Genomic DNA, 144179 nt, shown 5'->3' with positions numbered 1-144179 from the left:
TGCCTTTATCCAAAGCGCTGTATAATTGATGGTTCTCATTCATCCATTCACACACACACACACACACCAACAGCAATTGGCTACCATGCAAGGCACCAGCCAGCTCATCAGAAGCAACTGGGCGTTAGGTGTCTTGCTCAGGGACACTTCGACACACCCAGGGGATCAACCAGCAACCCCCCGACTGCCAGACGACTGCTCTTACCTCCTGAGCCAATGTCGCCCCCAATCTTATCCAAAAAGGACCGGTGTGAGCGTGAGTTCTTGTTTTTCCCCAGCACTACGATACCCCGATTCTGATGGGCTAAAACAAAAACCTGAACCCACCTTGGCCCTTTACAGATAAGATTACACACCCCTGTGCTATTGTAATGCAGATATGACTGCAGTGGAGCTGGTTAGGGTTACGGCTAAGAGCTAAAGCATTATGATTTCCCATTCTATCAGAACAGAGACGACTGCATTCTGTTGATTTAAACAGTAACATGGTGGTTGAATGTGACACTTGCCAGTTGTCTTTAGGCAACAATAAAACAAATGTACATCAATTAGCTATGATTGACAGACCGTGTCCCCACTTTCCACACATTGTGGGTTGTTACCATAGCTACCTCCATGATAGACGCTCGCGCTGTGAGTTTTCACAAGCTAGCTAACTTACTATTTCAACTATGATCGATAGCTAAGGTAAGGATGCTGGCTTATCCAATAATAATTTTTGCTTGCTAGCTAGCCAAGTTAAGATAAAAACACCCATACATTTAAGTTAACCAAATTATTTAGCTTGCTCACGTCCTCATGTGATGCACTGCAAGGAAAACATTCTCAACCGGTTGAAAACAGGACAATACATTTAAAACGCTTACCTATCCAAAACTAAAGAACGGATATATTTAATACTTTCATGATCGTGTTTCTTCGATGCCCTCTTGAGCAAATTGCATATAAAAAGCAAGAAAGCGAGACCAACCACCAGGCGTTTTTTATTGTTAATAATGAAACTAGAGATTCAGTAATCAGTGGCCTATCGATGGCAACCTGCAACCGATGTGGCGCGTCTGTGAGGTTCCCCATTGTAGCTATTTTTAGCATAAAACAAATCATATATAATCTGACATGACGCGCAGGTTTCAGCCCGTATCTCTGCTTGCCTGAGGGACATCCAGAGCTGGATGGACAACCACCATCTAAAGCTCAACCCAGGTAAAACTGAAATGATATTCATCCCTGCTAATACTTCTCCCCATCTGGATCTCTCCATTTCTCTCGGGGATACCACACTCACGCCGTCACCCAGTGCAAGGAACCTCGGCGTGGTGATGGACAGCAGACTGTCCCTTTCCGAGAACATTGCGGCGGTGACCCGGTCTTGCAGGTTCTTCCTACACAACTGTAACCAGGTGGCATTTCGGAATATTAAGATCCAGTACAATGGGTATTAAAAGGTGAATAAGTTGATTTAATATAAAAGGCCTACATTGTCATGTTGTTGCTGTGTTGATTTCATGTAATGTCAAGTGCACAGCGACGAGGTTCAGTTAACTGTTTACCCAGAAGGAGGCGATAGTCACTGTACCTGTTCTAGAGTGTATACTTACTCGTGTGATTTATTAGTTTACCGTGCTCATGGGAAATCTGTCTTTTTCGTTTGATATCTTCATGTGAGAAGTAAGCAGAAGGGTGCATGGTTTGAATAATTATCTGGTAATAAGATTTCCACACATGATATTCCTTTATTGTCAAATTACTTGTAATGTACTAGTTAAAAACATGAGTTGATCACTGTATCGTAGATCGACGAAATTAAGATGTTTGAAGATTGATGTTCGGTCATCGTCCACGTTTACTTGGCGGTTAGCCTGAGATTGTTTTGGATGTGAGTTAATGAACTGAAAGGGGGTTCTTATACTTTTTATGCGGTGGTCGTTACCGTGATATTGATATGTATTATTTTGTTTGGTATTGGTTTTAGGCAAGCCCACTGCCGTATTGTATGGATATAAAACGCTTTTAGCAAACAAGCTACAATACGTCTTCATACTGCTAGCCCTCATTGGCAGTCAAATGTAACGATGGGAAAATAAAGACAAAGAACCCCGATACGTTTTGTGTCCTGTGTGGTGGTAGTGATTCCCTCAGGTTACACAACATACGGAGAATCCGCCCCTTTCTCGCCCCCTACTCGACCCAGCTCCTGGTCCAAGCGATGGTTCTGTCCCGCCTGGACTACTGCAATTCCCTCTTGGCTGGCCTCCCAGTGTCCGCCATCAGACCCCTCCAACTCATCCAGAATGCAGCAGCTCGTCTGGTCTTCAACCTTCCCAAATACTCACACGTCACCCCCCTGCTTACTTCCCTCCACTGGCTGCCTGTCATGGCTCGCATCAAATTCAAAACATTGGTGCTAGCCTTCCAAGCAGTTAAAGGGTCTTCCCCAGCTTATCTGCAAAAAATCATCAGACCCGACACCCCTGCCAGACCTCTTCGTTCAGCCTCCACAGGCCGCTTGGCACCTCCCCCTCTCAGAACCTCCACCTCACGCTCACGACTACTGTCTGTTCTGGCTCCACGGTGGTGGAACGAACTCCCCGTTGAGGTCAGAACTATAGAATCTCTCCCCACCTTCAAGCGCAAGCTGAAGACGCACCTCTTCAAGCAGCACCTCTCCCCATCCCTCCCTACCTCCCTGTGAACCTTAATTGTTGTCTCTGTGACTTGCTTTGTGTATCGGTATTTTTAGTTGGCTAGGTAAGCAGTGTTTGGATAGTTAACTTTGGTGACTTTTTCTCTGTTTGTTTTTTGTTTGTTCAAAAAAAAAAAAAAAAAAAAAATCCCCTTGTCCTTATCTTTGTTGTACAGGTAGCAGTTGAAATTGTACTTACCTCTAGGGTCTTTCAGCGAACTTATCCCTGGTTATGGGTATGCACTTTGTTGTACCTCGCTCTGGATAAGAGCGTCTGCCAAATGCCAATAATGTAATGTAATGTAATGCAAACGTACAAAAACGAAAAACAGGGTTTTCCAATGGCAGTGCAGATCACAACGCTGCAACTTATTTTGTGGCGTTTTTATAGCTTTTTCTGTTTTTGTTCTTTGTCGTTGTAGTACTATGATTCTTTTACTACTGATTTCAATGGGAGCAGCTGAAATGTGCCGCAGAAAGGGGGCGTGGCATTCCTAGGACGCTTCAGTGACGCATAACCGCTCTGAACTACGAGACGACACGCAAGTTCGACGTGCCATTTTTCAGAGATGTTGTCTCTGTTCTGTATGTCACCGCATATTGGAATCGGTTTGTAAATTCCATGTATTGGAAGAAAGTCTGGATGCTTCCCCATAAATACCTCATTGTGGATAAGGTTAAGGAGGTGTCCTTCAAAATGATTCATGAATACTATCCGGCCATAAATACTACCCTGCCATATGCAAAACAATTAAAAGAGACATCAACACAAACTGCTCTTTTTGTGATGAATATCCAGAAACAGTTTTATGCCTATTTTGGCATTGTTCTCAAACCAAGAAATTGTGGCAAGACCTTTGCAGATTTTTCATTGATAATATCTTTAAATAATTTAATTTATTTTGGGAAAAATAAATTTGATATTGTTGCTGGCAAAATCTTTCATTCATAAATGTAAATTTAGTAAAAAAAAACCTTACTTTGTTGTTTTCATGAAAGATGTTGAACAATATGTGAAACTACTTTCTAATTCAACAAACAAAAAGGCTATCAAAGCACTTAATGTTATTTCTTATATTTTTCGAGTGTGATATACCCCTGGCTCTTTTGTTTTTGTTCTGTTTGTACACTATTCCCTGTATACTGAATTCTTACTGTATTCCTTTGTTAATTAATAAAATAAATATATATACTCTATGGTGCTGATTACGGTGGCAGTGATGATGAAGATGTTAAACCTGTCCATTACAAAGATGATGGTGGAAGACAAGATGGTTTGATTATCTCAGAAACTTCTGCTGAACGATTTTCACACACACTTGTCTAGAGAATTCGCAAAGAATGGTGCAAAAACCAATTAGCAGCATTTCTGTGGGCATAAATGCCTTCTTAATGAGAGGTGAGCGGAGAAGGGCCAGACTGGTCAAAGCTGACAGGAAGGTGACAGTAATGCAAATAACCACACATTAAAACAGTGGTTTGCAGAAGAGCATCTCTGAACACACAACGCGTCTAAGCTCTAAGTGGATAGGCGACAGGAGCAGAAGACTCCAGTCTAAAAGATGAGTCTAATGTATACCTAATTAAGTGCTCACACTCAGTGAGCACTTCATAAGGTTTTTATTAGACTTTTCTTTGGACTTCTACTGCTGTAGCCTATCCTATGATTTGTTGTGTGTTCAGTGATGCTCTTCTGCATACCACTGTTGTAATGTGTGGGTTTTTAAAGAACATTGGTAAGAGCTGAATAACACTGAGTCCTACCTGAGCAGATCACTCCAGCATCCTCTGATTGATTACAGGAATGTTTGCCCCATCCTGGTGACTCACACTGCTTCAGTGAGGATTCTGATCCACTGCAGTCCACATAAGCCATCCATATTCTCCCAGATCCTGGTCCAAAGTGAGCCTCTCCTAGTGCATCTACAGCATCTCCACAGCCCAGCTGTCTGCACACCACCCCAGCATCCCTCATGTCCCAGCGACGACCACACACTGTCCCCCACTCTCCCCGATGGTAAACCTCCACTCTCCCAGCACAGGGGCTGCTACCATTCACCAGCCTTATACTGTCTGAGAGAGAGAGAGAGAGAGAGAGAGAGAGAAAGAGTTTTGGCAAAACATCACAATATGGCGGGTCCTATTCTCTTAAACAGTCCATTAATATGTTTTTGAAAACATCTGAAGAGCAAAATAAAGAACATAACTGAATCATATTTTACCTGCAACACCTAGTTTGATAAGTAAGTCGGAGATGAGCCAATCACATTTACAAAATAAGAGCAACATAAAAAGAAAGAACATAAACATGAGTCTGTTGCAGCTGTGCAAACTCTGGTTAGTTCAGTGAATGGCACAATGCACACATCAGTTTATAACACAACATAAAAAAATGAAATACTATGTTTTAGACACAGGTAATATGAGTTTGTTTTTTTAAATTTACATATCCTCACGTAAATCCAAAGTGCCGTTTGGTATAAGACTATTGTAAGAGCGGAGTCCTACCTGAGCAGATCACTCCAGCATCCTCTCCATGATTACAGTGATGTTTACCCCATCCTCGTGACTCACACTGCTTCAGTGAGGATTCTGATCCACTGCAGTCCACATAAGCCATCCATATTCTCCCAGACCCTGATCCAAAGTGACCAGCTCTTAGTGCATCTACAGCATCTCCACAGCCCAGCTGTCTGCACACCACCCCAGCATCCCTCATGTCCCAGCGACGACCACACACTGTCCCCCACTCTCCCCGATGGTAAACCTCCACTCTCCCAGCACAGGGGCTGCTACCATTCACCAGCCTCACATCCTCCCTGCCTGAGAGAGAGAGAGAGAGAGAGAGAGAGAGGGAGGGAGGGAGGGAGAGAGAGAGGGAGAGAGAGAGGGAGGGAGAGAGGGAGAGGGAGAGAGGGAGAGGGAGAGAGAGAGGGAGAGAGAGAGAGTTTTGGCAAAACATCACAATATGGCGGGTCCTATTCCTCTTAAACAGTCCATTAAAATATGTTTTTGAAAACATCTGAAGAGCAAAATAAACGAAATACACGTGCTGATTCATATTTTATCTGCAACACCTAGTTTGAAAGTTTGATCCTAGTTTTGTGAGCCATGCGAGCAGTGCTGGACTCAGTTGATTTGCATGGGCAGATCACGATATGTAAATACAGAACCGCCAAACGTACACAGCACTCACCAGACTGCGAACTTCACGCACCGCAAGCCTCTCCATAGAAAATGAATGGAATGTGTAGTGTGCCGGATTTGGTGTGTGAGCACACTGGAACGTTCCTGTCATGTCTGTAATGTTTGTAATGTTTGTAATGTTTGTCAGCTTTGAGCAGTCTGGCCCTTCTCCTCTGACCTCTCTCATTAACAAGACATTTCTTCCCACTGAACTTCTGCTCACTGGATGATTTCTGTTTTTCGCACCATTCTCTGCAAACTATAGAGACTGTTGTGCGTGAAAATCCCAGGAGATCAGCAGAAACTCAAACCACCCTGTCTGGCACCAACTTCAACCAGTCACTTAGATCACATTTCTTCCCCATTCTGACATTTGGTCTGAAAAACAGCTGAACCTCTTCACCGTGTCTACATGTTTTTATGCATTGCTGCCACATTATTGGCTGATTTAATATTTGCATTAACAAGCTGGTGTACAGGTCTACCCAATAAAGTGGTCGCCCCGGGGCGGCCTGTAGCATAGTGGTTAAGGTAAATGACTGGGACAAACCACAAAGGTGGTTCTAATCCCGGTGTAGCCACAATAAGATCCGCCCTTGAGCAAGGCCCTTAACCCTGCATTGCTCCAGGGGAGGATTGTCTCCTGCTTAGTCTAATCAACTGTACGTCGCTCTGGATACGAACGTCTGCCAAATGGCAATAATGTAATGTAATGTAATGAATAGAGGAATACTAATAGGGTTAAAAATTAGTGGCCCCTATGCGGAGATTCTAGATCAGCCAATAAATAAACCATGATACAAAGGCAGTAGTACCACTCTGCCTTCCTCTCTTCACTGGTCCGGGCTGAACGAGAATCTCCACAATAGGGCCAATAGATTCACCTTCGTTTATCTGACTCCATTTTAGAATAATAATTTAGATTAGTTATCCACATTAGGTAGATTTCTTATTGATAATTTTGACTTGATCGCTATAGGAATCCTGTACTGAGATTTACTCTCCGAACAGTCCTCTGCTGGTACCGCCGCATGTCACATCGCGCGTTATGTGCACGTCTCACAAACTGACTAGCTATCTGTAGTCATTACAGAGGTCGCAGGAATAGCTACTCTTGGGTATATCTGTTTACAGCCTAGGGACCCAAGCAGACCAACCTAGCTACGGCTGTGCTCGACATGAATGAACTACCACGCGGAGGCGAGGGATTTACCAACATAGGCCTACGGGTGCTATACGCCGTGATACATTAAGCGTAAATATTCATCCTCCCTAGACCAGTTCGAGGGGGTAAACCAAGCATTCCCTGTATAACTTTGAGTGTCAGTAAGCGAAACCACACAGATCAAGTTTTAACAATTTATTTTACCTGGCAGATTACATACGTAATTACACACTAGTTCCAAATCAAAAAAGCATTACAATGGAACCCAAATTACGGAGTCTTAAAAGTCATACCTGGTAATAAAAGCTACATACGGGAGTCTGCCTACAGACACCCTGTACATAGAAATTACGTGCACGGTGTGCACGGGAGAGACTGATTGCATCCTCCCAGAATGCTTAGTTTACTGTGCTTAAATCCAAAATCTGGCCTTTGATGTTAACCCTAAAAATGGGTCACCCATCTGTAATTTGGAGCCACGCCTCCCCAGGAAACGCAGGGGGGTTGAGGCACATGGCTTTCACTGGGGCAGAGCTCCACACAGTTTTTCCCTGGTTCCTGGTTGGTTATGATGTCCAGGGTTTGCTGTTGCAGAAATGAAACCATTGCACCAGTCGCACTGAAACAATCAGAATAATACCAAACATGAATATTATCGAAACTGACTTTGTCATGAAACATCCAGTGCTGTACACATCATTTAGTGACTGAGTAAAGAGGGAGAGAGCAATGAAGGGGGGTTCAGGAGAAGGTCAGGGCCTAACAGGCCATGCCCTCTGAAACCTTCCCGTGCCGTAAAGGATGTTGCCCCGTCGTAACGAGTTTTACGGCTGGAGGCCTGAGTCTTCCCCCACAGGCTCCTGCCCGTATGGGTGCGGAGATAGTAGTGGGGGTTAATGGTGCATGCTCCTGGGTTAAATTACTTCACAGCCACATATTCCACAGTACCAGAGGAAGCCAGCAAGTTGACCAGTGCCCTGAGTGATAATGCCAGATGTTAATAATTTCCGCCTTACAAGACTTATTGGTCTTCTGCTGCTGTAGCCTATCCACTTCAAGGATTGACACGTTGTGTGTTCAGAGATACTCTTCTGCATACCACTGCCGTAATGTGTGGTTGTTTGCGTTTCTGTCGACTTCCTGTCAGCTTCGACCGGTCTGGCCCTTCTCCTTTGAACTCTCTTTTGAACAAGGTGTTTCTGTCCACAGAACCGCTGCTCCCTGGATGTTTTTTGTTTATCGCACCATTCTCCACAAACTCTAGAGCCTGTTGTGCATGAAAACCCCAGGAGATCAGCAGATACTCAAACCACCCTGTCTGGCACCAACATCAAACAATCACTTAGATCACATTTCTTCCCCATTCTGACATTTGGTCTGAAAAACAGCTGAACCTCTTCACCATGTCTAGATGCTTTTATGCATTTAGATGCTGCCACATTATTGGCTGATTCAATATTTGCATTAACAAGCTGGTGTACAGGTCTACCCAATAGAGTGGTCACGAGTATATAAGTTTGACTTTCCCAGATATAAGAACAGTTCCACCCTGAATAGAAGAAATGAGGATGTTGAGATGGTTCGAGGTACATATCAGGGAGATCATACAAACTCCACACTTGATTAAACTCACACACACTGGCGTGTAACATTTCACAGTATAATGAATAAAGACCTTGTTAAATATAAACTCATATGGCCTATTAAGGGACTATATTCACCCAGCATCACAGAAACTCTCACAGTGCACAGAAGACTCTTACCAGAACACACCAGGCCCACATCGTTTCCATGGGAGCAGGGTTGATTCTGTGAGGGTGCAGTGGGGCAGAAGTTAATCTGAGATTCGTTGCCTCTGCACTGAATCTCCTCTGCCCACACCTGGCCCTCGCCCTGGCCGAATGCAGCTGCCCCGCGCAGCTCTTTAGGAGCCCGACAGCCCAGCTCCCTGCACACAACCTCTGCGTCCTGCTGGTCAAAGTCAGCATCACACACCGTGCCCCAGGAGCTCCCATGATGCACCTCTACTCTCCCAGAGCACAGGTCAGTCCCGCCCACCAGCCTGACCTCTGCAGTTGAACAGAGAATAAAGAGAGAATCATCAGCAATGACCAGCACCTTATTCCAGAGACAACATTCAGCACAGCTGTCTGAACACAGGACTGCACAGCTATTATACATGGAGTGTGAGATGAGCCAATCACACATCTACTGCAGTCGGAGATGAGCCAATCACCTGTAAACCTCTTTAGGAGATGAGCCAATCACATTTACAAAATAAGAGCAACATAAAAAGAAGGAACATAAACATGAGTCTGTTGCAGCTGTGCAAACTCTGGTTAGTTCAGTGAATGGTACAATGCACACATCAGTTTATGACACAACATAAAAAAATGAAATACTATGTTTTAGACACATGTAATATGAGTTTGTTTTTTTAAATTTACATATCCTCATTTAAATCCAAAGTGCCATTTGGTATAAGACTATTGTAAGAGCTGAGTCCTACCTGAGCAGATCACTCCAGCATCCTCTCCATGATTACAGTGATGTTTACCCCATCCTCGTGACTCACACTGCTTCAGTGAGGATTCTGATCCACTGCAGGACACATAAGCCATCCATATTCTCCCAGACCCTGGTCCAAAGTGAGCGTCTCCTAGTGCATCTACAGCATCTCCACAGCCCAGCTGCCTGCACACCACCACAGCATCCTTCAGGTCCCAGCCATCATCACACACTGTCCCCCACTCTCCCCGATGGTAAACCTCCACTCTCCCAGCACAGGGGCTGCTACCATTCACCAGCCTTATACTTTCTGAGAGAGAGAGAGAGAGAGAGAGAGAGAGAGAGGGAGAGAGAGAGAGAGAGAGAGAAAGGGAGAGAGAGAGAGAGAGAGAGAGGGAGAGGGAAGGGGGGGGTGATGTACTCAAATTAACTTCATGAATGAAATACAGAATTATTATAACTCACAAAGGGTTTCCTCCCTGTCCCAATTACTTGATTTAAAATAAAAGGTGCTTTCACCTAGGTGTTTGCTAGATTGTAGAATGCTTTTTAACTGCAGCCAAAAGTGCTAAAAGAAGTGAAGAAAATGCATTGATTTTATCCAGTATACAGTACATGAGCATCTTCTTCAGGAACATGGTTCTTTTGTGCAAACACTGTTGATAGATCTTTAAAATTGCTTAACCTGGTGTAGCGTGGGTTTATACCCCCAAGTTGTCAAGATACCCACACACCAAATCCTGCGACCGCACATGGTGACGCATTGTTCCCCCAAGTTGTCCGTATCATGGGCGGTACTGTAGGTGGGTTCTGTCTGATTGATCGCTCCATGGGATCAATACGAGGAGGGACGTAATCTACTGCAGAACACTGTCAGCACCTGATTGGACAGCACTGTGTTTGTTTGTTTTAGCAAAACATCACAATATGGCGGGTCCTATTCCTCTTAAACAGTCCATTAATGTTTTTGAAAACATCTGAAGAGCAAAATAAACAAAATACACTTGCTGATTCATATTTTACCTGCAACACCTAGTTTGAAAGTTTGATCCTAGTTTTGTGAGCCATGCGAGCAGTGCTGGACTCAGTTGATTTGCATGGGCAGATCACGATATGTAAATACAGAACCGCCAAACGTACACGGCACTCACTGGACTGCGAACTTCACGCACCGCAAGCCTCTCCATAGAAAATGAATGGAATGCATTGCATGCCCGATTTTTTCTGTGAGCACACTGTGATTTTCTCTACTTCCGGTTAATCCGATGGTCCGCCAACAACACAAAGTTTGGAAAAATCCAAAGAACACGTCATCCGTCGGCCAGCATAAATATTGGCCACAAGGGGGCGCAGGAGCGTAACTGTCCAATAACCATTCTCCATTGGAATGAATGACTTCTGGTGTCAAGCCGATGATACGCTGAGTTGTGAACACAGCGTAAACACCTTCACTGTGGATTCAAAGGGTAAGACCCCAGCAGTGTCTGCAGGAACACAGAGTGCACCCGAGTCTCTATCTCCCTGGCTTTGTACACTGTACACCAGTGACATGAGCTCTGTCTGTCACATGACAGATGAATGGGAAATGGTCTGCATTTGTATCACGCATTCATCCAAACGCTGTACAGTTCATGCTTCTCATTCACACACTCACACTCACACACCAACAGCGATTGGCTGCCATGCAAGGCACCAACCAGCTTTTCAAGAGCAAATGGGGGTGTCTTGCTCAGTCTTGAGACTTCGACAAACCCAGAGCGGGGATTGATACGGCAACACTCCGACTGCCTGACAACTGCTCATCCCTCCTGAGCCAATGTCACCCCACTTGTGCAACAGAGGTATTTATTAGACTTATTTTTTAGACTGTAAAACCCCACGCTAACCCAACGACGGAATTTAGCGAGGGCTGAAGGTATCAGCGTGCTCGTCCTTCTGGTGTTGCTGAAAGAATACTAATAGGGTTAAAAATTAGTGGCCCTTATGCAGAGATTCTAGATCAGCCAATAAATAAACCACGATACAAAGGCAGTAGTACCACTCTGCCTTCCTCTCTTCACTGGTCCGGGCTGAACGAGAATCTCCACAATAGGGCCAATAGATTCACCTTTGTTTATCTGACTCCATTTTAGAATAATAATTTAGATTAGTTATCCACATTAGGTAGATTTCTTATTGATAATTTTGACTTGATCGCTATAGGAATCCTGTACTGAGATTTACTCTCCGAACAGTCCTCTGCTGGTACCGCCGCATGTCACATCGCGCGTTATGTGCACGTCTCACAAACTGACTCGCTACTGTAGTCATTACAGAGGTCGCGGGAATAGCTACTCTTGGGTATATCTGTTTACAGCCTAGGGACCCAAGCAGACCAACCTAGCTACGGCTGTGCTCGACATGAATGAACTACCACGCGGAGGTGAGGGATTTACCAACATAGGCCTACGGGTGCTATACGCCGTGATACATTAAGCGTAAATATTCATCCTCCCTAGACCAGTTCGAGGGGGTAAACCAAGCATTCCCTGTATAACTTTGAGTGTCAGTAAGCGAAACCACACAGATCAAGTTTTAACAATTTATTTTACCTGGCAGATTACATACGTAATTATACACTAGTTCCAAATCAAAAAAGCATTACAATGGAAACCAAATTACGGAGTCTTAAAAGTCATACCTGGTAATAAAAGCTACATACGAGAGTCTGGCTACAGACACCCTGTACATAGAAATTACGTGCACGGTGTGCACGGGAGAGACTGATTGCATCCTCCCAGAATGCTTAGTTTACTGTCCTTAAATCCAAAATCTGGCCTTTGATGTTAACCCTAAAAATGGGTCACCCATCTGTAATTTGGAGCCACGCCTCCCCAGGAAATGCAGGGGGGTTGAGGCACATGGCTTTCACTGGGGCAGAGCTCCACACAGTTTTTCCCTGGTTCCTGGTTGGTTATGATGTCCAGGGTTTGCTGTTGCAGAAATGAAACCATTGCAACAGTCGCACTGAAACAATCAGAATAATACCAAACATGAATATTATCGAAACTGACTTTGTCATGAAACATCCAGTGCTGTACACATCATATAGTGACTGAGTAAAGCGGGAGAGAGCAATGAAGGGGGGTTCAGGAGAAGGTCAGGGCCTAACAGGCCGTGCCCTCTGAAACCTTCCCGTGCCGTAAAGGATGTTGCCCCGTCGTAACGAGTTTTACGGCTGGAGGCCTGAGTCTTCCCCCACAGGCTCCTGCCCGTATGGGTGCGGAGATAGTGGGGGTTAATGGTGCATGCTCCTGGGTTAAATTACTTCACAGCCACATATTCCACAGTACCAGAGGAAGCCAGCAAGTTGACCAGTGCCCTGAGTGATAATGCCAGATGTTAATAATTTCCGCCTTACAAGACTTATTGGTCTTCTGCTGCTATAGCCTATCCACTTCAAGGATTGACACGTTGTGTGTTCAGAGATACTCTTCTGCATACCACTGCCGTAATGTGTGGTTGTTTGCGTTTCTGTCGACTTCCTGTCAGCTTCGACCGGTCTGGCCCTTCTCCTTTGAACTCTCTTTTGAACAAGGTGTTTCTGTCCGCAGAACCGCTGCTACCTGGATGTTTTTTGTTTATCGCACCATTCCCCACAAACTCTAGAGACTGTTGTGCATGAAAACCCCAGGAGATCAGCAGATACTCAAACCACCCTGTCTGGCACCAACATCAAACAATCACTTAGATCACATTTCTTCCCCATTCTGACATTTGGTCTGAAAAACAGCTGAACCTCTTCACCATGTCTACATGCTTTTATGCATTTAGATGCTGCCACATTATTGGCTGATTCAATATTTGCATTAACAAGCTGGTGTACTGGTCTACCCAATGAAGTGGTCACCAGTGTATAAGTTTGACTTTCCCAGATATAAGAACAGTTCCACCCTGAATAGAAGAAATGAGGATGTTGAGATGGTTCGAGGTACATATCAGGGAGATCATACAAACTCCACACTTGATTAAACTCACACATTTCACAGTATAATGAATAAAGACCTTGTTAAATATAAACTCATATGGCCTATTAAGGGGCTATATTCACCCAGCATCACAGAAACTCTCACAGTGCACAGAAGACTCTTACCAGAACACACCAGGCCCACATCGTTTCCATGGGAGCAGGGTTGATTCTGTGAGGGTGCAGTGGGGCAGAAGTTAATCTGAGATTCGTTGCCTCTACACTGAATCTCGTCTGCCCACACCTGGCCCTCGCCCTGGCCGAATGCAGCTGCCCCGCGCAGCTCTTTAGGAGCCCCACAGCCCAGCTCCCTGCACACAACCTCTGCGTCCCGCTGGTCAAAGTCAGCATCACACACCGTGCCCCAGGAGCTCCCATGATGCACCTCTACTCTCCCAGAGCACAGGTCAGTCCCACCCACCAGCCTGACCTCTGCAGTTGAACAGAGAATAAAGAGAGAATCATTAGCAATGGCTGGCACCTTATTCCAGAGACAACATTCAGCACAGCTGTCTGAACACAGGACTGCACAGCTATTATACATGGAGTACAGCAGTGTGAGATGAGCCAATCACACGTCTACTGCACTCTGAGGTGAGACAATTACATGTAAACCTCTTTAGGAGATGAGCCAATCACATTTACAAAATAAGAGCAACATAAAAAGAAAGAACATAAACATGAGTCTGTTGCAGCTGTGCAAACTCTGGTTAGTTCAGTGAATGGCACAATGCACACATCAGTTTATAACACAACATAAAAAAATGAAATACTATGTTTTAGACACATGTAATATGAGTTTGTTTTTTAAAATGTACATATCCTCACGTAAATCCAAAGTGCCATTTGGTATAAGACTATTGTAAGAGCTGAGTCCTACCTGAGCAGATCACTTCAGCATCCTCTCCATGATTACAGCGATGTTTACCCCATCCTAGTGACCCACACTGCTTCAGTGAGGGTTCTGATCCACTGCAGGACACATAAGCCATCCATATTCTCCCAGACCCTGGTCCAAAGTGAGCCTCTCCTAGTGCATCTGCAGCATCTCCACAGCCCAGCTGTCTGCACACCACTCCAGCATCCTTCAGGTCCCAGCCATCATCACACACTGTCCCCCACTCTCCCCGATGGTAAACCTCCACTCTCCCAGCACAGGGGCTGCTACCATTCACCAGCCTCACATCCTCCCTGCCTGAGAGAGAGAGAGAGAGAGAGAGAGAGAGAGAGAGAGAGAGAAATACTCAAATTAACTTGACGAATGAACAGATTTAAGACAACTCATGAAAGGATTCCTCTGACTTAAAATAAAAGGTATTTTCTGCTATGCCTGCAAAGGCTTCAAGATTGCAGAATGCCTTTAATTCCATGTGGCTTCAAAGGATGACCCCAGCAGTGTCTGCAGGAACACAGGGACACCACTAGGGTGCGCTCTATCTGCCTTGCTTTGTGCACTGGACACCAGTGATATGAGCTCTGCCAGTGAAGCCTGTCACATGACTGATTAAGCAGATGACACTCCTGTGACAGCACTCATCTCTCAGGGAGAAGAAGCCCCTACAGACTGCAGGGACACACGTTGGCCACAAGGGGGAGAAAAACCTTTTTACTTTGTCAGACACAAAAACTGTTTCACTGCCCTGATAATTGGAAGGAGAATGCTGAGAGGGTATTAAAAAGCACGTGCAGATATCAGAAGTTCCATGCCATTACAAAAAAGGACATTGTCAAAATGTAATCAGGATCAAAAAAATAAGAGTTGTAAAACTTAATTTTACTTATTTAGACTGGGATGATGTGCATTCTTATTGGAGTTTGGAAATAGCAGTTTTCACATTCTGTTGTAAAACGGCAGTTTTGCAGATACGTTGGGTCTCCTGGGATGATATTTTCCCTCTCCAGAGAATTGCTGCACTTCCTTCCCTGATCTTTGCACCTGTGTTTACACTTTAATTCCCTCTGGATAAAAGTGTAAATCTGGTAAATGGTAGACACCTTAATGACATGTAACAGGGTAAAGACTGGAAAAGTGAAAATAATTTCCACAGAAGAGGCATCTTCTGCACTCAGCCGTGATCCCCTGCAGATGGGGAAGGATGGTTCCTCTAAAGAAGTGTCGAAGTGAATCTTGGTTAAAGAGTAATATCCCAACACATATGATTGCTGTACCTGGTTACGTTTGTTTTTGAAAAGACAGATTGGGGGGGGGGGGGGGGGTGAGCAAACAAGACTTACTAAAGTCAGTAAAACCCTTATTGATTTGATTTTCACGAATAGAACTGAGTGAGTGACAAAGACGTACAATTTAATTACAGGTCTGTCCGACCATAACATGATTTTAATCGTTAGAAAATTATCCAGAGTTCACAGGCATCCCGAAGAATAAAATAACAATTCGAAAATGAATTACAGAATATTAATTGGGATAACATTAAACAAATTCAAGATTTAAATACCTGTTTTAAGTACTACAATGACGAAAACACTTTATAGATGTGATTCAGAAATACACTCATTGAAGCACCCACAGCGTAGTAGGGCTTTACTGTGGCAGAATAAGGATATTCGCCACCTGATGAAAAAACATGTTACTTCATGCAGTTGATCACAGAATCAGAGGGGAAAAGCTTGGCACTTTGGAAGCACTTAAATATTTTAGCCAATTGAGTGCCTAACCCACAAAAATCAACAGTGGAATTGATTATAGAAATTAGTTAGTAATGAAAGTATTGAAATTGCAAACAAATTTAATAAATTTTTTACTCAATCAGCTGAGGAAATGGCAGCAAGTTTCCAACCAGTACAGGTAAAAGATACACTGAGAGACCAATCAACGTCCTTTTATATTAAAGAAGTCGATCAAAGTGAGACTGGTAAGGTTATCACGCAGTGAAGGCAATCTAAGGCCAAGGATAATTTTGTTATTTTGTTTATTTTTTAAAAACACAGTTCTCTTCTCTTAACGCCAGTAACACATGTGGTCAATTTATCAATCAGAACTAATGAGTTTCCTCAGCACTGGAAATCGGTAATTATCACCCCAATTCCAAGTCTGGAGCACTTGACCAGGTCTCTAACTATAGACCAATTTCAATTTTATCTGCACTCTCAAAGGTTCTTGAAAAAACAGTTGCTGAACAACTACTCACCTTCTGCACCCCAAACAATTTGAATTCAGACCAAGGTACTCAACAGAGTTAGCAAACTGTTACCTCACTGAAACTATGAAACAGTCATTAGATGAAGGCAGTGTAGTGGGAGCAGTATTTTTGGACTGTGAACCATGAAATTCTTTCGAATAAACTGCAACGATTCAATTTTTCAAACGATGCAATAACCTGCTTTAGATCTTATCTTGAATGCAGAGAGCAATGTGTTCGAATAAATTCTACCCAGTCATCTGCCCAAACTTGCTGAATGGGAATTCCATAAGGTTCAATTTTAGGCCCTTTACTTTTTAGTTTATATGTAAATGACTTACCTGACAGCTGTAAAAGAGTTAGATGCCAAATCTATGCGGACGACACAATTATATATGTGCAAGCAAAAAAACCCTCATATGGCAGCAGAGATGCTCACAAAATAAATGTCTGGTGTGTCACAGTGGCTCTGAAATAATCATCTGACTCTGAACTGTAATAAGACGGTCTCAATGTGCTTTTTAATTTAAAAAAAATTGAAATGAGCAAGAGATAGATGAGGTACATGAAATTACATTTTTAGGTGTTAATTTAGACTCAAACCTTAAGTTTGATAAACATGTAAAGAGGTTGTGCAAAACTGTCAAAACAAATTTAAATTGCTTCCGCTTAATTAGACATTACATACCTATTAAGGCAGCACAGCAGTTTATGCATGCCATTATATTTTCTCATTTATCATACTGTATAACCGTTTGGGGCCAGGCCAACCAAACAACAACTACACCCATCAGGTCGTTATATAAACAGGCACCATTGCCTAATTTTACTGAAACATTACATGCTAAGTTTTGACAGTTTTGTAAACGTACCATTTATTAAACTTATTTTTAAGTGTGAACAACCTTGCCCCAGAAATAAAACAAACAAAACAGTGGAATCAGAGGTGCAACAACTGGAAATCACAGAGCAGCAAAACGCAGAACAACATTTGGTCAGTCTTCTTTCTCAGTAAGAAGTATACAACTGTGGAACACATTACCATCTGAAATTAAAACATTGAAAGAGCTCAAGATTTTTAAACACACATGCTGAAACTGAAGCAAGTCTGTGAACACTGATTTTATGTATTATTAACATTTTGATTTTTGTCTTTGCCCTTATTTTAGTGTTTGTCTTTATTTTAGTCTTTTATCTGTACCACTTTTTAATATTTAGGTACTATTTGAAGTTCACTGCTTCTGTATTTCCTGTTTTAACTTTAAAAAATTTGGCCCGGGACAGGGGTTGCAAATTAGTCATGGCTAGAAACCTGTATGCATGGCATCTTGAAATGTTTCTGTATTTGTCCTGTAGGTATTCATGTTTATTCTTGTTAATTATTCATAGCTCATCGGCTAGTGTTTTCCATTACAGTTCTCATTTGTCCTCCCCTGTTATGTCTGCGTCTGAATGTTCACCAGCCGAGTCACTCCCCTGTCTGCGTGTCCCACTATTCGGGTTTACGGTATTTTCCGGTTTTCAAGAAATTCCTTCTCAACTCGCGATTCTTACTTCCGGCTTTTTCTTGGTCGTTAAATGTTGTAAAGCACGATTCTTACTAACTACTACTAATCTAGGTTTTGTACAGAACTAATCCGATTGATACACTTACTGTCTGTCTAACTAACTAACTAACTAACTAACTAACAATCACTTTTATTGGGTAGTTTAGAAATATTACATTACATTACATTATTGGCATTTGGCAGACGCTCTTATCCAGAGCGACGTACAGCAAAGTGCATCCCCATAACCAGGGATAAGTGCGCTGAAAGACCCTAGAGGGAAGTACAATTTCAATTGCTACCCATACAACAAAGATAAGGACCAGTGCCTATATTTATTTATTTATTATTTTTAAATCAACAAATAAACAAACAACAAAGCAAAAGTGACCAAACTTAACTATCCACATCAGTGGAGGCTGGTGACTTCCAGAATTGAGGAGGCCATTTTTTTCCGCTTGCTCACTTCACTCGCGATGGAATGTTCCCTGTTCTCTTATCTGTCTTTGTGCTGGCCAAAGGCATACTATTTGGAGTGTAAGCTACAGTCAGAAAGTTCTGGCTGATGAAATTCATTGTGCAGAGCTTAGCCTTGTGCCTTCCTGAAGAAATGACATTGCTGTAAGTCTATGAGCCTGCCTGATAATTAAGCTGAGAAATGACATTTGGATGTAATATAAATGCCAAGTGAACATGTGTAAAAGGCAGGAATTTTAATTATGTAGTTAAAAACAATTTTGTTTAGCTTACATTTTTCATTCTTCTACAGCTTCAACATGTAATCACCAATTTAATCAAGTTTAGCATATAAAAAAGATAAGATAACACTTTCTTTATCATATGTAGTTTTATTCAATATATTTAATATAAAATATGTAAAAATATGGTTCCAGTTGGCTTTATCTAACGTTAACGTTATCCACTAGAGGGCAGCACTCTATTCGTATTTAGAGTGAATTTCCTCACAGAGCAACAATTCGGTAATTTGATATGGAAGATTATTAAATTGACTTGTAATAAAACGAAATGGACTACATTAAAAAAAAAACTGTTCAATAAATCCCAAATGGTGTCTAACATGACCTATTGAATGTCATTCTCACTCCCTAGTATCTGGAATCTGCATATCTCCAGCCCAAGATCTCAAATTGCGCTAGAATCTCGCCGACTTCCGAGGTAGTTTTAAGCAAAAGTGTTTGAGCTATAAACTCCAGGGATGATAGCCAGGGGTGTTCTCTAAATTTCCTGAAAAGCACAAGTTGATAGGACACTCGTAGCCACTATGGCGAGTGTTTGTTTGACTGAAGTGACTAGCGAATTCTCAAAATGGCTTCTGTGTTGAATAGGAAAGGAAAGGATAGTTGATTCCAAATGAACCAGTAGCATGTGATTGGACGAACAAAATGTCAATCTTTCAGCCCTGGACACAATGCATGGTGAGGCCAGGCCTCCGTTGCCCACCCATTTTCAGTGATCTGGCCAATCACATATTGGCATGAAAAAAAATGCATTACATTGACTTCTATGAGAATCTCATTTCCTAGGGGAGGCCTGGCCTCCCTTAATACAAACTGATAGGGAAATCTGGCCTGTTGCTTTACAATTGCAATATTGGGTTTTAGCCATGGGAAAATTTAGATTTATGAACAAAACTAAAATAATATGAATATAAAAAATAAAAAATATGTTTTTTGTTAAAATAAATAAATAAAATAAATATATTTATTGTTTTTTTTAAATCTCTCTCTTCTCTCAAATTATTGGGGAGGCCAGGCCTCCTCCACCTCTATGGAGGAGCCTCCACTGATCCACATACTGCTTACCTAGCCAACTAAAAATATCAAAACACAAAGTAAATCACAAAGACAACAATTAAGGTTCACAGGGAGGTAGGGAGGGATTGGAAGAGGTGCGTCTTCAGTTTGCGCTTGAAGGTGGGGAGAGGTTCTACAGTTCTGACCTGAACGGGGAGTTCATTCCACCACCGTGGAGCCAGAACAGACAGTAGTCGTGAGCGTGAGGTGGAGGTTCGGAGAGGGGGAGACTAACTCACTAACGCAATCTCTTAGTATTTCTGCACTGTTCTGTAACTCCGCCTCCCTATGCTATCCCTGATTACTTGTTTAGTTTCAGCGAAGTGTTTGCACCTGTCTCTAACTATCACTACGTCTTCAAGCTATGCAAATGTCTACTCCCTAACCTGGAGCTGTATGTTTTACCTGTTGGTTATGTGCATCCAGTCTGCATTTTCGTCTCCCTCCCGTTATTATGTTATTACCCTATTATGTTTCCCCACCTGTTGTCTATTTGTTTAGCCCACCTTTTCCCCAGCCCCGCCTAGATTGTCACCTTCCTTCATGTATTTAAACCTCAGTCTCTGTATTGTTCCTTGTCAGAACGTTGATCAGTCTTAGTGCGGAAAACTTCGTAAGCCTAATTCTTGATAGGCACCCCTTTGCCTTTTGATTTCCGAGCCTGCCTTGCCCTTTTGTTTCGTTTGCCTTTCTGCTTTTCTGGTTTTTTGACATTCTGCTTTGTTTTCGGACTTCGATTTTGGCCTTCGCCCTTCTATACTTTAGCCTTTTGATTTTCCGGATTTTTGACCCCCCCCCACCAGTTCTCGACTATTCTTTTGCCTTTCGTTTTTGTCATTGTATTGGATCTCCTGGCTACGACTTCGTACAAATAAACAACAATTTTGGATTATCCTGTGGTCTGCGTTTGGGTTCTCAGAGCCGAACATAACACATCTACTTAGCATTTTTTATATATAAAGCAAAAAGGGTTTTTAATGTTTCACATTTGTGATGGTTTTGTTTTCAGTCAAATGTTGTTTTCACCATGAGGAAACAGTTCATATCTGTAGTTGCGCTTCATGAAATGCCTGCCCGTTAATCACTATTTATCAGTATATCTTTTTTCACTTGTTAAATTTCCAGATTAATTTTTTTAATTTTAGTTGACAACATGCTTTAAAAAAAACCATGCCACATATTCAAACCAATGTGAGCTTTAAGTAATATTTCATATATTATTATTATATATTTGTATAAGAAGAGGTTGAGGATATTAACTTTTCAGAGTCTGTTATTTTAAAAGATCTTCATAAGAAGTCTGACTCTGGATCAATGTTGCTTTAGCCCTGCTTAGAAAGTTAAGGTTTCCACAGGCGTTACCACTAGTACTTGTTAGTGTTTGTATACTTTTTTTTTTGTCATTTTTTTTAATATATATTTTTTAAAATAATTTATTAAAGTGCTCTCATGAGGAACTCAAATGCACTGCTGTGAAGAGAGTATGTCAAATAAATACAGAAACATTTTCTAAATAATGTCCCTCCAGTAATCTGTGGTGTTTAGAGGCTGCCTGTAACCCTGCTCTTACTGGAGAGCCCTTTGACCAGCAGACCCTCTGAACCCTTGGCCCTGGCCCCCAATCTCTGACCCTGACTGGGTGTGGAGAAGCAGGAGAGGAGGATGAAGCTGGTACTCACTGGTTGTGGAGAGCAGGAGGAGGGAGGAGAAAGAGAGGAACAGCAGACATCTCTCCATCTTCAGCGCAGACAAACGCACCCTTCCACAGAGCAGAGTGGATTCTCACACCTCTGAGCTCTAAAATAAACTGAGCCCTCCCCTAAAGGAAGCTTGCTGTGGTCCCTCATTTCCCTTTTTTGCTCTTATTTAGGGACCCTAGATTTTTTTTCTTTCACAATCATGTCAAGTTCTTAATTGTTTGGGTCAAGTATTTGAAAGCAAACACGTCAAGGTTAACTTGCATGCTGCTTATAGTGGAAATTGTTTGATTGCTTTCATGCAAGAGGGGCAGAGTAGTGCTGTTCAACCACAGGTAAATCATACTGGTAGATGGACAGGAAACTACTAACAGATATTGGTAGGAAACTCCACGTTCCCGATTATTGTTTCAACCTCCTTGAGACCTGACATGGTTTTGTCCTCAGAAAGGGATCAGATAGTTTACTTCATTGGGTTACCAGTGCCATGAGAGGATGCTTTTGACATAGCATTAGAGAGGAAGAAGTCAAAATGTCGTACAATGCAGTAAATGGTGTATCTTCGTGCAGATCTGATTTTTATTTGATGTGAAACTAGAAGATCAGAGCTACACAATTAGGTATCACTTTGGTCAATCCATTTAGGAGATATAGCTTCTTAAAGTATGTGTGTGTCTAACAGAAGTGGTTTTGTGAAATGAAATGTGTTTTTTGAGCTTAGAGTTTATCACATAGAAGTGACCTAGTTGTAACGCATGTGTCATTTGGTGTTGCAGTGAAAATGTCTTAAATACAATTTATGTAGCCAACAGAGGTTTTACATTATGTGGGGCGGCTTGCAGCATTGTGGTTAAGGTAAATGACTGCGACACGCAAGGTCGGTGGTTCTAATCCTGGTGTAGCCACAATAAGATAATAAGCCCTTGAGCAAGGCCCTTAACCCTGCATTGCTGCAGGGGAGGATTGTCTCCTGCTTAGTCTAATCAACTGTACGTCACCTGCTTACTTCCCTCCACTGGCTGCCTGTCATGGCTCACATCAAATTCAAAACATTGGTGCTAGCCTTCCAAGCAGTCAAGGGGTCAGCTTGAACCGCGATGGATGGATGGATGGATAGAGGAGTTAACATAATAAACCTTCTAACGTTACCAATTTATGAAATTGAAATTCGGTTCAGTTCATCAGCCGTCACAAACTGAACGGCTTGACGAAAGTAAAAGCAAAGGCGATCCACGTTGTGAAGCCACTTTGCTTTTTAGGCTATAGGCGAACAGGAGAAACCACTGAATCCACTGTTTGTCTCCGTCAGATTTGGCGTTGAACAACGTAAAGTTATTGCATCCATATCGAATGCATTTCCGTTAATTTAACAAACCCATGTGTCATTTGGTGTTGCAGTGAAAATGTCTTAAATACAATTCAGGTAGGTAATATGTTTTAGATTATGTAATGTGAAGTGTGCATATTATTTAGGCTACTTCAGAAACTGTAAAAAAGAGTTAATTTGATTCATCATTGACTATGAATGGGAAAACATGTTCTAAATTTTATAGGTGCTTAATTATTAATTATTTTACCAATATGGTATTTTATTATTAAGACCTGAGTGATTCAATTTGTGTCCTAAACTAATATGAAGAATATGAAAGATGAAATCTCATCTTGGAATGGCATTTGCTTTTGTAGAGGGGGATCAGTCAGCCTCCACACCAGTGCCAGTAAATGGTAAATGGTTGGCATTTATAAAGCGCCTTTATCCAAAGCGCTGTACAATTGATGCTTCTCATCCACCCATTCATACACACACTCACACACCAATGGCGATTGGCTGCCATGCAAGGCGCCGACCAGCTCGTCGGGAGCATTTGGGGGGTTAGGTGTCTTGCTCAGGGACACTTCGACACAGCCCGGGCGGGGGATCGAACCAGCAACCCTCCGACTGCCAGATGACTGCTCTTACTGCCTGAGCCATGTCGCCCCCATGCCAGTCAGGCCCCAGTCAGCCCACAGACAGGCCCACAGATAGCACCAACGCCAGCCTCACAGACAGGCCCACAGAGAGCCAACGCCAGCCTCACAGACAGGCCCACAGAGACCCAATGCCAGCCTCACAGAGAGCCCCAATGCCAGCCTCACAGACAGGCCCACAGAGACCCAACGCCAGACTCACAGACAGGCCCACAGATAGCACCAACGCCAGCCTCACAGACAGGCCCACAGAGACCCAATGCCAGCCTCTCAGACAGGCCCACAGATAGCACCAATGCCAGCCTCACAGACAGCCTCACAGAGAGCCTCCATGCAGTGCAGAGATAGAGGAGGAAGAAGCCCAAGCCCTATTAAGCAAATCAGTTCAAATTGACACAACATCAGTTCCCAGTCTCTGAGAGGAGCTTTGTAGAGCATTGGTGTCTTGACAGGGACTGGGAAGAGTCCAAGGGCGTAGGTTTGATTTTCACATTGGTAGGGACACAAATGGGAGAGATTCGGAGGGGATGTAACCCCCACTGGAAGTTGAGGCATTTTGCATAGACTTCTGACCACCATTTCATGTCATCTAGAGCTTTCATTCATGAAAGCAGCACATTAATGAATCCTTTACTGAAATCTGCCAGCTGAATGGGACTTTGAAGAGCACATTTTTGTTTTAAGGCAGGTACTGTTGCCTATTCAAACCAATGATCTGTAAACATGTATTTACATTGAAAATAATAATAATAAGATTGTTATTATTGTAAGACTAATAAGATATTGAAGATTGGTGGGATTAACTATTGTCACAAGTACAAAATCCAACAACACGTTCTTATTAAAAATACAGTGGTGTGATGTGCCAGTTTATCCTCCTTTGCTTGTGGCTGGTGTCTGCACACACACCTTTGTCAGTCTCTCTCAAAGATGCTCCAGATAAAACAATTTGCTACTCATCAATATACAAATAATAACAGTTTAATTCAACAAACATAGGCTTACTGTTACCCATACCATTAAGCCAGCTCCCACAATATTTAATACTCAGAAACCATTTCAAAAAATGCAAACCGGGTAAACACTGATAGAACTTAATGTGTTAATTAGATAGCTAATATGTGAAATAGCCCACAGAAAATGCAACTCACCGCTGATTATGATTAGGTGACTACGTTACATCGGGTTCACAGAGAAAATGACAAGCTGTCAGTGCAGAGAGTGGCAGTAGGCTCTTCACTCTCTCCCAAGAGAGCGCATAAATGAACATTGCATTGATATATGAAGCTAGTGCGTGTGACAATGCAGTTGGCAGCGGATAATATTATTAGTCTTCTGATTTCATAATTACAGATACCATTGAATATATCTTTTTAAAGATATTATGATGTTTTATAGAGTAGCCGGCCAGCTGCATGTGAGCACTCTGCTCTTTGCCCATATATGGGTATGTATTTGCAAACATAGAAATGGCCCGTGCTTATGACAGAGTAAAACCTTAATACGGCCCTGGGCATATCTACAGTGATAATATACCTCCAGCCACCGCCCTCCCCCCAGTCCTGTGCAGTTCAAGATCAGTGCTTTCCACACTGTGGTATGGAGCTTCTTCCATATGTCTGACACCAAACAATATGTTCAGAAAAACAAGTGCAGAAGTCTCTAGTTTTTCAATAGCAGTATATACTGGATACAACTCGTTTGCAAGTTTTTCTGCAGGTCACTGTGAGCACTATTGGTTTCTGCCCTGTTGGTGGGGAGGAAATGTTTTTTTTTCAGTAGACAGGAAGTATGTTGGTGGTCTTCAGCACACGCACAGTGTGGCCAGTTTTTTGAAAATGACAGTTTTGTTTCAAATCCAATGTGCTGGAGTGCAGAAAGCGAAACAATGTATAAGCCCATATAGTACATACTGCAGGGGATGTATCTGCTGCTGCACTTTTATCCAGAATGACATACAGCTGGCTATCTATCAATCAATCACAGTTTACAAACTGTATGCTATGTATCGACAGTCTGTGGGCAAGCTATGCAGAGTAATACCCAAAGAGGACATATTCCACATGTTGGAAATAAATCAGGCAAGTGCAAAATAAGTATATTGCTACTGTTATTCCTACTATTTTGACATCTATCATTGGCCAACACTGCCTAAAGAAGTGAAGATTATATGCTATACAGGATGGAACCTAAAGGATGACCCCAGCAGTGTCTGCAGGAACACAGGGACACCACCAGGGTGCGCTCTATCTGCCTTGCTTTGTGCACTGGACACCAGTGATATGATCTCTGCCAGTGAGGCCTGTCACATGACTGATTAAACAGATGACACTCCTGTGACAGCGCTCATCTCTCAGGGAGAAGAAGCCCCTACAGACTGCAGGGACACATGTTGGCCACAAGGGGGAGAAAAACCTTTTACTTTGTCAGACACAAAAACTGTTTCACAGCCCTGATAATTGGAAGGAGAATGCTGATATGGTGTTAAAAAGCCTGAGAGTTGCACTTGCAGATATCAGAAGTTCCGTACCGTCACAAAAAAGGACAAAGTCAAAATGTAATTACCAACATCTACTTTGTACAGAAAATAAGTAAAAGTGGACTGGGGTTATGTGCATTTTTATTGCAGTTTGGTAAAAAACTGTTTCAACATTCTGTTGCATTTCCTGGCTAAATTGTCACTCAAACAGGAAATTTAGACCCCTGTGGTTTGTAAAACGCCATTTTTGCAGATACGTTGGCTCTCTCGGGATGATACTTTCCCTACAGAGAATTACTGCACTTCCTTCCCTGATCTTTGCACCTGTGTTTATACTTTAATTCCCTCTGGATGAAAGTATCTGGTAAATGGAAGACACCCTAATGACATGCAACAGGGTAAAGACTGGAAAAGTGAAAATGATTTCCACAGAAGAGGCAGATAAATTGTCACTGTGAACCTATCTTTTTAGAAGAGGCATCTTCTGCACTCAGCCGTGGTCCCCTGCAGATGGGGAAGGATGGTTCCAACAACTCAGTTATAAGTGGTAAAGTAGGACACTTATCTGGAACACCTTTGCATCAACTATTTAATGACATTGTGTTCATCCCTGGGAGTATGTGCTCTGGTTTTTAATGTTTCACATTTGTGATGGTTTTGTTTTCAGTGAAGAGAGTCTGCCACATTTTCAGTGAATCAAATACAGAAACATTTTCTAAATAATTTTACATAAGGCTATCGCTAGGTGGTGAAGCCTTGGTAGACGTGTTGAAGGCGGGGGAAATGGGCAGACGTAAAGACCTGTGTGACCTGAAGGGCCAAATGGTTATTGCCGGACGACTGGGTCAGAGCAACTCCGAAACGCTCCCGGTCAGCAGTGGTGAGCACCTACCTACAGTGGTCCAAGGAGGGACAATCCATGAACCGTCTACAGGCAACAAAGGCCATACCATCTGGTCCAAACTGACACAAGGGCTACTGTGGCACAAGTCACAGACTATTTTAATGATGGCTACGTGATGAATGTGTCACAACACACCATGTTACATATGTCAGTCAGAGTGCCCATTCTGACCTCTGTCTACTGTCGAAAGCGGAATGGTTTAAGGAACATGACAAAGAGTTCAATGTGTTGCCCTGGCCTCCAAATCTCCCAGATCTCAATCCGATGGAGCATCTGTGGGATGTGCTGGATTAACAAATCCAATCCATGGAGGCCCCACCGCGCAACTTTCAAAAATCTTTTGCCAAATATTATCATCAACATCCCATATTTTTAGACATTTGGATTCCACATATTGAAGAATTATACAGATTTTGAGAGAGAATTATACAGATTTTTGTCTTCAGCAATACCAGCATATTAATGGCTATGCATTAATATGATATTTCAAGTGAGGCTTAAAAGACTTATTTTACTTATGTTATTATGTTATTATTCATTTGCTTGGAAAAATTATTGCAGGGATGGGTATAGAACATTGTTTTTTTATTTTTTTTAGAATAAAAAAGAGTAACAGAGCTACATTACACTTTAAAAACAATGTAACACAGAGTTTAACATCTATCCAATTTAATACATACAGACACATGGTGACATACATATTCAATTTCAGTCAATTTATGTCAATTTACTGCATCAAACATAAAGTTCAGTGACCTAACCTAGAACAAACATACAGCAATCAAAGCAAACTGACTACACGAAGATCACAAGTGCAGCCCAGATGAATCAGAAACTCTGCTTATATTGTACAGATGCTGCACTCTAAAGACACAACATCTTCCTGTTCCCATTCCCTAAAATGCCCCCATGACTGCACCCCCAATTTCCCCTCCTGCAAGCTGAGAAACATCACAATGATGAAAAAAGAGTCCTGAGCTCTCAGACTTCATTCTCATTTCACATAAGTACACGGACCCAGCCTCTGTGTGTTTTATATGGCAATTTCCACATTCCCTCCAGTGTAGCGGACAGCTGGTTCATTAGACGGCCCTGTACATCAACAAACACGTACAGACACAACAGATGAGAGAGAACTGTGAGTGAGCAGAGCTGCAGCCTGAGCCCTGAAACACACATCATGTTTTAGAGAGTAAGTGTGCATCCCAGTGAAAGCACATCACCTGGTCTCCTGTACCATTTCACACACAGTACAATGGTGGCCAGCAGGAGAGGAGCAGCACCCAGACCACACATCACTCTGCCTGTGGAGACACAGAGATGAGGGATGCATACTGCTATACATTGCTCCTGTGCTGAACGTCACTCTGAACATAAGCATCTGCTACAGTAAGTGTACTGTAATGCATCTGCTACAGTAAGTGTACTGTAATGCATCTGCTACAGTAAGTGTATGCAGTGTACTGTAATGCATCTGCTACAGTAAGTGTATGCAGCATAATGTAATACAGTGTACAGTGGATGCCATTTTGGCTCTACATCCAGAGTGGCCTTAGGCAGTGCTGTGGGAAGCAGACAGACTGGGTCACTGTTCCGTCTTCACACCAGTGTATATTTATGACTGTGGAGAAAACAAATCACCCTCACAGAGGGACAGAGGCAGATGGAATTATTTTATGAATACTATTTTGAAAAGATATTCAATAATGAACACTGGAAAAGTTTGTTGGCAGTTATTGAACAAACAGGATACCAGAATTACCAGAAATTATGTGATTTTTCAGTTATACCCACTGCATTATGGGACCTTGCAAGTTTTACACACAGAGGCATATCAGCCCCCACCTGTTACCTGTATGTGGACAGGGTGACTGTACTCTGTGTAACAGCACTCACCTGTTACCTGTATGTGGACAGGGTGACTGTACTCTGTGTACCAGCACTCACCTGTTACCTGTATGTGGACAGGATGACTGTGCTCTGTGTAACAGCACTCACCTGTTACCTGTATGTGGACAGGGTGACTGTACTCTGTGTACCAGACTGGGTTGCTCCTCCCTGCTCTGCAGCTGTACTCCCCGGTGTGTGCAAGAGCTGCAGCACTGAGGGTGTACGAGCCTTCAGCTGTACTGGCAATGAGGGCAGTGCCACTTGATCCATCTCCTTTGTACCAGTAATATTCCCAGCCAGCAGAGGGCACTGTGACCTCACAAGAGAGACTGACAGCTTGTCCTCTATATATCCGCCCATGTGGAGAGACCGTCAAGACAGCCTGGGGTGTCTCTGTAAGACAGAGAACAGACTGAGCTTCTCCCTCATAATAATGTTCTCATCAAACATACAGTGCAAACGGGCTTTAACCTGGTATTCAGCTGAGCGCATTTCACTCATCCATGTACTGGGAAACCATGTGACCGCCTCAGAGTAGGTGTGGGCGGGGTCAACGCTCTAACTGCTAGATCAGGGGTGTCTAATCAAATGGCAAATGGTCTGCATTTATATCGCGCCTTTATCCAAAACACTGTATAATTGATGGTTCTCATTCATCCATTCACACACACACATACACACCAACAGCAAATGGCTACCGTGCAAGGCACCAGCCAGCTCATCAGAAGCATCTGGGGGTTAGGTGTCTTGCTCAGGGACACTTCGACACACCCAGGGGATCAACCAGCAACCCCCCGACTGGCAGACGACTGCTCTCACCTCCTGAGCCAATGTCGCCCCCAATCTTATCCAAAAAGGACCGGTGTGAGCGTGAGTTCTTGTTTTTCCCCAGCACTACGATACCCCAATTCTGACGGGCTAAAACAAAAACCTGAACCCACCTTGGCCCTTTACAGATAAGATTAGACACCCCTGTGCTATGGTAATGCAGATATGACTGCAGTGGAGCTGGTTAGGGTTACGGCTAAGAGCTAAAGCATTATGATTTCCCATTCTATCAGAACAGAGAGGACTGCATTCTGTTGATTTAAACAGTAACATGGTGGTTGAATGTGACACTTGCCAGTTGTCTTTAGGCAACAATAAAACAAATGTACATCAATTAGCTATGATTGATAGACCGTGTCCCCACTTTCCACACATTGTGGTTTGTTACCATAGCTACCTCCATGATAGACGCTCGCGCTGTGAGTTTTCACAAGCTAGCTAACTTACTATTTCAACTATGATTGATAGCTAAGGTAAGGATGCTGGCTTATCCAATAATCATTTTTGCTTGCTAGCTAGCCAAGTTAAGATAAAAACACCCATACATTTAAGTTAACGTCCTCATGAAACCAAATTATTTAGCTTGCTCACGTCCTCATGTGATGCACTGCAAGGAGAACATTCTCAACCGGTTGAAAACAGGACAATACATTTAAAACGCTTACCTATCCAAAACTAAAGAACGGATATATTTAATACTTTCATGATCGTGTTTCTTCGATGCCCTCTTGTGCAAATTGCATATAAAAAGCAAGAAAGCGAGACCAACCACCATGCGTTTTTTATTGTTAATAATGAAACTCGAGATTCAGTAATCAGTGGCCTATCGATGGCAACCTGCAACCGATGTGGCGCGTCTGTGAGGCTCCCCATTGTAGCTATTTTTAGCATAAAACAAATCATATATAATCTGACGTGGCAAACGTACAAAAAGGAAAAACAGGGGTTTCCAATGGCAGTGCAGATCACAACGCTGCAACTTATTTTGTGGCGTTTTTATAGCTTTTTCTGTTTTTGCTCTTTGTCGTTGTAGTACTATGACTCTTTTACTACTGATTTCAATGGGAGCAGCTGAAATGTGCTGCAGAAAGGGGGCATGGCATTCCTAGGACGCTTCAGTGACGCATAACCGCTCTGATCTACGAGACGACACGTGAGTTCGACGTGCCATTTTTCAGAGATGTTGTCTCTGTTCTGTATGTCACCGCATATTGGAATCGGTTTGTAAATTCCATGTATTGGAAGAAAGTCTGGATGCTTCCCCATAAATACCTCATTGTGGATAAGGTTAAGGAGGTGTCCTTCAAAATGATTCATAAATACTATCCGGCCATAAATACTACCCTGCCATATGCAAAACAATTAAAAGAGACATAAACACAAACTGCTCTTTTTGTGATGAATATCCAGAAACAGTTTTATGCCTATTTTGACATTGTTCTCACACCAAGAAATTGTGGCAAGACCTTTGCAGATTTGTCATTGATAATATCTTTAAATAATTTAATTTATTTTGGGAAAAATAAATTTGATATTGATGCTGGCAAAATGTTTCATTCATCAATGTAAATTTAGTAATAAAAAACCTTACTTTGTTGTTCTCATGAAAGATGTCGAACAATATGTGTAACTACTTTCTAATTCAACAAAGAAAAAGGCTATCAAAGCACTTAATGTTATATCTTATATTTTTCGAGTGTGATATACCCCTGGCTCTTTTGTTTTTGTTCTGTTTGTACACTATTCCCTGTATACTGAATTCTTACGGTATTCCTTTGTTAATTAATAAAATAAATATATATACTCTATGGTGCTGATCACGGTGGCAGTGATGATGAAGATGTTAAACCTGTCCATTACAAAGACGATGGTGGAAGACAGGGTGGTTTGATTATCTCAGAAACACAAAATGATTTTCCTACACACTTGTCTCGAGCATTCGCAAAGAATGGTGCAAAAACCAAAAAGAAGTCCAATTAGCAGCATTTCTGTGGGCATAAATGCCTTTTTAATGAGAGAGGTCAGAGGAGAAGGGCCAGACTGGTCAAAGCTGACAGGAAGGTGACAGTAACGCAAATAACCACACATTACAACAGTGGTTTGCAGAAGAGCATCTCTGAACACACAACGCGTCTAAGCTCTAAGTGGATAGGCGACAGGAGCAGAAGACTCCAGTCTAAAAGATGAGTCTAATGTATACCTAATAAAGTGCTCACACTCAGTGAGCACTTCATAAGGTTTTTATTAGACTTTTCTTTGGACTTCTACTGCTGTAGCCTATCCTATGATTTGTTGTGTGTTCAGTGAAGCTCTTCTGCATACCACTGTTGTAATGTGTGGGTTTTTAAAGAACATTGGTAAGAGCTGAATAACACTGAGTCCTACCTGAGCAGATCACTCCAGCATCCTCTCCATGATTACAGCGATGTTTACCCCATCCTAGTGACCCACACTGCTTCAGTGAGGATTCTGATCCACTGCAGTACACATAAGCCATCCATATTCTCTCAGACCCTGGTCCAAAGTGAGCCTCTCCTAGTGCATCTACAGCATCTCCACAGCCCAGCTGTCTGCACACCACCCCAGCATCCCTCATGTCCCAGTCATCACCACACACTGACCCCCACTCTCCCCGATGGTAAACCTCCACTCTCCCAGCACAGAGGCTGCTACCATTCACCAGCCTCACATCCTCCCTGCCTGAGAGAGAGAGAGAGAGAGGGAGAGAGAGAGAGAAGGAGGGAGAGAGAGAGAGAGAGAGAGAAGGAGGGAGAGAGAGAGGAGGGAGAGAGTTTTGGCAAAATGGAACAATATGGCAGGTCCTATTCCTCTTAAACAGTCCATTAAAATATGTTTTTGAAAACATCTGAAGAGCAAAATAAACAACATAGACATGCTGATTCATATTTTACCTGCAACATCTAGTTTGAAAGTTTGATCCTAGTTTTGTGAGCCATGCGAGCAGTGCTGGACTCAGTTGATTTGCATGGGCAGATCACGATATGTAAATACAGAACCGCCAAACGTACACGGCACTCACTGGACTGCAAACTTCACGCACCGCAAGCCTCTCCATAGGAAATTAATGGAATGCATTGCATGCCCGATTTTCTCTGTGAGCACACTGTGATTTTCTTTACTTCCGGTTAATCTGATGGTCCGCCAACAACACAAAGTTTGGAAAAATCCAAAGAACACGTCATCCGTTGGCCAGCATAAATATTGGCCACAAGGGGGCGCAGGAGCGTAACTGTCCAATAACCATTCTCCATTGGAATGAATGACTTCTGGTGTCAAGCCGATGATGCGCTGAGTTTTGAACACAGCGTAAACGCCTTCACTGTGGATTCAAAGGGTAAGACCCCAGCAGTGTCTGCAGGATCACAGAGTGCACCCGAGTCTCTATCTCCCTGGCTTTGTACACTGTACACCAGTGACATGAGCTCTGTCTGTCACATGACAGATGAATGGGAAATGGTCTGCATTTGTATCACGCATTCATCCAAACGCTGTACAGTTCATGCTTCTCATTCACACACTCACACTCACACACCAACACCGATTGGCTGCCATGCAAGGCACCAACCAGCTTTTCAAGAGCAAATGGGGGTGTCTTGCTCAGTCTTAAGACTTCGACACACCCAGAGTGGGGATTGATACAGCAACACTCCGACTGCCTGACAACTGCTCATACCTCCTGAGCCAATGTCACCCCACTTGTGCAACAGAGGTATTTATTAGACTTATTTTTTAGACTTATTGGTCTTCTGCTACTGTAGCCTATCCACTTAGTGGTTTGACACGTTGTATGTTCAGAGATGCTCTTCTCTACTGCTGTAATGTGTAGTAGTTTGCATTACTGTCAACTTCCTGTCAGCTTTGACCAGTCTGGCCCTTCTCCTCTGACCTCTCTCATTAACAAGGTGTTTCTGCCCGCAGAACTGCTGCTCACTAGATGTTTTTAGTTTTTCGCACCATTCTCCACAAACTGTAGAGACTGTTGTGCATGAAAACCCCAGGAGATCAGCAGATACTCAAACCACCCTGTCTGGCACCAACATCAACCAGTCACTTAGATCACATTTCTTCCCCATTCTGACATTTGGTCTGAAAAACAACTGAACCTCTCGACCATGTCTGCATTCTTTTAGGCATTTAGGTGCTGCCACATTATTGGCTGATTCAATATTTCCATTAACAAGCTGGTGTACAGGTCTACCTAATATAGTGGTCACTGAGTATATAAGTTTGCCTTTCCAGATGTAAGAACAGTTCTGCCCTGAATAGAGGAAATTAGGATGTTGAGATGGTTCTAAGTACATATCTGGGAGATCATCCAAACTCCACACTTGATTAAACTCACACACACTGACGTGTAACATTTCACAGTATAATGAATAAAGACCTTGTTAAATATGAACTCATATGGCCTATTAAGGAGCTATATTCACCCAGCATCACAGAAACTCTCACAGTGCACAGAAGACTCTTACCAGAACACACCAGGCCCACATCGTTTCCATGGGAGCAGGGTTGATTCTGTGAGGGTGCAGTGGGGCAGAAGTTAATCTGAGATTCGTTGCCTCTGCACTGAATCTCCTCTGCCCACACCTGGCCCTCGCCCTGGCCGAATGCAGCTGCCCCGCGCAGCTCTTTAGGAGCCCCACAGTCCAACTCCCTGCACACAACCTCTGCGTCCTGCTGGTCAAAGTCAGCATCACACACCGTGCCCCAGGAGCTCCCATGATGCACCTCTACTCTCCCAGAGCACAGGTCAGTCCCGCCCACCAGCCTGACCTCTGCAGTTGAACAGAGAATGAAGAGAGAATCATTAGCAATGGCCAGCACCTTATTCCAGAGACAACATTTAGCACAGCTGTCTGAACACAGGACTGCACAGTTATTATACATAGGGTGTGAGATGAGCCAATCACACATCTACTGCAGTCTGAGGTGAGACAATTTCCTGTAAACCTCTTTAGGAGATGAGCCAATCACATTTACAAAATAAGAGCAACATAAAAAGACAGAACATAAACATGAGTCTGTTGCAACTGTGCAAACTCTGGTTAGTTCAGTGAATGGCACAATGCACACATCAGTTTATAACACAACATAAAAAAATGAAATACTATGTTTTAGACACATGTAATATAAGTTTGCTTTTAAAAATGTACATATCCTCATTTAAATCCAAAGTGCCGTTTGGTATAAGACTATTGTAAGAGCTGAGTCCTACCTGAGCAGATCACTCCAGCATCCTCTCCAGGATCACAGTAATGTTTACCCCATCCGAGTGACTCACACTGCTTCAGTGAGGATTCTGATCCACTGCAGGACACAGCACCCAGCCATATTCTCCCAGACCCTGGTCCAAAGTGAGCCTCTCCTAGTGCATCTACAGCATCTCCACAGCCCAGCTGTCTGCACACCACCCCAGCATCCCTCATGTCCCAGCCACGGCCACACACTGTCCCCCACTCTCCCCGATGGTAAACCTCCACTCTCCCAGCACAGGGGCTGCTACCATTCACCAGCCTCACATCCTCCCTGCCTGAGAGAGAGAGAGAGAGAGAGAGAGAGAGAGAGAGAGAGATAGAGATACTCAAATTGAAATAATAGCACTATATACACTCAGTGAGCACTGTTTTAGGCATTTATTAGACTTATTTGTCTTCTGCTGCTGTAGCCTATCTACTGAGAGGTTTGACACGTTGTGTGTGAAGAGATGCTGTTCTACTGCTGTAATGTGTAGTAGTTTGCGTTACTGTCGACTTCCTGTCAGCTTTGACCAGTCTGGCCTTTCTCCTCTGACCTCTCTCATTAACAAGGTGTTTCTGCCCGCAGAACTGCTGCTCACTAGATGTTTTTAGTTTTTCGCACCATTCTCCACAAACTGTAGAGACTGTTGTGCATGAAAACCCCAGGAGATCAGCAGATACTCAAACCACCCTGTCTGGCACCAACATCAACCAGTCACTTAGATCACATTTCTTCCCCATTCTGACATTTGGTCTGAAAAACAACTGAACCTCTCGACCATGTCTGCATTCTTTTAGGCATTTAGGTGCTGCCACATTATTGGCTGATTCAATATTTCCATTAACAAGCTGGTGTACAGGTCTACCTAATATAGTGGTCACTGAGTATATAAGTTTGCCTTTCCAGATGTAAGAACAGTTCTGCCCTGAATAGAGGAAATAAGGATGTTGAGATGGTTCTAAGTACATATCTGGGAGATCATCCAAACTCCACACTTGATTAAACTCACACACACTGACATGTAACATTTCACAGTATAATGAATAAAGACCTTGTTAAATATAAACTCATATGGCCTATTAAGGGGCTATATTCACCCAGCATCACAGAAACTCTCACAGTGCACAGAAGACTCTTACCAGAACACACCAGGCCCACATCGTTTCCATGGGAGCAGGGTTGATTCTGTGAGGGTGCAGTGGGGCAGAAGTTAATCTGAGATTCGTTGCCTCTGCACTGAATCTCCTCTGCCCACACCTGGCCCTCGCCCTGGCCGAATGCAGCTGCCCCGCGCAGCTCTTTAGGAGCCCCACAGTCCAACTCCCTGCACACAACCTCTGCGTCCTGCTGGTCAAAGTCAGCATCACACACCGTGCCCCAGGAGCTCCCATGATGCACCTCTACTCTCCCAGAGCACAGGTCAGTCCCGCCCACCAGCCTGACCTCTGCAGTTGAACAGAGAATGAAGAGAGAATCATTAGCAATGGCCAGCACCTTATTCCAGAGACAACATTTAGCACAGCTGTCTGAACACAGGACTGCACAGTTATTATACATAGGGTGTGAGATGAGCCAATCACACATCTACTGCAGTCTGAGGTGAGACAATTACCTGTAAACCTCTTTAGGAGATGAGCCAATCACATTTACAAAATAAGAGCAACATAAAAAGACAGAACATAAACATGAGTCTGTTGCAACTGTGCAAACTCTGGTTAGTTCAGTGAATGGCACAATGCACACATCAGTTTATAACACAACATAAAAAAATGAAATACTATGTTTTAGACACATGTAATATAAGTTTGCTTTTAAAAATGTACATATCCTCATTTAAATCCAAAGTGCCGTTTGGTATAAGACTATTGTAAGAGCTGAGTCCTACCTGAGCAGATCACTCCAGCATCCTCTCCAGGATCACAGTAATGTTTACCCCATCCGAGTGACTCACACTGCTTCAGTGAGGATTCTGATCCACTGCAGGACACAGCACCCATCCATATTCTCCCAGACCCTGGTCCATAGTGACCCTCTCCTAGTGCATCTACAGCATCTCCACAGCCCAGCTGTCTGCACACCACCCCAGCATCACTCATGTCCCAGCGATAACCACACACTGTCCCCCACTCTCCCCGATGGTAAACCTCCACTCTCCCAGCACAGGGGCTGCTACCATTCACCAGCCTCACATCCTCCCTGCCTGAGAGAGAGAGAGAGAGAGAGAGAGAGAGAGATACTCAAATTGAAATAATAGCACTATATACACTCAGTGAGCACTGTTTTAGGCATTTATTAGACTTATTGGTCTTCTGCTGCTGTAGCCTATCTACTGAGAGGTTTGACACGTTGTGTGTTAAGAGATGCTGTTCTACTGCTGTAATGTGTAGTAGTTTGCGTTACTGTCGACTTCCTGTCAGCTTTGACCAGTCTGGCCTTTCTCCTCTGACTTCTCTCATTAACAAGGTGTTTCTGCCCGCAGAACTGCTGCTCACTAGATGTTTTTAGTTTTTTGCACCATTCTCCACAAACTCTAGAGACTGTTGTGCATGAAAACCCCAGGAGATCAGCAGATACTCAAACCACCCTGTCTGGCACCAACATCAACTAGTCACTTAGATCACATTTCTTCCCCATTCTGAGATTTGGTCTGAAAAACAACTGAACCTCTCGACCATGTCTGCATTCTTTTAGGCATTTAGGTGCTGCCACATTATTGGCTGATTCAATATTTCCATTAACAAGCTGGTGTACAGGTCTACCTAATATAGTGGTCACTGAGTATATAAGTTTGCCTTTCCAGATGTAAGAACAGTTCTGCCCTGAATAGAGGAAATAAGGATGTTGAGATGGTTCTAAGTACATATCTGGGAGATCATCCAAACTCCACACTTGATTAAACTCACACACACTGACATGTAACATTTCACAGTATAATGAATAAAGACCTTGTTAAATATAAACTCATATGGCCTATTAAGGGGCTATATTCACCCAGCATCACAGAAACTCTCACAGTGCACAGAAGACTCTTACCAGAACACACCAGGCCCACATCGTTTTCATGGGTGCTGGGTTGATTCTGTGAGGGTGCTGTGGGGCAGAAGTTAATCTGAGATTCGTTGCCTGTACACTGAATCTCCTCTGCCCACACCTGGCCCTCACCCTGGCCGAATGCAGCTGCCCCACGCAGCTCTTTAGGAGCCCCACAGCCCAGCTCCCTGCACACAACCTCTGCGTCCTGCTGGTCAAAGTCAGCATCACACACCGTGCCCCAGGAGCTCCCATGATGCACCTCTACTCTCCCAGAGCACAGGTCAGTCCCGCCCACCAGCCTGACCTCTGCAGTTGAACAGAGAATAAAGAGAGAATCATTAGCAATGGCCGGCACCTTATTCCAGAGACAACATTCAGCACAGCTGTCTGAACACAGGACTGCACAGCTATTATACATGGAGTGTGAGATGAGCCAATCACACGTCTACTGCAGTCTGAGGTGAGACAATTACCTGTAAACCTCTTTAGGAGATGAGCCAATCACATTTACAAAATAAGAGCAACATAAAAAGACAGAACATAAACATGAGTCTGTTGCAACTGTGCAAACTCTTGTTAGTTCAGTGAATGGCACAATGCACACATCAGTTTATAACACAACATAAAAAAATGAAATACTATGTTTTAGACACATGTAATATAAGTTTGCTTTTAAAAATGTACATATCCTCATTTAAATCCAAAGTGCCGTTTGGTATAAGACTATTGTAAGAGCTGAGTCCAACCTGAGCAGATCACTCCAGCATCCTCTCCATGATCACAGTGATGTTTACCCCATCCTAGTGACTCACACTGCTTCAGTGAGGATTCTGATCCACTGCAGGACACAGCACCCATCCATATTCTCCCAGACCCTGGTCCATAGTGACCCTCTCCTAGTGCATCTACAGCATCTCCACAGCCCAGCTGTCTGCACACCACCCCAGCATCACTCATGTCCCACCAATCATCACACACTGTCCCCCACTCTCCCCGATGGTAAAACTCCACTCTCCCAGCACAGGGGCTGCTACCATTCACCAGCCTCACATCCTCCCTGCCTGAGAGAGAGAGAGAGAGATAGAGAGAGAGAGAGAGATAGAGATACTCAAATTGAAATAATAGCACTATATACACTCAGTGAGCACTGTTTTAGGCATTTATTAGACTTATTGGTCTTCTGCTGCTGTAGCCTATCTACTGAGAGGTTTGACACGTTGTGTGTTAAGAGATGCTGTTCTACTGCTGTAATGTGTAGTAGTTTGCGTTACTGTCGACTTCCTGTCAGCTTTGACCAGTCTGGCCTTTCTCCTCTGACCTCTCTCATTAACAAGGTGTTTCTGCCCGCAGAACTGCTGCTCACTTGATGTTTTTAGTTTTTCGCACCATTCTCCACAAACTCTAGAGACTGTTGTGCATGAAAACCCCAGGAGATCAGCAGATACTCAAACCACCCTGTCTGGCACCAACATCAACCAGTCACTTAGATCACATTTCTTCCCCATCCTGAGATTTGGTCTGAAAAACAACTGAACCTCTCGACCATGTCTGCATTCTTTTAGGCATTTAGGTGCTGCCACATTATTGGCTGATTCAATATTTCCATTAACAAGCTGGTATACAGGTCTACCTAATATAGTGGTCACTGAGTATATAAGTTTGCCTTTCCAGATGTAAGAACAGTTCTGCCCTGAATAGAGGAAATGAGGATGTTGAGATGGTTCTAAGTACATAACTGGGAGATCTGTCACGTTTCAGGTCTGTCTCGCCATGTTTTATGTTTATTTATGTTGTCTTAGTCACGTAGTGTCTTATCATGTATTATGTTGTCTAGGTTCGTCATGTTGTTTAGTTATGTTTCGTTACGATTATATTCCTGGTTATGTTTAGTGGTTATCGTCTTAGTTTCGCGTTGTGTCATGTTTTGATTTATGTTTACTGTTACGTTAACTGGTCACGGTTTATGCATACACTTTTACATGTTTTTCCGCAAACCTTGCGTTCCGCCTTTTCTCTCTCTCTCCTTCTGTCATTCACTTCCTAATTGTTTCTATTTGTCTATTTACTAAAACTACTAACGCTAGATCAGGATTGGGTAGAGACTAACAAACTAATCATGTGTTCATGTTACCGTACGTTTCTCGTGCATGTCATTTACTAATTTACTAATGCTAGGGCAGGATAGGTTTATTACTAACGATTACTAATCTCCTTGTTAAACTTGTCATCCATCGCACCTGTTTTCCATTTCCTTGCTACGCTCTAACTAATTGTCTACACCTGTCTACACCTGCATTTATAGCCCAGTCGCGCAACTGTTCACTGCGAAATTGTCTGCCTCTGTTTACCACGCAACTCTTGAGCATTATTTACTGTTTGATTACACGTTACGATCCACGCCTGTTTACCGACCATTGTTTATTGATTTCTGTTTTGTGACCATCGTTTGTTTTTTGACTTCGTCCTTGCCTACCGTTTTTGTACTTTTGCTTCGCTGATTGTTTCATGGTTTCGACTCCCGCTTCGTCCTCTGCCTGCCGTCCGTCTGTTCATCTGCCCCGCTGACAGCTCTCCTGCTACCGGACCTCCCTGCACGTCTACCGACTACGAGTTTGCCTCTTCCCTCGGCACCGTGCTTTTTGTTTGTTTACTTTTTGTTTGGCTGGATCTACGTGTATGGACTTTGCTTGTGTTGACTACTCTCCTGGGATTCGTCCCGAATAAATCCCTGAGGGGTCTTTATATTACTATTGTTTCTGAGTCGTGCATTTTGGGTCCAACCCCCACGCACCCATCTCAGAACAATTTCGCCACAATGGACCCTGCTGACTCTACTGCCATGTTCCACGCCCTCCAGGAACAAGGAGCCATCGTCCAGCAGCATTCACAAGGAATCTCCGAGCTTCACCTGGAGATTCGTGAACTGTGTGCGGAGATGAAGAAGCTCGCTGTTGCGGTCCTGCTACAACCACGGGAGGAGCCTACCCACCCACCCACATCCCCAGCGTTCAACCCCATGCAAACCTGGCAATTCCGGGAGCCCCAACAACCCCCCCCGGAGAGGTTCGGTGGAGAACCTGAGAGGTGCAAGGCTTTCCTACTCCAATGTGACTTCGTATTCAGGCAACAGCCCCAGACCTACAACAGCGACGACCGTCGGATAGGCTATGTGATGGGACTGCTGAAGGGGAAGGCATTGGACTGGGCTACTGCAGTGTGGACCGGGGGTTCATCTCCTCCTCGTTACCCGGCCTTCATCGACGAGATTCGGAAGGTTTTCCAACACGCATCCAGCGACCAGGAGCCATCCCAGAGACTGATTGCTCTGCGCCAGGGACGGAAGACCGCGGCAGACCACTCCATCGACTTCCGCACCCTCGCGGCGGCCACTAGTTGGAACGATGCGGCGTTGGCGAATCTCTTCCTGGCCAGCCTGAGTGAGACGCTCCAGGACGAGTTGGCGCGACTGGACCCCATCACCCAGCTCGACCAACTTGTGCGCACCACGATCCGCCTGGACAACCGTGCCAGACTACGCCGGTCAGAGAGACCGATCCTTCCCGGCAACCCGTACCCCAGGCAGGGGCCAAATCCTTGACATGAGGAGCAGCAGTTGGAGGGACCCGAACCCATGGACCTGTCCCGGGCCAGTACCAAGATCTCTACCGAGGAACGAGCACGCCGCAGAACCACCGGCTCGTGCTTCTACTGTGGGAGGCCGGGTCACACCCAGGCTCGGTGCTCCTTCAGGATCAGGCGACCAGTAGAGGTGAGAGCAGTCGACAGGCATGAGGGTTCTGACAGAGACAACCATCGTCCCACGCTCACCACCCTGCTGATTCTTCCCGACGGAACTACCCGGGTGAACGCATTGGTGGATTCTGGAGCGGACGCCAACCTCATCGACGAAGTTCTGGTGTCTGAACTGAACATTCCCACCCTCCCTCTACCCCACCCTGAGAATGCGCGGTCGCTGGATGGAAGGACGTTCTGCCGCATGACGCACATCACTATTCCCGTACAACTGATCATTTCTGGGAACCATCGGGAGATGATCCAGTTCCGCGTCATCCAGTCCCCTAATGACCAACTCATCTTGGGATTACCCTGGCTCCAGAAACACAACCCCACGATCAACTGGAGTTCTAACCAAGTGCAAGCATGGGATCCTAAGTGCCATCTGTCCTGCTTGCGTTCCGCCCCACCACCAGCAGAGGGAGTGCCAGCTCTACCACAGACTCCCAAACCCTCCCTGGAGAGGGTCCCCTCTCCTTACCATGACCTGGGCACAGTGTTCTCCAAGACACAAGCTCAGTCTTTGCCGCCTCATCGGCCCTACGACTGCGCCATCGAGCTCCTTCCCGGTTCGTCACTCCCCTCTAGTCGCCTATACAACGTCTCCAGACCAGAAAGGGAGGCTATGGAGAAATACATCCGTGACTGCCTGGCTAACGGACTAATTCGCCCATCTTCCTCTCCTGTCGGTGCGGGATTCTTCTTCGTTCAGAAGAAAGATGGCTCCCTACGCCCGTGCATCGACTACAGGGAGCTGAACAACATCACGGTGAGGAACAAGTATCCTCTGCCCCTGATGGACTCCGCGTTCCACCCACTTCATGAGGCCACCATCTTCACCAAGTTGGATCTCCGCAACGCTTACCACCTGGTCCGTATCCGTGAGGGTGATGAATGGAAGACCGCCTTCAACACCTCTCTCGGACACTTTGAATACCTGGTCATGCCATTCGGCCTCACCAACGCTCCTGCTGTCTTCCAGGCCCTGGTTAATGACGTTCTTCGGGACTTGTTGGGCCGCCATGTGTTCGTCTACCTGGATGACATCTTAATTTACTCTAATAATGCCAAGGATCATGAGAACCACGTCAGGCAAGTGCTACAGAGACTTCTAGAGAACAGATTGTTCATCAAGGCGGAGAAGTGCGTCTTCCACTCTGACACAGTTGAGTTCCTTGGATTCATCCTTGAGAGGGGACGGATCAGGGCGGATCCCAAGAAGATTCTAGTGGTCACCGACTGGCCCACACCCACCTCACGTAAGCAACTCCAGCGCTTCTTGGGATACGCCAACTTCTACCGAAGGTTCATCCGATCCTATAGCCAAGTGGTCTCCCCTCTAACCAAGCTCACGTCCCCTGCGGTGCCATTCCGGTGGAGCCCCGAAGCTGAGACGGCCTTCACCAAGGTCAAGAGACTGTTCTCTTCCGCTCCCATCCTGGTTCACCCCGACCCCACCCGCCAGTTTGTGGTTGAGACGGATGCTTCCGACTCGGGGGTGGGAGCTGTGCTCTCTCAGGTGGCGGCCGCGGACAACCGACTACACCCCTGCGCTTTCTTCTCCAAGAAGCTGTCCCCGGCGGAGAGGAATTATGATGTCGGAAATCGCGAACTGCTGGCAGTCAAACTGGCGTTGGAGGAGTGGAGACATTGGCTGGAGGGGTCCGATAAGCCGTTCATCGTTTGGACCGACCACAAGAACCTGGCATACCTCCAGACAGCCAAGAGGCTGAACTCCCGACAGGCCAGATGGGCACTGTTCTTCGGGAGGTTCAACTTCTCACTCACCTACCGCCCGGGTTCTAAGAACGTTAAGCCTGATGCCCTTTCTCGCCAATTTAACACCTGTCCTGAGCGTGAGGTTCCTGAGAACATCCTTCCGGCCTCCTGCACCGTGGGGTCCGTCACCTGGAAGATCGAGTCGGTGATCCAGAGGGCTCTACGGGAGGAACCCGATCCCAGGTCCAACCCCGGATTACGCCTATACGTTCCCGCAGCCGCTCGGACACAGGTGCTGCAATGGGCCCATTCATCCCTCCTTTCCTGCCACCCTGGCTTTACCCGCACCTTGGCGGTGCTGAAGAGGAGATTCTGGTGGAGTTCCATGATCCCCGACACCAGACGCTTCATCAAGGCATGTACCACCTGTGCCAGAAGTAAGGCCTCCCACCAAGCCCCGGCTGGTCTACTCCAACCTCTGCCTGTGCCCAGCCGACCCTGGAGCCACATCGGCGTGGACTTCGTTACCGGACTTCCCCCTTCCGAAGGTAACACCACCATCCTCACTGTGGTGGACCGATTCAGTCAGGCGGCCCACTTCATCCCCCTGCCAGGGTTACCCACTGCCCAAGAGACTGCAGAGATACTTATCAAGGAAGTGTTCCGCATCCATGGAATCCCCTCAGCCATTGTATCCGACCGGGGCCCACAATTCATTTCTCAAGTGTGGAAAGCTTTCTGCCTGGCCCTCGGTGCCACAGCCAGCCTCTCATCCGGCTACCACCCTCAATCCAATGGGCAGACCGAGAGGGCCAACCAGGATTTGGGAGCTGCGCTACGTTGTGTCTCTGCCCAGAATCCGGCCTCATGGAGCAAGATGCTCACCTGGGTTGAGTATGCGCACAACACCCTTCCATGCGCCGCCACCGGAAAGTCTCTGTTCTAGATCTCTCTAGGCTACCAACCTCCTTTGTTTCCCGACCAAGAAGCTGAGATCGCTGTTCCCTCCCTCGCCACCCACATGAAACGATGTGCCAAGATTTGGAGGGACGCCAAGGCCGCGCTCTTACGCACGGCAGATCGTAATCGGCGTTTTGCTGATCGCCACCGCACTCCAGCTCCGGCCTACAAACCAGGTGACTCCGTCTGATTGTCCACTAAGGACATTCCCCTCCAAGCCACTTCCCACAAATTGCAACCCCGCTTTATTGGTCCCTTTAAGATCCACAGAATCATCAACCCTTCCTCTGTTAAACTGTCACTCCCTGCTTCCCTTAAGATTCACCCCACATTCCATGTCTCCTGTATTAAGCCTGTATCCTCTCACCCCATATGTCCCCCGGATCCCCCACCACCTCCCCCCCGCATTATTGACAACCACCCTGCTTTTACTGTTAACAAACTCTTGAACATTCGTAAGAGGGGCCGTGGGGTTCAATACTTGGTTGACTGGGAGGGCTATGGCCCTGAGGAGCGTTCCTGGGTCACTCCCAGTCTCATTCTGGACAAATCGCTCATCAGAGACTTCCATCGTGACCACCCTGATAAATTCCAAGGACCGCCAGGAGTCGGTCGTTAAGGGGGGGGTCCTGTCACGTTTCAGGTCTGTCTCGCCAGGTTTTATGTTTATTTATGTTGTCTTAGTCACGTAGTGTCTTATCATGTATTATGTTGTCTAGGTTCGTCATGTTGTTTAGTTATGTTTCGTTACGATTATATTCCTGGTTATGTTTAGTGGTTATCGTCTTAGTTTCGCATGTGTCATGTTTTGATTTATGTTTACTGTTACGTTAACTGGTCACGGTTTATGCATACACTTTTACATGTTTTTCCGCAAACCTTGCGTTCCGCCTTTTCTCTCTCTCTCCTTCTGTCATTCACTTCCTAATTGTTTCTATTTGTCTATTTACTAAAACTACTAACGCTAGATCAGGATTGGGTAGAGACTAACAAACTAATCATGTGTTCATGTTACCTTACGTTTCTCGTGCATGTCATTTACTAATTTACTAATGCTAGGGCAGGATAGGTTTATTACTAATGATTACTAATCTCCTTGTTAAACTTGTCATCCATCGCACCTGTTTTCCATTTCCTTGCTACGCTCTCTACACCTGTCTACACCTGCATTTATAGCCCAGTCGCGCAACTGTTCACTGCGAAATTGTCTGCCTCTGTTTACCACGCAACTCTTGAGCATTATTTACTGTTTGATTACACGTTACGATCCACGCCTGTTTACCGACCATTGTTTATTGATTTCTGTTATGTGACCATCGTTTGTTTTTTGACTTCGTCCTTGCCTACCGTTTTTGTACTTTTGCTTCGCTGATTGTTTCATGGTTTCGACTCCCGCTTCGTCCACGACTACGCCTCTGCCTGCCGTTCGTCTGTTCATCTGCCCCGCTGACAGCTCTCCTGCTACCGGACCTCCCTGCACGTCTACCGACTACGAGTTTGACTCTTCCCTCGGCACCGTGCTTTTTGTTTGTTTACTTTTTGTTTGGCTGGATCTACGTGTATGGACTTTGCTTGTGTTGACTACTCTCCTGGGATTCGTCCCGAATAAAGCCCTGAGGGGTCTTTATATTACTATTGTTTCTGAGTCGTGCATTTTGGGTCCAACCCCCACGCACCCGTCTCAAGATCATCCAAACTCCACACTTGATTAAACTCACACACACTGACGTGTAACATTTCACAATATAATGAATAAAGACCTTGTTAAATATAAACTCATATGGCCTATTAAGGGGCTATATTCACCCAGCATCACAGAAACTCTCACAGTGCACAGAAGACTCTTACCAGAACACACCAGGCCCACATCGTTTCCATGGGAGCAGGGTTGATTCTGTGAGGGTGCTTTGGGGCAGAAGTTAATCTGAGATTCGCTGCCTCTACACTGAATCTCCTCTGCCCACACCTGGCCCTCGCCCTGGCCGAATGCAGCTGCCCCGCGCAGCTCTTTAGGAGCCCCACAGTCCAGCTCCCTGCACACAACCTCTGCGTCCTGCTGGTCAAAGTCAGCATCACACACCATGCCCCAGGAGCTCCCATGATGCACCTCTACTCTCCCAGAGCACAGGTCAGTCCCGCCCACCAGCCTGACCTCTGCAGTTGAACAGAGAATAAAGAGAGAATCATTAGCAATGGCCAGCACCTTATTCCAGAGACAACATTCAGCACAGCTGTCTGAACACAGGACTGCACAGCTATTATACATAGGGTGTGAGATGAGCCAATCACACGTCTACTGCAGTCTGAGGTGAGACAATTACCTGTAAACCTCTTTAGGAGATGAGCCAATCACATTTACAAAATAAGAGCAACATAAAAAGACAGAACATAAACATGAGTCTATTGCAACTGTGCAAACTCTGGTTAGTTCAGTGAATGGCACAATGCACACATCAGTAACACAACATAAAAAAATGAAATACTATGTTTTAGACACATGTAATATAAGTTTGCTTTTAAAAATGTACATATCCTCATTTAAATCCAAAGTGCCGTTTGGAATAAGACTATTGTAAGAGCTGAGTCCAACCTGAGCAGATCACTCCAGCATCCGCTCCATGATTACAGAGATGTTTACCCCATTCTCGTGACCCACACTGCTTCAGTGAGGATTCTGATCCACTGCAGGACACACCATCCATCCATATTCTCCCAGACCCTGGTCCAAAGTGAGCCTCTCCTAGTGCATCTACAGCATCTCCACAGCCCAGCTGTCTGCACACCACCCCAACACCTCTCATGTCCCAGCCACCATCACACACTGTCCCCCACTCTCCCCGATGGTAAACCTCCACTCTCCCAGCACAGGGGCTGCTACCATTCACCAGCCTCACATCCTCCCTGCCTGAGAGAGAGAGAGAGAGGGAGGGAGAGAGAGAGAGAGAGAGAGAGAGAGAGAGAGAAACACTCAAATTAACTTCACGAATGAACAGATGTAAGACAACTCAAGAAAGGTTTCCTTAAACTGAAAGATATTTGCTGCTATGCCTGGAAAGGCTTCAAGATTGCAGAATGCTTTTTACCATTGGCCAACACGGCCTAAAGAAGTGAAGAATATGCATAGATTTTTTATGCTATACAGGATAGAAACATCTTCTTGATACACATGGTCATGTAAAAACACTGATTATAGATCTGTAATACTGTTTAACCCCTTCCCCGGCGGAGACGAGTATATACGTTTTGACCGAATGTGTTCTAAACACTTTTATTTTCAAAATAAAATTTCAACCACAAAAATGGGAAAAAAAATGAAATACAAGTTATTTTTCATAATCAGCATAAAAAATACAATATTAAATAATCAAAAAAAAAATCATCTGAAAATGACAGGTTTTTTCCAAAATAATTGCCGGGGAAGGGGTTAACCTGTTGGACCATATTCCCTGTGGCTTCAAAGGATGACCCCAGCAGTGCCTGCAGGAACACAGGGACACCACTAGGGTGCGCTCTATCTGCCTTGCTTTGTGCACTGGACACCAGTGATATGATACCTGGATATACCTGGATAAAAGTATCTGGAAAATGGAAGACCTCCTAATGACATGTAACAGGGTAAAGACTGGAAAAGTGAAAATGATTTCCAGAGAAGAGGTATCCTCTCCACTCAGCCGTGATCCCCTGCAGATGGGGAAGGATGGTTCATCTAAAGAAGTGTCGAAGTGAATCTTGGTTAAAGAGTAATATCCCAACACATATAATTGATGTATCTGGTTTTGTTTGTTTTTGAAAAGACAGATTGATGGGAGGGGTGGGGGGGGGGGTGGAGTGTTGATCTATATTAGAGATACTTTTAAATCTGTTCAAATGAATCTGGACACACCTTTAGAATGCGTGGCTATTAATGTAGTCTTGTCAACAAAAATGAAATGTAATCTTGTGACACTATGTAATCCTCCCTCACATGGTGTTTCGTTTTACCAGGATTTTGATGAATTCATTAAACAGATAAATTGTCGCTGTGAAACTATCTTTTTCAGAGACTTCAATATAAATTGGTGAACAAAAGCAGTGAGCAAAAACTGAAAACAATGTATTCAAAACATAATTTTCACCAAATAATTAAAGGACCAACAGGACTTACTAAAGTCACTAAAACCCTTATTGATTTGATCTTCACAAATAGAACTGAGCGAGTGACAAAGACGTACAATTTAATTACAGGTCTGTCCGACCATAATATTATTTTAATTGTTTAAAATTATCCAGAGTTCACAGGCATCCCAAAGAATAAAATAACACAATTTGAAAATGAATTACTGAATATTAATTGGGAGAACATTAAACAAATTCAGGATTTAAATACCTGCTGTACTACAATGACGAAAACACTTTATAGATGTGATTCAGAAATACACTCATTGAAGCACCCACAGCGTAGTAGGGCTTTACTGTGGCAGAATAAGGATATTCGCCACCTGATGAAAAAACATGTTACTTCATGCAGTTGATCACAGAATCAGAGGGGAAAAGCTTGGCACTTTGGAAGCACTTGAATATTTTAGCCAACTGAGTGCCTAACCCACAAAAATCAACAGTGGAATTGATTATAGAAATGAGTTAGTAATGATAGTATTGAAATTGCAAACAAATTTAATAAATGTTTTACTCGATAAGCTGAGGACATGGCAGCAAGTTTCCAACCAGTACAGGTAAAAGATACACTGAGAGACAAATCAACATCCTTTTATATTAAAGAAGTAGATCAAAGAAAGCCTGGTAAGGTTATCACGCAGTGAAGGCAATCTAAGGCCAAGGATAATTTTGTTATTTTGTTTACAAAAAAAAACATAGTTCTCTTCTCTTAACGGCAGTAACACATGTGGTCAATTTATCAATCAGAACTAATGAGTTTCCTCAGCATTGGAAATCGGTAACTATCACTCCAATTCCAAGTCTGGAGCACTTGACCAGGTCTGTAACTACAGACCAATTTCAATTTTATCAGCACTCTCAAAGGTTCTTGAAAAAACAGTTGCTAAACAACTTGTTGATTACCTTGAAAGTAATCACTTTCTGCACCCCAAACAATTTGAATTCAGAACAAGGTACTCAACAGAGTTGGCAAACTGTTACGTCACTGAAACTATAAAACAGTCATTAGATGAAGGCAGTGTAGTGGGAGCAGTATTTTTGTACTGTGAACCATGAAATTCTTTCAAATAAACTGCAACGATTTCATTTTTCAAACAATGCAATAACCTGCTTTAGATCTTACCTTGAATACAGAGAGCAATGTGTTAGAATAAATTCTACCCAGTCATCTGTCCAAACATGGCAAATGGGAATTCCATAAGGTTCAATTTTAGGCCCTTTACTTTTTAGTTTATATGTAAATGACTTACCTGACAGCTGTAAAAGAGTTAGATGCCAAATGTATGCGGACGACACAATGATATATGCTCTGAAATAATCATCTGACTTTGAACTGTAATAAGACGGTCTCAATGCGCTTTTTAATAAAAAATACATTTCAATGAAAATTTAAGAATAAAGATTGACGAGCAAGAGATAGATGAGGTACATGAAATGACATTTTTAGGTGTTAATTTAGACTCTCAGCTTAAGTTCGATAAACATGTAAAGAGGTTGTGCAAAACTGTCAAAACAAATTTCAATTGCTTCCGCTTAATTAGACATTACATACCTATTAAGGCAGCACAGCAGTTTATGCATGCCATTATATTTTCTCATTTATCATACTGTATAACCGTTTGGGGCCAGGCCAACCAAACAACAACTACACCCATCAGGTCGTTATATAAACAGGCCTAATGGTGTAATTGCCTTTGCCTAATTTTACAGAAACATACCATGCTTTGACAGTTTTGTAAATGTACCATTTATTAAACTTATTTTTAAGTGTGAACAACCTTGCCCCAGAAATAAAACAAACAAAACAGTGGAATCAGAGGTGCAACAACTGGAAATCACAGAGCAGCAAAACGCAGAACAACATTTGGTCAGTCATCTTTCTCAGTAAGAAGTAACTGCGGAACGCATTACCATCTGAAATTAAAACATTGGAAGAGCTCAAGATTTTTAAACACACATGCTGAAACTGAAGCAAGTCTGTGAACACTGATTTTATGTATTATTAACATTTTGATTTTTGTCTTTGCCCTTATTTTAGTGTTTGTACTTATTTTAGTCTTTTATCTGTAACGCTTTTTAATGTTTAGGTATTATTTTTAGTTCAATGCTTCTTTATTTCCCGTTTTAACTTTAAAAAACCTGGCCCGGGACAGGGGTTGCACATTAGCCATGGCTAGAAACCTGGAGGCATCTACTTTGCATTTTATATATAAAGCAAAAAGGGTTTTTAATGTTTCACATTTGTGATGGTTTTGTTTTCAGTCAAATGTTGTTTTCACCATGAGGAAACAGTTCATATCTGTAGTTGTGCTTCATGAAATGCCTGCCCGTTAAACAATCACTATTTATCAGGATATCTTTTTTAAATTGCTTGTTAAATTTCCATATTTATTTATTAAATTTTATGCTTTTAAACATGCTTTTAAAAAAAAACATGCCACATATTCAACCCAATGTGAGCTTGAAATATAATATTGCATATAATATTATTATTATATATTGGTATAAGAAGAGGTTGAGGATATTAACTGTTCAGAATCTGTTATTTTAAAAGATTTCCATCAGAAGTCTGACTCTGGATCAATGTTGCTTTAGACCTGCTTAGAAAGTTAAGGTTTCCACAGGCATTACCACTAGTAGAGACGGCACGGATGGTGCAGTGGGTAGCACTGCCGCCTCACAGCAAGGAGGTCCTGGGTTCGAATCCCCGTCGGCCAGGGCCTCTCTGTGCGGAGTTTGCATGTTCTCCCCGTGTCTGTGTGGGTTTCCTCTGGGTACTCCGGTTTCCTCCCACAGTCCAAAGACATGCAGGTTAGGCTGATTGGAGAGTCTAAATTGCCCGTAGGTGTGAGTGTGTGAGTGTGTGAGTGTGTGAGTCTCTGAGTGTGTGAGTGAATGGTGTGTGTGCCCTGTGATAGACTGGCGACCTGTCCAGGGTGTATTCCTGCCTTTCGCCCAATGTATGCTGTGATAGGCTCCAGCCCCCCTGCGACCCTGATCAGGATAAGCGGGTTCAGATAATGGATGGATGGATGGATTACCACTAGTACTTAGTAATAGTGTTTGTATACTATATTTATATCTATAATTTTTTCTCTGTCATTTTTTTAAAATATATATTTTTAAAATAATTTATTAAAGTGCTCTCATGAGGAAATGAGCAATGCTGTGAAGAGACTGTGCCAATTTCCTGTGAATCAAATACAGAAACATTTTCTACATAATTCATAATAACATTTGTTTGATGAAAACGCAATGAATCATGCAGAGAAATGTCCCTCCAGTAATCTGTGGTGTTTACAGGCTGCCTGTAACCCTGCTCTTACTGGAGAGCCCTTTGACCAGCAGACCCTCTGACCCCTTGGCCCTGGCCCCCAGTCTCTGACCCTGACTGGGTGTGGAGAAGCAGGGGAGGAGGATGAAGCTGGTACTCACTGGCTGTGGAGAGCAGGAGGAGGGAGGAGAGAGAGAGGAACAGCAGACATGTCTCCATCTTCAGCGCAGACAAACGCACCCTTCCACAGAGCAGAGTGGATGCTCACACCTGCACCTCTGAGCTCTAAGATAAACTGAGCCCTTCCCTGAAAGACATTTGCTGTGGCCTCCCATTTCCTTTTTTTGCTCAAATGTAGGTTGGCGTTTAAGCCCAGCATGAAGTCACGCGATTCTATTTCAAGACCTTGACTGATCTATGGATCATGATTAGTTAATCAGTTGAAGCTTGGCTAAAACAGAAACCTGCACCCACCCCGGACCTTTCTGGATAAGATCGCCTGAAAGTATTTTGAGCATTTCCAAATGAAGTTGACATTTTTATGATTAATAGTTTTTGAGAAGGGGAGCTTTGTTTGACAGCAACCATGGCATTAAGGAGCTAGCTACCTAGCTACTGTTACTTGACACAGGTGCTGAAGCTATCTATCGATATATCTATCTATACAAATTATATACAAGACACGGAGCAAGCTAGCTATCAATTGATCTGGTGAGAAACGATTTAATTTAACGTCAGTGCACTGCCGGACTTGTCAATTGAGCAGGTACAGATACAGACTGGTGCTGGTGTCAAACCAAAGCTCTTGTTCTCAAAAACAACTCATTTTAAAAATGTCAACTTAGTATGACAATGCTCAGAAGACTTTCAGCTTGTCAGAAATATTTTAAAAATATTGGACATTGTTGTCAAAATATATACAGTACTGTGCAAAGGTTTTAGGCATGTGTGAAAAAATGCTTTCAAAAATAGAAATGTTAATAGTTTATTGTTATCAATTAACAAAATGCATAAACAGAAGAGAATGAACAGAAGAAAAATCTAAATCAAATCAATATTTGGTGTGACCACCCTTTGCCTTCAAAACAGCATCACATCTTGGAGAACTAGCCACAGTTCTTCTGTGGATTTAGGCAGCTTCAAATGCTTCTGTCTCTTCATGTAATCCCAGACAGACTCAATTATGCTGAGATCAGGGCTCTGTGGGGGCCATACCATCACTTCCAGGACTCCTTGTTCTTTACACTGAAGATAGTTCATAATGACATCGGCCAACTGTTTGGAGTCATTGTCCTGCTGCAGAATCAATTTGGGGCCAATCAGATGCCTCCCCTGTATTGCATGATGGGTAAGTATCTGCCTGTAATTCGCAGCATTGAGGAGACCATTAATCCTGACCAAATTCCCATCTCCATTTGCAGAAATGCTGCCCCAAACCTGCGAGGAACCTCCACCATGTGTGACCTGGCATAACACCACTCGATTACGCCACCTTGGGAATTATGCCCAAGGAAATAGTTTAAGAATTTAAGAATTAAATTAACAAGCAGAGACATGAGTTCAATATTAAAAACAGAGTTTATTTTTTACAATCCAACAAAACGGTAGAAAACCCACACAAAAACCCACAGGATCGCCAAACTTATAAAATTAGCCGGTAGGTCTTCCCATCGCTACTGGGTGTGGGCACGGGTCGGTGGAGGGTGGAACTGAAAGGTCACTTCACTCGTGAAGTTGCTATCACAACAAATTCTAAGTGACAGCTGTCAGGAAACCGGAAACGTGACCGTGGAGGGGATAAGTTTTGTAAAGGGGATAGAATTTGTTGTGACAGGACCTTCACGAGTTCAGTTCCACTTCTGGTAAGTCCTCTACCCTCCACGGACCCGTACCCTCACGCACCCAGTACCCGCTGATATCCTGAGAAACTGTCTGGTTAAGTTCCAGGTAGGAGTTAAAGCAGCCAGAGCATGGGTTTTTTGTGCTGTGATATCAAAACACCACAGGCCTAAATTTCTGTTAAACACAATTAATCCTGACACTTCCTCTGTGATATGATGATTTTTTAAAATGTCTTTATTTCCAAGATTGATGACATCTGATCTCACATCCCACCTCCTGCACATGGTCCTTCCAGCCTTCCTATGCACACTGTTGTCTTCAGTCAGTTTGAGCCTGTCTCTCTTTCCGTCCTGATAGATACAGTGTCTCATATGAAGCCCACTAGAGCTAGAGGGTGAAGGAGAGAGAGCAAAGGAAGAAAACAATATGGAGCCTTTGAGGGGAGGGTAAAACAAAACAGACAGAGTCACTAAAAATAACAATAAATGAAAAAAGAATAATAATAAAAAGAATAATAAAGTGTGGAAAGAGTGACTTGTGTACACATGGATACGCAGACCAACGGGCAGATAGACAGGAGGATGAACAGACAAACAGACAGGTGGACAAGTGGGTGGTTGTTGATTGGAGCCTTGTATGGAAAAAGGGAGAGAAGAGGAGAAAAAGTAAAAATAATAAAAGTAACGATGGGGAAAAAATAAAATAAAATAAGAAGAACATGATGAATATGAATAACACATTCTTAAATAAAAAAGAAAAAGAAAAAAATATATACAAAACAAATAAAAATAAAATAAAACTAACAAATAACAAAGCAAAACCAAAAAAAGCAACAGTAAAAGGAAAATATGCATGATTACGGATGGGTTGGATTGGGATTTGGCATTGTATGGATAGTGTTTCTAGAGTATGTGAGTATATGTTGGTTAGAGTGGGGTTGGGGGGTTAGTCCACAGGCAAGTTGAATGATTTTATGAAAGAACCCCAAATGTTTGCCACGTGTGAGCTTTGGCGCTGGTGTGAAATTAGTTCCATGGTCCCTTCCTGCTTTAAACATGCAGTGGTTCAGCCTCTGTTAAAAAATCCAAACGAAACCCACTATTCTAAATTCTGCCCCAAAAGTCTTGGAAAAAATAGCGCTTTCACGACTCTTATTATTAACCAAATTACAAAACCAAATTAACATCTTTGAAACGTTTCAGCCTGGCTTCACAGCCCTTCACAGTACTGAACCTGCGCTCCTTAAAGTGTCGCCAGAGAATGCTCTATTTTAGGTTGAACATGATCGGACCGGATTATGCACACAGGTGCCATTCAAGGCCATCCATCCATCCATTATCTTAACCCGCCTATCCTGAACAGGGTCACAGGGGGGCTGGAGCCTATCCCAGCATACATTGGGTGAAAGGCAGGAATACACCCTGGACAGGTCGCCAGTCCATCGCAGGGCAGATACACTATTCACTCACACAAAATGGTTTCCCTCTTATCTAAAGAACAGGACCTTCTCAGTTAACATCAAGTGCTCCTCGTCCTCCTCTGCTCCTATTCCATTTGGAGTCCCCCAGGGTTCAATTTTTGGGCCATTTCTTTTCTGCCTGGAAATGCATCCTCCTCGGCTCTATTGTAGAGAAATGCAATATTCCACTGTTATGCTGACGATATTCAGCTTTACCTCCCTATAAAAGCAAACGACAAGTGCTCGCTTAAGAGCCTGTGTGATTGGCTTGCTGACATCGAAGACTGGATGACTAAATACTTTCTCCAACCAAGAGAAAGTAAGATGGAGGTGATCCGGTTCGGTCCACCTGACACTCTTAGAGGTCTCTCTATTAATCTAGGGCCTCTATTCACTGCACTAAACCCCGTGCCAAAAGCATTTTTGATTCCATCCTCACGATCAACAAACACATTAATTCTGTCATTAAAACCAGCTTTTTTCAACTCCGAGCCAAGCCAAGGCCAAGCCCTTTCTTTGGTTTCACAACTTGGACATAGTTATTCATGCATTATATCATCCCTCCTCCGCCTGCAGCTAGTGCAAAATGCTGCTGCAAGGCTTTTAACAGGTAATGTGAACAATTCTGGCTTCCCTGCACTGGCTCCTGGTTAGATTTAGGATTGATTTTAACATCTTGTTGTTTGTTTCTAAAGCACTCAATGGTTTAGCCTTCTCCCCCCTCCCCCCATATCTCTGATCTCCTTCGCCTATATTCTGTGCCCAGGTCACTGAGGTCTTACACCCAACTGCTCCTCTCTGTTCCTCGGTCTCGACTAAAGCTAAAGGGTGACAGGGCTTTGCTGTGGCCGTACCGAGACTGTGGAACAAACTGCCCCTCTCTATCAGGTCTGCACCATCCATACACACCTTCAAAACCCAGCTCAAATCTATTCACTTCTTCACTTCTTTTCCCTCGCTTTGAATTCCACCAGAACTGTCTTTGTTGTCATTTTTGTTGTATCTTTATGCATTATTATTGCAATACTACGGATTGTAACATTATTTTCCCCATTCTGATGGTTGATGGGAACATTAACTGTATGCATTGCACTGCTGCCACACAACTGGGTGATTTAGATAATCGCATGTGGAAGAACCTATGCACTTGTAAATCGCTTTGGATTAAAAGCGTCTGCTAAATGACAAAAATGTAAATGTAAATATCTTCAATAATAGAGTTTGTTTCTAGCATTGCGGAGTAGCAGAGATGGAACATTATCTTAGATCAGTTTCTATGGAACTGAGAGGCCCACAGATAAAGAGCTCCACTGATATCACCACAGGAAAAAGTCAAAAGATTAAAAAGTTATCTGCGGTGCTGTGCTATGCTGGGCATACATGTTCATTTTGTTATTTTCAGTTTTCACTTGTTTCCTTATTCATTAATTACATTAATGGCATTTTGGCAGACGCTCTTATCCAGAATCATTGTTCACTTTGCACCTTAGTAAGCAGATCAGAGTTTTACAAGATGGTGGTACACTACGTACTGTCAATAACAGATGCTGAATTACCTTGTTGCTTTCTTAAAATGCAGCAAAAATTTGAGCAGAGGAACTGGTCTGTGAGATGTGAGAGAAGATACTAGTCTTCCTGACCAAAAGGGCCTCAGAGAAAAAGAAAACACTACCTGTAGCAGACCATGTTCTTTCTTGGATTATGTTTTTAACAGCCAAAGTTAAACTACAGTGCTGTCAGGGAGTATCTGGACATTGGAAAAAAAATCTGTTCCTTTGTGTCTGGTTGTATTTTCTGGCTAAACGGTCACTCAAAAAGACTCAAGAGACTCTTGTGGTTCGTAACACGCCGGTTTTGCAGATACCATGGCTCTCTCAGGATGATACTTTCCCTCTCTAGAGAATTACTGCACTTCCTTCCCTGATCTTTGCACCTGTGTTTACACTTTAATTCCCTCTGGATGAAAGTATCTGGAAAACGGAAGACACCCTAATGACATGTAGCAGGGTAAAGACTGGAAAAGTGAAAATGATTTCCACAGAAGAGGCATCTTCTGCACTCAGCCGTGATCCCCATCAGAAGTCAAGTCAAGTCAAGTCAACTTTATTTGTTTAGCACATTTACATGCAGCAACAGCTGAAACCAAAGTGCTTTACACATTGAGGAAAATAAAAATAAGGAGCATAAATGCAGATAAAAGTGCAACAGTACCAAATAGAATACAATATAAAACAATATATGATAATAATTAAAAAAGGAGAGAAAATAAAAGGGCTAAAGGCAATTAAAAAGAATAAACAGTAAAACAAAAGAAGCCAGGGACCGAACGAGGACAAAGTAGTAAAGAAGGATGGCTATGTGGGGGGGAAGGCCAGGGAGAACAGGTGGGTTTTCAAAAGGGATTTAAAAACCTCTAGGGTCTGAGCGGCCCGTACGTGGAGGGGGAGGCTATTCCACAACTTGGGCGCAGCAGCCGCGAAAGCTCTGTCTCCCCTAGTTTTCAGCCTAGTTCTGGGCACCACCAACAGTAGCTGGTCTGCTGATCTAAGGGATCTGGAGGGGGTGTGGCGGTGCAGGATCTCGGAGAGATAGAGAGGGGCCGTTCCATGCAGCGCTTTAAAAGTGGTCAAGGCTAATTTAAAATCAATGCGGAAACGCACGGGCAGCCAGTGTAATGCAGACAGAACTGGGCTGATGTGGTCACGTTTCTTTGTCCTCGTAAGGAGGCGCGCAGCTGCATTTTGCACTAGTTGTAAGCGGCGGAGCTGGGACTGGTCGATCCCTGCATAAAGTGCATTACAATAATCAAGGCGGGTGGTGACGAAAGCGTGTATCACCCTCTCCAGGTCTTTCTGGGAGAGGTAGGCTTTAGTCTTGGCCAGGAGTCTGAGGTGATAAAAACTGTTTTTTACGACAGTGCTAACCTGCTTTTCTCATTTAAAAGCACTGTCAAAAATGACTCCAAGGTTTCTGACCGAGGTCGAGAGATTAGAACCCAGGGGGCCAAGAGCATCGACGAGGGGGGCCGGGAGGACACTGTTAAAAACAATAACCTCTGTTTTGTCCTCATTTAGGGTCAGGAAATTATTGGACATCCAGCACTTTATGTCGGCCAGACAGTCTAGTAAGAGCTGTATTGAGGTTTTCCCTTGGAGTTTCTTTAGTGGGAGGTAGACCTGCACATCATCAGCGAAGCAATGAAAAGAGATGTTGTATTTTGCTAGGATCTGACCTAGAGGCAACATGTACAGTAAGAAGAGAGCGGGGCCCAAAATTGATCCTTGGGGCACCCCACAGGTGAGGGGGGCCACAGAGGAGGAGAGGTCATCAATCTCAATGGAGAAAGACCGGCCATTTAGGTATGACCGAAACCAGTCAAGGGCGACACTCCTGATGCCTACATAATGCTCAAGCCGAGCTAGGAGAATCGTGTGGTCTACGGTGTCGAATGCTGCTGTAAGGTCAAGAAGCAGCAAGATAGAGGGGTTGCCTGCATCGGCGGCCAGGATAAGGTCATTGAAGACACGGAGAAGGGCTGTTTCAGTGCTATGTCGTGGTTTAAAGCCAGACTGGAATTTATCATGTAGGTTTTGTTGTTCAAGAAAAGACTGTAGTTGTGAGTGAACTATGCGCTCCAGGACTTTTGAGAGAAATGGTAATTGGGAGATGGGTCTGAAATTTGCAAGGACAGAGGGGTCGAGACTTGGCTTTTTTATTTGGGGCTGGACCACAGCATGCTTGAAGGTAGCTGGGACACAGCCAATGCTGAGACAGGCATTTAGCAGCAATAGTATGACAGGGAGGACAGAGTCAGGGACTTCCTTGAGAAGGCGTGAGGGGAGAGCATCAGAGGGGCAGGTGTAACAGGTGAAGAAATTGCCTGAGTCCGAGGTGGGATTTGAACCCCGGCCTCTCACTTGTCCGAATTATTTGTTGAACGAACGCGTTACCAATCAGCTAAAGACGAACTCGCCTCTAGCCAAGGGCAACAACGTTCTTTTGAATTTGAGGGTTACGTCATCGGGGAGTGTTGTCACGGTAACCTGCTACCAGCCTTCGCTTTCACTGCACGATCCGTGCTTACTAGCGAACTAGCTGAGCTAACCATGTTACACAGGTATTGGGTCGCAGGTGTTTAATGACATCAGAGAGAGAGGAGAGGGAGACCGGCACAAACTGATCAAAGACAGCAGGCAGGGGGTGAGGGGGGAGAGGAGGGGGTGGGGGGGGCGAGAGAGAGGGGGGTCTGAGGGCAGAGACTTTACTAATAAAGAAGTTGAGAAAGCTTTCACATAGGGCAGGTGAAGGCACAACAGAGGGGGTATCACAAGGGTTGATAAGGGAGTTAAGGACTTTAAACAGAACCTGTGGTTTATTGCAATTAATTGTGACTAAGTTGGAGATGTAAGTTGTTTTTGCACTTTTGACAGCTGTTTGGTAGGTGGACAGAGCGTTGCGCAGAATTTGAAGGGAGACGTGCAGCCTATCCTTCCTCCACTTCCTCTCAGCGCGTCTGCATGCGCATCTAAGAGCGCGCGTGGAATCATTTAGCCAGGGTGTCGGGAGGGTTTTCTTGCGTGTAGACTTAAGAGGTGCAATAGTATTTAAAATTTCAGTGCATGACTCATTAAATTTGGAGAGAAAATCGTCTACATTGGTGATACAGTTTGCATCCATCGCACAGATTGGGAAACTGGCAAAAGCATCAGAGAACTGGACAGCAGTGTCGGGGGTAATCACGCGTGACCGTTGCATGGGTACATGAGAGGAAACAGCAGGGCAGGGAGTTGCAGTTGAAAACACAATAGGTGAATGATCAGAAATACCAGCAGCACATATATCAGTTATATTGACGGATAATCCAAAAGATAATACGAGGTCGAGAGTGTGTCCTTTTTCGTGCGTCGGGGCCATAACGGATTGGGTGAAATTGAGTGATTCAATGAGGTTTAGGAAGTCTCGAGACAGTGGGTGTGATTGGCAGCATACGTGGATATTAAAGTCACCGCATATAAGGATATAATCATATCGCACCATTAATCCAGAGAGGAAGTCCATAAAGTCATTTATGAAATCCTTGTTGTATTTGGGCGGGCGGTATATCACGGCGCAGAAGACAACAGACGACAGGTTCAGTTCGAAGGACTGCAGTTCAAAGCTCGCGTAGCTTGGTGTCGGCTGTGACAGGTGACAGTGAAAGGTGGATTTGAAAACCGAGGCTAACCCTCCACCTCTGCCAGAGGAGCGAGGGGAGCTAAAAAAGTTACAGTCGGGAGGAAGAAGTTCGGAGAACGGCAAGAACTCACCCATCTGAAGCCAAGTCTCGGTTATAAACATGAAGTCCAAGCCACGAGAGATGAAGAAGTCGTTCAGAAGAAATGTTTTGTTTGCTAGCGACCTAGCATTTAGCAAGGCTAGGTGGAGGCTGAGCTCTGCGCTAGCCGAGGGCGAAGCACGTCTCAGCGGCCGAAGAAAATCAGGATTCACACCGCCACTGAGTCTGCGAGCCCGTAGTCTACAGTGGTGGCGCAGAGGATCCGGTGAAGGGGCAGTAGTGGGCCGGCCAGGTGATAGCATCGGGCCGGGCGAGGAGGTGGCGACAGGGGGCAGAGGATCCGGTGAAGGGGCAGTAGTGGGCCGGCCAGGTGATAGCATCGGGCCGGGCGAGGAGGTGGCGACAGGTGGCAGAGGATCCGGTGAAGGGGCAGTAGTGGGCCGGCCAGGTGATAGCATCGGGCCGGGCGAGGAGGTGGCGACAGGTGGCAGAGGATCCGGTGAAGGGGCAGTAGTGGGCCGGCCAGGTGATAGCATCGGGCCGGGCGAGGAGGTGGCGACAGGGGGCAGAGGATCCGGTGAAGAGGCAGTAGTGGGCCGGCCAGGTGATAGCATCGGGGCGGGCGAGGAGGTGGCGACAGGGGGCAGAGGATCCGGTGAAGGGGCAGTAGTGGGCCGGCCAGGTGATAGCATCGGGCCGGGCGAGGAGGTGGCGACAGGGGGCAGAGGATCCGGTGAAGGGGCAGTAGTGGGCCGGCCAGGTGATAGCATCGGGCCGGGCGAGGAGGTGGCGACAGGCGGCAGAGGGTCGGGAACAGCGGAGCGAAGCCAGCGGGCTCTGCTGAGTAGTGAGCGTCGGACAGCGGGGAGGTAGCATCCATCATAGAGGAGACAATCGTTGATCACGGACGAGGAAGCCAGCAGGTAAGCCTTTATTTTTACGAGTACTCCGCCTCGCTTTCCCCGTCTTCTGTAGCGTTTTTTGCGCGAAAAGGCACAGGGGGGCGGTAAAGGTGAGCAGGAATGTCCAGTAGAACAGGGGGGAGACTCGTCGGTTGTTCACCCAAACAGTGTGTTGACAGCGTTTCGCCAAACGCCCTTAAGTTTAGAAGAGCTTGGCGATCGTAAACCAAGAGAGTAGAGGTTTCCCGGCAGAAAACACATAAGAACAGAGCAATCACAAACAAGAGGTTTAGCAGATGAGGCGGACGACTAGCCAACACGGGCGCCATCTTCGCAGAAGGGGAAGGATGGTTCCTGTACATTACATTACAATACATTATTGGCATTCGGCAGACGCTCTTATCCAGAGTGACTTACAGTTGATTAGACTAAGCAGGAGACAATCCTCCCCTGGAGCAATGCAGGGTTAAGGGCCTTGCTCAAGGGCCCAACGGCTGTGCGGATCTTATCGTGGCCACACCAGGATTAGAACCCACGACCTTACGGGTCCCGGTCATTTACCTTAACCACAGGCCACCCCCATGTGCATTACTCTGGTTTTTAATGTTTCACATTTGTGATGACTTTGTTTTCAATGTTCTTTTCACCACGAGGTGACAGTTTATATTTGTAGTTGTGCTTCATGAAATTCCAGCCACTTCTTAGATTTAATCCAATCTATGGAGTATATCTTTGTCATATTTCTTGTTAAATTTCCATTCCATCCATTTTTTTAGTTGACAACATGATGTTATATGAAACATTCCACATGTTCAAACTTATGTGAGCTTGAAATAAAATATTTTGCATTTGCTGTTGTTAGCTGAGGATATTATCTGAGTGTGTCATTTTAAAAGGTTTAGACAGGAAGTCTGACTCTGGATCAAGGCTGCTTCAGCCCTGCTGTTGAAGATGCCACGGGCATTAGCACTGACTAACATGGACCAAGTTTATTTTTAATAGTGGCTGTAATATGTTTCATGAGAATGTAGTATGGTTGTGTAATGTATAATGAAAGTGCTGTCACATGGTAATCAAATGTATCGCTGTGAAGAGAGTCTGCCACATTTTCAGTGAATCAAATACAGAAACATTTTCGAAATAATTTTAAATAAGGCTATCGCTAGGTGGTGAAGCCTTGGTAGACGTGTTGAAGGCGGGGGAAATGGGCAGACGTAAAGACCTGTGTGACCTGAAGGGCCAAATGGTTATTGCCAGACGACTGGGTCAGAACAACTCCGAAACGCTCCCGGTCAGCAGTGGTGAGCACCTACCTACAGTGGTCCAAGGAGGGACAATCCATTAACCTTCTACAGGCAACAAAGGCCATACCATCTGGTCCAAACTGACACAAGGGCTACTGTGGCACAAGTCACAGACTATTTTAATGATGGCTACGTGATGAATGTGTCACAACACACCATGTTACATATGTCAGTCAGAGTGCCCATTCTGACCTCTGTCTACTGTCGAAAGCGGAATGGTTTAAGGAACATGACAAAGATTCAATGTGTTGCCCTGGCCTCCAAATCCCCCAGATCTCAATCCGATGGAGCATCTGTGGGATGTGCTGGATAAACAAGTCCAATCCATGGAGGCCCCACCGCGCAACTTTCAAAAATCTTTTGCCAATGATTCAAATATTATCATCAACATACCATATTTTTAGAGATTTGGATTCCACATATTGAAGAATTATACAGATTTTGATTATATTTTTAAAAAATGCTCACATGTACTTCCTTGTCTTTAGAAATACCAGCATATTAATGGCTGCGCATTAATATGATATTTTCAAGTAAAGCTTAAAAGACTTATTTTACTTTGTTGTTTCACTTTAATTGTGCATTTATGTTTTTATTCATTTGCTTGGAAAAAATATTGCAGGGATGGGTACAGTACATTGTTTTTTAATTTTTTTTATTTTATTTTTGTCACCTTTCAGGTCTGTCTTGCCATGTTTTATGTTTATTCATTTTGTCGTAGTCATGTATTATCTTATCATGTATTATGTTCGTCTAGGTTCGTCATGTTGTTTAGTTTATTTCTCGTTACGATTTATTTTCTCGTCATGTCTAGTTGTTTCGTTATGATTATATTACCTTGTTATGTTGAGTGGTTATCGTCTTAGTTTCGTTTTGTGTTATGTTTTGATTTATGTTTATTGTTACGTAGACTGGTTATTGTTTAAACCTACACTTTTACATGTCTTTCCGCAAACCTTGCGTCCGCCTTTTCTCTCTCTCTCTCTTTCTGTCATTCACACCCTAATTGTTTCCATTTGTCTATTTACTAAAACTACAAATGCTAGATCAGGATTGGGTAGAACTAACAAACTAATTATGTGTTCATGTTACCTTACGTTTCTCGTGCATGTCATTTACTAATTTACTAATGCTAGGGCAGGATAGGTTTATTACTAACGATTACTAATTACCTTGTTAAACTTGTCATCTATCGCACCTGTTTTTCATTTCCTTGCTGCTCTCTAAACTAATTGTCTACACCTGTCTACACCCGCATTTATAGCCCAGTCGCACTACGGTTCTTCGCGAAATTGTCTGCCTCTTGTTATCAATGCAACGCTTGAGCATTTACTGTTATTGATTACACGTTACGATCCAAGCCTGTTTACCGACCACCGATTATTGATTTCTGTTTTGCTGACCATCATTTGTTTTTTACCACGTCCTCGCCTACCGATTTTGTACCTTTGCCCCGCTGTTTGTTTTATGGTTTCGACTTCTGCTTCGCCTTCGACTACGCCTCTGCCTGCCGTCCGCCTGTACATCTGCCTGGCTGACAGGTCTCCTGCTACCGGACCTCCCTGCACGTCTACCGACTACGTGTTTGCCTCTTCCCTCGGCACCGTGCTTTTCGTTTGTTTACTATTTGTTTGGCTGGATCTTCGTGTATGGACTTTGCTTGTTCTGACCACTCTCCTGGGATTCGTCCCGAATAAAGCCCTGACGGGACTTTATCTACCCTTTCTTTCTGAGTCGTGCATTTTGGGTCCAGCCCCCACGCACCCGTCTCAATTTTTTTACTTTTGTGACTCTGAAATAGGGGAAGAGTAACATAACTACATTACACTTTAAAAATAATGTAACACAGAGTTTAACATCTATCCAATTTAATACATACAGACACATGGTGACAAACATATTCAATTTCAGTCAATTTATGTCAATTTACTGCATCAAACATAAAGTTCAGTGACCTAACCAAGAACAAACATACAGCAATCAAAGCAAACTAACTACACGAGGATCACAAGTGCAGCCCAGGTGAATCAGAAACTGTGCTCATATCGTACAGATGCTGCGCTCTAAAGACACAACATCTTCCTGTTCCCATTCCCTAAAATGCCCCCATGACTGCACCCCCAATTTCCCCTCCTGCAAGCTGAGAAACATCACAATGATGAAAAAAGAGTCCTGAGCTCTCAGACTTCATTCTCATTTCACATGAGTACACGGACCCAGCCTCTGTGTGTTTTACATGGCAATTTCCACATTCCCTCCAGTGTAGCGGACAGCTGTTTCATTAGACGGCCCTGTACATCAACAAACACGTACAGACACAACAGATGAGAGAGAACTGTGAGTGAGCAGAGCTGCAGCCTGAGCCCTGAAACACACATCATGTTTTAGAGAGTAAGTGTGCATCCCAGTGAAAGCACATCACCTGGTCTCCTGTACCATTTCACACACAGTACAATGGTGGCCAGCAGGAGAGGAGCAGCAACCAGACCATACATCACTCTGCCTGTGGAGACACAGAGATGAGGGATGCATACTGCTATACATTGCTCCTGTGCTGAACGTCACTCTGAACATAAGCATCTGCTACAGTAAGTGTACTGCAATGCATCTGCTACAGTAAGTGTACTGTAATGCATCTGCTACAGTAAGTGTACTGTAATGCATCTGCTACAGTAAGTGTACGCAGTGTACTGTAATGCATCTGCTACAGTAAGTGAATGTAGTGTACTGTAATGCATCTGCTACAGTAAGTGAATGCAGTGTACTGTAATGCATCTGCAACAGTAAGTGCACTGCAATGTATCTGCTACAGTAAGTGTATGCAGTGTACTGTAATGCATCTGCTACAGTAAGTGTGTGCAGTGTACTGTAATGCATCTGCTACAGTAAGTGTATGCAGTGTACTGTAATGCATCTGCTACAGTAAGTGTACTGAAATGCATCTGCTACAGTAAGTGAATGCAGTGTACTGTAATGCATCTGCTACAGTAAGTAAATGCAGTGTACTGTAATACAGGGTACAGTGGACACCATTTTGGCTCTACATCCAGAGTGGCCTTAGGCAGTGCTGTGGGAAGCAGACAGACTGGGTCACTGTTCCGTTTTCACACCAGTGTATTTATGACTGTGGAGAAGACAAATCACCCTCACAGAGGGACAAAGAACAAACCAAGGCAGATGGAATTATTTTATGAATACTATTTTGAAAAGATATTCAATAATGAACACTGGAAAAGTTTGTTGGCAGTTATTGAACAAACAGGATACCAGAATTACCAGAAATTATGTGATTTTTCAGTTATACCCACTGCATTATGGGACCTTGCAAGTTTTACACACAGAGGCATATCAGCCCTCACCTGTTACCTGTATGTGGACAGGGTGACTGTACTCTGTGTAACAGCACTCACCTGTTACCTGTATGTGGACAGGGTGACTGTACTCTGTGTAACAGCACTCACCTGTTACCTGTATGTGGACAGGGTGACTGTACTCTGTGTAACAGCACTCACCTGTTACCTGTATGTGGACAGGGTGACTGTACTCTGTATACCAGCACTCACCTGTTACCTGTATGTGGACAGGGTGACTGTACTCTGTGTACCAGCACTCACCTGTTACCTGTATGTGGACAGGATGACTGTACTCTGTGTAACAGCACTCACCTGTTACCTGTATGTGGACAGGGGGACTGTACTCTGTGTACCAGACTGGGTTGCTCCTCCCTGCTCTGCAGCTGTACTCCCCGGTGTGTGCAAGAGCTGCAGCACTGAGGGTGTACGAGCCTTCAGCTGTACTGGCAATGAGGGCAGTGCCACTTGATCCATTTCCTTTGTACCAATAATATTCCCAGCCAGCAGAGGGCACTGTGACCTCACAAGAGAGACTGACAGCTTGTCCTCTATATATCCGCCCATGAGGAGAGACCGTCAAGACAGCCTGGGGTGTCTCTGTAAGACAGAGAACAGACTGAGCTTCTCCCTCATAATAATGTTCTCATCAAACATACAGTGCAAACGGGCTTTAACCTGGTATTCAGCTGAGAGCATTTCACTCATCCATGTACTGGGAAACCATGTGACCGCCTCAGAGTAGGTGTGGGCGGGGTCAACGCTCTAACTGCTAGATCAGGGGTGTCTAATCAAATGGCAAATGGTCTGCATTTATATAGCGCCTTTATCCAAAGCGCTGTATAATTGATGGTGCTCATTCATCCATTCACACACACACACACCAACAGCAATTGGCTACCATGCAAGGCACCAGCCAGCTCATCAGAAGCAACTGGGCGTTAGGTGTCTTGCTCAGGGACACTTCGACACACCCAGGGGATAAACCAGCAACCCCCCGACTGCCAGACGACTGCTCTTACCTCCTGAGCCAATGTCGCCCCCAGTCTTATCCAAAAAGGACCGGTGTGAGCAGGAGTTCTTGTTTTTGCCCAGCACTACGATACACCGATTCTGATGGGCTAAAACAAAAACCTGAACCCACCTTGGTCCTTTCCAGATAAGATTAGACACCCCTGTGCTATTGTAATGCAGATATGACTGCAGTGGAGCTGGTTAGGGTTACGGCTAAGAGCTAAAGCATTATGATTTCCCATTCTATCAGAACAGAGAGGACTGCATTCTGTTGATTTAAACAGTAACATGGTGGTTGAATGTGACACTTGCCAGTTGTCTTTAGGCAACAATAAAACAAATGTACATCAATTAGCTATGATTGATAGACCGTGTCCCCACTTTCCACACATTGTGGTTTGTTACCATAGCTACCTCCATGATAGACGCTCGCGCTGTGAGTTTTCACACGCTAGCTAACTTACTATTTCAACTATGATCGATAGCTAAGGTAAGGATGCTGGCTTATCCAATCATAATTGTTGCGAGCTAGCTATCCAAGTTAAGATAAAAGCACAACCTGAAGTTAACGTCCTTATGAAAGCAAACTAGCTAGCTAGCATTATCAATAATGTCACCATTTCAAAATATTTAAAGAGACATATACACAAACTGCTCTTTTTGTGATGAATATCCAGAAACAGTTTTACGCCTATTTTGGCATTGTTCTCACACCAAGAAATTTTGGCAAGACCTTTGCAGATTTGTCATTGATAATATCTTTTAATAATTTAATTTATTTTGGGAAAAATTAGGTGTTTGCTTTTTTCAATAACCCAAGAATTTTTTTTTTTTTATATAATAAATTTGATATTGATGCTGGCAAAATGTTTCATTCATAAATGTAAATTTAGGAATAAAAAAACCTTACATTGTTGTTTTCATGAAAGATGTTGAACGATATGTGAAACTACTTTCTAATTCAACAAACAAAAAGGCTATCAAAGCACTTAATGTTATATCTTATATTTTTCGAGTGTGATATACCCCTGGCTCTTTTGTTTTTGTTCTGTTTGTACACTATTCCCTGTATACTGAATTCTTACTGTATTCCTTTGTTAATTAATAAAATAAATATATATACTCTATGGTGCTGATTACGGTGGCAGTGATGATGAAGATGTTAAACCTGTCCATTACAAAGACGATGGTGGAAGACAGGGTGGTTTCAGAAACTTCTGCTGAACGATTTTCACACACACTTGTCTCGAGAATTCGCAAAGAATGGTGCAAAAAACAAAAAGAAGTCCAATTAGCAGCAGTTCTGTGGGCATAAATGCCTTGTTAATGAGAGAGGTCAGAGGAGAAGGGCCAGACTGGTCAAAGCTGACAGGAAGGTGACAGGAATGCAAATAACCTCACATTACAACAGTGGTTTGCAGAAGAGCATCTCTGAACACACAACACGCCTAACCTCTAAGTGGATAGGCGACAGGAGCAGAAGACTCCAGTCTAAAAGATGAGTTAAATAGATACCTAATAAAGTGCACTTCATAAGGTTTTTATTTTGCTTTTCTTTGGACTTCTACTGCTGTAGCCTATCCCATGATTTGTTGTGTGTTCAGTGATGCGCTTCTGCATACCACTGTTGTAATGTGTGGGTTTTTTAAAGAACATTGGTAAGAAATGAATAACACTGAGTCCTACCTGAGCAGATCACTCCAGCATCCTCTCCATGATTACAGTCATGTTTACCCCATCCTAGTGATCCACACTGCTTCAGTGAGGATTCTGAACCACTGCAGGACACAGGACCCATCCATATTCTCCCAGACCCTGGTCCAAAGTGAGCCTCTCCTAGTGCATCTACAGCATCTCCACAGCCCAGCTGTCTGCACACCACTCCAGCACCTCTCATACCCCAGTAATCATCACACACTGTCCCCCACTCTCCCCGATGGTAAACCTCCACTCTCCCAGCACAGGGGCTGCTACCATTCACCATCCTCACATCCTCCCTGCCTGAGAGAGAGAAAGAGAGAGAGAGAGAGAGAGAGAGAGGGAGAGAGAGAGAGAGTTTTGGCAAAACATCACAATATGGCGGGTCCTATTCCTCTTAAACAGTCCATTAAAATATGTTTTTGAAAACATCTGAAGAGCAAAATAAACGAAATACACATGCTGATTCATATTTTACCAACAATACCTAGTTTGAAAGTTTGATCCTAGTTTTGTGAGCCATGCGAGCAGTGCTGGACTCAGTTGATTTGCATGGGCAGATCACGATATGTAAATACAGAACCGCCAAACGTACACGGCACTCACCAGACTGCAAACTTCACGCACCGCAAGCCTCTCCATAGAAAATTAATGGAATGTGAAGCATGCCAGATTTGGTGTGTGAGCACACTGGAACGCTCCTGTCATGTCTGTAATGTTTGTAATGTTTGTCATGTTTGTCAGCTTTGACCAGTCTGGCCCTTCTCCTCTGACCTCTCTCATGAACAAGGCATTTCTTCCCACTGAACTTCTGCTCACTAGATGATTTCTGTTTTTCGCACCATTCTCCGCAAACTGTAGAGACTGTTGTGCGTGAAAATCCCAGGAGATCAGCAGATACTCAAACCACCCTGTCTGGCACCAACATCAACCAGTCACTTAGATCACATTTCTTCCCTATTCCGACATTTGGTCTGAAAAACAGCTGAACCTCTTCACCATGTCTACATGCTTTTATGCATTGCTGCCGCATTATTGGCTGATTCAATATTTGCATTAACAAGCTGGTGTACAGGTCAACGCAATAAAGTGGTCACCCCGGGGCGGCCTGTAGCATAGTGGTTAAGGTAAATGACTGGGACACACAAGGTGGTTCTAATCCCGGTGTAGCCACAATAAGATCCGCACAGCCGTTGGGCCCTTGAGCAAGGCCATTAACCCTGCATTGCTCCAGGGGAGGATTGTCTCCTGCTTAGTCTAATCAACTGTACGTCGCTCTGGATACGAACGTCTGCCAAATGCCAATAATGTAATGTAATGTAATGAATAGAGGAATGAGGATGTTGAGATGGTTCTAAGTACATAGCTGGGAGATCATCCAAACTCCACACTTGATTAAACTCACACATACTGATGTGTAACATTTCACAGTAAAATGAATAAAGACCTTGTTAAATATAAACTCATATGGCCTATTAAGGGGCTATATTCACCCAGCATCACAGAAACTCTCACAGTGCACAGAAGACTCTTACCAGAACACACCAGGCTCACATCGTTTCCATGGGAGCAGGGTTGATTCTGTGAGGCTGCTGTGGGGCAGAAGTTAATCTGAGATTCGTTGCCTCTACACTGAATCTCCTCTGCCCACACCTGGCCCTCGCCCTGGCCGAATGCAGCTGCCCCGCGCAGCTCTTTAGGAGCCCCACAGCCCAGCTCCCTGCACAGAACCTCTGCGTCCTGCTGGTCAAAGTCAGCATCACACACCGTGCCCCAGGAGCTCCCATGATGCACCTCTACTCTCCCAGAGCACAGGTCAGTCCCGCCCACCAGCCTGACCTCTGCAGTTGAACAGATAATAAAGAGAGAATCATCAGCAATGACTGGCACCTTATTCCAGAGACAACATTCAGCACAGCTGTCTGAACACAGGACTGCACAGCTATTATTACATTACATTACATTATTGGCATTTGGCAGACACTCTTATCCAGAGTGACGTACACTTGATTAGACTAAGCAGGAGACAATCCTCCCCTGGAGCAATGCAGGGTTAAGGGCCTTGCTCAAGGGCCCAACGGCTGTGCGGATCTTACGGTGGCTACACCGGGATTAGAACCACCGACCTTGGAGTTACAGTTCTTTGTTTGTTTGTTTATTTGTTTAAACTTGTTACCCACAGAGGGCACTGGCATGGTTGGGATTTGATCAGAGACCATGGAGCTCAACCATGCACCACAGTGTGGTGCCCTACCTAAATGAGCCATCCAGCAACCTGGAGCTTTTTATTTAAATAATAAAGAGGAGCAACTGACCATCAAGGGATTCAGCAGAGATAGTGCACACTGCACAGTACATTTTTCACACAGAACACATTACATTACATTACATTATTGGCATTTGGCAGACGCTCTTATCCAGAGCGACGTACAACAATTATACGTATAATTAGACGTATTATACATGGAGTACAGCAGTGTGAGATGAGCCAAGCCATCATGGTATTGTTATACCATCATGCACCCTGCTCCTGCTGAACCTAAGCAGGTGTGCGCTTGGTTAGTACTTGGATGGGAGACCTCCTGGGAAACCTAAGTTTTTGCTGGAAGTGTTGTTGGGGGCCAGTTCGGGGGAGATCTTCCCTCTGGTTCAGTTACCCCCGATGCCCCAACATAGTGATGGGGACACTGTGCTGTAGGAGACGCCATCTTTCAGAGGAGGAGTAAAACGGTGGGACTGACTCACTGAGGTCATTAAAGATCTCATTACACTCTTCTCAAAGAGAAGGGGTTCCCCAGTGTCCTGGCTAAATGGCTAACCTGCCTCTCTCAACCAGCCATATAGTCATTCCCTGCCTTAATTGGAAAAAGCATTATTCTCTCCCTCTCCACCTCAGCTAGTGTGTGGTGAGCGTTCTGGTGCAAAATGGCAGCTGTGCATCGCCCAGTTGGGTGCTACACATTGGTGGTGGTTGAGGCGAGTTTCCCCCTCATCACTGTAAAGCGCTTTGAGTGTCAAGAAAAGTGTGATATAAATGCAATGATCTATCTATCTATCTAATTACACGTCTACTGCTGTGTGAGATGAGCCATCACACATCATCTGCAGTGTTAGATGAGTCAATCACGTGTACACTGTAGTGACAGACTGAGACTAAAATGTATAAACATTCTGATAGCTACAGAGCAAGAGCAAGTACATCATAAATATGAGAGTCTGTTGCACTGTGTACATTCTGGATTAGTTCAGCGAATGGAACAATGCACACATTACATTAGAACAGAACTTAAATAATGTAGTACTACGTTTTAGAGATTATGAAATTTAAATAATAGGAAAATGATGTATTTGTTGATGAATATCATTACACTATATCCTCATTTAACTCCAATGTGCTGAGTTAGGTTAAGAACATTGGTAAGAGCTGAATAACACTGAGTCCTACCTGAGCAGATCACTCCAACATCCTCTCCATGATCACAGCGATGTTCACCCCATCCTGGTGACCCACACTGCTTCAGTGAGAATTCTGATCCACTGCAGGACACAGCACCCATCCATATTCTCCCAGACCCTGGTCCAAAGTGAGCCTCTCCTAGTGCATCTACAGCATCTCCACAGCCCAGCTGTCTGCACACCACCCCAGCATCACTCATGTCCCACCAATTATCACACACTGTCCCCCACTCTCCCAGATGGTAAACCTCCACTCTCCCAGCACAGGGGCTGCTACCATTCACCAGCCTCACATACTCCCTGCCTGAGAGAGAGAGAGAGAGAGAGAGGGAGAGAGAGAGAGAGAGAGAAAGAGAGGAGGGGATGAGCGTACACCATACTGTGGATTTAAAGTATATGACCCCAGCACTGTCTGCAGGAACAAAGAGCACACCCAAATCTCCATCTCCCTGGCTTTGTACACTGTACAGCAGTGACAGTTTTAAATGTTAAAATACTAGCCTAATACACTATCTAAACTCAGTGAGCACTTTATTAGGTATTTATAACTTATTTATTACTTACCTCCAAAAAATCATCAGACCCTACACCCCTGCCAGACCTCTTCATCAGACCCTACACCCCTGCCAGACCTCTTCGTTCGGCCTCCACAGGCCACTTGGTGCCTCCCCCTCTCCACACTTCCACCTCCCACTCATGACTGCTGTCTGTTCTGGCTCCACGGTTGTGGAACAAACTCCCCGTGGAGGTCAGATCAGCAGAATCTCTTGCCAACTTCAAGCGCAAACTGAAGACGCACCTCTTCAAGCAGCACCTCTCCCTGTCCCTCCCCACCTCCCTGTAAACCTTAATTGTTGTCTTTACCTGTGTTATTCACTTGTGTATGAGGATGTTTAGTTTGGCTAGGTAAGCAGTTTGTTCATACATTTGCATGTTGCGGTATTACAATTGAAAATAATAATAATAATACTAATAATAAAAAATAAAAAAACGATAATCAAATAGGGCCTGGTCCTTATCGTTGTTGTACAGGCAGCAGTTGAAATTGTACTTCCCTCTAGGGTCTTTCAGCGCACTTATCCCTGGTCATGGATATGCACTTTTCACTTTGTTGTACGTCGCTCTGGATAAGAGCGTCTGCCAAATGCCATTAATGTAACATAATCTTATTTTATAGACTTATTGGTCTTTTGCTGCAGTAGCCTATCCACTTAGAGGTTTGACACGTTGTGTGTTCAGAGATGCCACTGCTGTAATGCATACTTGTTGGCATTACAGTCAACGTCCTGTCAGATTTGACCAGTCTGACCCATCTCCTCTGACCTCTCTCATTAACAAGGTGTTTCTGCCCGCAGAACTGCTGCTCACTGGATGTTTTTTGTTTTTCGCACCATTCTCCGCAAACTCTAGAGACTGTTGTGCGTGAAAATCCCAGGAGATCAGTTGATACTCAAACCACTCTGTCTGGCACCAACATCAACCCCTTAGATCACATTTCTTCCCACATTTAGTCTGAAAAACAGCTGAACCTCTTCACCATGTCTGCATTCTTTTATGCATTTAGGTGCTGCCACATTATTGGCTGATTCAATATTTCCATTAACAAGCTGGTGTACAGGTCTACCTAATATAGTGGTCACTGAGTATATAAGTTTGCCTTTCCAGATGTAAGAACAGTTCTGCCCTGATTAGAGGAAATTAGGATGTTGAGATGGTTCTAAGTACATATCTGGGAGATCATCCAAACTCCACACTTGATTAAACTCACACACACTGACATGTAACATTCCACAGTATAATGAATAAAGACCTTGTTAAATATAAACTCATATGGCCTATTAAGGGGCTATATTCACCCAGCATCACAGAAACTCTCACAGTGCACAGAAGACTCTTACCAGAACACAGCAGGCTCACATCGTTTCCATGGGAGCAGGGTTGATTCTGTGAGGGTGCTTTGGGGCAGAAGTTAATCTGAGATTCGTTGCCTGTACACTGAATCTCCTCTGCCCACACCTGGCCCTCGCCCTGGCCGAATGCAGCTGCCCCACGCAGCTCTTTAGGAGCCCCACAGCCCAGCTCCCTGCACACAACCTCTGCGTCCTGCTGGTCAAAGTCAGCATCACACACCGTGCCCCAGGAGCTCCCATGATGCACCTCTACTCTCCCAGAGCACAGGTCAGTCCTGCCCACCAGCCTGACCTCTGCAGTTGAACAGAGAATAAAGAGAGAATCATTAGCAATGGCCGGCACCTTATTCCAGAGACAACATTCAGCACAGCTGTCTGGACAAAGGACTGCACAGCTATTATACATAGGGTGTGAGATGAGCCAATCACACATCTACTGCAGTCTGAGGTGAGACAATTACCTGTAAACCTCTTTAGGAGATGAGCCAATCACATTTACAAAATAAGAGCACATAAAAAGACAGAACATAAACATGAGTCTGTTGCAACTGTGCAAACTCTGGTTAGTTCAGTGAATGGCACAATGCACACATCAGTTTATAACACAACATTAAAAAATGAAATACTATGTTTTAGACACATGTAATATAAGTTTGCTTTTAAAAATGTACATATCCTCATTTAAATCCAAAGTGCCGTTTGGTATAAGACTATTGTAAGAGCTGAGTCCAACCTGAGCAGATCACTCCAGCATCCTCTCCATGATTACAATGATGTTTACCCCATCCTCGTGACCCACACTGCTTCAGTGAGGATTCTGATCCACTGCAGGACACAGCACCCATCCATATTCTCCCAGACCCTGGTCCAAAGTGACCCTCTCCTAGTGCATCTACAGCATCTCCACAGCCCAGCTGTCTGCACACCACTCCAGCACCTCTCATGTCCCACCAATCATCACACACTGTCCCCCACTCTCCCAGATGGTAAACCTCCACTCTCCCAGCACAGGGGCTGCTACCATTCACCAGCCTCACATCCTCCCTGCCTGAGAGAGAGAGAGAGAGAGAGAGAGAGAGAGAGAGAGAGAGAGATAGAGATACTCAAATTGAAATAATAGCACTATATACACTCAGTGAGCACTGTTTTAGGCATTTATTAGACTTATTGGTCTTCTGCTGCTGTAGCCTATCTACTTAGAGGTTTGACACGTTGTGTGTGAAGAGATGCTGTTCTACTGCTGTAATGTGTAGTAGTTTGTGTTACTGTCGACTTCCTGTCAGCTTTGACCAGTCTGGCCCTTCTCCTCTGACCTCTCTCATTAACAAGGTGTTTCTGCCCGCAGAACTGCTGCTCACTAGATGTTTTTAGTTTTTCGCACCATTCTCCACAAACTCTAGAGACTGTTGTGCATGAAAACCCCAGGAGATCAGCAGATACTCAAACCACCCTGTCTGGCACCAACATCAACCAGTCACTTAGATCACATTTCTTCCCCATTCTGACATTTGGTCTGAAAAACAACTGAACCTCTCCACCATGTCTGCATTCTTTTAGGCATTTAGGTGCTGCCACATTATTGGCTGATTCAATATTTCCATAAACAAGCTGGTGTACAGGTCTACCTAATATAGTGGTCACTGAGTATATAAGTTTGCCTTTCCAGATGTAAGAACAGTTCTGCCCTGAACAGAGGAAATTAGGATGTTGAGATGGTTCTAAGTACATATCTGGGAGATCATCCAAACTCCACACTTGATTAAACTCACACATACTGACGTGTAACATTTCACAGTATAATGAATAAAGACCTTGTTAAATATAAACTCATATGGCCTATTAAGGGGCTATATTCACCCAGCATCGCAGAAACTCTCACAGTGCACAGAAGACTCTTACCAGAACACACCAGGCTCACATCGTTTCCATGGGAGCAGGGTTGATTCTGTGAGGGTGCTGTGGGGCAAAAGTTAATCTGAGATTCGTTGCCTCTACACTGAATCTCCTCTGCCCACACCTGGCCCTCGCCCTGGCCGAATGCAGCTGCCCCGCGCAGCTCTTGAGGAGCCCCACAGCCCAGCTCCCTGCACACAACCTCTGCGTCCTGCTGGTCAAAGTCAGCATCACACACAGTGCCCCAGGAGCTCCCATGATGCACCTCTACTCTCCCAGAGCACCGGTCAGTCCCACCCACCAGCCTGACCTCTGCAGTTGAACAGAGAATAAAGAGAGAATCATTAGCAATGGCTGGCACCTTATTCCAGAGACAACATTCAGCACAGCTGTCTGAACACAGGACTGCACAGCTATTATACATAGGGTGTGAGATGAGCCAATCACACGTCTACTGCAGTCTGAGGTGAGACAATTACCTGTCAACCTCTTTAGGAGATGAGCCAATCACATTTACAAAATAAGAGCAACATAACAAGAAAGAACATAAACATGAGTCTGTTGCAACTGTGCAAACTCTGGTTAGTTCAGTGAATGGCACAATGCACACATCAGTTTATAACACAACATTAAAAAATGAAATACTATGTTTTAGACACATGTAGTATAAGTTTGCTTTTAAAAATGTACATATCCTCACGTAAATCCAAAGTGCCATTTGGTATAAGACTATTGTAAGAGCTGAGTCCAACCTGAGCAGATCACTCCAGCATCCGCTCCATGATTACAGTGATGTTCACCCCATCCTAGTGACCCACACTGCTTCAGTGAGGATTCTGATCCACTGCAGGACACATGAGCCATCCATATTCTCCCAGACCCTGGTCCAAAGTGAGCCTCTCCTAGTGCATCTACAGCATCTCCACAGCCCAGCTGTCTGCACACCACCCCAGCACCTCTCATGTCCCAGTGATCATCACACACTGTCCCCCACTCTCCCCGATGGTAAACCTCCACTCTCCCAGCACAGGGGCTGCTACCATTCACCAGCCTCACATCCTCCCTGCCTGAGAGAGAGAGAGAGAGAGGGAGAGCGAGAGAGAGAGAGAGAGAGAGAGATTAACTTCACGAATGAACAGATTTAAGACAACTCAAGAAAGGTTTCCTTAAACTGAAAGGTATTTGCTGCTATGCCTGTACAGGCTTCAAGATTGCAGAATGCTTTTTACCATTGGCCAACACGGCCTAAAGAAGTGAAGAATATGCATAGATTTTTTATGCTATACAGGATAGAAACATCTTCTTGATACACATGGTCATGTAAAAACACTGATTAAAGATCTTTAATACTGATTAACCCCTTCCCCGGCGGAGACGAGTATATACGTTTTGACCGAATGTGTTTTTTTTCAGTCACGGACGAGTAAACAGGTCTAAACACTTTTATTTTCAAAATAAAATTTCAACCACAAAAATGGGGAAAAAATGAAATACAAGTTCTTTTTCATAATCAGCATAAAAATACTATATTAAATTTAAAAATTTAAAAATTGTCTGGTTTTTTCCAAAATAATTGGCGGGGAAGGGGTTAACCTGTTGGACCATATTCCCTGTGGCTTCAAAGGATGACCCCAGCAGTGTCTGTAGTAACACAGGGACACCACTAGGGTGCGCTCTATCTGCCTTGCTTTGTGCACTGGACACCAGTGATATGAGCTCTGCCAGTGAGGCCTGTCACATGACTGATTAAGCAGATGACACTTCTGTGACAGCGCTCATCTCTCAGGGAGAAGAAGCCCCTACAGACTGCAGGGACACACGTTGGCCACAAGGGGGAGAAAACCTTTTTACTTTGTCAGACACAAAAACTGTTTCACTGGCCTGATAATTGGAAGGAGAATGCTGATATGGTATTAAAAAGCACGTGCAGATATCAGAAGTTCCAAGCCATTGCAAAAAAGGACATTGTCAAAATGTAATCAGGATCAAAAAAATAAGAGTTGTAAAACTTAATTTTACTTATTTAGACTGGGATGATGTGCATTCTTATTGGAGTTTTGCAGATACGTTGGGTCTCCTGGGATGATATTTTCCCTCTCCAGAGAATTGCTGCACTTCCTTCCCTGATCTTTGCACCTGTGTTTACACTTTAATTCCCTCTGGATAAAAGTATCTGGTAAATGGTAGACACCTTAATGACATGTAACAGGGTAAAGACTGGAAAAGTGAAAATGATTTCCACAGAAGAGGCATCTTCTGCACTCAGCCGTGATCCCCTGCAGATGGGGAAGGATGGTTCCTCTAAAGAAGTGTCGAAGTGAATCTTGGTTAAAGAGTAATATCCCAACACATATAATTGCTGTACCTGGTTACGTTTGTTTTTGAAAAGACAGATTGGGGAGGGGGGGGGGGGGGGTGAGCAAACAAGACTTACTAAAGTCAGTAAAACCCTTATTGATTTGATTTTCACGAATAGAACTGAGTGAGTGACAAAGACGTACAATTTAATTACAGGTCTGTCCGACCATAACATGATTTTAATCGTTAGAAAATTATCCAGAGTTCACAGGCATCCCGAAGAATAAAATAACAATTCGAAAATGAATTACAGAATATTAATTGGGATAACATTAAACAAATTCAAGATTTAAATACCTGTTTTAAGTACTACAATGACAAAAACACTTTATAGATGTGATTCAGAAATACACTCATTGAAGCACCCACAGTGTAGTAGGGCTTTACTGTGGCAGAATAAGGATATTCGCCACCTGATGAAAAAACATGTTACTTCATGCAGTTGATCACAGAATCAGAGGGGAAAAGCTTGGCACTTTGGAAGCACTTAAATATTTTAGCCAATTGAGTGCCTAACCCACAAAAATCAACAGTGGAATTTATTATAGAAATTAGTTAGTAATGAAAGTATTGAAATTGCAAACAAATTTAATAAATTTTTTACTCAATCAGCTGAGGAAATGGCAGCAAGTTTCCAACCAGTACAGGTAAAAGATACACTGAGAGACAAATCAACATCCTTTTATATTAAAGAAGTAGATCAAAGAAAGACTGGTAAGGTTATCACGCAGTGAAGGCAATCTAAGGCCAAGGATAATTTTGTTATTTTGTTTATTTTTAAAAACACAGTTCTCTTCTCTTAACGCCAGTAACACATGTGGTCAATTTATCAATCAGAACTAATGAGTTTCCTCAGCACTGGAAATCGGTAATTATCACCCCAATTCCAAGTCTGGAGCACTTGACCAGGTCTCTAACTATAGACCAATTTCAATTTTATCTGCACTCTCAAAGGTTCTTGAAAAAACAGTTGCTAAACAACTACTCACCTTCTGCACCCCAAACAATTTGAATTCAGACCAAGGTACTCAACAGAGTTAGCAAACTGTTACCTCACTGAAACTATAAAACAGTCATTAGATGAAGGCAGTGTAGTGGGAGCAGTATTTTTGTACTGTGAACCATGAAATTCTTTCAAATAAACTGCAACGATTTCATTTTTCAAACAATGCAATAACCTGCTTTAGATCTTATCTTGAATGCAGAGAGCAATGTGTTAGAATAAATTCTACCCAGTCATCTGCCCAAACTTGCCAAATGGGAATCCCATAAGGTTCAATTTTAGGCCCTTTGCTTTTTAGTTTATATGTAAATGACTTACCTGACTGCTGTAAAAGAGTTAGATGCCAAATCTATGCGGACGACACAATTATATATGTGCAAGCAAAAAAACCCTCATATGGCAGCAGAGATGCTCACAAAATAAATGTCTGGTGTGTCACAGTGGCTCTGAAATACTCATCTGACTCTGAACTGTAATAAGACGGTCTCAATGTGCTTTTTAATAAAAAATACATTTCAATGAAAATTTAAGAATAAAGATTGACGAGCAAGAGCTAGATGAGGTACATGAAATGACATTTTTAGGTGTTAATTTAGACTCTCACCTTAAGTTCGATAATCATGTAAAGAGGTTGTGCAAAACTGTCAAAACAAATTTCAATTGCTTCCGCTTAATTAGACATTACATACCTATTAAGGCAGCACATTACCATCTGAAATTAAAACATTGAAAGAGCTCAAGATTTTTAAACACACATGCTGAAACTGAAGCAAGTCTGTGAACACTGATTTTATGTATTATTAACATTTTGATTTTTGTCTTTGCCCTTATTTTAGTGTTTGTCCTTATTTTAGTCTTTTATCTGTACCACTTTTTAATATTTAGGTATTATTTGAAGTTCACTGCTTCTGTATTTCCTGTTTTAACTTTAAAAAATTTGGCCCGGGACAGGGGTTGCAAATTAGTCATGGCTAGAAACCTGTATGCATGGCATCTTGAAATGTTTCTGTATTTGTCCTGTAGGTATTCATGTTTATTCTTGTTAATTATTCATAGCTCATCGGTTAGTGTTTTCTATTACAGTTCTCATTTGTCCTCCCCTGTTATGTCTGCGTCTGAATGTTCACCAGCCGAGTCACTCCCCTGTCTGCGTGTCCCACTATTCGGGTTTACGGTATTTTCGGGTTTTCAAGAAATTCCTTCTCAACTCGCGATTCTTACTTCCGGCTTTTTCTTGGTAGTTAAATGTTGTAAAGCACGATTCTTACTAACTACTACTAATCTAGGTTTTGTACAGAACTAATCCGTTTGATATACTTACTGTCTGTCTAACTAACTAACTAACTAACAATCACTTTTATTGGGTAGTTTAGAAATATTACATTACATTACATTATTGGCATTTGGCAGACGCTCTTATCCAGAGCGACGTACAGCAAAGTGCATCCCCATAACCAGGGATAAGTGCGCTGAAAGACCCTGGAGGGAAGTACAATTTCAATTGCTACCCGTACAACAAAGATAAGGACCAGTGCCTATATTTATTTATTTATTATTTTTAAATCAACAAATAAACAAACAACAAAGCAAAAGTGACCAAACTTAACTATCCACATACTGCTTACCTAGCCAACTAAAAATATCAAAACACAAAGTAAATCACAAAGACAACAATTAAGGTTCACAGGGAGGTAGGGAGGGATGGGGAGAGGTGCTGCTTGAAGAGGTGCGTCTTCAGTTTGCGCTTGAAGGTGGGGAGAGATTCTCCAGTTCTGACCTGAACGGGGAGTTCGTTCCACCACCGTGGAGCCAGAACAGACAGTAGTCATGAGCGTGAGGTGGAGGTTCGGAGAGGGGGAGACTAACTCACTAACGCATCTCTTAGTATTTCTGCACTGTTCTGTAACTCCGCCTCCCTATGCTATCCCTGATTACTTGTTTAGTTTCAGCGAAGTATTTGCACCTGTCTCTAACTATCACTTCGTCTTCAAGCTATGCAAATGTCTACTCCCTAACCTGGAGCTGTAGGTTTTACATGTTGGTTACGTGCATCCAGTCTGCGTTTTTGTCTCCCTCCTGTTATGATGTTATTACCCTATTATGTTTCCCCACCTGTTGTCTATTTGTTTAGCCCACCTTTTCCCCAGCCCCGCCTAGATTGTTACCTTCCCTCATGTATTTAAACCTCAGTCTCTGCATTGTTCCTTGTCAGAACGTTGATCAGTCTTAGTGCGGAAAACTTCGTAAGCCTAACCCTTCGTAAACCCCTTTGCCTTTTGATTTCCAAGCCTGCCTTGCCCTTTTGTTTCGTTTGCCTTTCTGCTTTTCTGGTTTTTTGACATTCTGCTTTGTTTTCGGACTTCGATTTTGGCCTTCGCCCTTCTGTACTTTAGCCTTTTGATTTTCCGGATTTTTGACCCCCCCTCACCTGTTTTCGACTATTCTTTTGCCTTTCGTTTTTGTCATTGTATTGGATCTCCTGGCTACGACTTCGGACAAATAAACAACGATTTTGGATTATCCTGTGGTCTGCGTTTGGGTTCTCAGAGCCGAACATAACACATCTACTTTGCATTTTTTATATATAAAGCAAAAAGGGTTTTTAATGTTTCACATTTGTGATGGTTTTGTTTTCAGTCGAATGTTGTTTTCACCATGAGGAAACAGTTCATATCTGTAGTTGTGCTTCATGAAATGCCTGCCCGTTAAACAATCACTATTTATCAGGATATCTTTTTTCATGTGTTAAATTCCATCCATCCATCCATTATCTGAACCCACTTATCCTGATCAGGGTCGCAGGGGGGCTGGAGCCTATCCCAGCATACATTGGGCGAAAGGCTGGAATACACCCTGGACAGGTCGCCAGTCCATCGCAGGGCACACGCACCATTCACTCACACACTCATGCCTATGGGCAATTTAGACTCTCCAATCAGCCTAACCTGCATGTCTTTGGACTGTGGGAGGAAACCGGAGTACCCGGAGGAAACCCACGCAGACACGGGGAAAACATGCAAACTCCCCACAGAGAGGCCGACGGGGATTCGAACCCAGGAACTCCTTGCTGTGAGGCGGCAGTGCTACCCACTGCACCATCCGTGCCGCCACTTGATAAATTTCCATATTTATTTTTTAAATTTTAGTTGACAACATGCTTTAAAAAAAACCATGCCACATATTCAAACCAATGTGAGCTTTAAGTAATATTTCATATATTATTATTATATATTTGTATAAGAAGAGGTTGAGGATATTAACTTTTCAGAGTCTGTTATTTTAAAAGATCTTCATAAGAAGTCTGACTCTGGATCAATGTTGCTTTAGCCCTGCTTAGAAAGTTAAGGTTTCCACAGGCGTTACCACTAGTACTTGTTAGTGTTTGTATACTTTTTTTTTTTGTCATTTTTTTAAAATATATATATTTAAAAATAATTTATTAAAGTGCTCTCATGAGGAACTCAAATGCACTGCTGTGAAGAGAGTATGTCAAATAAATACAGAAACATTTTCTAAATAATTCATAATAACATTTGTTTGATGAAAACTCAATGAATCATGCAGAGAAATGTCCCTCCAGTAATCTGTGGTGTTTACAGGCTGCCTGTAACCCTGCTCTTACTGGAGAGCCCTTTGACCAGCAGACCCTCTGACCCCTTGGCCCTGGCCCCCAGTCTCTGACCCTGACTGGGTGTGGAGAAGCAGGAGAGGAGGATGAAGCTGGTACTCACTGGCTGTGGAGAGCAGGAGGAGGGAGGAGAGAGAGAGGAACAGCAGACATCTCTCCATCTTCAGCGCAGACAAACGCACCCTTCCACAGAGCAGAGTGGATCCTCAGACCTGCACCTCTGAGCTCTAAGATAAACTGAGCCCTTCCCTGAAAGACATTTGCTGGGGCCTCCCATTTCCTTTTTTTGCTCAAATGTAGGTTTCCGTTTAAGCCCAGCATGAAGTCACGCGATTCTATTTCAAGATCTTGAGGGATCTATGGATCATGAGTAGTTAATCAGTTGAAGCTTGGCTAAAACAGAAACCTGCACCCACCCTGGACCTTTCCGGATAAGATTGCCTGAAAGTATTTTGAGCATTTCCAAATGAAGTTGACATTTTTACGATTAATAGTTCCAAAGCTCTTGTTCTCAAAAACTAATGAAAATGCTCAGAAGACTTTCACCTTGTCGGAAATATAATTTTAAAAAATTGGATATTGTTGTCAAAAGGTTTTAGGCAGGTGTGGAAATAATTATTTCAAAAATACAAATGTTAATAGTTTATTTTTTATCAATTAAATGAACAGAAGAAGAGAATGCACAGAAGAAAAATCTAAATCAAATCAATATTTGGTGTGACCACCCTTTCTCCATCTTGGAGAACTAGCCACAGTTCTTCTGTGGATTTAGGCAGCTTCAATTGCTTCTGTCATAAAATAATAATAATAATAATAAGATTGGTATTATTGTAAGACTAAAAGGATGTTGAAGATTGGTGGGATTAATTATTGTGACAAGTACAAAATCGAACAATACATTTTTATAAAAAATACAGTGGTGTCATGTGCCAGTTTTTTCTCCTTCGCTTGTTGCTACTGTCTGCACACACACCTTTGCCAGTCTCTCCCAAAGATGCTCCAAATAAAACAATTTGTTCCTCGTCATTATACAGGGCGGCATGGATGGTGCAGTGGGGAGCACTGCCGTCCCACAGCAAGGAGGTCCTGGGTTCGAATCCCCTTCGGCAGGGGCCTCTCTGTGCGGAGTTTGCATGTTCTCCCCGTGTCTGCGTGGGTTTCCTCCGGGTACTCCGGTTTCCTCCCACAGTCCAAAGACATGCAGGTTAGGCTGATTGGAGAGTTTAAATTGCCCATAGGTATGAGTGTGTGAGTGAATGGTGTGTGTGCCCTGCGATAGACTGGCGACCTGTCCAGGGTGTATTCCTGCCTTTCGCCCAATGGTATCAATACGAAAATGCTGGAGAATATGGATTAAACACATAACAATCTGGCAACTAAATGCACAAACAGAGGGGTTTTTATACACAGGTAACGAGAGGGAATGGGAATCAGGTGGGAAACAATCAGGAAGTGAAACAGGTGAAATTAATGAATGAAGTGACAGGGAGACTAAGGTGTGCACAGAGGTAACAAAAACACGAAAATGCTAACATCATAGGCAGAATGCAGAACATTAAAAACACGAAACCTAACACCTGTTTTGACCTGTTTCGTCCCCAACCAAGTTTAGCTTATTCCTTCTGTCTTGTTCTGACGCGTAGTTTTTCCGACTTGTTTCTGTTTATCTTCGTTTCTGGATTGTGTTTCTGTTTAATTAGCCCGTTTGTTTTTGACCCATTGCCTGTGACCACGACTATTCTTTGGATTATCCTCAATATATCTTTTTGCTGGAGATCTGACCCTTTGCCTGGACTATCGCTTATAAACTGCCTTATCCCTGTTATAACTGTTTGCTGGCTATTGACCCTCGCTGTACCAACCTACCCAGAGAAAATAAACACCTTATTTTATAAATAATTTTTGTTGTGGTCTCGCTATTGGATCCTCCCTTCTGAGTGCCTGATACTATGATATTTCATCTGAAACCCCCTGGCCAGCTACCTTTTCTCTTTGGCCTACTACTTACATTTTTGGGGAGCCCTCTGTATAAATATATATGGTTATTTTACTGTTGAGGGCAGTTTGCTAACCGGGTAAACACTGATAGAACTTAATGTGTTAATTAGATAGCTAATATGTAAAATAGCCCACAGAAAATGCGACTCACCGCTGATTATGATTAGGTGACTACGTTACATCGGGTTCACAGAGACAATGACGAGCTGTCAGCGCAGAGAGTGGCAGTAGGCGCTTTCCTCTCTCCCAAGAGAGCCCATAAATGAATATTGCATTGATATATGAAGCTAGTGCGTGTAACAATGCAGTTGGCAGCGGATAATATTATTAGTCTTCTGATTTCATAATTACAGATACCATTGAATATATCTTTTTAAAGATATTAGGATGTGTTATAGAGTAGCTGGCCAGCTGCATGTGAGCACTCTGCTCTTTGCCCATATATGGGTATGTATTTGCAAACATAGAAATGGCCCGTGCTTATGACAGAGTAAAACCTTAATACGGCCCTGGGCATATCTACAGTGATAATATACCTCCAGCCACCGCCCTCCCCCCAGTCCTGTGCAGTTCAATATCAGTGCTTTCCACACTGTGGTATGGAGCTTCTTCCATATGTCAGACACCAAACAATATGTCCAGAAAAACAGGTGCAGAAGTCTCTAGTTTTTCAATAGCAGTATGTACTGGATACAACTCGTTTGCAAGTTTTTCTGCAGGTCACTGTGAGCACTGTGGTTTCTGCCCTGTCGGTGGGGAGGAAATGTTTTTTTCAGAAGACAGGAAGTATGTGGGTGGTCTTCAGCACACACACAGTGTGGCCAGTTTTTTGAAAATGACAGTTTTGTTCCAAATCCAATGTGCTGGAGTGCAGAAAGCGATACAATGTATAAGCCCATATAGTACATACTGCAGGGGATATATCTGCTGCTGCACTTTTATCCAGAATGACATACAGCCAGCCATCTATCAATTAATCACAGTTTACAAACTGTGTGCTATGCATCGACAGTCTGTGGGCAAGCTATGCAGAGTAATACCCAAAGAGGACATATTCCACATGTTGGAAATAAATCAGGCAAGTGCAAAATAAGTATATTGCTACTATTATTACTACTATTTTGACATCTATCTTTGGCCAACACTGCCTAAAGAAGTGAAGATTATATGCTATACAGGATGGAAACATCTTCTTGATAAACATGGTTCTTGTGTACAAACACTGATTGTAGATCTTTAATACTGTTTAGCCAGTTGTACCATATTCCCTGTTGCTTCAAAGGATGACCCCAGCAGTGTCTGCAGGAACACAGGGACACCACTAGGGTGCGCTCTATCTGCCTTGCTTTGTGCACTGGACACCAGTGATATGAGCTCTGCCAGTGAGGCCTGTCACATGACTGATTAAGCAGATGACACTCCTGTGACAGCGCTCATCTCTCAGGGAGAAGAAGCCCCTACAGACTGCAGGGACACACGTTGGCCACAAGTGGGAGAAAAACCTTTCACTTTGTCAGACACTAAAACTGTTTCACTACCCTGATAATTGGAAGGAGAATGCTGATATGGTATTAAAAAGCAGTAATAACAGTTTTAACATTCTGGTGCATTTTGTGGTCAAACGGTCACCCAACCATGGAGCTCAGTAGACCCCTGTGGTTCGTAAAACGGAGGTTTTGCAGATATGTTGGCTCTCCTGGGATGATACTTTCCCTCTCCAGAGAATTACTGCACTTCCTTCCCTGATCTTTATTACACTTTAATTCCCTCTGGATAAAAGTATCTGGAAAATGGAAGACACCCTAATGACATGTAACAGGGTAAAGACTGGAAAAGTGAAAATGATTTCCAGAGAAGAGGCATCTTCTGCACTCAGCCGTGATCCCCGTGAAAGTGGAATGGTTGAAGGAACATGACAGAGTTCAATGTGTTGCCCTGGCCTCCAAATCCCCCAGATCTCAATCCGATGGAGCATCTGTGGGATGTGCTGGATAAACTAGTCCAATCCATGGAGGCCCCACCGCGCAACTTTCAAAAATCTTTTGCCAAATATTATCATCAACACACCATATTTTTAGACATTTGGATTCCACATATTGAAGAATTATACAGATTTTGAGAGAGCATTTCATAAAAATGAAACATTAATTTAAACATGTATTTCTTTGTCTTCAGCAATACCATCATATTAATGGCTGTGCATTAATATGATATTTTCAAGTAAAGCTTAAAAGACTTATTTTACTTTGTTCTTTCATTTTTTTAATTTATTTTTTATTGTGTATTTATGTTTTTATTCATTTGCTTGGAAAACTTATTGCAGGGATGGGTATAGTACATTGTTTTTTTTGTTTTTTTTACATTTGTGACTCTGAAATAGGGGAAGAGTAACAGAGCTACATTACACTTTAAAAATAATGTAACACAGAGTTTAACATCTATCCAATTTAATACATACAGACACATGGTGACATACATATTCAATTTCAGTCAATTTATGTCAATTTACTGCATCAGTGACCTAACCTAGAACAAACATACAGCAATCAAAGCAAACTAACTACAGGAAGATCACAAGTGCAGCCCAGGTGAATCAGAAACTCTGCTTATATTGTACAGATGCTGCGCTCTAAAGACACAACATCTTCCTGTTCCCATTCCCTAAAATGCCCCCATGACTGCACCCCCAATTTCCCCTCCTGCAAGCTGAGAAACATCACAATGATGAAAAAAGAGTCCTGAGCTCTCAGACTTCATTCTCATTTCACATAAGCAGCCTCTGTGTGTTTTATATGGGAATTTCCACATTCCCTCCAGTGTAGCGGACAGCTGGTTCATTAGACGGCCCTGTACATCAACAAACATGTACAGACACAACAGATGAGAGAGAACTGTGAGTGAGCAGAGCTGCAGCCTGAGCCCTGAAACACACATCATGTTTTAGAGAGTAAGTGTGCATCCCAGTGAAAGCACATCACCTGGTCTCCTGTACCATTTCACACACAGTACAATGGTGGCCAGCAGGAGAGGAGCAGCACCCAGACCACACATCACTCTGCCTGTGGAGACACAGAGATGAGGAATGCATACTGCTATACATTGCTCCTGTGCTGAACGTCACTCTGAACATAAGCATCTGCTACAGTAAGTGTACTGTAATGCATCTGCTACAGTAAGTGTACTGTAATGCATCTGCTACAGTAAGTGAATGCAGTGTACTGTAATGCATCTGCTACAGTAAGTGCACTGCAATGCATCTGCTACAGTAAGTGTATGCAGTGTACTGTAATGCATCTGGTACAGTAAGTGTATGCAGTGTACCGTAATGCATCTGCTACAGTAAGTGTATGCAGTGTACTATAATGCATCTGCTACAGTGTATGCAGTGTACTGTAATGCATCTGCTACAGTAAGTGAATGCAGTGTACTGTAATGCATCTGCTACAGTAAGTGTACTGTAATGCATCTGCTACAGTAAGTGAATGCCGTGTACTGTAATAGTGTACAGTGGACGCCATTTTGGCTCTACATCCAGAGTGGCCTTAGGCAGTGCTGTGGGAAGCAGACAGACTGGGTCACTGTTCCGTTTTCACACCAGTGTATTTATGACTGTGGAGAAAACAAATCACCCTCACAGAGGGACAAAGGCAGCTGGAATTATTTTATGAATACTATTTTGAAAAGATATTCAATAATGAACACTGGAAAAGTATGTTGGCAGTTATGGAACAAACAGGATACCAGAATGACCAGAATTAATGTGGTTTTTCAGTAATACCCACTGCATTATGGGATCTTGCAAGTTTTACACACAGAAGAATATCAGTCAGCCCTCACCTGTTACCTGTATGTGGACAGGATGACTGTACTCTGTGTAACAGCACTCACCTGTTACCTGTATGTGGACAGGGTGACTGTACTCTGTGTAACAGCACTCACCTGTTACCTGTATGTGGACAGGATGACTGTACTCTGTGTAACAGCACTCACCTGTTACCTGTATGTGGACAGGGGGACTGTACTCTGTGTACCAGACTGGGTTGCTCCTCCCTGCTCTGCAGCTGTACTCCCCGGTGTGTGCAAGAGCTGCAGCACTGAGGGTGTACGAGCCTTCAGCTGTACTGGCAATGAGGGCAGTGCCACTTGATCCATTTCCTTTGTACCAGTAATATTCCCAGCCAGCAGAGGGCACTGTGACCTCACAAGAGAGACTGACAGCTTGTCCTCTATATATCCGCCCATGTGGAGAGACCGTCAAGACAGCCTGGGGTGTCTCTGTAAGACAGAGAACAGACTGAGCTTCTCCCTCATAATAATGTTCTCATCAAACATACAGTGCAAACGGGCTTTAACCTGGTATTCAGCTGAGCGCATTTCACTTATCCATGTCCTGGGAAACCCTGTCAACGCTCTAACTGCTAGATCGGGGGTGTCTAATCAAATGGCAAATGGTCTGCATTTATATCGCGCCTTTATCCAAAACACTGTATAATTGATGGTTCTCATTCATCCATTCACAGACACACACATACACACCAACAGCAATTGGCTGCCATGCAAGGCACCAGCCAGCTCATAAGAAGCAACTGGGGGTTAGGTGTCTTGCTCAGGGACACTTCGACACACCCAGGGGATCAACCAGCAACCCCCCGACTGCCAGACGACTGCTCTCACCTCCTGAGCCAATGTCGCCCCCAATCTTATCCAAAAAGGACCGGTGTGAGCGTGAGTTCTTGTTTTTCCCCAGCACTACGATACCCCGATTCTGACGGGCTAAAACAAAAACCTGAACCCACCTTGGCCCTTTCCAGATAAGATTACACACCCCTGTGCTATTGTAATGCAGATATGACTGCAGTGGAGCTGGTTAGGGTTACGGCTAAGAGCTAAAGCATTATGATTTCCCATTCTATCAGAACAGAGAGGACTGCATTCTGTTGATTTAAACAGTAACATGGTGGTTGAATGTGACACTTGCCAGTTGTCTTTAAGCAACAATAAAACAAATGTACATCAATTAGCTATGATTGACAGACCGTGTCCCCACTTTCCACACATTGTGGTTTGTTACCATAGCTACCTCCATGATAGACGCTCGCACTGTGGGTTTTCACAAGCTAGCTAACTTACTATTTCAACTTTGATCGATAGCTAAGGTAAGGATGCTGGCTTATCCAATAATAATTTCTGCTTGCTAGCTAGCCAAGTTAAGATAAAAACACCCATACATGCTGCCGGTGCCATTGGGCCAGCTGCAGGGTCGTCAGCTGGGAGCCACCCTTCACAGATGTTTCGCCCCTTTAATCCCAGAACAACTCCAGGTGGTCGGGCAGCGATCGGGACGTCTTCCTACCGCCCCCTGCAGCTGGCCTTACGATCCTCCCCGTTCCCACTTTGGTAAATTTAGTAATAAAAAACCTTACTTTGTTGTTTTCATGAAAGATGTCGAACAATATGTGTAACTACTTTCTAATTCAACTAACAAAAATGCTAACAAAGCACTTAATGTTATATCTTATATTTTTCGAGTGTGATATACCCCTGGCTCTTTTGTTTTTGTTCTGTTTGTACACTATTCCCTGTATACTGAATTCTTACTGTATTCCTTTGTTAATTAATAAAATAAATATATGTACTCTATGGTGCTGATTACGGTGGCAGTGATGATGAAGATGTTAAACCTGTCCATTACAAAGAGGATGGTGGAAGACAGGGTGGTTTGATTATCTCAGAAACTGCTGAACTTCTGCGATTTTCACACACACTTGTCTCGAGATTTCGCAAAGAATGGTGCAAAAAACAAAAAGAAGTCCAATTAGCAGAATTTCTGTGGGCATAAATGCCTTGTTAATGAGAGAGATCAGAGGAGAAGGGCCAGACTGGTCAAAGCTGACAGGAAGGTGACAGTAATGAAAATAACCACACATTACAACAGTGGTTTGCAGAAGAGCATCTCTGAACACACAACGCGTCTAAGCTCTAAGTGGATAGGCGACAGGAGCAGGAGACTCCAGTCTAAAAGATGAGTCTAATGTATACCTAATAAAGTGCTCACACTCATCTAGCACTTCATAAGGTTTTTATTAGACTTTTCTTTGGACTTCTACTGCTGTAGCCTATCCTATGATTTCTTGTGTGTTCAGTGATGCTCTTCTGCATACCACTGTTGTAATGTATGGGTTTTTAAAGAACATTGGTAAGAGCTGTATAACACTGAGTCCTACCTGAGCAGATCACTCCAGCATCCTCTCCATGATTACAGCGATGTTTACCCCATCCTTGTGACCCACACTGCTTCAGTGAGGATTCTGATCCACTGCAGGACACAGGACCCATCCATATTGTCCCAGACCCTGGTCCAAAGTGAGCCTCTCTTAGTGCATCTACAGCATCTCCACAGCCCAGCTGTCTGCACACCACCACAGCATCCCTCAGGTCCCAGCCACGGTCACACACTCTCCCCCACTCTCCATCACGGTAAACCTCCACTCTCCCAGCACAGGGGCTGCTACCATTCACCAGCCTTATACTGTCTGAGAGAGAGAGAGAGAGAGAGGGAGAGAGCGAGAGAGAGAGAGAGAGAGAGAGAGAGAGAGAGAGAGTGAGGGAGAGGGAGAGAGAGAGAGTTTTGGCAAAACATCACAATATGGCGGGTCCTATTCTCTGACACAGTCCATTAAAATATGTTTTTGAAAACATCTGAAGAGCAAAATAAACAAAATAGACATGCTGATTCCTATTTTATCTGCAACACCGAGTTTGAAATTTTGATCCTAGTTTTGTGAGCCATGCGAGCAGTGCTGGACTCAGTTGATTTGCATGGGCAGATCACGATATGTAAATACAGAACCGCCAAATGTACACGGCACTCACTGGACTGCGAACTTCACGCACCGCAAGCCTCTCCATAGAAAATTAATGGAATGTGTAGCATGCTGGATTTGGTGTGTGAGCACACTGGAATGTTCCTGTCATGTCTGTAATGTTTGTAATGTTTGTAATGTTTGTCAGCTTTGACCAGTCTGGCCCTTCTCCTCTGACCTCTCTCATAAACAAGGCATTTCTTCCCACTGAACTTCTGCTCACGAGATGATTTTTGTTTTTCGCACCATTCTCCACAAACTGTAGAGACTGTTGTGCGTGAAAATCCCAGGAGATCAGCAGAAACTCAAACCACCCTGTCTGGCACCAACATCAAACAGTCACTTAGATCACATTTCTTCCCCATTCTGACATTTGGTCTGAAAAACAGCTGAACCTCTTCACCATGTCTACATGCTTTTATGCATTGCTGCCGCATTATTGGCTGATTAAATATTTGCATTAACAAGCTGGTGTACAGGTCTACCCAATAAAGTGGTTGCCCCGGGGCGGCCTGTAGCATAGTGGTTAAGGTACATGACTGGGACACACAAGGTGGTTCAAATCACGGTGTAGCCACAATAAGATCCGCCCTTGAGCAAGGCCCTTAACCCTGCATTGCTCCAGGGGAGGATTGTCTCCTGCTTAGTCTAATCAACTGTACGTCGCTCTGGATACGAACGTCTGCCAAATGCCAATAATGTAATGTAATGTAATGAATAGAGGAATACTAATAGGGTTAAAAATTAGTGGCCCCTATGCGGAGATTCTAGATCAGCCAATAAATAAACCACGATACAAAGGCAGTAGTACCACTCTGCCTTCCACTCTTCACTGGTCCGGGCTGAACGAGAATCTCCACAATAGGGCCAATAGATTCACCTTCGTTTATCTGACTCCATTTTAGAATCATAATTTAGATTAGTTATCCACATTAGGTAGATTTCTTATTGATAATTTTGACTTGATCGCTATAGGAATCCTGTACTGAGATTTACTCTCCGAACAGTCCTCTGCTGGTACCGCCGCATGTCACATCGCGCGTTATGTGCACGTCTCACAAACTGACTAGCTATCTGTAGTCATTACAGAGGTCGCAGGAATAGCTACTCTTGGGTATATCTGTTTACAGCCTAGGGACCCAAGCAGACCAACCTAGCTACGGCTGTGCTCGACATGAATGAACTACCACGCGGAGGCGAGGGATTTACCAACATAGGCCTACGGGTGCTATACGTCGTGACACATTAAGCGTAAATATTCATCCTCCCTAGACCAGTTCGAGGGGGTAAACCAAGCATTCCCTGTATAACTTTGAGTGTCAGTAAGCGAAACCACACAGATCAAGTTTTAACTATTTATTTTACCTGGCAGATTACATACGTAATTATACACTAGTTCCAAATCAAAAAAGCATTACAATGGAAACCAAATTACGGAGTCTTAAAAGTCATACCTGGTAATAAAAGCTACATACGGGAGTCTGGCTACAGACACCCTGTACATAGAAATTACGTGCACGGTGTGCACGGGAGAGACTGATTGCATCCTCCCAGAATGCTTAGTTTACTGTCCTTAAATCCAAAATCTGGCCTTTGATGTTAACCCTAAAAATGGGTCACCCATCTGTAATTTGGAGCCACGCCTCCCCAGGAAACGCAGGGGGGTTGAGGCACATGGCTTTCACTGGGGCAGAGCTCCACACAGTTTTTCCCTGGTTCCTGGTTGGTTATGATGTCCAGGGTTTGCTGTTGCAGAAATGAAACCATTGCACCAGTCGCACTGAAACAATCAGAATAATACCAAACATGAATATTATCTAAACTGACTTTGTCATGAAACATCCAATGCTGTACACATCATTTAGTGACTGAGTAAAGAGGGAGAGAGCAATGAAGGGGGGTTCAGGAGAAGGTCAGGGCCTAACAGGCCATGCCCTCTGAAACCTTCCCGTGCCGTAAAGGATGTTGCCCCGTCGTAACGAGTTTTACGGCTGGAGGCCTGAGTCTTCCCCCACAGGCTCCTGCCCGTATGGGTGCGGAGATAGTAGTGGGGGTTAATGGTGCATGCTCCTGGGTTAAATTACTTCACAGCCACATATTCCACAGTACCAGAGGAAGCCAGCAAGTTGACCAGTGCCCTGAGTGATAATGCTAGATGTTAATAGTTTCCGCCTTACAAGACTTATTGGTCTTCTGCTACTGTAGCCTATCCACTTAAAGGATTGACACGTTGTGTGTTCAGAGATACTCTTCTGCATACCACTGCCGTAATGTGTGGTTGTTTGCGTTTCTGTCGACTTCCTGTCAGCTTCGACCGGTCTGGCCCTTCTCCTTTGAACTCTCTTTTGAACAAGGTGTTTCTGTCCGCAGAACCGCTGCTCCCTGGATGTTTTTTGTTTATCGCACCATTCCCCACAAACTCTAGAGACTGTTGTGAATGAAAACCCCAGGAGATCAGCAGATACTCAAACCACCCTGTCTGGCACCAACATCAAACAGTCACTTAGATCACATTTCTTCCCCATTCTGACATTTGGTCTGAAAAACAGCTGAACCTCTTCACCATGTCTACATGCTTTTATGCATTTAGATGCTGCCACATTATTGGCTGATTCAATATTTGCATTAACAAGCTGGTGTACTGGTCTACCCAATAGAGTGGTCACGAGTATATAAGTTTGACTTTCCCAGATATAAGAACAGTTCCACCCTGAATAGAAGAAATGAGGATGTTGAGATGGTCCGAGGTACATATCAGGGAGATCATACAAACTCCACACTTGATTAAACTCACACACACTGGCGTGTAACATTTCACAGTATAATGAATAAAGACCTTGTTAAATATAAACTCATATGGCCTATTAAGGGGCTATATTCACCCAGCATCACAGAAACTCTCACAGTGCACAGAAGACTCTTACCAGAACACACCAGGCTCACATCGTTTCCATGGGAGCAGGGTTGATTCTGTGAGGGTGCTGTGGGGCAGAAGTTAATCTGAGATTCGTTGCCTCTGCACTGAATCTCCTCTGCCCACACCTGGCCCTCGCCCTGGCCGAATGCAGCTGCCCCGCGCAGCTCTTTAGGAGCCCCACAGCCCAGCTCCCTGCACACAACCTCTGAGTCCTGCTGGTCAAAGTCAGCATCACACACCGTGCCCCAGGAGCTCCCATGATGGACCTCTACTCTCCCAGAGCACAGGTCAGTCCCGCTCACCAGCCTGACCTCTGCAGTTGAACAGAGAATAAAGAGAGAATCATTAGCAATGGCCGGCACCTTATTCCAGAGACAACATTCAGCACAGCTGTCTGAACACAGGACTGCACAGCTTTTATACATAGGGTGTGAGATGAGCCAATCACACGTCTACTGCAGTCTGAGGTGAGACAATTACCTGTAAACCTCTTTAGGAGATGAGCCAATCACATTTACAAAATAAGAGCAACATAAAAAGACAGAACATAAACATGAGTCTGTTGCAACTGTGCAAACTCTGGTTAGTTCAGTGAATGGCACAATGCACACATCAGTTTATAACACAGCATAAAAAAATGAAATACTATGTTTTAGAAACATGTAATATAAGTTTGTTTCTAAAAATGTACACATGCTCACGTAAATCCAAAGTGCCATTTGGTATAAGACTATTGTAAGAGCTGAGTCCTACCTGAGCAGATCACTCCAGCATCCTCTCCATGATTACAGCGATGTTCACCCCATCCTAGTGACTCACACTGCTTCAGTGAGGATTCTGATCCACTGCAGGACACATAAGCCATCCATATTCTCCCAGACCCTGGTCCAAAGTGAGCCTTTCCTAGTGCATCTACAGCATCTCCACAGCCCAGCTGTCTGCACACCACCCCAGCATCACTCATGTCCCAGCCATCATCACACACTGTCCCCCACTCTCCCCGATGGTAAACCTCCACTCTCCCAGCACAGGGGCTGCTACCATTCACCAGCCTCACATCCTCCCTGCCTGAGAGAGAGAGAGAGAGGGAGAGCGAGAGAGAGAGAGAGAGAGAGAGAGAGAGAAAGGGAGAGAGAGAGAGAGAGAGAGAGGGAGAGGGAAGGGGGGGGTGATGTACTCAAATTAACTTCATGAATGAAATACAGAATTATTATAACTCACAAAGGGTTTCCTCCCTGTCCCAATTACTTGATTTAAAATAAAAGGTGCTTTCACCGAGGTGTTTGCTAGATTGTAGAATGCTTTTTAACTGCAGCCAAAAGTGCTAAAAGAAGTGAAGAACATGCATTGATTTCATCCAGTATACAGTACATGAGCATCTTCTTCAGGAACATGGTTCTTTTGTGCAAACACTGTTGATAGATCTTTAAAATTGCTTAACCTGGTGTAGCGTGGGTTTATACCCCCTAGTTGTCAAGATACCCACACACCAAATCCAGCGACCAGTGACACATGGTGACAAATTGTTCCCCCAAGTTGTCCATATAATGGGCGGTACTGTAGGTGGGTTCGGTCTGATTGATCGCTCCATGGGATCAATACGAGGAGGGACGTAATCTACTGCAGAACACTGTCAGCACCTGATTGGACAGCACTGTGTTCGTTTGTTTCAGCAAAACATCACAATATGGCGGGTCCTATTCCTCTTAAACAGTCCATTAAAATATGTTTTTGAAAACATCTGAAGAGCAAAATAAACAACATAGACATGCTGATTCATATTTTATCTGCAACACCTAGTTTGAAAGTTTGATCCTAGTTTAGTGAGCCATGCGAGCAGTGCTGGACTCAGTTGATTTGCATGGGCAGATCACGATATGTAAATACAGAACCGCCAAACGTACACGGCACTCACCAGACTGCAAACTTCACGCACTGCAAGCCTCTCCATAGAAAATGAATGGAATGCATTGCATGCCCGATTTTCTCTGTGAGCACACTGTGATTTTCTTTACTTCCAGTTAATCCGATGGTCCGCCAACAACACAAAGTTTGGAAAAATCCAAAGAACACGTCATCCGTCGGCCATCATAAATATTGGCCACAAGGGGGCGCAGGAGCGTAACTGTCCAATAACCATTCTCCATTGGAATGAATTACTTCTGGTGTCAAGCCGATGATGCGCTGAGTTGTGAACACAGCGTAAACACCTTCACTGTGGATTCAAAGGGTAAGACCCCAGCAGTGTCTGCAGGAACACAGAGTGCACCCGAGTCTCTATCTCCCTGGCTTTGTACACTGTACACCAGTGACATGAGCTCTGTCTGTCACATGACAGATGAACGGGAAATGGTCTGCATTTGTATCACGCATTCATCCAAACGCTGTACAGTTCATGCTTCTCATTCACACACTCACACTCACACACCAACAGCGATTGGCTGCCATGCAAGGCACCAACCAGCTTTTCAAGAGCAAATGGGGGTGTCTTGCTCAGTCTTAAGACTTCGACACACCCAGAGTGGGGATTGATACAGCAACACTCCGACTGCCTGACAACTGCTCATACCTCCTGAGCCAATGTCACCCCACTTGTGCAACAGAGGTATTTATTAGACTTATTGTTTAGACTGTAAAACCCCACGCTAACCCAACGACGGAATTTAGCGAGGGCTGAAGGTATCAGCGTGCTCGTCCTTCTGGTGTTGCTGAAAGAATACTAATAGGGTTAAAAATTAGTGGCCCCTATGCGGAGATTCTAGATCAGCCAATAAATAAATCATGATACAAAGGCAATAGTACCACTCTGCCTTCCTCTCTTCACTGGTCCGGGCTGAACGAGAATCTCCACAATAGGGCCAATAGATTCACCTTCGTTTATCTGACTCCATTTTAGAATAATAATTTAGATTAGTTCTCCACATTAGGTAGATTTCTTATTGATAATTTTGACTTGATCGCTATAGGAATCCTGTACTGAGATTTACTCTCCGAACAGTCCTCTGCTGGTACCGCCGCATGTCACATCGCGCGTTATGTGCACGTCTCACAAACTGACTAGCTATCTGTAGTCATTACAGAGGTCGCAGGAATAGCTACTCTTGGGTATATCTGTTTACAGCCTAGGGACCCAAGCAGACCAACCTAGCTACGGCTGTGCTCGACATGAATGAACTACCACGCGGAGGCGAGGGATTTACCAACATAGGCCTACGGGTGCTATACGCCGTGACACATTAAGCGTAAATATTCATCCTCCCTAGACCAGTTCGAGGGGGTAAACCAAGCATTCCCTGTATAACTTTGAGTGTCAGTAAGCGAAACCACACAGATCAAGTTTTAACAATTTATTTTACCTGGCAGATTACATACGTAATTATACACTAGTTCCAAATCAAAAAAGCATTACAATGGAAACCAAATTACGGAGTCTTAAAAGTCATACCTGGTAATAAAAGCTACATACGGGAGTCTGGCTACAGACACCCTGTACATAGAAATTACGTGCACGGTGTGCACGGGAGAGACTGATTGCATCCTCCCAGAATGCTTAGTTTACTGTCCTTAAATCCAAAATCTGGCCTTTGATGTTAACCCTAAAAATGGGTCACCCATCTGTAATTTGGAGCCACGCCTCCCCAGGAAACGCAGGGGGGTTGAGGCACATGGCTTTCACTGGGGCAGAGCTCCACACAGTTTTTCCCTGGTTCCTGGTTGGTTATGATGTCCAGGGTTTGCTGTTGCAGAAATGAAACCATTGCACCAGTCGCACTGAAACAATCAGAATAATACCAAACATGAATATTATCGAAACTGACTTTGTCATGAAACATCCAATGCTGTACACATCATTTAGTGACTGAGTAAAGAGGGAGAGAGCAATGAAGGGGGGTTCAGGAGAAGGTCAGGGCCTAACAGGCCATGCCCTCTGAAACCTTCCCGTGCCGTAAAGGATGTTGCCCCGTCGTAACGAGTTTTACGGCTGGAGGCCTGAGTCTTCCCCCACAGGCTCCTGCCCGTATGGGTGCGGAGATAGTAGTGGGGGTTAATGGTGCATGCTCCTGGGTTAAATTACTTCACAGCCACATATTCCACAGTACCAGAGGAAGCCAGCAAGTTGACCAGTGCCCTGAGTGATAATGCTAGATGTTAATAATTTCCGCCTTACAAGACTTATTGGTCTTCTGCTGCTGTAGCCTATCCACTTCAAGGATTGACACGTTGTGTGTTCAGAGATACTCTTCTGCATACCACTGCCGTAATGTGTGGTTGTTTGCGTTTCTGTCGACTTCCTGTCAGCTTCGACCGGTCTGGCCCTTCTCCTTTGAACTCTCTTTTGAACAAGGTGTTTCTGTCCGCAGAACCGCTGCTCCCTGGATGTTTTTTGTTTATCGCACCATTCCCCACAAACTCTAGAGACTGTTGTGCATGAAAACCCCAGGAGATCAGCAGATACTCAAACCACCCTGTCTGGCACCAACATCAAACAATCACTTAGATCACATTTCTTCCCCATTCTGACATTTGGTCTGAAAAACAGCTGAACCTCTTCACCATGTCTACATGCTTTTATGCATTTAGATGCTGCCACATTATTGGCTGATTCAATATTTGCATTAACAAGCTGGTGTACAGGTCTACCCAATAGAGTGGTCACGAGTATATAAGTTTGACTTTCCCAGATATAAGAACAGTTCCACCCTGAATAGAAGAAATGAGGATGTTGAGATGGTCCGAGGTACATATCAGGGAGATCATACAAACTCCACACTTGATTAAACTCACACACACTGGCGTGTAACATTTCACAGTATAATGAATAAAGACCTTGTTAAATATAAACTCATATGGCCTATTAAGGGGCTATATTCACCCAGCATCACAGAAACTCTCACAGTGCACAGAAGACTCTTACCAGAACACACCAGGCTCACATCGTTTCCATGGGAGCAGGGTTGATTCTGTGAGGGTGCTGTGGGGCAGAAGTTAATCTGAGATTCGTTGCCTCTGCACTGAATCTCCTCTGCCCACACCTGGCCCTCGCCCTGGCCGAATGCAGCTGCCCCGCGCAGCTCTTTAGGAGCCCCACAGCCCAGCTCCCTGCACACAACCTCTGCGTCCTGCTGGTCAAAGTCAGCATCACACACCGTGCCCCAGGAGCTCCCATGATGCACCTCTACTCTCCCAGAGCACAGGTCAGTCCCGCTCACCAGCCTGACCTCTGCAGTTGAACAGAGAATAAAGAGAGAATCATTAGCAATGGCCGGCACCTTATTCCAGAGACAACATTCAGCACAGCTGTCTGAACACAGGACTGCACAGCTATTATACATAGGGTGTGAGATGAACCAATCACACGTCTACTGCAGTCTGAGGTGAGACAATTACCTGTAAACCTCTTTAGGAGATGAGCCAATCACATTTACAAAATAAGAGCAACATAAAAAGACAGAACATAAACATGAGTCTGTTGCAACTGTGCAAACTCTGGTTAGTTCAGTGAATGGCACAATGCACACATCAGTTTATAACACAGCATAAAAAAATGAAATACTATGTTTTAGAAACATGTAATATAAGTTTGTTTCTAAAAATGTACACATGCTCACGTAAATCCAAAGTGCCATTTGGTATAAGACTATTGTAAGAGCTGAGTCCTACCTGAGCAGATCACTCCAGCATCCTCTCCATGATCACAGCGATGTTTACCCCATCCTCGTGACTCACACTGCTTCAGTGAGGATTCTGATCCACTGCAGGACACATAAGCCATCCATATTCTCCCAGACCCTGGTCCAAAGTGAGCGTCTCCTAGTGCATCTACAGCATCTCCACAGCCCAGCTGCCTGCACACCACTCCAGCATCACTCATGTCCCACCGATAATCACACACTGTCCCCCACTCTCCCCGATGGTAAACCTCCACTCTCCCAGCACAGGGGCTGCTACCATTCACCAGCCTTATACTGTCTGAGAGAGAGAGAGAGAGATAGAGAGAGAGAGGGAGAGAGAGAGAGAGAGAAAGGGAGAGAGAGAGAGAGAGAGGGAGAGGGAAGGGGGGGTGATGTACTCAAATTAACTTCATGAATGAAATACAGAATTATTATAACTCACAAAGGGTTTCCTCCCTGTCCCAATTAATTGATTTAAAATAAAAGGTGCTTTCACCTAGGTGTTTGCTAGATTGTAGAATGCTTTTTAACTGCAGCCAAAAGTGCTAAAAGAAGTGAAGAAAATGCATTGATTTTATCCAGTATACAGTACATGAGCATCTTCTTCAGGAACATGGTTCTTTTGTGCAAACACTGTTGATAGATCTTTAAAATTGCTTAACCTGGTGTAGCGTGGGTTTATACCCCCAAGTTGTCAAGATACCCACACACCAAATCCAGCGACCACACAGGGTGACAAATTGTTCCCCCAAGTTGTCCATATAATGGGCGGTACTGTAGGTGGGTTCGGTCTGATTGATCGCTCCATGGGATCAATACGAGGAGGGACGTAATCTACTGCAGAACACTGTCAGCACCTGATTGGACAGCACTGCATTTGTTTGTTTTAGCAAAACATCACAATATGACGGGTCCTATTCTCTTAAACAGTCCATTAAAATGTGTTTTTGAAAACATCTCAAGAGCAAAATAAACAAAATACACTTGCTGATTCATATTTTACCTGCAACACCTAGTTTGAAAGTTTGATCCTAGTTTTGTGAGCCATGCGAGCAGTGCTGGACTCAGTTGATTTGCATGGGCAGATCACGATATGTAAATACAGAACCGCCAAACGTACACGGCACTCACTGGACTGCAAACTTCACGCACCGCAAGCCTCTCCATAGAAAATGAATGGAATGCATTGCATGCCCGATTTTTTCTGTGAGCACACTGTGATTTTCTCTACTTCCGGTTAATCCGATGGTCCGCCAACAACACAAAGTTTGGAAAAATCCAAAGAACACGTCATCCGTCGGCCAGCATAAATATTGGCCACAAGGGGGCGCAGGAGCGTAACTGTCCAATAACCATTCTCCATTGGAATGAATTACTTCTGGTGTCAAGCCGATGATGCGCTGATTTGTGAACACAGCGTAAACACCTTCACTGTGGATTCAAAGGGTAAGACCCCAGCAGTGTCTGCAGGAACACAGAGTGCACCCGAGTCTCTATCTCCCTGGCTTTGTACACTGTACACCAGTGACATGAGCTCTGTCTGTCACATGACAGATGAATGGGAAATGGTCTGCATTTGTATCACGCATTCATCCAAACGCTGTACAGTTCATGCTTCTCATTCACACACTCACACTCACACACCAACAGCGATTGGCTGCCATGCAAGGCACCAACCAGATTTTCAAGAGCAAATGGGGGTGTCTTGCTCAGTCTTGAGACTTCGACAAACCCAGAGCGGGGATTGATACAGCAACACTCCGACTGCCTGACAACTGCTCATACCTCCTGAGCCAATGTCACCCCACTTGTGCAACAGAGGTATTTATTAGACTTATTTTTTAGACTGTAAAACCCCACGCTAACCCAACGACGGAATTTAGCGAGGGCTGAAGGTATCAGCGTGCTCGTCCTTCTGGTGTTGCTGAAAGAATACTAATAGGGTTAAAAATTAGTGGCCCCTATGCGGAGATTCTAGATCAGCCAATAAATAAACCACGATACAAAGGCAGTAGTACCACTCTGCCTTCCTCTCTTCACTGGTCCGGGCTGAACGAGAATCTCCACAACAGGGCCAATAGATTCACCTTCGTTTATCTGACTCCATTTTAGAATAATAATTTAGATTAGTTATCCACATTAGGTAGATTTCTTATTGATAATTTTGACTTGATCGCTATAGGAATCCTGTACTGAGATTTACTCTCCGAACAGTCCTCTGCTGGTACCGCCGCATGTCACATCGCGCGTTATGTGCACGTCTCACAAACTGACTAGCTATCTGTAGTCATTACAGAGGTCGCAGGAATAGCTACTCTTGGGTATATCTGTTTACAGCCTAGGGACCCAAGCAGACCAACCTAGCTATGGCTGTGCTCGACATGAATGAACTACCACGCGGAGGCGAGGGATTTACCAACATAGGCCTACGGGTGCTATACGCTGTGACACATTAAGCGTAAATATTCATCCTCCCTAGACCAGTTTGAGGGGGTAAACCAAGCATTCCCTGTATAACTTTGAGTGTCAGTAAGCGAAACCACACAGATCAAGTTTTAACAATTTATTTTACCTGGCAGATTACATACGTATTTACACACTAGTTCCAAATCAAAAAAGCATTACAATGGAAACCAAATTACGGAGTCTTAAAAGTCATACCTGGTAATAAAAGCTACATACGGGAGTCTGGCTACAGACACCCTGTACATAGAAATTACGTGCACGGTGTGCACGGGAGAGACTGATTGCATCCTCCCAGAATGCTTAGTTTACTGTCCTTAAATCCAAAATCTGGCCTTTGATGTTAACCCTAAAAATGGGTCACCCATCTGTAATTTGGAGCCACGCCTCCCCAGGAAACGCAGGGGGGTTGAGGCACATGGCTTTCACTGGGGCAGAGCTCCACACAGTTTTTCCCTGGTTCCTGGTTGGTTATGATGTCCAGGGTTTGCTGTTGCAGAAATGAAACCATTGCACCAGTCGCACTGAAACAATCAGAATAATACCAAACATGAATATTATCGAAACTGACTTTGTCATGAAACATCCAGTGCTGTACACATCATTTAGTGACTGAGTAAAGAGGGAGAGAGCAATGAAGGGGGGTTCAGGAGAAGGTCAGGGCCTAACAGGCCGTGCCCTCTGAAACCTTCCCGTGCCGTAAAGGATGTTGCCCCGTCGTAACGAGTTTTACGGCTGGAGGCCTGAGTCTTCCCCCACAGGCTCCTGCCCGTATGGGTGCGGAGATAGTGGGGGTTAATGGTGCATGCTCCTGGGTTAAATTACTTCACAGCCACATATTCCACAGTACCAGAGGAAGCCAGCAAGTTGACCAGTGCCCTGAGTGATAATGCCAGATGTTAATAATTTCCGCCTTACAAGACTTATTGGTCTTCTGCTGCTATAGCCTATCCACTTCAAGGATTGACACGTTGTGTGTTCAGAGATACTCTTCTGCATACCACTGCCGTAATGTGTGGTTGTTTGCGTTTCTGTCGACTTCCTGTCAGCTTCGACCGGTCTGGCCCTTCTCCTTTGAACTCTCTTTTGTACAAGGTGTTTCTGTCCGGATGTTTTTTGTTTATCGCACCATTCCCCACAAACTCTAGAGACTGTTGTGCATGAAAACCCCAGGAGATCAGCAGATACTCAAACCACCCTGTCTGGCACCAACATCAAACAATCACTTAGATCACATTTCTTCCCCATTCTGACATTTGGTCTGAAAAACAGCTGAACCTCTTCACCATGTCTACATGCTTTTATGCATTTAGATGCTGCCACATTATTGGCTGATTCAATATTTGCATTAACAAGCTGGTGTACTGGTCTACCCAATAAAGTGGTCACCAGTGTATAAGTTTGACTTTCCCAGATATAAGAACAGTTCCACCCTGAATAGAAGAAATGAGGATGTTGAGATGGTTCGAGGTACATATCAGGGAGATCATACAAACTCCACACTTGATTAAACTCACACATTTCACAGTATAATGAATAAAGACCTTGTTAAATATAAACTCATATGGCCTATTAAGGGGCTATATTCACCCAGCATCACAGAAACTCTCACAGTGCACAGAAGACTCTTACCAGAACACACCAGGCTCACATCGTTTCCATGGGAGCAGGGTTGATTCTGTGAGGGTGCAGTGGGGCAGAAGTTAATCTGAGATTCGTTGCCTCTGCACTGAATCTCCTCTGCCCACACCTGGCCCTCGCCCTGGCCGAATGCAGCTGCCCCGCGCAGCTCTTTAGGAGCCCCACAGCCCAGCTCCCTGCACACAACCTCTGCGTCCTGCTGGTCAAAGTCAGCATCACACACCGTGCCCCAGGAGCTCCCATGATGCACCTCTACTCTCCCAGAGCACAGGTCAGTCCCGCCCACCAGCCTGACCTCTGCAGTTGAACAGAGAATAAAGAGAGAATCATTAGCAATGGCCGGCACCTTATTCCAGAGACAACATTCAGCACAGCTGTCTGAACACAGGACTGCACAGCTATTATACATAGGGTGTGAGATGAGCCAATCACACGTCTACTGCAGTCTGAGGTGAGACAATTACCTGTAAACCTCTTTAGGAGATGAGCCAATCACATTTACAAAATAAGAGCAACATAAAAAGACAGAACATAAACATGAGTCTGTTGCAACTGTGCAAACTCTGGTTAGTTCAGTGAATGGCACAATGCACACATCAGTTTATAACACAACATAAAAAAATGAAATACTATGTTTTAGACACATGTAATATGAGTTTGTTTTTTAAAATGTACATATCCTCACGTAAATCCAAAGTGCCGTTTGGTATAAGACTATTGTAAGAGCTGAGTCCTACCTGAGCAGATCACTCCAGCATCCTCTCCATGATTACAGTCATGTTTACCCCATCCTGCTGACCCACATTGCTTCAGTGAGGATTCTGATCCACTGCAGGACACATCATCCATCCATATTCTCCCAGACCCTGGTCCAAAGTGAGCCTCTCCTAGTGCATCTACAGCATCTCCACAGCCCAGCTGTCTGCACACCACCACAGCATCCTTCAGGTCCCAGTCATCATCACACACTGTCCCCCACTCTCCCCGATGGTAAACCTCCACTCTCCCAGCACAGGGGCTGCTACCATTCACCAGCCTCACATCCTCCCTGCCTGAGAGAGAGAGTGAGGGAGAGGGAGAGAGAGAGAGAGAGAGAGAGAGAAAAATACTCAAATTAACTTGACGAATGAACAGATTTAAGACAACTCATGAAAGGATTCCTTTGACTTAAACTAAAAGGTATTTGCTGCTATGCCTGCAAATGCTTCAAGATTGCAGAATGCCTTTAATTCCATCTGGCTTCAAAGGATGACCCCAGTAGTGTCTGCAGGAACACAGGGACACCACTAGGGTGCGCTCTATCTGCCTTGCTTTGTGCACTGGACACCAGTGATATGAGCTCTGCCAGTGAGGCCTGTCACATGACTGATTAAGCAGATGACACTCCTGTGACAGCGCTCATCTCTCAGGGAGAAGAAGCCCCTACAGACTGCAGGGACACACGTTGGCCACAAGGGGGAGAAAAACCTTTTACTTTGTCAGACACAAAAACTGTTTCACTACCCTGATAATTGCAAGGAGAATGCTGATATGGTATTAAAAAGCACGTGCAGATATCAGAAGTTCCATGCCATTGCAAAAAAGGACATTGTCAAAATGTAATCAGGATCAAAAAAATAAGAGTTGTAAAACTTAATTTTACTTATTTAGACTGGGATGATGTGCATTCTTATTGGAGTTTGGAAATAGCAGTTTTCACATTCTGTTGTAAAACGGCAGTTTTGCAGATACGTTGGGTCTCCTGGGATGATATTTTCCCTCTCCAGAGAATTGCTGCACTTCCTTCCCTGATCTTTGCACCTGTGTTTACACTTTAATTCCCTCTGGATAAAAGTATCTGGTAAATGGTAGACACCTTAATGACATGTAACAGGGTAAAGACTGGAAAAGTGAAAATGATTTCCACAGAAGAGGCATCTTCTGCACTCAGCCGTGATCCCCTGCAGATGGGGAAGGATGGTTCCTCTAAAGAAGTGTCGAAGTGAATCTTGGTTAAAGAGTAATATCCCAACACATATAATTGCTGTACCTGGTTACGTTTGTTTTTGAAAAGACAGATTGGGGAGGGGGGGGGGGGGGGGGGTGAGCAAACAAGACTTACTAAAGTCAGTAAAACCCTTATTGATTTGATCTTCACAAATAGAACTGAGCGAGTGACAAAGACGTACAATTTAATTACAGGTCTGTCCGACCATAACATGATTTTAATCGTTAGAAAATTATCCAGAGTTCACAGGCATCCCGAAGAATAAAATAACAATTCGAAAATGAATTACAGAATATTAATTGGGATAACATTAAACAAATTCAAGATTTAAATACCTGTTTTAAGTACTACAATGACGAAAACACTTTTTAGATGTGATTCAGAAATACACTCATTGAAGCACCCACAGCGTAGTAGGGCTTTACTGTGGCAGAATAAGGATATTCGCCACCTGATGAAAAAACATGTTACTTTATGCAGTTGATCACAGAATCAGAGGGGAAAAGCTTGGCACTTTGGAAGCACTTAAATATTTTAGCCAATTGAGTGCCTAACCCACAAAAATCAACAGTGGAATTGATTATAGAAATTAGTTAGTAATGAAAGTATTGAAATTGCAAACAAATTTAATACATTTTTTACTCAATCAGCTGAGGAAATGGCAGCAAGTTTCCAACCAGTACAGGTAAAAGATACACTGAGAGACAAATCAACGTCCTTTTATATTAAAGAAGTAGATCAAAGAGAGACTGGTAAGGTTATCACGCAGTGAAGGCAATCTATGGCCAAGGGTAATTTTGTTATTTTGTTTATTTTTTAAAAACACAGTTCTCTTCTCTTAACGCCAGTAACACATGTGGTCAATTTATCAATCAGAACTAATGAGTTTCCTCAGCACTGGAAATCGGTAATTATCACCCCAATTCCAAGTCTGGAGCACTTGACCAGGTCTCTAACTATAGACCAATTTCAATTTTATCTGCACTCTCAAAGGTTCTTGAAAAAACAGTTGCTGAACAACTACTCACCTTCTGCACCCCAAACAATTTGAATTCAGACCAAGGTACTCAACAGAGTTAGCAAACTGTTACCTCACTGAAACTATAAAACAGTCATTAGATGAAGGCAGTGTAGTGGGAGCAGTATTTTTGGACTGTGAACCATGAAATTCTTTCGAATAAACTGCAACGATTCAATTTTTCAAACAATGCAATAACCTGCTTTAGATCTTATCTTGAATACAGAGAGCAATGTGTTAGAATAAATTCTACCCAGTCATCTGTCCAAACTTGCCAAATGGGAATTCCATAAGGTTCAATTTTAGGCCCTTTACTTTTTAGTTTATATGTAAATGACTTACCTGGTAGCTGTAAAAGAGTTAGATGCCAAATGTATGCGGACGACACAATTATATATGTGCATTCAAAAAAACCCTCATATGGCAGCAGAGATGCTCACAAAATAAATGTCTGGTGTGTCACAGTGGCTCTGAAATAATCATCTGACTCTGAACTGTAATAAGACGGTCTCAATGTGCTTTTTAATAAAAAATACATTTCAATGAAAATTTAAGAATAAAGATTGACGAGCAAGAGATAGATGAGGTACATGAAATGACATTTTTAGGTGTTAATTTAGACTCTCAGCTTAAGTTCGATAAACATCTAAAGAGGTTGTGCAAAACTGTCAAAACAAATTTCAATTGCTTCCGCTTAATTAGACATTACATACCTATTAAGGCAGCACAGCAGTTTATGCATGCCATTATATTTTCTCATTTATCATACTGTATAACCGTTTGGGGCCAGGCCAACCAAACAACAACTACACCAATCAGGTCGTTATATAAACAGGCACCATTGCCTAATTTTACTGAAACATAACATGCTAAGTTTTGACAGTTTTGTAAACGTACCATTTATTAAACTTATTTTTAAGTGTGAACAACCTTGCCCCAGAAATAAAACAAACAAAATAGTGGAATCAGAGGTGCAACAACTGGAAATCACAGAGCAGCAAAACGCAGAACAACATTTGGTCAGTCTTCTTTCTCAGTAAGAAGTACACAACTGTGGAACACATTACCATCTGAAATTAAAACATTGAAAGAGCTCAAGATTTTTAAACACACATGCTGAAACTGAAGCAAGTCTGTGAACACTGATTTTATGTATTATTAAGATTTTGATTTTTGTCTTTGCCCTTATTTTAGTGTTTGTCCTTATTTTAGTCTTTTATCTGTACCACTTTTTAATATTTAGGTATTATTTGAAGTTCACTGCTTCTGTATTTCCTGTTTTAACTTTAAAAAATTTGGCCCGGGACAGGGGTTGCAAATTAGTCATGGCTAGAAACCTGTATGCATGGCATCTTGAAATGTTTCTGTATTTGTCCTGTAGGTATTCATGTTTATTCTTGTTAATTATTCATAGCTCATCGGTTAGTGTTTTCCATTACAGTTCTCATTTGTCTTCCCCTGTTATGTCTGCGTCTGAATGTTCACCAGCCGAGTCACTCCCCTGTCTGCGTGTCCCACTATTCGGGTTTACGGTATTTTCGGGTTTTCAAGAAATTCCTTCTCAACTCGCGATTCTTACTTCCGGCTTTTTCTTGGTAGTTAAATGTTGTAAAGCACGATTCTTACTAACTACTACTAATCTAGGTTTTGTACAGAACTAATCCGTTTGATATACTTACTGTCTGTCTAACTAACTAACTAACAATCACTTTTATTGGGTAGTTTAGAAATATTACATTACATTACATTATTGGCATTTGGCAGACGCTCTTATCCAGGGCGACGTACAGCAAAGTGCATACCCATAACCAGGGATAAGTGCGCTGAAAGACCCTAGAGGGAAGTACAATTTCAATTGCTACCCATACAACAAAGATAAGGACCAGTGCCTATATTTATTTATTTATTATTTTTAAATCAACAAATAAACAAACAACAAAGCAAAAGTGACCAAACTTAACTATCCACATACTGCTTACCTAGCCAACTAAAAATATCAAAACACAAAGTAAATCACAAAGACAACAATTAAGGTTCACAGGGAGGTAGGGAGGGATTGGGAGAGGTGCTGCTTGAAGAGGTGCGTCTTCAGTTTGCGCTTGAAGGTGGGGAGAGATTCTACAGTTCTGACCTGAACGGGGAGTTCGTTCCACCACCGTGGAGCCAGAACAGACAGTAGTCGTGAGCGTGAGGTGGAGGTTCGGAGAGGGGGAGACTAACTCACTAACGCAATCTCTGAGTATTTCTGCACTGTTCTGTAACTCCGCCTCCCTATGCTATCCCTGATTACTTGTTTAGTTTCAGCGAAGTGTTTGCACCTGTCTCTAACTATCACTACGTCTTCAAGCTATGCAAATGTCTACTCCCTAACCTGGAGCTGTATGTTTTACATGTTGGTTACGTGCATCCAGTCTGCGTTTTCGTCTCCCTCCTGTTATGATGTTATTACCCTATTATGTTTCCCCACCTGTTGTCTATTTGTTTAGCCCACCTTTTCCCCAGCCCCGCCTAGATTGTCACCTTCCTTCATGTATTTGAACCTCAGTCTCTGTATTGTTCCTTGTCAGAACGTTGATCAGTCAAACTTCGTAAGCCTAATTCTTGATAGGCACCCCTTTGCCTTTTGATTTCCGAGCCTGCCTTGCCTTTTTGTTTCGTTTGCCTTTCTGCTTTTCTGGTTTTTTGACATTCTGCTTTGTTTTCGGACTTCGATTTTGGCCTTCGCCCTTCTGTACTTTAGCCTTTTGATTTTCCGGATTTTTGACCCCCCCTCACCAGTTTTCGACTATTCTTTTGCCTTTCGTTTTTGTCATTGTATTGGATCTCCTGGCTACGACTTTGGACAAATAAACAACGATTTTGGATTATCCTGTGGTCTGCGTTTGGGTTCTCAGAGCCGAACATAACACATCTACTTTGCATTTTTTATATATAAAGCAAAAAGGGTTTTTAATGTTTCACATTTGTGATGGTTTTGTTTTCAGTCAAATGTTGTTTTCACCATGAGGAAACAGTTCATATCTGTAGTTGTGCTTCATGAAATGCCTGCCTGTTAAACAATCACTATTTATCAGGATATCTTTTTTTTATTTCTTGTTAAATTTCCATATTTATTTTTTAAATTTTAGTTGACAACATGCTTTAAAAAAAACCATGCCACATATTCAAACCAATGTGAGCTTTAAGTAATATTTCATATATTATTATTATATATTTGTATAAGAAGAGGTTGAGGATATTAACTTTTCAGAGTCTGTTATTTTAAAAGATCTTCATAAGAAGTCTGACTCTGGATCAATGTTGCTTTAGCCCTGCTTAGAAAGTAAAGGTTTCCACAGGCGTTACCACTAGTACTTGTTAGTGTTTGTATACTTTTTTTTTTTGTCATTTTTTTTAATATATATTTTTTAAAATAATTTATTAAAGTGCTCTCATGAGGAACTCAAATGCACTGCTGTGAAGAGAGTATGTCAAATAAATACAGAAACATTTTCTAAATAATTTGTAATAACATTTGTTTGATGAAAACTCAATGAATCATGCAGAGAAATGTTCCTCCAGTAATCTGTGGTGTTTAGAGGCTGCCTGTAACCCTGCTCTTACTGGAGAGCCCTTTGACCAGCAGACCCCTCTGACCCCTTGGCCCTGGCCCCCAGTCTCTGACCCTGACTGGGTGTGGAGAAGCAGGAGAGGAGGATGAAGCTGGTACTCACTGGTTGTGGAGAGCAGGAGGAGGGAGGAGAAAGAGAGGAACAGCAGACATCTCTCCATCTTCAGCGCAGACAAACGCACCCTTCCACAGAGCAGAGTGGATTCTCACACCTCTGAGCTCTAAAATAAACTGAGCCCTCCCCTAAAGGACGCTTGCTGTGGTCCCTCATTTCCCTTTTTTGCTCTTATTTAGGGACCCTAGATTTTTTTCTTTCACAATCATGTCAAGTTCTTAATTGTTTGGGTCAAGTATTTGAAAGCAAACACGTCAAGGTTAACTTGCATGCTGCTTATAGTGGAAATTGTTTGATTGCTTTCATGCAAGAGGGGCAGAGTAGTGCTGTTCAACCACAGGTAAATCATACTGGTAGATGGACAGGAATATTGGTAGGAAACTCCACGTTCCCGATTATTGTTTCAACCTCCTTGAGACCTGACATGGTTTTGTCCTCAGAAAGGGATCAGATAGTTTACTTCATTGGGTTACCAGTGCCATGAGAGGATGCTTTTGACATAGCATTAGAGAGGAAGAAGTCAAAATGTCGTACAATGCAGTAAATGGTGTATCTTCGTGCAGATCTGATTTTTATTTGATGTGAAACTAGAAGATCAGAGCTACACAATTAGGTATCACTTTGGTCAATCCATTTAGGAGATATAGCTTCTTAAAGTATGTGTGTGTCTAACAGAAGTGGTTTTGTGAAATTAAATGTGTTTTTTGAGCTTAGAGTTTATCACATAGAAGTGACCTAGTTGTAACCCATGTGTCATTTGGTGTTGCAGTGAAAATGTCTTAAATACAATTTATGTAGCCAACAGAGGTTTTACATTATGTGGGGCGGCTTGTAGCATTGTGGTTAAGGTAAATGACTGCGACACGCAAGGTCGGTGGTTCTAATCCTGGTGTAGCCACAATAAGATAATAAGCCCTTGAGCAAGGCCCTTAACCCTGCATTGCTGCAGGGGAGGATTGTCTCCTGCTTAGTCTAATCAACTGTACGTCACCTGCTTACTTCCCTCCACTGGCTGCCTGTCATGGCTCACATCAAATTCAAAACATTGGTGCTAGCCTTCCAAGCAGTCAAGGGGTCAGCTTGAAAAATGTCTTAAATACAATTCAGGTAGGTAATATGTTTTAGATTATGTAATGTGAAGTGTGCATATTATTTAGGCTACTTCAGAAACTGTAATAAAGAGTTAATTTGATTAATCAGTGACTATGAATGGGAAAACATGCTCTAAATTTTATAGGTGCTTAATTATGATTTTACCAATATGGTATTTTATTAAGACCTGAGTGATTCAATTTGTGTCCTAAACTAATATGAAGAATATGAAAGATGAAATCTCATCTTGGAATGGCATTTGCTTTTGTAGAGGGGGATCAGTCAGCCTCCACACCAGTGCCAGTCAGGCCCCAGTCAGCCCACAGACAGGCCCACAGATAGCACCAATGCCAGCCTCACAGACAGGCCCACAGAGACCCAATGCCAGCCTCACAGACAGGCCCACAGAGACCCAACGCCAGCCTCACAGACAGGCCCACAGAGACCCAATGCCAGCCTCACAGACAGGCTCACAGATATCACCAACGCCAGCCTCACAGACAGGCCCACAGATAGCACCAACGCCAGCCTCACAGACAGGCCCACAGAGACCCAACGCCAGCCTCACAGACAGGCCCACAGAGACCCAATGCCAGCCTCACCGACAGGCCCACAGATAGCACCAACGCCAGCCTCACAGACAGGCCCACAGATAGCACCAATGCCAGCCTCACAGAGAGCCTCCATGCAGTGCAGAGATAGAGGAGGAAGAAGCCCAAGCCTTAATAAACAAATCAGTTCCCAGTCTCGGAGAGGAGCTTTGTAGAGCATTGGTGTCTCTTGACAGGGACTGGGAAGAGTCCAAGGGCGTAGGTTTGATTTTCACATTGGTAGGGACACAAATGGGAGAGATTCGGAGGGGATGTAACCCCCACTGGAAGTTGAGGCATTTTGCATAGACTTCTGACCACCATTTCATGTCATCTAGAGCTTTCATTCATGAAAGCAGCACATTAATGAATCCTTTACTGAAATCTGCCAGCTGAATGGGACTTTGAAGAGCACATTTTTGTTTTAAGGCAGGTACTGTTGCCTATTCAAACCAATGGTCTGTAAACATGTATTTACATTGAAAATAATAATAATAAAATTGTTATTATTGTAAGACTAATAAAATGTTGAAGATTGGTGGGATTAATTATTGTCACAAGTACAAAATCCAACAACACATTTTTATTAAAAATACAGTGGTGTGATGTGCCAGTTTATCCTCCTTTGCTTGTGGCTGGTGTCTGCACACACACCTTTGTCAGTCTCTCTCAAAGATGCTCCAAATAAAACAATTTGCTACTCATCAATATACGAATAATAATAGTTTAATTCAACAAACATAGGCTTACTGTTACCCATACCATTAAGCCAGCTCCCACAATATTTAATACTCAGAAACCATTTCAAAAAATGCTGCTATCCATTCTGCACCTAGTTATGCAGAAGTCTCTAGTTTTTCAATAGCAGTATGTACTGGATACAACTCGTTTGCAAGTTTTTCTGCAGGTCACTGTGAGCACTGTGGTTTCTGCCCTCTTGGTGGGGAGGAAATGTTTTTTTCAGAAGAAACGAAATATGTGGTTGATCTTCAGCACATGCACAGTGTGGCTAGTTTTTTGGAAATGACAGTTTTGTTTCAAATCCAATGAGCCTAATCTAACATGAAGTATCGTTTGTGCGGCAGTCTGCAACTGGTAATGAACTTTTCCAAAAAGAAAAAAGTATTGGCCTACAGCCTACATTTATTTTAATTAATTATACATTAAGTTTGTGCTCAATTTTAAAAACCTTAGACACAACACTAAAAACGAGAAGTACTTGTAAACACAGCCTGTTCGCCTGTTCAAAACATGCATTGTGCATATCTTTGAAGAAATGTTGCACTTCCAAAATCACTAATTCAAGTAACTAATTTATCGTGAAATATTATATAAACATTTGTTTAGATCACCGGTGTTTTTACAATACTTTAATATTGCAGTTAGAAGTACTTGATACATGTCTCAATATGGTTTCAATTTTTGTGGTTCTAAATAAAGGGAATAGTGGAAACAGTAGAAGAGAGTGGAATCATTTAATAAAATCAGAATACTGTAAAATATATATTTAATTAGAATACTGTTTTTTTAAATCATTTTTTGGGAGCACAAGAGCACTGTATGTGGACCAAACTGAATGATTTTTTCATTGCTTTTACAAAAAATAAGGCTGAACCGCACTGCTTCTGCCCGAAGAAGCCCCCTGAGGGCCCAAGCGCCCCTGAGACCCTGTAGGGCATTGTACATAAGTGTGCCTCTCTGCAGACCCCCAAAAGGAAACAGACTGTGTAGACCATGTTGACACAGGGTCAGCAAGGCTTGATGAAAAGACAGTGCTCATCAATACAGGACTATTGCTCCCATCATTGTGCTGCCTCTGCGCAACGCTGCCACCTCAGTGGAATGCTCCCAGAACTGATGAGTTGAAATAGCACTGTATAAACCATGGGTTTTCCACATACAGTGTTTGGTGTCTTTAGATAGCTAATGATGTGGGAAATAGTTTTGTGTCATTGGCGGTGTAGTGCCCTGGTTGCTGAATAAAGATCTGATAGGAATAAACCACAGGTGATGCAAGTTACCTGTGAGTCAGCATCCTGCTGTGATACAAAGGTTAACCAGGTTTGTTGGACATACAGAGATAACATCAGCAGTGTCTCATTATCTGTAAATCACCAGTGTATTTAAACCTGTCATTTTTAGTTTCTTGTTGCTCGTTCGTCTTTCTGTATTCTGTTCCCGAATCCGCCCCTTTCTCACCCTCTACTCGACCCAGCTCCTGGTCCAAGCGATGGTTTTGTCCCGCCTGGACGACTGCAATTCCCTCTTGGCTGGCCTCCCAGCATCCACCATCAGACCCCTCTAACTTATCCAGAATGCAGCAGCTCGTCTGGTCTTCAACCTTCCCAAATACTCACATCACCCCCCTGCTTACTTCCCTCCACTGGCTGCCTGTCATGGCTCGCATCAAATTCAAAACATTGCTGCTGGCCTTCCAAGCAGTTAAGGGGTCTTCCCCAGCTTGCCTACAAAAAATCATCAAACCCTACACCCCTGCCAGACCTAATGTAATTTTCCCCACCCCAGTTCTAGCTCCCTGTACCTGTGCCTGTTATCTGTTCTGTTCTGTTCTGTTCTGTTCTGTCCTGCTCCTCTCCGCTCTGTTCAGTTCTGTTTTTGGATCTTTTGGTTTTGAACTCCACCTGGCTTTTTTGAGTCTCCTTTTGATTCTTGGATTTGTGCTTCTGTTTTTCTGTCTCCTCGACTTATGAACTCTGCCTGCCCCACATTGACCTGTCTGCCTGGATCTCGACCTGTGCCTGTTTTCTGGATTGTGTTCTGGATCTGTTACCTGTATGTGGACAGGATGACTGTACTCTGTGTAACAGCACTCACCTGTTACCTGTATGTGGACAGGGTGACTGTACTCTGTGTACCAGCACTCACCTGTTACCTGTATGTGGACAGGGTGACTGTACTCTGTGTAACAGCACTCACCTGTAACCTGTATGTGGACAGGGTGACTGTACTCTGTGTACCAGACTGGGTTGCTCCTCCCTGCTCTGCAGCTGTACTCCCCGGTGTGTGCAAGAGCTGCAGCACTGAGGGTGTACGAGCCTTCAGCTGTACTGGCAATGAGGGCAGTGCCACTTGATCCATCTCCTTTGTACCAGTAATATTCCCAGCCAGCAGAGGGCACTGTGACCTCACAAGAGAGACTGACAGCTTGTCCTCTATATATCCGCCCATGTGGAGAGACCGTCAAGACAGCCTGGGGTGTCTCTGTAAGACAGAGAACAGACTGAGCTTCTCCCTCATAATAATGTTCTCATCAAACATACAGTGCAAACGGGCTTTAACCTGGTATTCAGCTGAGCGCATTTCACTCATCCATGTCCTGGGAAACCATGTGACCGCCTCAGAGTAGCTGTGGGCGGGGTCAACGCTCTAACTGCTAGATCAGGGGTGTCCAATCAAATGGCAAATGGTCTGCATTTATTTAGTGCCTTTATCCAAAGCGCTGTATAATTGATGGTTCTCATTCATCCATTCACACACACACACACACACCAACAGCAAATGGCTACCATGCAAGGCACCAGCCAGCTAATCAGAAGCATCTGGGGGTTAGGTGTCTTGCTCAGGGACACTTCGACACACCCAGGGGATCACCCAGCAACCCCCCGACTGCCAGACGACTGCTCTTACCTCCTGAGCCAATGTCGCCAGCGATCTTATCCAAAAAGGACCGGTGTGAGCGTGAGTTCTTGTTTTTGCCCAGCACTACGATACCCCGATTCTGACGGGCTAAAACAAAAACCTGAACCCACCTTGGCCCTTTACAGATAAGATTAGACACCCCTGTGCTATTGTAATGCAGATATGACTGCAGTGGAGCTGGTTAGGGTTACGGCTAAGAGCTAAAGCATTATGATTTCCCATTCTATCAGAACAGAGAGGACCTGCATTCTGTTGATTTAAACAGTAACATGGTGGTTGAATGTAACACTTGCCAGTTAAACAATAAAACAAATGTACATCAATTAGCTATGATTGACAGACCGTGTCCCCACTTTCCACACATTGTGGTTTGTTACCATAGCTACCTCCATGATAGACGCTCGCACTGTGAGTTTTCACAAGCTAGCTAACTTACTATTTCAACTATGATCGATAGCTAAGGTAAGGATGCTGGCTTATGCAATAATAATTTTTGCTTGCTAGCTAGCCAAGTTAAGATAAAAACACCCATACATTTAAGTTAACGTCCTTATGAAACCAAATTATCTAGCTAGCTAACGTCCTCATGTGATGCACTGCAAGGAGAACATTCTCAACCGGTTGAAAACAGGACAATACATTTAAACCGCTTACCTATCCAAAACTAAAGAAAGGATATATGTAATACTTTCATGATCGTGTTTCTTCGATGCCCTCTTGTGCAAATTTCATATAAAAAGCAAGAAAGCGAGACCAACCACCATGCGTTTTTTATTGTTAATAATGAAACTCGAGATTCAGTAATCAGTGGCCTATCGATGGCAACCTGCAACCGATGTGGCGCGTCTGTCAGGTTCCCCATTGTAGCTATTTTTAGCATAAAACAAATAATATATAATCTGACGTGACAAACGTACAAAAACAAAAAACAGGGGTTTCCAATGGCAGTGCAGATCACAACGCTGCAACTTTTTTGGGGCGTTTTTATTGCTTTTTCTGTTTTTGCTCTTTGTTGTTGTAGTACTATGACTCTTTTACTACTGATTTCAATGGGAGCAGCTGAAATGTGCCGCAGAAAGGGGGCGTGGCATTCCTATGACGCTTCAGTGACGCATAACCGCTCTGATCTACGAGACGACACGCGAGTTCGACGTGCCATTTTTCAGAGATGTTGTCTCTGTTCTGTATGTCACCGCATATTGGAATCGGTTTGTAAATTCCATGTATTGGAAGAAAGTCTGGATGCTTCCCCATAAATACCTCATTGTGGATAAGGTTAAGGAGGTGTCCTTCAAAATGATTCATAAATACTACCCGGCCATATATACTACCCTTCCATATGCAAAACAATTAAAAGAGACATAAACACAAACTGCTCTTTTTGTGATGAATATCCAGAAACAGTTTTATGCCTATTTTGGCATTGTTCTCACACCAAGAAATTGTGGCAAGACCTTTGCAGATTTTTCATTGATAATATCTTTAAATAATTTAATTTATTTTGGGAAAAATAAATTTGATATTGATGCTGGCAAAATGTTTCATTCATAAATGTAAATTTAGTAATAAAAAACCTTACTTTGTTGTTTTCATGAAAGATGTCGAACGATATGTGTAACTACTTTCTAATTCAACAAACGAAAAGGCTATCAAAGCACTTAATGTTATATCTTATATTTTTCGAGTGTGATATACCCCTGGCTCTTTTGGTTTTGTTCTGTTTGTACACTATTCCCTGTATACTGAATTCTTACTGTATTCCTTTGTTTATTAATAAAATAAATATATATACTCTATGGTGCTGATTACGGTGGCAGTGATGATGAAGATGTTAAACCTGTCCATTACAAAGAGGATGATGGAAGACAGGGTGGTTTGATTATCTCAGAAACTGCTGAACTTCTGCTGAACGATTTTCACACACACTTGTCTCTAGATTTCGCAAAGAATGGTGCAAAAAACAAAAATAAGTCAAATTAGCAGCAGTTCTGTGGGCATAAATGCCTTGTTAATGAGAGAGGTCAGAGGAGAAGGGCCAGACTGGTCAAAGCTGACAGGAAGGTGACAGTAACGCAAATAACCACACATTACAACAGTGCTTTGCAGAAGAGCATCTCTGAACACACAACGCGTCTAAGCTCTAAGTGGATAGGCGACAGGAGCAGGAGACTCCAGTCTAAAAGATGAGTCTAATGTATACCTAATAAAGTGCTCACACTCAGTGAGCACTTCATAAGGTTTTTATTAGACTTTTCTTTGGACTTCTACTGCTGTAGCCTATCCTATGATTTGTTGTGTGTTCAGTGATGCTCTTCTGCATACCACTGTTGTAATGTGTGGGTTTTTTAAAGAACATTGGTAAGAGCTGAATAACACTGAGTCCTACCTGAGCAGATCACTCCAGCATCCTCTCCATGATTACAGTTATGTACACCCCATCCTGGTGACACACACTGCGTCAGTGAGGATTCTGATCCATTGCAGGACACATCATCCATCCATATTCTCCCAGACCCTGGTCCAAAGTGAGCCTCTCCTAGTGCATCTACAGCATCTCCACAGCCCAGCTGTCTGCACACCACCCCAGCATCACTCATGTCCCAGTCATCATCACACACTGTTCCCCACTCTCCCTGATGGTAAACCTCCACTCTCCCAGCACAGGGGCTACTACCATTCACCAGCCTCACATCCTCCCTGCCTGAGAGAGAGAGAGAGAGAGAGAGAGAGTGAGGGAGAGAGAGAGAAAAATACTCAAATTAACTTGACGAATGAACAGATTTAAGACAACTTCTTTTTCTTTCTTTTTTTTTTTTTTGCAGACGCTTTTAATCCAAAGCGATTTACAAGTGCATAGGTTAAAAATTAGTGGCCCCTATGCGGAGATTCTAGATCAGCCAATAAATACCATAAGTCAGAGCATCACATCCAGAAACTAGCAACTCATGAAAGGATTCCTTTGACTTAAACTAAAAGGTATTTGCTGCTATGCCTGCAAAGGCTTCAAGATTGCAGAATGCCTTTAATTCCATGTGGCTTCAAAGGATCACCCCAGCAGTGTCTGTAGTAACACAGGGGCACCACTAGGGTGCGCTCTAACTCCCTCGCTTTGTGCACTGGACACCAGTGAGGCCTGTCACATGACTGATTAAGCAGATGACACTCCTGTGACAGCGCTCATCTCTCAGGGAGAAGAAGCCCCTACAGACTGCAGGGACACACGTTGGCCACAAGGGGGAGAAAACCTTTTTACTTTGTCAGACACAAAAACTGTTTCACTGGCCTGATAATTGGAAGGAGAATGCTGATATGGTATTAAAAAGCACGTGCAGATATCAGAAGTTCCATGCCATTGCAAAAAAGGACATTGTCAAAATGTAATCAGGATCAAAAAAATAAGAGTTGTAAAACTTAATTTTACTTATTTAGACTGGGATGATGTGCATTCTTATTGGAGTTTGGAAATAGCAGTTTTCACATTCTGTTGTAAAACGGCAGTTTTGCAGATACGTTGGGTCTCCTGGGATGATATTTTCCCTCTCCAGAGAATTGCTGCACTTCCTTCCCTGATCTTTGCACCTGTGTTTACACTTTAATTCCCTCTGGATAAAAGTATCTGGTAAATGGTAGACACCTTAATGACATGTAACAGGGTAAAGACTGGAAAAGTGAAAATGATTTCCACAGAAGAGGCATCTTCTGCACTCAGCCGTGATCCCCTGCAGATGGGGAAGGATGGTTCCTCTAAAGAAGTGTCGAAGTGAATCTTGGTTAAAGAGTAATATCCTAACACATATAATTGCTGTACCTGGTTACGTTTGTTTTTGAAAAGACAGATTGGGGGGGGGGGGGGGGTGAGCAAACAAGACTTACTAAAGTCAGTAAAACCCTTATTGATTTGATTTTCACGAATAGAACTGAGTGAGTGACAGAGACGTACAATTTAATTACAGGTCTGTCCGACCATAACATGATTTTAATCGTTAGAAAATTATCCAGAGTTCACAGGCATCCCGAAGAATAAAATAACACAATTTGAAAATGAATTACTGAATATTAATTGGGATAACATTAAACAAATTCAAGATTTAAATACCTGTTTTAAGTACTACAATGACGAAAACACTTTATAGATGTGATTCAGAAATACACTCATTGAAGCACCCACAGCGTAGTAGGGCTTTACTGTGGCAGAATAAGGATATTCGCCACCTGATGAAAAAACATGTTACTTCATGCAGTTGATCACAGAATCAGAGGGGAAAAGCTTGGCACTTTGGAAGCACTTAAATATTTTAGCCAATTGAGTGCTTAACCCACAAAAATCAACAGTGGAATTGATTATAGAAATGAGTTAGTAATGATAGTATTGAAATTGCAAACGAATTTAATAAATGTTTTACTCAATCAGCTGAGGAAATGGCAGCAAGTTTCCAACCAGTACAGGTAAAAGATACACTGAGAGACAAATCAACGTCCTTTTCTATTAAAGAAGTAGATCAAAGAGAGACTAGTAAGGTTATCACGCAGTGAAGGCAATCTAAGGCCAAGGATAATTTTGTTATTTTGTTTATTTTTAAAAAACACAGTTCTCTTCTCTTAACGGCAGTAACACATGTGGTCAATTTATCAATCAGAACTAATGAGTTTCCTCAGCACTGGAAATCGGTAATTATCACCCCTATTCCAAGTCTGGAGCACTTGACCAGGTCTCTGACTACAGACCAATTTCAATTTTATCTGCACTCTCAAAGGTTCTTGAAAAAACAGTTGCTAAACAACTACTCACCTTCTGCACCCCAAACAATTTGAATTCAGACCAAGGTACTCAACAGAGTTAGCAAACTGTTACCTCACTGAAACTATAAAACAGTCATTAGATGAAGGCAGTGTAGTGGGAGCAGTATTTTTGGACTGTGAACCATGAAATTCTTTCGAATAAACTGCAACGATTCAATTTTTCAAACGATGCAATAACCTGCTTTAGATCTTATCTTGAATGCAGAGAGCTATGTGTTCGAATAAATTCTACCCAGTCATCTGTCCAAACTTGCCAAATGGGAATTCCATAAGGTTCAATTTTAGGCCCTTTACTTTTTAGTTTATATTTAAATGACTTACCTGACAGCTGTAAAAGAGTTAGATGCCAAATGTATGCGGACGACACAATTATATATGTGCATGCAAAAAAACCCTCATATGGCAGCAGAGATGCTCACAAAATAAATGTCTGGTGTGTCACAGTGGCTCTGAAATAATCATCTGACTCTGAACTGTAATAAGACGGTCTCAATGTGCTTTTTAATTTAAAAAAAATTGAAATGAGCAAGAGATAGATGAGGTACATGAAATTACATTTTTAGGTGTTAATTTAGACTCAAACCTTAAGTTTGATAAACATGTAAAGAGGTTGTGCAAAACTGTCAAAACAAATTTCAATTGCTTCCGCTTAATTAGACATTACATACCTATTAAGGCAGCACAGCAGTTTATGCATGCCATTATATTTTCTCATTTATCATACTGTATAACCGTTTGGGGCCAGGCCAACCAAACAACAACTACACCCATCAGGTCGTTATATAAACAGGCACCATTGCCTAATTTTACTGAAACATAACATGCTAAGTTTTGACAGTTTTGTAAACGTACCATTTATTAAACTTATTTTTAAGTGTGAACAACCTTGCCCCAGAAATAAAACAAACAAAACAGTGGAATCAGAGGTGCAACAACTGGAAATCACAGAGCAGCAAAACGCAGAACATTTGGTCAGTCTTCTTTCTCAGTAAGAAGTATACAACTGTGGAACACATTACCATCTGAAATTAAAACATTGAAAGAGCTCAAGATTTTTAAACACACATGCTGAAACTGAAGCAAGTCTGTGAACACTGATTTTATGTATTATTAACATTTTGATTTTTGTCTTTGCCCTTATTTTAGTGTTTGTCCTTATTTTAGTCTTTTATCTGTACCACTTTTTAATATTTAGGTATTATTTGAAGTTCACTGCTTCTGTATTTCCTGTTTTAACTTTAAAAAATTTGGCCCGGGACAGGGGTTGCAAATTAGTCATGGCTAGAAACCTGTATGCATGGCATCTTGAAATGTTTCTGTATTTGTCCTGTAGGTATTCATGTTTATTCTTGTTAATTATTCATAGCTCATCGGTTAGTGTTTTCCATTACAGTTCTCATTTGTCTTCCCCTGTTATGTCTGCGTCTGAATGTTTACCAGCCTGGTCACTCCCCTGTCTGCGTGTCCCACTATTCGGGTTTACGGTATTTTCGGGTTTTCAAGAAATTCCTTCCCAACTCGCGATTCTTACTTCCGGCTTTTTCTTGGTAGTTAAATGTTGTAAAGCACGATTCTTACTAACTACTACTTATCTAGGTTTTGTACAGAACTAATCCGTTTGATATACTTACTGTCTGTCTAACTAACTAACTAACTAACAATCACTTTTATTGGGTAGTTTAGAAATATTACATTACATTACATTATTGGCATTTGGCAGACGCTCTTATCCAGAGCGACGTACAGCAAAGTGCATCCCCATAACCAGGGATAAGTGCGCTGAAAGACCCTAGAGGGAAGTACAATCTCAATTGCTACCCGTACAACAAAGATAAGGACCAGTGCCTATATTTATTCATTTATTATTTTTAAATCAACAAATAAACAAACAACAAAGCAAAAGTGACCAAACTTAACTATCCACATACTGCTTACCTAGCCAACTAAAAATATCAAAACACAAAGTAAATCACAAAGACAACAATTAAGGTTCACAGGGAGGTAGGGAGGGATGGGGAGAGGTGCTGCTTGAAGAGGTGCGTCTTCAGTTTGCGCTTGAAGGTGGGGAGAGATTCTACAGTTCTGACCTGAACGGGGAGTTCGTTCCACCACCGTGGAGCCAGAACAGACAGTAGTCATGAGCGTGAGGTGGAGGTTCGGAGAGGGGGAGACTAACTCACTAACGCAATCTCTTAGTATTTCTGCACTTTTCTGTAACTCCGCCTCCCTATGCTATCCCTGATTACTTGTTTAGTTTCAGCGAAGTGTTTGCACCTGTCTCTAACTATCACTACGTCTTCAAGCTATGCAAATGTCTACTCCCTAACCTGGAGCTGTATGTTTTACATGTTGGTTACGTGCATCCAGTCTGCGTTTTCGTCTCCCTCCTGTTATGATGTTATTACCCTATTACGTTTCCCCACCTGTTGTCTATTTGTTTAGCCCACCTTTTCCCCAGCCCCGCCTAGATTGTCACCTTCCTTCATGTATTTAAACCTCAGTCTCTGTATTGTTCCTTGTCAGAACGTTGATCAGTCTTAGTGCGGAAAACTTCGTAAGCCTAATTCTTGATAGGCACCCCTTTGCCTTTTGATTTCCGAGCCTGCCTTGCCCTTTTGTTTCGTTTGCCTTTCTGCTTTTCTGGTTTTTTGACATTCTGCTTTGTTTTCGGACTTCGATTTTGGCCTTCGCCCTTCTGTACTTTAGCCTTTTGATTTTCCGGATTTTTGACCCCCCCTCACCAGTTTTCGACTATTCTTTTGCCTTTCGTTTTTGTCATTGTATTGGATCTCCTGGCTACGACTTCGTACAAATAAACAACAATTTTGGATTATCCTGTGGTCTGCGTTTGGGTTCTCAGAGCCGAACATAACACATCTACTTTGCATTTTTTATATATAAAGCAAAAAGTGTTTTTAATGTTTCACATTTGTGATGGTTTTGTTTTCAGTCAAATGTTGTTTTCACCATGAGGAAACAGTTCATATCTGTAGTTGCGCTTCATGAAATGCCTGCCCGTTAATCACTATTTATCAGTATATCTTTTTTCACTTGTTAAATTTCCAGATTTATTTTTTTAATTTTAGTTGACAACATGCTTTAAAAAAAACCATGCCACATATTCAAACCAATGTGAGCTTTAAGTAATATTTCATATATTATTATTATATATTTGTATAAGAAGAGGTTGAGGATATTAACTTTTCAGAGTCTGTTATTTTAAAAGATCTTCATAAGAAGTCTGACTCTGGATCAATGTTGCTTTAGCCCTGCTTAGAAAGTAAAGGTTTCCACAGGCGTTACCACTAGTACTTGTTAGTGTTTGTATACTTTTTTTTTTTGTCATTTTTTTAAATATATATTTTTTAAAATAATTTATTAAAGTGCTCTCATGAGGAACTCAAATGCACTGCTGTGAAGAGAGTATGTCAAATAAATACAGAAACATTTTCTAAATAATTCATAATAACATGTTTGATGAAAACTCAATGAATCAGGCAGAGAAATGTCCCTCCAGTAATCTGTGGTGTTTAGAGGCTGCCTGTAACCCTGCTCTTACTGGAGAGCCCTTTGACCAGCAGACCCTCTGAACCCTTGGCCCTGGCCCCCAATCTCTGACCCTGACTGGGTGTGGAGAAGCAGGAGAGGAGGATGAAGCTGGTACTCACTGGCTGTGGAGAGCAGGAGGAGGGAGGAGAAAGAGAGGAACAGCAGACATCTCTTCATCTTCAGCGCAGACAAACGCACCCTTCCACAGAGCAGAGTGGATTCTCACACCTCTGAGCTCTAAAATAAACTGAGCCCTCCCCTAAAGGAAGCTTGCTGTGGTCCCTCATTTCCCTTTTTTGCTCTTATTTAGGGACCCTAGATTTTTTTCTTTCACAATCATGTCAAGTTCTTAATTGTTTGGGTCAAGTATTTGAAAGCAAACACGTCAAGGTTAACTTGCATGCTGCTTATAGTGGAAATTGTTTGATTGCTTTCATGCAAGAGGGGCAGAGTAGTGCTGTTCAACCACAGGTAAATCATACTGGTAGATGGACAGGAAACTACTAACAGATATTGGTAGGAAACTCCACGTTCCCGATTATTGTTTCAACCTCCTTGAGACCTGACATGGTTTTGTCCTCAGAAAGGGATCAGATAGTTTACTTCATTGGGTTACCAGTGCCATGAGAGGATGCTTTTGACATAGCATTAGAGAGGAAGAAGTCAAAATGTCGTACAATGCAGTAAATGGTGTATCTTCGTGCAGATCTGATTTTTATTTGATGTGAAACTAGAAGATCAGAGCTACACAATTAGGTATCACTTTGGTCAATCCATTTAGGAGATATAGCTTCTTAAAGTATGTGTGTGTCTAACAGAAGTGGTTTTGTGAAATGAAATGTGTTTTTTGAGCTTAGAGTTTATCACAGAGAAGTGACCTAGTTGTAACCCATGTGTCATTTGGTGTTGCAGTGAAAATGTCTTAAATACAATTTATGTAGCCAACAGAGGTTTTACATTATGTGGGGCGGCTTGCAGCATTGTGGTTAAGGTAAATGACTGCGACACGCAAGGTCGGTGGTTCTAATCCTGGTGTAGCCACAATAAGATAATAAGCCCTTGAGCAAGGCCCTTAACCCTGCATTGCTGCAGGGGAGGATTGTCTCCTGCTTAGTCTAATCAACTGTACGTCACCTGCTTACTTCCCTCCACTGGCTGCCTATCATGGCTCACATCAAATTCAAAACATTGGTGCTAGCCTTCCAAGCAGTCAAGGGGTCAGCTTGAACCGCGATGGATGGATGGATGGATAGAGGAGTTAACATAATAAACCTTCTAACGTTACCAATTTATGAAATTGAAATTCGGTTCAATTCATTAGCCGTCACAAACTGAACGGCTTGACGAAAGTAAAAGCAAAGGCGATCCATGTTGTGAAGCCACTTTGCTTTTTAGGCTATAGGCGAACAGGAGAAACCACTGAATCCACTGTTTGTCTCCGTCAGATTTGGCGTTGAACAACGTAAAGTTATTGCATCCATATCGAATGCATTTCTGTTAATTTAGCAAACCCATGTGTCATTTGGTGTTGCAGTGAAAATGTCTTAAATACAATTCAGGTAGGTAATATGTTTTAGATTATGTAATGTGAAGTGTGCATATTATTTAGGCTACTTCAGAAACTGTAATAAAGAGTTAATTTGATTCATCAGTGACTATGAATGGGAAAACATGCTCTAAAATTTATAGGTGCTTAATTATGATTTTACCAATATGGTATTTTATTATTAAGACCTGAGTGATTCAATTTGTGTCCTAAACTAATATGAATAATATGAAAGATGAAATCTCATCTTGGAATGGCATTTGCTTTTGTAGAGGGGGATCAGTCAGCCTCCACACCAGTGCCAGTCAGGCCCCAGTCAGCCTCACAGACAGGCCCACAGAGACCCAATGCCAGCCTCACAGACAGGCCCACAGACAACACCAACGCCAGCCTCACAGAGAGCCTCCATGCAGTGCAGAAATAGAGGAGGAAGAAGCCAATGCCCTAATAAACAAATCAGTTCAAATTGACACAACATCTGTTCCCAGTCTCTGAGAGGAGCTTTGTAGAGCATTGGTGTCTCTTGACAGGGACTGGGAAGAGTCCAAGGGTGTAGGTTTGATTTTCACATTGGTAGGGACACAAATGGGGGCGGTTCTGAGGGGATGTAACCCCCATTGGAAGTTGAGGCATTTTGCATAGACTTCTGACCACCATTTCATGTCATCTAGAGCTTTCATTCATGAAAGCAGCACATTAATGAATCCTTTACTGAAATCTGCCAGCTGAATGGGACTTTGAAGAGCACATTTTTGTTTTAAGGCAGGTACTGTTGCCTATTCAAACCAATGGTCTGTAAACATGTATTTACATTGAAAATAATAATAATAAAATTGTTATTATTGTAAGACTAATAAGATGTTGAAGATTGGTGGGATTAATTATTGTCACAAGTACAAAATCCAACAACACATTTTTATTAAAAATACAGTGGTGTGATGTGCCAGTTTATCCTCCTTTGCTTGTGGCTGGTGTCTGCACACACACCTTTGTCAGTCTCTCTCAAAGATGCTCCAGATAAAACAATTTGCTACTCATCAATATACGAATAATAATAGTTTAATTCAACAAACATAGGCTTACTGTTACCCATACCATTAAGCCAGCTCCCACAATATTTAATACTCAGAAACCATTTCAAAAAATGCTGCTATCCATTCTGCACCTAGTTATGCAGAAGAAGATGCCCTGGTTTTTGGGATTTATTGGTGGGATGTGAAATAGGTCAGATGTCGCCGTGCTAGTGCCAGCACAGAGGATTATAATTCCAGATACCACTGAATCTTTTTAAAGATATTAGGATGTTTTACAGAGAAGCCGGCCAGCTACACGTGAGCACTCTGCTCTTTGCCCATATATGGGTACGTATTTGCAAACATAGAAATGGCCTGTGGTTATGACAGAGTAAAACCTTAATACGGCCCTGGGCATATCTACCGTGATAATATACGTCCAGCCATCGCCCTCCCTCCCAGTCCTGTGCAGTTCAATATCAGTGGGTTCCACACTGTGGTATGGAGCTTCTTCCATATGTCAGACACCAAACAATATGTCCAGAAAAACCGGTGCAGAAGTCTCTAGTTTTTCAATAGCAGTATGTACTGGATACAACTCGTTTGCAAGTTTTTCTGCAGGTCACTGTGAGCACTGTGGTTTCTGCCCTCTTGGTGGGGAGGAAATGTTTTTTTCAGAAGACAGGAAATATGTGGTTGATCTTCAGCACATGCACAGTGTGGCTAGTTTTTTGGAAATGACAGTTTTGTTTCAAATCCAATGAGCCTAATCTAACATGAAGTATCGTTTGTGCGGCAGTCTGCAACTGGTAATGAACTTTTCCAAAAAGAAAAAAGTATTGGCCTACAGCCTACATTTATTTTAATTAATTATACATTAAGTTTGTGCTCAATTTTAAAAACCTTAGACACAACACTAAAAACGAGAAGTACTTGTAAACACAGCCTGTTCGCCTGTTCAAAACATGCATTGTGCATATCTTTGAAGAAATCTTGCACTTCCAAAATCACTGGTTCAAGTAACTAATTTATCGTGAAATATTATATAAACATTTGTTTAGATCACCGGCGTTTTTATAATACTTTAATATTGCAGTTAGAAGTACTTGATACATGTCTCAATATGGTTTCAATTTTTGTGGTTCTAAATAAAGGGAATAGTGGAAACAGTAGAAGAGAGTGGAATCATTTAATAAAATCAGAATACTGTAAGATATATATTTAATTAGAATACTGTTTTTTTAAATCATTTTTTGTGAGCACAAGAGCACTGTATGTGGACCAAACTGAATGATTTTTTCATTGCTTTTACAAAAAATAAGGCTGAACCGCACTGCTTCTGCCCGAAGAAGCCCCCTGAGGGCCCAAGCTCCCCTGAGACCCTGTAGGGCATTGTACATAAGTGTGCCTCTCTGCAGACCCCCAAAAGGAAACAGACTGTGTTGACCATGTTGACACAGGGTCAGCAAGGCTTGATGAAAAGACAGTGCTCATCAATACAGGACTATTGCTCCCATCATTGTGCTGCCTCTGCGCAACTCTGCCACCTCAGTGGAATGCTCCCAGAACTGATGAGTTGAAATAGCACTGTATAAACCATGGGTTTTCCACATACAGTGTTTGGTGTCTTTAGATAGCTAATGATGTGGGAAATAGTTTTGTGTCATTGGCGGTGTAGTGCACTGGTTGCTGAATAAAGATCTGATAGGAATAAACCACAGGTGATGCAAGTTACCTGTGAGTCAGCATCCTGCTGTGATACAAAGGTTAACCAGGTTTGTTGGACATACAGAGAAAACATCAGCAGTGTCTCATTATCTGGAAATCACCAGTGTATTTAAACCTGTCATTTTTAGTTTCTTGTTGCTCGTTCGTCTTTCTGTATTCTGTTCCCGAATCCGCCCCTTTCTCACCCTCTACTCGACCCAGCTCCTGGTCCAAGCGATGGTTTTGTCCCGCCTGGACGACTGCAATTCCCTCTTGGCTGGCCTCCCAGCATCCACCATCAGACCCCTCTAACTTATCCAGAATGCAGCAGCTCGTCTGGTCTTCAACCTTCCCAAATACTCACATCACCCCCCTGCTTACTTCCCTCCACTGGCTGCCTGTCATGGCTCGCATCAAATTCAAAACATTGCTGCTGGCCTTCCAAGCAGTTAAGGGGTCTTCCCCAGCTTGCCTACAAAAAATCATCAAACCCTACACCCCTGCCAGACCTAATGTAATTTTCCCCACCCCAGTTCTAGCTCCCTGTACCTGTGCCTGTTATCTGTTCTGTTCTGTTCTGTTCTGTTCTGTTCTGTTCTGTTCTGTTCGGTCCTGCTCCTCTCCGCTCTGTTCAGTTCTGTTTTTGGATCTTTTGGTTTTGAACTCCACCTGGCTTTTTTGAGTCTCCTTTTGATTCTTGGATTTGTGCTTCTGTTTTTCTGTCTCCTCCACTTATGAATTCTGCCTGTCCCACATTTACCTGTCTGCCTGGATCTCGACCTTGCCTGTTTTCTGGATTGTGTTCTGGATCTGCCCCCCTGTGTCATTAAACCTGCTATTTTTCTCCCTGAGTCTGCGCTTGGTTCCTCTGTCTCCCCGTACCTGACAGAACCTGACAGATATAGATATCCTGGATCAATTCATTCATTCTTAAGATCCGATTTTTGTGGACACGGAAATCTGTCAATTACATATGAGACTTCAGGGGTGGCGGCACGGATGGTGCACTGCCGCCTCACAGCAAGGAGGTCCTGGGTTTGAATCCCCATCGGCCAGGGCCTCTCTGTGTGGAGTCTGCATGTTCTCCCCGTGTCTGCGTGGGTTTCCTCCGGGTACTCCGGTTTCCTCCCACAGTCCAAAGACATGCAGGTTAGGCTGATTGGAAAGTTTAAATTGCCCGTAGGTATGAGTGTGTGAGTGAATGGTGTGTGTGCCCTGCGATGGACTGGCGACCTGTCCAGGGTGTATTCCTGCCTTTTGCCCAATGTATGCTGGGATAGGCTCCAGCCACCCTGCGACCCTGTTCAGGATAAGCGGGTTCAGATAAAGGATGGATGGATGGATGGATGGACTTCAGGGTTTGAACATCAGTTATAATGTCAGTGATATATATTCTATATATGTCGAGCATAGAATGGTGAAGTTAGGCAATTGTAAAATGGAGGAGTTAACATAATAAACCTTCTAACGTTACCAATTTCCATCCATCCATTATCTTAACCCGCTATTGTAGGGGAAGAGTAACACAGCTACATTACACTTTAAAAATAATGTAACACAGAGTTTAACATCTATCCAATTTAATACATACAGACACATGGTGACATACATATTCAATTTCAGTCAATTTACGTCAATTTACTGCATCAAGCATAAAGTTCAGTGACCTAACGTAGAACAAACATAAAGCAATCAAAGCAAACTAACTACACGAGGATCACAAGTGCAGCCCAGGTGAATCAGAAACTCTGCTCATATCGTACAGATGCTGCGCTCTAAAGACACAACATCTTCCTGTTCCCATTCCCTAAAATGACTGCACCCCCAATTTCCCCTCCTGCAAGCTGAGAAACATCACAATGATGAAAAAAGAGTCCTGAGCTCTCAGGCTTCATTCTCATTTCACATAAGTACACGGACCCAGCCTCTGTGTGTTTTATATGGCAATTTCCACATTCCCTCCAGTGTAGCATCACAACAGATGAGAGAGAACTGTGAGTGAGCAGAGCTGCAGCCTGAGCCCTGAAACACACATCATGTTTTAGAGAGTAAGTGTGCATCCCAGTGAAAGCACATCACCTGGTCTCCTGTACCATTTCACACACAGTACAATGGTGGCCAGCAGGAGAGGAGCAGCACCCAGACCACACATCACTCTGCCTGTGGAGACACAGAGATGAGGGATGCATACTGCTATACATTGCTCCTGTGCTGAACGTCACTCTGAACATAAGCATCTGCTACAGTAAGTGTACTGTAATGCATCTGCTACAGTAAGTGTACTGTAATGCATCTGCTACAGAAAGTGTACTGTAATGCATCTGCTACAGTAAGTGAATGCAGTGTACTGTAATGCATCTGCTACAGTAAGTGCACTGCAATGCATCTGCTACAGTAAGTGTATGCAGTGTACTGTAATGCATCTGCTACAGTAAGTGTACTGTAATGCATCTGCTACAGTAAGTTTATGCCGTGTACTGTAATGCATCTGCTACAGTAAGTGAATGCAGTGTACTGTAATGCATCTGGTACAGTAAGTGTAGGCAGTGTACCGTAATGCATCTGCTACAGTAAGTGTATGCAGTGTACTGTAATGCATCTGCTACAGTGTATGCAGTGCACTGTAATGCATCTGCTACAGTAAGTGAATGCAGTGTACTGTAATGCATCTGCTACAGTAAGTGAATGCAGTGTACTGTAATGCATCTGCTACAGTAAGTGAATGCCGTGTACTGTAATACAGTGTACAGTGGACACCATTTTGGCTCTACATCCAGAGTGGCCTTAGGCAGTGCTGTGGGAAGCAGACAGACTGGGTCACTGTTCCGTTTTCACACCAGTGTATTTATGACTGTGGAGAAAACAAATCACCCTCACAGAGGGATAAAGGCAGCTGGAATTCTTTTAGGAATACTATTTAGAAAAGACATTCAATAATGAATACCGGAAAAGTATGTTGGCAGTTATGGAACAAACAGGATACCAGAATGACCAGAATTTATGTGGTTTTTCAGTAATACCCACTGCATTATGGGACCTTGCAAGTTTTACACACAGAAGAATATCAGTCAGCCCTCACCTGTTACCTGTATGTGGACAGGATGACTGTACTCTGTGTAACAGCACTCACCTGTTACCTGTATGTGGACAGGGTGACTGTACTCTGTGTACCAGCACTCACCTGTTACCTGTATGTGGACAGGATGACTGTGCTCTGTGTAACAGCACTCACCTGTTACCTGTTTGTGGACAGGGTGACTGTACTCTGTGTACCAGACTGGGTTGCTCCTCCCTGCTCTGCAGCTGTACTCCCCGGTGTGTGCAAGAGCTGCAGCACTGAGGGTGTACGAGCCTTCAGCTGTACTGGCAATGAGGGCAGTGCCACTTGATCCATCTCCTTTGTACCAGTAATATTCCCAGCCAGCAGAGGGCACTGTGACCTCACAAGAGAGACTGACAGCTTGTCCTCTATATATCCGCCCATGTGGAGAGACCGTCAAGACAGCCTGGGGTGTCTCTGTAAGACAGAGAACAGACTGAGCTTCTCCCTCATAATAATGTTCTCATCAAACATACAGTGCAAACGAGCTTTAACCTGGTATTCAGCTGAGCGCATTTCACTCATCCATGTACTGGGAAACCATGTGACCGCCTCAGAGTAGGTGTGGGCGGGGTCAACGCTCTAACTGCTAGATCAGGGGTGTCCAATCAAATGGCAAATGGTCTGCATTTATTTAGTGCCTTCATCCAAAGCGCTGTATAATTGATGGTTCTCATTCATCCATTCACACACACACACACACACCAACAGCAATTGGCTACCATGCAAGGCACCAGCCAGCTAATCAGAAGCATCTGGGGGTTAGGTGTCTTGCTCAGGGACACTTCGACACACCCAGGGGATCACCCAGCAACCCCCCGACTGCCAGACGACTGCTCTTACCTCCTGAGCCAATGTCGCCCCCAATCTTATCCAAAAAGGACCGGTGTGAGCGTGAGTTCTTGTTTTTGCCCAGCACTACGATACCCCGATTATGACGGGCTAAAACAAAAACCTGAACCCACCTTGGCCCTTTACAGATAAAATTAGACACCCCTGTGCTATTGTAATGCAGATATGACTGCAGTGGAGCTGGTTAGGGTTACGGCTAAGAGCTAAAGCATTATGATTTCCCATTCTATCAGAACAGAGAGGACCTGCATTCTGTTGATTTAAACAGTAACATGGTGGTTGAATGTGACACTTGCCAGTTAAACAATAAAACAAATGTACATCAATTAGCTATGATTGACAGACCGTGTCCCCACTTTCCACACATTGTGGTTTGTTACCATAGCTACCTCCATGATAGACGCTCGCGCTGTGAGTTTTCAAACGCTAGCTAACTTACTATTTCAACTATGATCGATAGCTAAGGTAAGGATGCTGGCTTATCCAATAAAAATTTTTGCTTGCTAGCTAGCCAAGTTAAGATAAAAACACCCATACATTTAAGTTAACGTCCTTATGAAACCAAATTATCTAGCTAGCTAACGTCCTCATGTGATGCACTGCAAGGAGAACATTCTCAACCGGTTGAAAACAGGACAATACATTTAAAACGCTTACCTATCCAAAACTAAAGAAAGGATATATGTAATACTTTCATGATCGTGTTTCTTCGATGCCCTCTTGTGCAAATTTCATATAAAAAGCAAGAAAGCGAGACCAACCACCATGCGTTTTTTATTGTTAATGAAACTCAAGATTCAGTAATCAGTGGCCTATCGATGGCAACCTGCAACCGATGTGGCGCGTCTGTCAGGTTCCCCATTGTAGCTATTTTTAGCATAAAACAAATAATATATAATCTGACGTGAAAAACAAAAAACAGGGTTTTCCAATGGCAGTGCAGATCACAACGCTGCAACTTTTTTGGGGCGTTTTTATTGCTTTTTCTGTTTTTGCTCTTTGTCGTTGTAGTATTATGACTCTTTTACTACTGATTTCAGTAGACCTTTGCAGATTTTTCATTGACAATATCTTTAAATAATTTAATTTATTTTGGGAAAAATAAATTTGATATTGATGCTGGCAAAATGTTTCATTCATAAATGTAAATTTAGTAATAAAAAACCTTACTTTGTTGTTTTCATGAAAGATGTTGAACGATATGTGAAACTACTTTCTAATTCAACAAACAAAAAGGCTATCAAAGCACTTAATGTTATTTCTTATATTTTTCGAGTGTGATATACCCCTGGCTCTTTTGTTTTTGTTCTTGCACCAACAGCGATTGGCTGCCATGCAAGGCACCAACCAGCTTTTCAAGAGCAAATGGGGGTGTCTTGCTCAGTCTTGAGACTTCGACACACCCAGAGCGGGGATTGATACAGCAACACTCCGACTGCCTGACAACTGCTCATACCTCCTGAGCCAATGTCACCCCACTTGTGCAACAGAGGTATTTATTAGACTTATTTTTTAGACTGTAGAACCCCACGCTAACCCAACGACGGAATTTAGCGAGGGCTGAAGGTATCAGCGTGCTCGTCCTTCTGGTGTTGCTGAAAGAATACTAATAGGGTTAAAAATTAGTGGCCCCTATGCGGAGATTCTAGATCAGCCAATAAATAAATCATGATACAAAGGCAGTAGTACCACTCTGCCTTCCACCCTTCACTGGTCCGGGCTGAACAAGAATCTCCACAATAGGGCCAATAGATTCACCTTCGTTTATCTGACTCCATTTTAGAATAATAATTTAGATTAGTTATCCACATTAGGTAGATTTCTTATTGATAATTTTGACTTGATCGCTATAGGAATCCTGTACTGAGATTTACTCTCCGAACAGTCCTCTGCTGGTACCGCCGCATGTCACATCGCGCGTTATGTGCACGTCTCACAAACTGACTAGCTATCTGTAGTCATTACAGAGGTCGCAGGAATAGCTACTCTTGGGTATATCTGTTTACAGCCTAGGGACCCAAGCAGACCAACCTAGCTACGGCTGTGCTCGACATGAATGAACTACCACGCGGAGGCGAGGGATTTACCAACATAGGTCTACGGGTGCTATACGCCGTGATACATTAAGCGTAAATATTCATCCTCCCTAGACCAGTTCGAGGGGGTAAACCAAGCATTCCCTGTATAACTTTGAGTGTCAGTAAGCGAAACCACACAGATCAAGTTTTAACAATTTATTTTACCTGGCAGATTACATACGTAATTACACACTAGTTCCAAATCAAAAAAGCATTACAATGGAAACCAAAGTCTTAAAAGTCATACCTGGTAATAAAAGCTACATACGGGAGTCTGGCTACAGACACCCTGTACATAGAAATTACGTGCACGGTGTGCACGGGAGAGACTGATTGCATCCTCCCAGAATGCTTAGTTTACTGTCCTTAAATCCAAAATCTGGCCTTTGATGTTAACCCTAAAAATGGGTCACCCATCTGTAATTTGGAGCCACGCCTCCCCAGGAAACGCAGGGGGGTTGAAGCACATGGCTTCACTGGGGCAGAGCTCCACAGAGTTTTTTCCTGGTTCCTGGTTGGTTATGATGTCCAGGGTTTGCTGTTGCAGAAATGAAACCATTGCACCAGTCGCACTGAAACAATCAGAATAATACCAAACATGAATATTATCGAAACTGACTTTGTCATGAAACATCCAGTGCTGTACACATAATTTAGTGACTGAGTAAAGAGGGAGCGAGCAATGAAGGGGGGTTCAGGAGAAGGTCAGGGCCTAACAGGCCATGCCCTCTGAAACCTTCCCGTGCCGTAAAGGATGTTGCCCCGTCGTAACGAGTTTTACGGCTGGAGGCCTGAGTCTTCCCCCACAGGCTCCTGCCCGTATGGGTGCGGAGATAGTGGGGGTTAATGGTGCATGCTCCTGGGTTAAATTACTTCACAACCACATATTCCACAGGACCAGAGGAAGCCAGCAAGTTGACCAGTGCCCTGAGTGATAATGCCAGATGTTAATAATTTCCGCCTTACAAGTGTGACGGCCCGCTCGTATCCGTTTCTGGTTTTTCTGTTTTTTGTCTTTCAAGTGGCTGGCTGAGGAACAAGAGGGTCATCAGCTTAATGAGGTGCACCTGTGGCCGGAGGCTTTGGCTTAAGACATCTGCCATTCCTGCAGTTGGGGCTTGCTTCCTCCAATGCTGACAAGCCTTTTTGTTTGACTGGCTAACATTTACACGTATCCAGTCACATTCAATTTATGTACCTACATTAAATACATGACACATAGCTCTACACACCTCATTACTAATTTTTGTATATTTTGTTATCTTTTGTCTTATTAAATTCTATTTTGTTATTCCTTAAACTGGTGTGTGTCCTTCATGTTACGATTTACAAGCGATCGTAACACAAGACTTATTGGTCTTCTGCTGCTGTAGCCTATCCACTTTAAGGATTGACACGTTGTGTGTTCAGAGATACTCTTCTGCATACCACTGCCGTAATGTGTGGTTGTTTGCGTTTCTGTCGACTTCCTGTCAGCTTCGACCGGTCTGGCCCTTCTCCTTTGAACTCTCTTTTGAACAAGGTGTTTCTGTCCGCAGAACCGCTGCTCCCTGGATGTTTTTTGTTTATCGCACCATTCTCCACAAACTCTAGAGACTGTTGCGCATGAAAACCCCAGGAGATCAGCAGATACTCAAACCACCCTGTCTGGCACCAACATCAAACAGTCACTTAGATCACATTTCTTCCCCATTCTGACATTTGGTCTGAAAAACAGCTGAACCTCTTCACCATGTCTACATGCTTTTATGCATTTAGATGCTGCCACATTATTGGCTGATTCAATATTTGCATTAACAAGCTGGTGTACTGGTCTACCCAATAAAGTGGTCACGAGTATAGAAGTTTGACTTTCCCAGATGTAAGGACAGTTCCACCCTGAATAGAAGAAATGAGGATGTTGAGATGGTTCGAGGTACATATCAGTAATCAGTATTTTTAGGTGGCTAGGTAAGCAGTGTTTGGATAGTTAACTTTGGTCACTTTCGCTCTGTTTGTTTGTTTGTTCAAAAAAAAAAAAAAAAAATGGCCCTTGTCCTTATCTTTGTTGTACAGGTAGCAGTTGAAATTGTACTTCCCTCTAGGGTCTTTCAGCGAACTTATCCCTGGTTATGGGTATGCACTTTGTTGTACGTCGCTCTGGATAAGAGCGTCTGCCAAATGCCAATAATGTAATGTAATGTAATATCAGGGAGATCATCCAAACTCCACACTTGATTAAACTCACACACACTGGCGTGTAACATTTCACAGTATAATGAATAAAGACCTTGTTAAATATAAACTCATATGGCCCATTAAGGGGCTATATTCACCCAGCATCACAGAAACTCTCACAGTGCAGAGAAGACTCTTACCAGAACACACCAGGCCCACATCGTTTCCATGGGAGCAGGGTTGATTCTGTGAGGGTGCTGTGGGGCAGAAGTTAATCTGAGATTCGTTGCCTCTGCACTGAATCTCCTCTGCCCACACCTGGCCCTCACCCTGGCCGAATGCAGCTGCCCCACGCAGCTCTTTAGGAGCCCCACAGCCCAGCTCCCTGCACACAACCTCTGCGTCCCGCTGGTCAAAGTCAGCATCACACACCGTGCCCCAGGAGCTCCCATGATGCACCTCTACTCTCCCAGAGCACAGGTCAGTCCCGCCCACCAGCCTGACCCCTGCAGTTGAACAGAGAATAAAGAGAGAATCATTAGCAATGGCTGGCACCTTATTCCAGAGACAACATTCAGCACAGCTGTCTGAACACAGGACTGCACAGCTATTATACATAGGGTGTGAGATGAGCCAATCACACGTCTACTGCAGTCTGAGGTGAGACAATTACCTGTCAACCTCTTTAGGAGATGAGCCAATCACATTTACAGAATAAGAGCAACATAGAAAGACAGAACATAAACATGAGTCTGTTGCAACTGTGCAAACTCTGGTTAGTTCAGTGAATGGCACAATGCACACATCAGTTTATAACACAACATCCATCCATCCATCCATTATCTGAACCCACTTATCCTGATCAGGGTCGCAGGGGGGCTGGAGCCTATCCCAGCATACATTGGGCGAAAGGCAGGAATACACCCTGGACAGGTCGCCAGTCCATCACAGGGCACACGCACCATTCACTCACACACTCATGCCTACGGGCAATTTAGACTCTCCAATCGGCCTAACGTGCATGTCTTTGGACTGTGGGAGGAAACCGGAGTACCCGGAGGAAACCCACGCAGACACGGGAAGAACATGCAAACTCCGCACAGAGAGGCCCCGGCCGACGGGGATTCGAACCCAGGACCTCCTTGCTGTGAGGCGGCAGTGCTACCCACTGCACCATCCGTGCCGCCTTATAACACAACATAAAAAATGAAATACTATGTTTTAGACACATGTAATATAAGTTTGCTTTTAAAAATGTACATATCCTCATTTAAACCCAAAGTGCCATTTGGTATAAGACTATTGTAAGAGCTGAGTCCAACCTGAGCAGATCACTCCAGCATCCTCTCCATGATTACAACGATGTTTACCCCATCCTCGTGACCCACACTGCTTCAGTGAGGATTCTGATCCACTGCAGGACACAGCACCCATCCATATTCTCCCAGACCCTGGTCCAAAGTGAGCCTCTCCTAGTGCATCTACAGCATCTCCACAGCCCAGCTGTCTGCACACCACTCCAGCACCTCTCATGTCCCAGCGATCATCACACACTGTCCCCCACTCTCCCCGATGGTAAACCTCCACTCTCCCAGCACAGGGGCTGCTACCATTCACCAGCCTCACATCCTCCCTGCCTGAGAGAGAGAGAGAGAGAGAGAGAGAGAGAGAGAGAGAGAGAGAGGGAGAGAGAGAGATAGAGAGAGGGAGAGAGAGAGAGAGAGAGAGAGAGAGAGAGAGGGAGAGAGGGAGATAGAGAGAGGGAGAGAGAGAGATAGAGAGATAGAGAGATAGTGGGAGAGAGAGAGAGAGAGGGAGAGAGAGAGATAGAGAGAGAGAGAGAGGGAGAGAGAGAGATAGAGAGAAAGAGAGATAGAGAGATAGAGATACTCAAATTGAAATAATAGCACTATATACACTCAGTGAGCACTGTTTTAGGCATTTATTAGACTTAATGGTCTTCTGCTGCTGTAGCCTATCTACTTAGAGGTTTGACACGTTGTGTGTGAAGAGATGCTGTTCTACTGCTGTAATGTGTAGTAGTTTGCGTTACTGTCGACTTCCTGTCAGCTTTGACCAGTCTGGCCTTTCTGCTCTGACCTCTCTCATTAACAAGGTGTTTCTGCCCGCAGAACTGCTGCTCACTAGATGTTTTTAGTTTTTCGCACCATTCTCCACAAACTCTAGAGACTGTTGTGCATGAAACCCCCAGGAGATCAGCAGATACTCAAACCACCCTGTCTGGCACCAACATCAACCAGTCACTTAGATCACATTTCTTCCTCATTCTGATATTTGGTCTGAAAAACAACTGAACCTCTCGACCATGTCTGCATTCTTTTAGGCATTTAGGTGCTGCCACATTATTGGCTGATTCAATATTTTCTTGAACAAGCTGGTGTACAGGTCTACCCAATAAAGTGGTCACCGAGGACATAAGTTTGCCTTTCCAGATGTAAGAACAGTTCTGCCCTGAATAGAGGAAATTAGGATGTTGAGATGGTTCTAAGTACATATCTGGGAGATCATCCAAACTCCACACTTGATTAAACTCACACACACTGACGTGTAACATTTCACAGTATAATGAATAAAGACCTTGTTAAATATAAACTCATAGGGCCTATTAAGGGGCTATATTCACCCAGCATCACAGAAACTCTCACAGTGCACAGAAGACTCTTACCAGAACACACCAGGCTCACATCGTTTCCATGGGTGCAGGGTTGGTTCTGTGAGGGTGCTGTGGGGCAGAAGTTAATCTGAGATTCGTTGCCTCTACACTGAATCTCCTCTACCCACACCTGGCCATCGCCCTGGCCGAATGCAGCTGCCCCGCGCAGCTCTTTAGGAGCCCCACAGCCCAGCTCCCTGCACACAACCTCTGCGTCCTGCTGGTCAAAGTCAGCATCACACACCGTGCCCCAGGAGCTCCCATGATGCACCTCTACTCTCCCAGAGCACAGGTCAGTCCCGCCCACCAGCCTGACCCCTGCAGTTGAACAGAGAATAAAGAGAGAATCATTAGCAATGGCCGGCACCTTATTCCAGAGACAACATTCAGCACAGCTGTCTGAACACAGGACTGCACAGCTATTATACATAGGGTGTGAGATGAGCCAATCACACGTCTACTGCAGTCTGAGGTGAGACAATCACCTGTAAACCTCTTTAGGAGATGAGCCAATCACATTTACAAAATAAGAGCAACATAAAAAGACAGAACATAAACATGAGTCTGTTGCAACTGTGCAAACTCTGGTTAGTTCAGTGAATGGCACAATGCACACATCAGTTTATAACACAACATAAAAAATGAAATACTATGTTTTAGACACATGTAATATAAGTTTGCTTTTAAAAATGTACATATCCTCATTTAAATCCAAAGTGCCGTTTGGTATAAGACTATTGTAAGAGCTGAGTCCTACCTGAGCAGATCACTCCAGCATCCTCTCCATGATTACAGTAATGTTTACCCCATCCTTGTGACCCACACTGCTTCAGTGAGGATTCTGATCCACTGCACCACACAGCACCCATCCATATTCTCCCAGACCCTGGTCCAAAGTGAGCCTCTCCTAGTGCATCTACAGCATCTCCACAGCCCAGCTGTCTGCACACCACCCCAGCACCACTCATGTCCCAGTCATCATCACACACTGTCCCCCACTCTCCCCGATGGTAAACCTCCACTCTCCCAGCACAGGGGCTGCTACCATTCACCAGCCTCACATCCTCCCTGCCTGAGAGAGAGAGAGAGAGAGAGAGAGAGAGAGAGGGAGGGAGAGAGGGAGAGAGAGAGAAATACTCAAATTAACTTCACGAATGAACAGATTTAAGACAACTCAAGAAAGATTTCCTTAAACTGATAGGTATTTGCTGCTACGCCTGGAAAGGCTTCAAGATTGCAGAATGCTTTTTACCATTGGCCAACACGGCCTAAAGAAGTGAAGAATATGCATAGATTTTTTATGCTATACAGGATAGAAACATCTTCTTGATACACATGGTCATGTAAAAACACTGATTAAAGATCTTTAATACTGTTTAACCCCTTCCCCGGCGGAGACGAGTATATACGTTTTGACCGAATGTGTTTTTTTTCAGTCACGGACGAGTAAACAGGTCTAAACACTTTTATTTTCAAAATAAAATTTCAACCACAAAAATGGGAAAAAAATGAAATACAAGTTCTTTTTCATAATCAGCATAAAAAATACTATATTATATAAAAAAATAAAAAAATCGTCTGAAAATGACAGGTTTTTTCCAAAATAATTGGCGGGGAAGGGGTTAACCTGTTGGACCATATTCCCTGTGGCTTCAAAGGATGACCCCAGCAGTGTCTGCAGTAACACAGGGACACCACTAGGGTGCGCTCTATCTGCCTTGCTTTGTGCACTGGGCACCAGTGATATGAGCTCTGCCAGTGAGGCCTGTCACATGACTGATTAAGCAGATGACACTCCTGTGACAGCGCTCATCTCTCAGGGAGAAGAAGCCCCTACAGACTGCAGGGACACACGTTGGCCACAAGGGGGAGAAAAACCTTTTACTTTGTCAGACACAAAAACTGTTTCACTGCCCTGATAATTGAAAGAAGAATGCTGATATGGTATTAAAAAGCACTTGCAGATATCAGAAGTTCCATGCCATTGCAAAAAAGGACATAGTCAAAATGTAATCAGGATCTACTTTGTACAAAAAATAAGAGTTGTAAAACTTTTATTTAGACTGGGATGATGTGCATTCTTATTGTTGTTTGGTAATAGCAGTTTTAACATTCTGTTGCATTTTCTGGTCAAACGGTCACCCAACCATGGAGCTCAGTACACCCCTGTGGTTCGTAAAACGGCAGTTTTGCAGATACGTTGGCTCTCTCGGGATGATACTTTCCCTCTCCAGAGAATTACTGCCCTTCCTTCCCTGATCTTTGCACCTGTGTTTACACTTTAATTCCCTCTGGATAAAAGTATCTGGAAAATGGAAGACACCCTAATGACATGTAACAGGGTAAAGACTGGAAAAGTGAAAATGATTTCAAAAGAAGAGGCATCTTCTGCACTTAGCCGTGATCCCCAGCAGATGGGGAAGGATGGTTCCTCTAAAGAAGTGTCGAAGTGAATCTTGGTTAAAGAGTAATATCCCAACACATATAATTGATGTATCTGATTTTGTTTGTTTTTGAAAAGACAGATTGATGGGCAGGGGGGGTGGAGTGTTGATCTATATTAGAGATACTTTTAAATCTGTTCAAATGAATCTGGACACACCTTTAGAATGCGTGGCTATTAATGTAGTCTTGTCAACAAAAATGAAATGTAATCTTGTGACACTATGTAATCCTCCCTCACATGGTGTTTCATTTTCCCAGGATTTTGATGAATTCATTAAACAGATAAATTGTCGCTGTGAAACTATCTTTTTCGGAGACTTCAATATAAATTTGTGAATAAAAGCAGTGAGCAAAAACTGAGAACAATGTATTCAAAACATAATTTTCACCAAATAATTAAAGGACCAACAAGACTTACTTGTCACTAAAACCCTTATTGATTTGATCTTCACAAATAGAACTGAGTGAGTGACAAAGACGTACAATTTAATTACAGGTCTGTCCGACCATAATATGATTTTAATTGTTAGAAAATTATCCAGAGTTCACAGGCATCCCAAAGAATAAAATAACACAATTTGAAAATGAATTACTGAATATTAATTGGGATAACATTAAACAAATTCAGGATTTAAATACCTGCTGTACTACAATGACGAAAACACTTTTTAGATGTGATTCAGAAATACACTCATTGAAGCACCCACAGTGTAGTAGGGCTTTACTGTGGCAGAATAAGGATATTCGCCATATGATGAAAAAACATGTTACTTCATGCAGTTGATCACAGAATCAGAGGGGAAAAGCTTGGCACTTTGGAAGCACTTAAATTATTTTAGCCAATTGAGTGCTTAACCCACAAAAATCAACAGTGGAATTGATTATAGAAATGAGTTAGTAATGATAGTATTGAAATTGCAAACAAATTTAATAAATGTTTTACTCAATCAGCTGAGGAAATGGCAGCAAGTTTCCAACCAGTACAGGTAAAAGATACACTGAGAGACAAATCAACGTCCTTTTCTATTAAAGAAGGAGATCAAAGAAAGACTGGTAAGGTTATCACGCAGTGAAGGCAATCTAAGGCCAAGGATAATTTTGTTATTTTGTTTACAAAAAAAAACATAGTTCTCTTCTCTTAACGGCAGTAACACATGTGGTCAATTTATCAATCAGAACTAATGAGTTTCCTCAGCATTGGAAATCGGTAACTATCACTCCAATTCCAAGTCTGGAGCACTTGACCAGGTCTGTAACTACAGACCAATTTCAATTTTATCAGCACTCTCAAAGGTTCTTGAAAAAACAGTTGCTGAACAACTTGTTGATTACCTTGAAAGTAATCACCTTCTGCACCCCAAACAATTTGAATTCAGACCAAGGTACTCAACAGAGTTGGCAAACTGTTACCTCACTGAAACTATAAAACAGTCATTAGATGAAGGCAGTGTAGTGGGAGCAGTATTTTTGTACTGTGAACCATGAAATTCTTTCAAATAAACTGCAACGATTTCATTTTTCAAACAA

At 43.3% G+C, this 144179-nt stretch overlaps 3 protein-coding genes and 1 long non-coding RNA gene across 5 annotated transcripts in view; all 4 read right to left on the bottom strand.

Moving 5' to 3' along the window:
* LOC133122614 (deleted in malignant brain tumors 1 protein-like) overlaps window positions 1-21866 on the bottom strand; it is a 25024-nt gene extending 3158 nt beyond the window's left edge. Inside the window, exons 1-7 of one of the 2 annotated variants that reach the window (XM_061232678.1) lie at window positions 21729-21866; window positions 14429-14743; window positions 13675-13980; window positions 9544-9852; window positions 8798-9103; window positions 5192-5506; window positions 4448-4756 (exon numbers count right to left, since the gene is read on the bottom strand). In XM_061232678.1, the coding sequence (XP_061088662.1) occupies window positions 4448-4756; window positions 5192-5506; window positions 8798-9103; window positions 9544-9852; window positions 13675-13980; window positions 14429-14743; window positions 21729-21786 (1918 nt within the window). In that variant the 5' untranslated portion in view covers window positions 21787-21866. Of the gene's footprint in view, window positions 1-4447; window positions 4757-5191; window positions 5507-7442; window positions 7654-8797; window positions 9104-9543; window positions 9853-13674; window positions 13981-14428; window positions 14744-21728 lie in introns of those variants that run through there. The other variant, XM_061232679.1, reaches the window with a different exon arrangement.
* A 5883-nt stretch (window positions 21867-27749) lies between these two features.
* On the bottom strand, window positions 27750-28982 carry LOC133122652 (uncharacterized). Its single transcript, XR_009708125.1, has 3 exons — window positions 28943-28982; window positions 28321-28401; window positions 27750-28189 (listed from the first exon to the last, which is right to left on the bottom strand). It is a non-coding gene; the product is annotated as an uncharacterized LOC133122652 (long non-coding RNA).
* Window positions 28983-64832: 35850 nt separating this feature from the next.
* On the bottom strand, window positions 64833-100755 carry LOC133121440 (deleted in malignant brain tumors 1 protein-like). The gene is made up of 10 exons (XM_061230604.1): window positions 100708-100755; window positions 100545-100614; window positions 99799-100104; window positions 95637-95951; window positions 70393-70698; window positions 69059-69160; window positions 68846-68929; window positions 66461-66745; window positions 65218-65298; window positions 64833-65086 (listed from the first exon to the last, which is right to left on the bottom strand). Exons 1-10 carry the CDS (start codon window positions 100753-100755, stop codon window positions 65028-65030), a joined length of 1656 nt encoding a protein of 551 aa, XP_061086588.1. The 3' UTR covers window positions 64833-65027.
* Window positions 100756-102591: 1836 nt separating this feature from the next.
* On the bottom strand, window positions 102592-139066 carry LOC133121439 (deleted in malignant brain tumors 1 protein-like). The gene is made up of 5 exons (XM_061230603.1): window positions 138856-139066; window positions 137734-138039; window positions 105397-105711; window positions 104746-104956; window positions 102592-102604 (listed from the first exon to the last, which is right to left on the bottom strand). The coding sequence occupies exons 1-5, from the start codon at window positions 139064-139066 to the stop codon at window positions 102592-102594; spliced, it is 1056 nt and encodes a 351-aa protein (XP_061086587.1).
* Window positions 139067-144179: the final 5113 nt, after the last annotated feature.

This window comes from Conger conger, chromosome 2 (genome assembly GCF_963514075.1).
Source record: "Conger conger chromosome 2, fConCon1.1, whole genome shotgun sequence".
Taxonomy (NCBI): Eukaryota; Metazoa; Chordata; class Actinopteri; order Anguilliformes; family Congridae; genus Conger; species Conger conger.
The sequence above is the reverse complement of the archived record's forward strand: the minus strand, read 5'-3'. Positions and strand labels throughout refer to the sequence as shown.

Coding starts and splice junctions, on each gene's coding strand:
- LOC133121439 (XM_061230603.1), bottom strand. CDS start 139,066: ATGAGAGGTGCTGGAGTGGTGTGCAGACAGCTGGGCTGTGGAGATGCT. Junction 138,040..138,855: donor TGCTGGAGTGATCTGCTCAG/GTTGGACTCAGC, acceptor GTTCAACTGCAG/GGGTCAGGCTGGTGGGCGGG. Junction 104,957..105,396: donor TGCTGGAGTGATCTGCTCAG/GTAGGACTCAGC, acceptor GTTCAACTGCAG/AGGTCAGGCTGGTGGGCGGG.
- LOC133121440 (XM_061230604.1), bottom strand. CDS start 100,755: ATGAGTGATGCTGGAGTGGTGTGCAGGCAGCTGGGCTGTGGAGATGCT. Junction 100,105..100,544: donor TGCTGGAGTGATCTGCTCAG/GTAGGACTCAGC, acceptor GTTCAACTGCAG/AGGTCAGGCTGGTGAGCGGG. Junction 70,699..95,636: donor TGCTGGAGTGATCTGCTCAG/GTAGGACTCAGC, acceptor GTTCAACTGCAG/AGGTCAGGCTGGTGGGCGGG.